Genomic DNA, 144179 nt, shown 5'->3' with positions numbered 1-144179 from the left:
GCAGCGCTACACCTAATCCAAAGACTAATTCAGCTGCATTGTAAAGCTGGTGGTGAGTATAATTGCCCTGATGGTGAACATGCCTCCTTTGTTTTCCGGGCAGAAAATGTGGACTCGCGTGCCGGATAGAGCAAGCTGAGGTGAGCATTTAAGAAAAAGAAAGAGAGCGGGAGAAGGAAAGAAGGAAGGAAAGAGAGAGAGAGAGAGAGAATTCATCCAGGGTGGCCTTCCCCTTCCCTCTTAAACTTTTTCCATCAGAGACAATGTGTGAAACCAGTAGAAAACTTTCCAAATCTTTTATAACTCTTGGAACAGCACGGGAGAGCCGATGAATTTCACCGTTATTATCGAATAAATTGCCGTCTGGAAGGTTCCAACATAAAGAGCTCATGTAGTGCGCTCCACGGTGAAAAAAAAAGAAAATAAAAAGAAGAAGTTTAAACAATACCCCATCTTTCAACAGGTTTGATATGAAAATAGAAGCAGAAAACTTTCTGAACCTGGACCAGATGACAGCTTATGGATTTCTCATCTCTTTTCTTTTCTTTTCTTTCTGCCCCTGGATGAAACTAAATTTACTTCACTAAAAGACTTGATGGATGTTGCAAATCAAATTTTGGTTCTTGGGGTTTCTGGCTCGCAGAAACATGTGTGATGACTTTGTAACACCCGGGCAGGGCAGTGCGGGGTGACCCTCGAAGTGAGAACAAAAACTACTGGCGGCGGTTAAAACACTGATGTAGACATTTTAGCCGCTTCCTTGCTGCTTGGTTACACAACCGTCTAATGACGAAATCAGATGCTCAATAAATTAATTGTTCATTTTTCACCAGAGTCTGGGAACCAAACAGTCCTGTCGTTGCTGACTGGGCGAACCGAGAGCCCAAAATGGAGGAAGCTGCTGGACGAAACCGCTAAAAGAACTTGGCAGAGCCACTTTTCTGATGTGACAAGGCCTTGGGGCTCGCAAAGTTTATATTTTCATTCCCATGGAAAGACAAGAGCACATTGGCACGAGTCTCTTAATCCTGTCTGGCCCTCCGTGACCTGGCTTCACCTGCAGGACTCGGCCCCAAGTCCATTTGTTTCTACTTGAGATGGAAATCCTCAAAAAACAAGTTGTAAATATACAGTTTCACATAAAACTTGGTAATATCCTGAAACAGTTGGGCAACGTTATACAGTAGTTTCTCCAACGCTTTTGTCCACGTCTGCTTTCAGCTGTGGATTGACATACAGTACACTTAACAGACTATTGTTGAGTATTTACTGCTTGCCAGTTTGGCTCATTTATATGTTTTTAGTCAACAATTTTTACTCTTATTGCCACTCTGTCTTCATGTAGCTGCATAATGTGGGTAAGAGCAATGATGATTTATGTATTTTATGTACTGCATGTTCCTTTTATGCCTGTTCTCCTGCCATTATAATAATAATGCAGTGCACTGTTAATCCATATTTCTGTGAGCATCAATATTCACCGTTTCATTGCCTTGAAACGTCTTGTACTGTTTGCTCCTAACATTAATATTTCTCTTTTTATTGTTGCTGTGAGTGATTGTAAATTATCTTAATAACTCAGTAATTTTAATCATATATTCTGTTTTAGAGGGAGTTTGTCACATCTGGGACTGAAGATGAAAAATTGCCTCTTGGCTAATTCTGCTGCTGCTGGTGTTTATTGATGCTGCACTTGTTCCTGTTAATTAAACTAATATATAAATAAACTATGACACGGAGGAATTGAGCGTAGCAGCCCAGAGTCGTGTTGGACGGTTCTGTTTAGTCTTTTAATGGGATTTATTGATAATCAAACCTGATCGTCTGCAGGGCGCAGTAAAACATGTCGAGATGTAATTCGAGGAATAAAAAGCAACATGATGTGATACAGTCAGCACATATTGTCCAACCTTGGAAAAAATAAAGCATACTGTCACTGCAGAGAAGCAGCTGCTATTTATATTGTTGAATAATCTTCTGTATTACAGGTAGCCAGTGCAGCCAAGAGTGTGGGAACAATTAACGCAAGAAAATAAGACAAGAGTGGGATTTACATGTATCTTGTGTTATAATTCTTCAAGGAGTAATGTGTAAAACAGTAGGTCTGGTCCCTGCATTGAGAAAACCAGTCGTTGCTCTTGTACGAAAGAAGTGCCAGACATTTTCTCTTTTTTTTTGTTTTTTAGAGATACTTATTTTTCCTCTTCGTTCAAATCCCACCGGGACACTTTACAGCTCTGACACAATTTCCATCGACTTTCGCACTTCACTTTTGACACCCTGTATCTGTTCACGGTCACATGTTAGTCAATAGCTCACAGCCTTTAAAACTCAAAACGCAGGACACTGAATGCATCATGGAAGGAGAAGAAAGTCCTAATGAAGGAAAATATGAGCTGCTGCTCTCATTTCGCAGAGAGGCTTTCGAGAGAGAAGCGAAATCAACCTCACTGTCCAAAAAGTCACGTCAAATGAGGCAGAACATTCATAAAAACTGTATTACTGCCCATTAGCTTCAAAATGCAACCGTTCTTATGTTCTGAGGTTTTATTAAAGCATGCCAGTATATACCAATTTATCCTGAAATGTCCAAGATCTAGTGGACTATTTTTACTCTGCCTCTCTGGGAGTGGAGACCTCCAGACCGACCTAATTGGGCTTCTTTTTTTTTTTTGTTTCTCCATATTGAGGAAATTATTCACCAGCAGTCTCTCTTAAGAATTGGCCTTTTTTTTTGTCTTGCATTTGTTTGGTTAAACCGACCCCTGTGGTTGTGAATCAAGGTTCTGTGATCCCTCCATTTTTATCTGAACTTCCTGCAAAAATACACAGCGCAGAGGGTCTTCCTGTATTTCCCCCCTTCACCGTGCCGAGGAAAAGTTAAACAGAGAGAAGCCGCAAGCGCCGACCCCGACGCATTCGCTGAATTTCTCTGGGATTGCACAGTGGGGCAGGTTTGACAGCTGTGTGGTCTGAGCCGAGCCGTTTGCCTCGCGCCTCTCGCTGGCCCTCTGACCAGTGGCGTTTGTGTATTCTGGGCCGGCGGCGGCGGCGGTCCTCGAGTCCAGCCCGGTGTCAAGGCTTGGCGAGACGAAGCAGACGAAACCAAGCTCAGGGCCCGAAAGGAGAGGCACGACCAAGATCAACAAACAGACCCAAATACGCGGGAGGAAGGCAAAATAAGCAGGACACGGAGCGGGGCGTTCGCAAAGGAGGGGTCGGATCAGCCTTGGAGGTAATCCCGGGCTGCTGCCTAGGAAATTGATTGGCTAAGAAAAACAGGTCCAAGGTGGGCGAAGCATTCGGGTGATAGTTTACCCAAGAAGTGGCAATAAGCTGACATTATGATAATTAGATCAGTGTGTTTTTGATTAGTGAAATGAAACAAGAAACCCGGTGTGCAGGCCCCGCGGGCGAGCGACAACATCACCAGATCCTTGTCTTTCTCCAACAGGAGACACACTGGTTTCCAAAGCGAGCAACATTATCATCCACAAGGAGTCATGTTTCTGTCCACGTGACCAAAGTGAACTCGCTCTAAGCTCTTTAGCTGCTAAACGCTCCACCATGTTCACCAGTTAGTCTGTCAGTGTGTCTGTGTGTGTCTGTGTGTGTGTGTGTTGCCTCAGAGCAGGTAGAGAAACAGCTGCTGTGAGACGGAGGTTGTGTCCAGATGCCTAAACAATGAGCTGAAACTTTTACTTTTGTAGAACTGCAGCTTATAGCAGCTACAACTGCCCCCTGTTGCACATTATTATAAAAAGTATAAATTCTAGATGATTGAAGTCTGGAAACATCTCAGGATGACACTGTTTGTCACTTTGGTCCTGACTGAAACAACTTAACAACTTTTATGATCTCCTGAGTCAATATCCAGTGCTACAAGTAATGTTTCCTATGTGTTTTACAGTGAAATATGCATCATCAACCAGATGGATCGTCACATGTTGATGCATTTCAATTCCTTTGTTAAGTTTTCCCTCAAAGTTCAACATGAGGTTGATTTCTTTTGGTTTTAAGTGAATGAAACTACTGGACTGTCCTGAAACTCGGCCAAGTGTTTAAGTTGCCCTCAGGATAAATTGCTCCAACCTGGTCAAAATTTTAATTTGAGGGATGTGACAGGTCCATTCACTCTTTGGAGATGAGTTAATTCAACACTTTACTGCACATTGGATAAAATATTTCAATTATGATACTGTCAGAGATTTGTTTCCACTCTCCTTCCAAATTTTCATCACTAACATTGCAATTTTTTTGTCCCGTCACTTTTGTTTACTCATGAAACAATAATTGATTTCTTTCCAGCTTCATTTTTTTCAGTGCAGTGGTTCTTAAAGTTTTCCACATTGAGGGTTTGAACTGATGAACGTCATCTTGTTTTCACTTTTAGACGTTTTATTACAGATGATCAAAATAGTCGAACTCTCTGTTTCTGTCTCACTAATGGATGGAAATATAGTAAAAGTAAACGATTTCCCTTTTTGCAGGGGACTCCCACTCCTTGAGGAAAACCCCTACTTAGGAAACCACTGTCTTGGTTTGTCAATCGGGTCTTAAATCACTTATCAGTTCAATGAAACAGAACAAAATAAAGTCACTACTTTAAATATCTCATGTTAAACAGCAGTTGTGAGTCAGTGGTAAAAAGAAAATAGAAGCACTCACGCTCATGTGCGGTGTGTAATTTTTAAGGTACATCATCCAGAGGGGAAAAGAAATGGCCGAGGATTTAGACTCGGAAACCCCTTTTCGGATGTGCTTTTGGGTTCTGTAAATAGTTTATAGTGCGTGTGGTTTGAGGGTCTTGGTGGTGCAGGAGGCCACCTAGGATAACCTACATGAAAAACAGCAAACACGAGCGAGGGAAGGGCTGCAAAGAAATCATGGCTCTGTGGTTTTGTAAGACATACAGTGGAGCGGCAGATAATTATTTCGAATGCTACCATGACATTTATCAAAACCAGCCAAAAAAATGAGGTCATAATACGATTAACTTTGTGGGCTTTTGTACCACAGACTGTTCGTTTTACTTTTATTTCCTTGCTCTTTCTTTCTTTCTTTCTTTCTTTCTTTCTTTCTTTCTTTCTTTCTTTCTTTCTTTCTTTCTTTCTTTCTTTCTCTAGATGGCTACAAAAAAAACACCACTTTTCCTCTCTATTGATGTGCGGTCTCCACAGCAACACTGACCTTTGACCCCAGCAGGAAGAAGGGGCACGGTTGAGCTATGGCTCTGGTAACTCAGTAGGTCCATTTCAGCGCAGTTCAACCCTAAACAAATAACTCAAGGCCTGTATTCTCTGAGCGTCACAGCTCCCCAGATTTCCAAGGTTAACACCACTCGCTGTTTGGAGAGTGATCTATAGTTTCATGCTTTGTCGTTTTTATCGAGCCCTCTGCCCCCGCGGTCACGCCGGGTCACTTCAGTCGACCACATGAAACCATCAGCGGTAACGACGGTGTAATTTCCCTCGCTGAAAACTTAATGGCTACACACACTTAATAAAAAAAAAAAAGATTCTCAAATAGCTCCTTGGCTAAGAGAAGGAGGAGACCTGGTGTAAGAATCAAGTCGAAACCAAAGTTCACGGTCTGGATTTCTTAAGAAGTGAAAATTCAGCCATCACACACATGCTAAATGAACGGCAGCCGTCACGCAGCTCGTAACTCTCAGAAACGTCACCGTCAATCAGCATCAATCAGCAGGACTCTGCTTTATGGTAAATGATGATGATTGTGAACTAAATGTCAGCGTGGCTAATCCAAAGAGCCTCCACATGTTGTGATTCTGGAGCCGACTCGGCGAGGACGACGTATACCTGCACCGTCTGCTCCGTGGCCTCTCGTTCCCAAGGTCATTTATAATTTTTATTGGCCACTACAATAACTTTAGTTTACAAATGAAGGATTTCATTCCAGAGTACAGCTCATGCACTTTGGAAAGTATCTGTGGAGGCGTGTTATTAGATATCTTGTGAACGAGCCGTTTTTGAACCGAGACCTTGAGTTACAGGCTGTCTCCTGACGTTCAACAAAACCTTCTAATTGGTTTTAATTTAGCGCCAACAATGACTTTCAACAGGAAAAGGTGTCCATTATTTAAAAGAATGGATTTTTTTTTGTTTTTTTTAAGTTTTAAATAAACATTATCAGTACTTTTCTCAGGTACTTTGAGCCAATAATCAGTCAGTGTGTTCATAACTTTGACCTGGCTGTTCCAGCTCTTACAAGATTTCCACTGTTTTCCATGACCTCCTCAGGTGATCGGATTTACAGATGGCTCTTTCTTCTGTGCGCATTTCATTTCTCATCCATTATCGTTGTAACCTGGTTCTCTGAATCAACGCCCACCTCTCAGACTTGTTTAGCAAATCAAATAGATCTGGTGTCAGGCCTATTGACAGCTGATGTTAACCTGACTTGGGAAACAGCTTCTGACTTCAAGATGTTATTATAACACAATAGAGGGTTAGGGTTAGGGTTAGAACCAATGGCTGCAGTTGTTATCTATCCTGAACCAACTGGTTATTATTATTGTACCCATAATGAGGAGGGTCCCAAATCTCTAGGGGAGCTTTAATGTGCAATGCATGCAAGTCTGGTTGCTGCAAGTCTCCACCCACACAACAAAGTCGGTGAGAAGGCAACCAATGAAGCGGTGGATCACGTTATATATACAGTATGTTTTATGATGTGTATATTATATTTGTGTAGTCTTATCTGTCATAAACAAGAGATTACGGGTTACGTTTGTGTGGCGGTGCCGCAGAGACGAGAGCTGGGACACCGGGTCGGAGGCTCTGATCTTACAAGGTTGGTTTTCAGCCAAGAGACGCTAGGTGGAAGGCAGAGAGCCCCCATTCCTCCTGGAACAAGTCCTTTAACCACCACAATTACTCCCAAGCTGTTAAATTAAGGTAAAAATCTTGCTCTTTAAAGTGATTCATACATTAATCTGCAACTCCTCTGTGCTCTCTTGGTGAGTTTCAGCTCATTGTTTAAGTATTTAGCCTCCAACTTAACAGATCACTTACAGCCTCTATAACATTGTTTTTGGTTGCATCTTCATGCAAAAAAAGAGCTACAAACCCCACCATGAGCCACCTGCTAGGCTGCAAACAGCAAACAGACACAGAGACGATCGAGGGTGAATTAATGAAGCATTTAGCAGGTAAACAGCCAAGATGATGTTGCTGTGTAACATCTGGATGTGCAAATAAGAAACGGTTTGCTTACCCAAACCATCATGTTTTCCTTTACCTAAGCACCAAGTAGTTTGTTGATTTGCAGAGCCAAGACGCCGTGGATGAGATCAACATCAGTTGTATTTAGTTTGTTTCTATCTTAATTTCCTTTCAAGTTGTGCAAAATACATTTTAGTTATGACTTATGCATCTCGGTGCAGTCGTTCAGTCTGGTGATATATAACAATTTTCTCACATCATTAAAGTTCTACCTTTAATTAAAAGTGCATTAAGTATTCTGTGGCTCTTACTTTTCTTTTCTTTTTTTTTTTACTTTAATATTTATCTCATTTTAATGGCTTTTACTTGGCCAGATGTTGAATTATTCATTAAAATAACAATAAACTGGCAAAAACACGGAGCAGCTCAACAAAAAAACAAAAAGCCATGAGCCGTAAGCCAAGCAAAATTTATCCACCAAACACTTTAAGCAAATAATCAGCTCAAGCAGTTTAAACATGATAACATACTGTATAGTCACATAACATTATAGAAGACATCCTGAGGGGAAGCAATCACACAAACACAGACAGGAACCTAAACCAGAGCAGGTCCCTCACTCAGACTGGACATTGAGGAGTGTAATATAAAAAAAAATACTGCTTGGCAATAAAGTGAGTTTCTGTGTCTAGAAAGTCTAAGCACGTTGCCAAGAGACCACTGCTGATAACTTTGGCAGGTATCTCACAGCCATTTGCTGCTATGCAACGGAGCAAATATTTCTTAATATCCAGGGAGGGGAAGATAACGTCCACATTACATCAGGTTAATCAGGTCTTTATCTGTTATCTGCACATCCCCTCCATGTCGTAGAGGATCATCCTCCATGTATGTGGGAGACTAGAGCAGTAGCCCAGTTTGTAGAAAAGTGTGCACCTTCAATTCCCAATAAACATTTCCACACCACAGTGATGCTCAAGTGTCAGCTAATAAATATAAACAAGGAGATTCTGATTAGAAACCGGTGGAGCCCCTGCTCCGTATCAGCACCGATGTGCAACTCTTGGATCGGGTTACAACAAGGCTAATGTCTTTTGGCTCTTCCCGTTGGATATGATATAGGAATGGGAGTGATTTAGGTGGGAAGCAAAGTCTGGGTTATAATAAATAGCCCCAAAACTTCTAAGCTTATCAAAAACCAGAGCAGCTGTGGTCAGTGGACGGGGAAGTAACGCTCTGGGCCCATAGATGGTCACTCAATCTTGCCAACGGTGGTTATGAGGATGAAACGCAGCTGCTTCCTTTACAGTTTGAGACATTGAGGACTTACTGGATGGATGTGAACTGGCTTGTGTGAGGTCCTGGGGGAGGAAAGAGACCCAAACCACAGCTGCAGGGCAACAAGCCATACAAGACCCACATCTCTTCACTTCCTCGCCTGCACCTACGCCCGTTTCCTGTCTGAGCGAGGATATTATACAGCTGATAATGACACGTAAAATAATAGCCGCACAGATGATGAAAACACTTGACCTCCGACCTCGGGGGGATTTACATCCGACCTCAGTAGTGCGGAGAGAGAATCTGCTGCCCAATCAGTGCCTTCCCCGTCTTGTTGTGTGGCCTCAGGAAAGCGTGAAAGGAGGCTGATTTCTGCAGCCTTGATTCAGGATGAGAGAGAGAAGCTGTGGTCACAACTCAATCTGTCCCATATGGCGAAGATATGAAGCTCGAGGGATGAGCTGAGCGAGGGGGAACTGAATGTGCGGCCGTGTCTCGCCTGATGGGGACAGGACTGTGGCAGCTCAGTCATGCTGCAGCTGAGATAGAGCAGGCGAGCTAAGCCGAGCTGGTACTACATTTTTTAGGGTCTTTTGGAAACCAAAATTTAATTTATTTCTCATTAACCCTGATGAGTAGGAGCAAAACCGACACGACCCACTGCCCGTTTGCATGTAGGCTACCTTAATGGAAAAGTATGCATGCTGCTGACGCTCTCCTTTTGCAACTGGCTGCACGGCCAAAGCCAAGATCTTAAAAACAAGTCCAAGTCCAATTCCTCCTGTTTTATATATATATATTTATTTTTTTGTCCGACTAAATGTTCAGTATTTTGGCTCTGCAGATGAACTGAACTGAACTGAACACACCAACAGAACACAAACCTGAAACTCCCTGAATAAAGGCTTCAAGAACCTATAGCGTCCACAACTGGAGGCCGTGCCCCAAAATCTAACATACCGTAAAACTTCAAATAATGGCCGAGTCCCAATTTGCCGTCGGCCCCAATTAACCGCCGGGTGTAGCAAAAATATTTTTTATATTTAACACCCATCCCATATAAACGCCGGGTCAAACATTGTTTTTCTGGTTGCCAAAAAATATTCTATGCAAATATAGCGGTTGTCTCTAGACATTAAAGTCGGCCGAGGACTGACGAGACGCCTCTGGGCTGGTTGCTCCTGCCCGGTCTGTCCACTCCTCTCATCCACACTTCAGCACCTGTCCTGGGCTGCACAATACTTTATCTTAAGCTAGCAAGAGAGAGAATGACAGTGACTGGGAGTGGATTCTCACCTTCTCTACTGTCTTTGGAGAAAGGAACCACTGCCTCGGCTTTTGTCCTCCCACAGGACAGATTCTTGGCAATGTTGGACTCACTCAGTGTTCTGAGAGTCGCCTTAATCCCACAGTCAGAACTGGTGTAGCTCAAGTTGTGCTTCACAGTACTACAATAGACATGTTTGAGCTCAGCAGCAGTCACCTGTAAAAAGAAAAGAAAAGATACAATTTCACATAGGCTAATTATGTGTAATGTTTGTAAAGTAATACCTGTATATTTGAACTTATATGACTAAATAAAACAGTAAATTAGTTCTGCAAATGTTTTTACTTTTTTGACTTGAATGGGGTAGCCTCAGCCGCCTCTGAAAGTCGCGTTGCAGCCGTATCATAGCAACACTAACAGCAGCACTTTCTATTGGTCAACAAGAACTGCATTCCCATAGCAACATCATTCCAGAGAGTCAGCAGTGTTTTAACAAAAGTGCTTATTAGAAGGTAATGTAAAGTAGCCTAAACCTCTGAAATTAAACTTCACCCAAAATCGATAATTCACCGATCATCATCATCAACTTTCAGAGTCATCAAAACGCTTTTGGAGTTCCAGGGGGGGTCCGGCTGGAAACGGATTTTCATATAATGGCGGCGGATAGAGTTCATTTTTGAATCATACAAAACACACACAAACATTTATATTCCTCCATAAAGCTTGTCACTACTGACCCAAGTGTCCTGAAGCCGCAACATGAAAAAGTTGTTCAGAAAAAGTTAATTTGATCTCTGTTTTCAGGCTTGTTGTAGCAGTAGCTCCCAGTGGCTCTGTTGATGTTTGTGCGCATGCGTTAGATTTGCTACGAGATGTTTTTCCGTGTTTACATCGTACACCCAGTGGTTTACAACGACGAACGAACATCCAAAATCCGTTGCCAGCCGGAACCCCCTGGAAATCCAAAAGCGTTTTGATAACTTTGAAAGTTCTCCAAACCCTTTCTTGGCATGACGGTGAGTAGAAAATTGGTGAATTATCGATTTTGGGTGAAGTATCCCTTTAAACATTTGATACACATGATCATCTGGTATGTTATCTACTGCACTGTAAGTATTTTTCTAATGCTACAAGTTACTCAAACTCATAAACTTTGATTTACATTTTCCAAATATCAATCAACAACATTATGTTTTTCATGTTTATTCCAATAACAAACAATATACTCTTTAAGTAGAGTTGTTACACCACAAATTGGACTTTAATCATCATCTATAACTGTATTTTCCAGTTTTTAAGGTCAAATCTTTAACATGCTCCAAATAAACTCTATCAATTCTCCTCATGCTGCACCACAACACTTTATTAATGTTAATTCTAATGGGATTAAGAGGTCCACACTTTCAATCCCCACAACAGCCAATCCATCATCTGACAAGTGCTTTTAGCTTTTAGTGAGACAATGAAGTCCTCCCCTCTGACGTTGACACGGTAACACCGGCCAAACGTCTAACACGTATCTATGAAACATAAACTGAGGCGGCTGAGAAATGTGTGGATGGTAAACTTTAGAAGATGACGCTTCCTCTTGGACAGACACCATACTTCAAGATTACAGGAAGTCTACAGTATGATGGCTCCCCCAGCAGACACCTGTATCATCTCTCTCCTCCGGGGCAATAAAAAGAGGGGGTTGCTTGGTTTTTCCCACTATTTTGCCAATCATTTCACAGCATGGAAAACTATCTATTTCTGTCCTTTGGCACGATGGTGAAAGTTTGTGTTTCAATAGATGTAGGAGGAGTCGAGTCCCGACAACTGAGTTGAATGGAAATGGTTTGTAATGAGAGTGAAATGAGGCGTATAGCATTATCATTGTGAATGACACTGTGTAATTACCTCATTCACACATGGACACCATAACATTTTGAGAAAGCCCAGCGTCTGTCTGTGGAGTGTGTGCGGTTGTGTTCGTGTGCACGTACTGCAAACATGACTCACTGCCTTTGAACCCAAACACTCACTAATGAATACTCATCGATACACACACCGTATGTGCGTCTGTGTCTGCTGCTGTATCTGTGCCCGTGTTTGCAGCTGCATTCAAAGAACTCCAGATATTTAATAGCAAAAAAGAGATCTGGCTCTCCATCAAGTGAAGTTGGTCTGTGACGCCGCCGAGGGACCAGCAGAGAAAATTAAACGTATGCGTACGATCATCCGACGGGTCAAAGTTCGCTCTCCAGGCTCTGAGAATGTAATTCATCAGGCTGCTGACACTTTTGAGAAACATTTGGATGTTGTCGGGGGGGGGGGTTAGGGGTTTGGATAGAAAGTGGTGGAAACTGACCAGCAGACAGGGATTCTGCAGAGTGCACCGAGTTGAATTGAAGACTTTTTAAGACCCTTTTAATACCACACAGACTGTGATTTAAAACCTTTTTCAAGGTCGTGCTGTGCAAAGTACGAAAGGAAACCAGGGAGGGATGAGATGGTCTTGAATTATTTGATATTATATCAAAGTACCGTGAGTACTTTCCGACAGTAAATAACAATAATTCCTAATAAAATAATGTATTTAAGAAATACAAAGTGGATTGACCTTTCAACAACCCTGACCCTGACCATTAAAGCTTTTGCTAAACTCATTATGAGTTGATTAACTCTCTAGATACGAGTTAGAAAACGTATAAGTGCTAATGTCTCATGACAGAACTAATATTACTGCCAAAAGCAGACAGGAGCACATGTTTACGATGTTTGTAAATCAAATTAAAGACTTTTTAATACCTCCAAGGCCTTTTATTTAAGATGAATGGGTTCATTGCTTGTAAAGACTTTTCAAGGCCTGACACCCTTATTTGTTGTCCACAAAGTCAGAATTGTTTCATTTATCACTTTAATTCAATTTTCTTCACACTTTTACTTTGTAAAGAAACAAACACCTGTCAATATTAGCATTGGTAATGAAATGTAGACATGTTAAACTTTTGCTTTTGGTGGAAAAATGCTTTTTTGGGAAGAAAATTACATGAAAGAGCCAGGATAAAAAAAAAAGGGAGAGGTATCTCTCAGCATCCATCATGAGTTATTTCATATTCCCTCAGTACCTGAAACATCCAATTTTAATATCTTGGTTCAAGATTAATTTAGTCATGACTTGTTTGTTGTGAAAAAGCAGAACTTATAGCGCGAGGCAGGAATCTTCTCTCCCAGGAAAAGCCAGGGGGAATCTCTGAGAGCGAAGCTGACACCTCTTTTTTTCCTAAAGACAAATACAGTCCAACTCAGCCTGAACTTACAGTATGCATTCACTGAATCAGCTTTAAATAGGCAACCCCCCCCTCCTCCCCCACCCCAACACGGTCCGGGCCTCAGTCTGCAATTACACCCCCCCAAAAAAACCTTGCACCTATGGAACCAAACGCTGAAAACATGTTCGTAATAATGTCCCCGTCTAATGATGGATGGCTCACTGAGGCTGGAGCACTGGCAAAGTGTCTGTTTAATTTGGACGGCTCCTCTAAGCATCTCTCCAGGTTTCGTTTTTCACTACGTCCCGTCTGCTCGTTTTACCTCTTTGTGTGTTAGCTCAGCTCTCGCTCCCTCTCTCTGTCTTTGATATTTTAATCCACGGTCACAGTCCTAGCTGGAACAATAAAACCATGTGGGGTTTAAGTGCTAAAACCCGACAAATAGAGCTGGAAGGAGCCTAATCACCGAGTTAGTCAAGGTCTGAGCTATAACATCCATTTAAAAAGCCACAAAAATGGAAGTGCAACATGCAAAGGGCTATAATATCCAAGTTTAATTCATCATGGTTTGATACAGTCTGGATTTTGGGAGTGAAAACTGATACGCATGAATCAAAACATACAAGTAAAGAGCTGTCTGTTCCCAGTCGTCTTTTCTCTACCTGCAGGTGACCCCTTGGTTTACCGCCAACATGAACATGAACAGAGAAAGGTTTTTTTTTTATGGTATCAGCATTGAGAGAAGACCTTGAGTTAACATAAATAAAAAACTTCTGGGAAGAGACATATCTCTGAGGCAGACTGAATCTGCACGCTGATTGTTGTAAGCTCTTTATGGCCGCAATCACGAGGAGCCCCCAAAGCAACAACTCAAGCCATCAAATACAACTCCAGAATCCTCGAGATCAAGAGCGGAAATAAACTTTTTGTCAATCGGCCAGAGACGCTCGTAAATCCTCCCGAAATGACAGGCTGCGTTCAGTATTTTATCAGTTTTTTAGGACGGGGTGAGGCGTCCAAACGGTCGTGGTTTACCTGGCAGAGTACTTACACGGGACAAGATTTAGCAGCACTGGCTTTTGGTTGTTGTCAGTGTCACTTTGATCTGTACAAGCCGCGTGCAAAAGACCTGCAATTATTGTTTAAAAGCACATAGACATGATGGACCGTGTTCGAGCCAGGAGTGTCTGGAAGGAGGTCAAAGAGATGTTTCTAATATGGGGGCAGAGGGGGGTCTCATCTACATCCAGAGGGAGATAAATAAACAATACTGAGAAAACTGTACACCATTAACATGCCAGGAAACATTTTCACCAAGGTTAACCAGGCCATCGACAAATATTTGATCACAATTTTACAAGAAATCTGTTGAAAACCTTAAAATCTTGAAAATTAATCTGCAACAAATACCACAAACACATTAAAAAAATTTCATTATATAAATGTGAAAGTATGTATCTCTGCCTTGTAGTTCGAAGTCGCCTGGAATTCAAATGGGGTCGCCTGAAATGTCTAGTAATTGAAAAAAAAATACTGATAAAAACTATTTTTTAACTAATCATTATTCTTTTTTAAATTATGATTAGGCTTAAAGGGACAACGAGGAGTTTTGGAAAAGCGAAGCGTTTTCACACTACATTTATGAGCCTCCGCGCACACCGTGAAATTCTTGGACCGGCGCAAGACAGACTCATGTTTTCATTCATCAAGAATTAAAGTCAGAGGTTCGAAGATGATCAGATACCGTCGTTGTCCCGACCATAAATGGCGATTCGGCTGCGTTATTCTCATGACTCGCCACGAAACCGAAAGTAAAGAAACGCTGGTCGGCTCAACCAGCATTTCCACCACCACTAATAATAACAAAATAACGTTAGAGACAAAACGATATATTTATCGAAAATGGGCCCATTAACAAGTGTGGGTAGCGGAGATTCATCCACATTAATATGAGACTTTTTTATTGTCGTGAAATTTTTCGTTCTGCCGCTGGAGAAACTCCTCGTTGTCCCTTTAAACAACTACTTTCACTTTCTCAAATATAAATCGAGTTCAAATAAAATGCAGCATATAAAAATATCTGAGCTGGCGCATCTTGATTGACGGCCGCAATCACATGATGATGAAATACAGTATATGATGTCAAAATGGAGTCACAAGCCAAAAAGGTTGGGAACCACTGGTCTAGTGTGTAATATTTGGCAAAATCGGAATATACTACCCATGAATATATTTGTATAAGAGTATAATACAATTTGTTTGGTTTCCGTAGCCTTATAATTATTCTTATACATATAGCAGGGGTCTTGCTTTAGAGAGTGTCGCCATCTTGCGCAGCCATGTTTGTATGGCAGATCGAACGGAAAATCCAGCCAGCCAGAGAGCGCGTTTCACGAGTTTCACCCGCATAAATAAACCCAGGAAGAAGAAGGCGGTAGAAGGGAAGGAGGAGGAAACAGCAGACATGTCGTAATATGGTTTAGATCTTAACCTCATCGCTCGATGATCATGCTCCTGAAATAGCCTACTCCCAGTCATGATTGTGACACTACAAACTAAGTGTAATTGTGCTGTAAACTATTGTTGTGGGCATCATCATTACTGTAACTATGTATACCTGTTGTAAAGCACATTGAGTTTGCCTTATACATGAAATGCGCTTTATAAATAAAGTTGAATTGAATGAGACCTACAAGCAATCTCACTTCTCCAGCCACAGTAGCTAGGAAGTTCATCTTCACTGATCAGTTAGTTTGTAATGTTAATCCATTCAATTTTCAGGAGCTTTTACAACGATGACTTTCGTGCTTTATCCAGTATGATTGAGTAGTTGTCATTAAAATTGCATTTAACAATTAAAAAGTCTTCAATGTCAGTTGGTGACAGCTGCAGAAACTGTGTTTATGTTTTATAAGAAGGTCAAATACACTGGTTAAATATAAATCCATCAAACTATCCATCATTAGATAACCAGGATTATAAATGAACTCTTTAACTAAACATTAGCGTAAACTTTCATATTGTGTAGCACCAGTAGACCTTTCACCACCAGCCTCTGGATTTTCCCATTTCTCAAACTCCACATCACTTGCTTTTCATCTGCAGGCAGCAGACGGATCATCACTCATCCAAAACACTGTATGCAAAAGAAACAGTAGTACAAATCAGCTCATGAGCATTAGACGTCTCAGATCCACATGTGAGGCACGGGGATATGCTGTCCTTGGAAAAAAGGAGCTTTCCGGCACTTCTGCAAGCCAATGTGCCTTTTATTTAGCCGCCAGAGCTAATCACACATTCAGCCAGAGTCAGCAGGGTGTGCTCTGGCATTTATTTACAGTCGAGTCCACGGCCAGGACATATCATCCCTGATTCGGTAATTCAAAGAGCCTGCACTCCAACACAGGCCCGAGTCCCTCAGCTGCCACATTCATCGCTACAATTACACTGTTGCTTGGGCAGGAGCTAAAACATGAGATCACCGCCAATCGAGCCACCTACAGCATCTCGTGATTGTGTGGACTGGCTGCGGTCGCCACTGTGAAATGACCTTGTAAAAGTAACATGCAGCGGCTACTTCTAATGGCACTTCGTTGTTTTCTGCACCTGACGATCACGTAGTCTCAACTTGTTAATTTGATACTCGCAGTAATAAAAAGAATTTGGTCTTGCTATACATGGAAAAAAATCTTAAAATCCCCAAATCGCCAGTTTTCATCGTGTATCAGATCTGGATCAAATTATGCACTTCAAAATAATATTCTAAGCCTTTTTCTAAACCTTATTAAAGCAGCAGATGTGTGAAAGTTACTGTGTAGAGACAGTGCCAGAGAAGACGCCAGTCAAAAAGAAGCAATTTTTTTTCATTGGAGTTTAGGACGGAGCGAACTGAAAAAGAAAATAACATCAACACTCGAGGACATTCCTGAGGCAAACCCAGTATGAATGCAATTCAGACCACAGCTTTAATACGAGCTAAAATGTATACAGAGAGCCTTGGACTTATTGCTTTATATTCACATCACATCTACGTCTCTCATTCTGGCGTTCGCAGGTGTGGAAGCGAGTCACGGCGGATAAAAAATGCAACTGTATATGCTCAGAGAAGTGGAAAAACAAATTGTGAGATTCACGCTGACATGGTTTCCCAGTTGCAGGTAGAATGGGTTCAACTTACCAGGGGCCAAAGGCCTCCAAGTACATAAACATAAGGCCTGGAGCTGCACCAGACTTCATGGGCTCAGAGCTCCATGTTTCGCAGCATTGGCAAGTTTTGATTCCAAAAAGGAAACTTTGCCATTACAAGGCAAGTGGGCAATGAAAATTCAATTAAGGCCCCACACCTCTGGAGCTTCACAGCAGTGGAGGTGTTCAACTCTCCATCGCAGGGAACTTCTGTTTCAGGGAAAATGGCTCGGATTACCGCTTGGATGGAAAACTCAGCGTTCGCCGTCCAATTATCCGAACACATCAACACATAGCTGAAATTATAGATTTCATCTTGTGGTTCGGTAGAATGTGTTTCCATGCGGTCGCATTAGGAATATGTCATGTTTATGGTTTGTTTCTAAGAAATGACAGGAAACAAACACAACTGCTGAGTTTCTTCGTTTGTCAAAAGTAAAAAACCAAAAAACGTTTGGCTTTGAGATTATTACGTTATTGCTAAAATACAATATAGCCTTTCAGACACTCAGTATTGAGAAATCACTACCTCTGTCTCTCTGAGTTGAAGCAGACAGTGAAATTCACTCTTTTGGCAGAAATATAATCCAATTGTTCAATTTGAGTGTGGGCTTAAATATTCTCAAATGGCTGTCCTTCGGGAAGAGAGCAGATGCTGCTTTTACTGCACATTTTTGTTCCAAACATTTTCTTTTCGCCTTTTTTTTTGTTGCTGGTATTTAAAGCGCTATTTCAAATCTGCACCTAAATATACTTAATCCATTGTTTTCTTTAGTATTTGCCCTTTGCACCAACACAGACCCATAGCAGTGGAAACAGTAATGAAATGTACAGGATTTTGGCTCAAGTTACAACATAATTTATATCAAATCATTATAAAACTACTAAGACTAATTTCTCAAGCAATACAAGAGGTTTGCTCAAAAGGACCTACATATTACTGAGGCTGAACATTAATTTGATTTGTGTCGACTGATTTTTTGTCTGTTTTTAGCTTTCTTCTGTTTGGATTTCACCGACGTCTTAAAGAAATATCCTGCTTCTTAACGGCTAAATGCTCCACAGAGTAACTCTGCTACTGTAGTCGCTAACTGTCCTATGGTTGTTTGATGGCGAACATTACCTATGTAACGACTTTTTCTCTGTAAAAAGGATTTAAGAGTGCTAAGAACGTTATCAAACCAAAAACAATGAGCTGAGAGACGCTAAAATGCACCACTGAGGTGAATGAAAGCTGTAGTAATTTCTCCCCTTGTTTGTATTAAAAAATATTGACTAGTCCAGATCTTTTTTAATTGGATCTTTGGAACAGTTTTTGTAAAATCCAATAAAAAAGCCAATGAACTTTAACCTGAGGCAGAGGAAGTCTGACCAGGACCCATGTTCATGTACCTGAAGTCATTGAAAAATCTAACACCAACTTTATTTGGTACAACAAAACAATGTATCACAAATTAATACATCTCTGTTCCAGTTTCTACTGTTAAGAAGTTTTCAATAAAGTTTAAATAAAAGTCAAACAACATTCTTGCTGTCAGGTGAAAATGTGCAAATTAAATTATATGTTTATTGTTGATTTAATAGATAAATGTTGAGTACACTGCACTTACACTCAGAGACGTTTAAAATAATTATTTGTCCTCTGAGTTGTTGATTGAATATTTATAGTATAAAACTCCTTGGAAAGTACCGTCACCCAGTACAACACCAATACTATCAATGACTGTAATGATAAAACATATGATTTAAATTTAAATGTAACATCTATATGATGGCATTAAAAAAAACAAAACAGTAAGAACATTATGACAGAACAGGTATATTACATTAAACTGTACAGCTGCAGCTAATTAAGTGGACACTGTACAGTCATGTTCTGTACAATGGTAAGAATAAACGTAATGCTTTACCTTAAACCTTTACATAATTCATGACCTACTGTATGCTGTCAGAGCCACCATGGGTTCACAGCCCCCCACCCCCACCCCACATCCTCAGTACCCCCCGAGCGTTACTGATCTCTGTAAGCAATTAAGAATAATTTATTCTCCGACTTGATGTAAGCCATATTGATATTTCCTCTCCTTCTCCTTTGGATGAATGCAGCGAGGAAAAACACAGGCTTAAAGGTTGTAAACATGAAGAGGGTCTGGTCGAGAGATAATTACAGCAATTTCCATGATTCATTCATAGCAAAGCACGCCGATAACGTCCGTGAACCCTGCTACATAATGACGACACTGAGGGATGCTGAGGAACGCTGAGGTTTTAATGAATCACATGCAGCACAGTCAGTCACGACAAAGACAAAGAGTAAACAAGCTCCGACCGAGCCCATAAAGGGGGACGAGAGCAGACCTGTGCTGCTCTTAAGGCAGCATTCACCAGAAGCCATGACCTCACTTTTTTTTTTTTTTTTTTTTGTATAATCCCACAGCACTTTGAAGCTCTAATCTCCAGAGTGCCATCCGGTCACAAGCTACTGCTGCAGTTTAGGTGAATACAAACAGTTTCTGTGCTGCTGCCTGTCTTGAGCTATACAAACCTCGTAATGAAACAGAGACTGTGCACACACGATGAACCAGACTCAGGGTCCACGTGGTCCCGCACTGGTCCTGAACTGTGTCTTATAAGGCTGCTGTTGTCTGAAGTTCTTCTACTGACGCTGATTAAAAACACTAAACTCTATGAAAATGTCTATCCATTAAAAAAAAATGACATATCCAGACTGATGTGGCTTTTAAATGGTTTGGATGTGACTCTGCTGCAACTTTGTCATTTTTAACATTTGTGGTAAATGAACCACAGCTCTGACTTCACCTCCCTCTGCTCATCAAACACACATAACAGTTCCATTACTATTACCATCACTACTACTACCACTACTACTACAGCCAACGCTACTGTCACTGCAACTAGTGTTACTACTGCTGTAATCACTACTACGACAACTAAAACCATTCTACAACCAGTATTATTACTACGAGTACGGTCATGACTATAATACTCACTCTCTTTGCTACTACTACAGCCTTTACTACTTCTACTACAGCATTTAATAGGTACTACAGCCTTAAATACTACAGATTTAACTACTGATACTACAGCCTTCACTACTTCTACTACAGCCTTTACTATTGATACTACAACCTTTACTACTTCTACTACAGCATTTAATAGGTACTACAGCCTTAAATACTAACTACAGACTTAACTACTGATACTACAGCCTTCACTACTTCTACTACAGCCTTTACTATTGATACTACAGCCTTCACTACTTCTACTACAGCCTTTACTATTGATACTACAGCCTTCACTACTTCTACTACAGCCTTTACTATTGATACTACAGCCTTCACTACTTCTACTACAGCCTTTACTATTGATACTACAGCCTTTACTACTTCTACTACAGCCTTTAATAGGTACTACAGCCTTTACTACTGATACTACGGCCTTTATTAGTTCTCTTACAGACTTTACTGATACTACGGCCTTAATTACTTCTACTACAGACTTTAGTACTAATACTACGGCCTTTACTACTTCTACTACAGCCTTTACTATACAGCTTGTACTACTTTAACCTTTACTACGTTCACTATAAGGTTTACTACTGATACAACAGCCTTTACTGATACTACAACCTTTATGACTTACTACAACCTGTACTACTGATACTACCACCTTTACTACTTATATTACAACCTTTACTACCAATACCACAACATTTGCTACTTCTACTACATCCTTTACTTCTGATACTACAGCCCAACTGCTGATAATAGATCATTTACTACTATTACTATAGCCTTTACTGCAACCATTACTACTGACACTACAACCTTTACTAATAATACTACAGCTTCTACTACTGAAAAACCAGCTTTTACTACATTTACTGCTGATACTACAAACCTTACAACTGTTACTGCAGCCCTTTTTTTAACCTTACTATAACCTATACTACTGGTACTAGCGCATTTAATACTAGTATTACAACCTTTCCTACAACCTTTACTTAAACTACTACAGTTTTCACAAAAACCTTTACTACTGACCCTACAGTTTTTACTACTAGCAGCCGAGCCTACTACAGCCTTCCCTACCATGTAGACACTTCAGTCTCTGCTGCCAGTGCAGCTGTTGCCATTATTCAGTACTACTATTACTACTTCTACTACTAGAATTCAGTCGTGTGTTTACGCTGCTGCCGAGGCCACTAATTCAATCAATAAAACGAGAGGGAAAACTGTGGCGATAACACTATTTGTACAACACTTAGAAAAGTTACACAGAGATTTACAGACAATAAAACCGAAGAGCCATAAAACAGAAACAGAAACTGATTAAAAACACAGTTAGACATAAACAAGATGGACAAAGATGGAGAGATAAAACAACTAAAGTGAAATCCATCACTTTGGATGTGTGTTGAGAGGTAATTTACAGGATGACACCGAAGCCTTTTCTCATTATGTGGCCTGTGTTTTGCTGCGCAGACCCCCGAGCTCCTCCTCCTCCTCCTCCTCCTCTTTTAAGCTGGGTCTGCTTCCAGCTATGACGGCTTTGTTCTTCCAAGGCCTCTTTGGGGCCTGCTAATGCAATCAGCGCGAAAAAGCTCGGACATAAAATATAATAGGGGGGAAAGGAGCAGGAAGAGTTATAGGGCTGGGATGAATAGTTTCCCCTTTGAGTTGGTTCCGTTTTTGTTCAATTTATTGCTCTCAGCTAGCTCCTGACCAGAGAGCTCGCTCTGTTTCAGCTCCACGCCGGAGGGGTCTACTGAGTCTGCAGCACACTGACCTCATCTGTGTGAGCCAAACACATGTTCTGTTTCTGCAGGTTCTCCACTCAAACCCCCTCCCCTGCACCCCCCTCTGCACTGCACCAGGACTTAGCCTAATCCATTTCGATGCTAACACTACTGTATGTTGTCATGGAAGGGCCTAACGCGAGATAAATGTGACTTTAAAAAGACGCAGCCTTCTAAAATCATTAAGGTGGAGACCGGCTCAGTTTGACTTTAATGGATGTGACCTGCACTTAAAACCTGCACTTCCGTATATGAATAGGTGGGTTTAACGCCTGGTCACACTAATGTTTACAATGGTGGAGGTTTGTAGTGGAACGGGTTCAATTTAATGGAAGACATCAGTGTTATTGGAGGGGTAGAAAGTTACTCTATTATCCATTAGAGGGTTAAGATGAGGACTGAATCGTCTCTGGCTGAAAGCTAAATATCTTGAGAATTTCTGGTTTCGCAGTAAACAGAAACTATGATGATTAATTTCTGAGGACAACCAGCTCTGCTGAGGAAAACAGGACAATAAAAAAAAATCCAAAACAGAGAATCTATCTTCATTTATTAGCCGTAAACCAAGCAGCAGTGATGGTGTAAAAAAAAAAAAAAAAAAGACATCTTTGAAAAACATTTTGTGACCGAACAAACCAGTTTATTTGCACCAAGGCCTTTTCATTTACTTCATAAACTATTTATTGACTAAAAGAGAAACCAAACTGTAGAGAAAACAGTAAATAGTTTCAGAGAGCTATTGTGACACCAGCTTTAGCAAGTTTGCTTGTGTTGTGTTAGCTGTTAGGCTGATAAAAGGCAGGATCACATGACTGATAAACAACTGCCAGTTTGATAGTTTTCAGTGGCCACGATGGTTTGTCATCTTTTTAAGTAAGATGGGAATTATTCTTTTTATTTAAAATTGACAATGTGATGTATATTGGGTCATGTACCAAACAAACCCACATGTCCCTTCACATCTTGAGAATATGATTTGTTGTTTAGGATGTTTCTGTAGCAACACAACACTACTGGTGCTGACAATGCACAACAATGTTGCAGCTCCTGCTTTTTGGATATTGCACTTAGCCATATTACGACTTCAGTTATATGGTGATCAATTGTGCAGTCGTAAAGAAAAAAAAACCCTCTAAATATTCGACAAAATCCCAAAACCCATCACCAAAGTGTAATCATGTGAGTTATAAACATCCAAACAACAGATCAGTGTGCAACTATCAGGAGTTACCTAACAAGTTATTGCCATTCCAATTATTGGACGACAAAAAAGGTCATTTCAAAAATTGATTCCTACAAAAATTCACCCATTGTAGAATTTTATGTTGAAATAAAACCTTATGAATCAACATTTTCACCCAAAGCCTGTGTGGTCTGTAAGATACAGTATCAGTGTAAACATGCAGGCAGATTAGCTCGTTAGCGGTGGCGATGCTATTTTACCTAACCCCATTGGTCATGTGACCTTTCGCCTGTTCACAAACTAACCAATCCTGTGAACGTAGCTCACAGGGAGCTTTATAAGGATTTGTTGATGAGTTTGGCTGCACCACTTTGAGTCTGTTCAGTGTGAATATAAAACAAGAAGCCATAATTTTTATTAAATTTCCGCTATGTTTCTATAAAACCTCTAAGAGTTTCTGTTAAAAAACAACAAGCGCTTGCATTCATGTCCAGTGGATAGTAAAATATTGATTTGAATTTAATGGTTTTTAGAGGTTGAATCACAATTAGCCTATTTGCCATTAATAGGTTTAGGCCTGGTAAGTGCTGGAAAACCAATGATTCCCCCTCAGGAAACAGACATCAAGCCACTGCCACTGGAAAATGCCACCGTCAGACAAAGCCGCACTTCAAATATGTTTGATTAAAACAAAAAAAATACTGTAGCTCCAAGCGTTGGCTACTGGAGACGTGTTTAGGTGTGAAGAAATGACTCACCCCTTCATGTTTCCAAAAAGTGAAAAGCATCACTTCTAAACTTCTGAGCCCACTGTTCTTATATTCTCACCACTGATGGAGTTGGCGCTGACGCTGGATGACATCAACAACGTGGCCTTTTGGAAAACGAGACTCTATGGTTCCAATCTCGGCGAGGACGTTTATGTTGTTTTTTTTTCTGTCTATATAGTCGTACTGTACGAGGCTGTTAGGAGATCTGAAATGGAACCACACGCATGGATGACTTTACTGATGATTTACCTTTACTGCGAACAGTTTGACTTCTGGAGCGCGTGCGTTCACTGAGTCCTGTCCAGCGGGCAGCAGCACACCGAGAGGTGAGGTATTGATCACAACAATCTGTGTCACTTTGCTCTGAACGCCGCTTTAATGTAATGATGCCAGAGGCTCACAGGGCACTTTCAGGAACCGCAAAGTGATACTCTGGACACTTACTATGATTTCTTTCTTCTTTTCTTTTCTGTTTCAAACCGAGTTGATTTAGTTTCAGCCAGAATCTTTAGCCCAGATTATGTCAAGGAAAAGGCCTCAATCTGGCTCTGGCTCCTACTATTAAAACCATAGTGCTGAAAACTTACTAAAAAAGTACATCTGTGTAATGTGACGGTAGATTACAGTGAGGTTAGGATCATAAAACGAGACCATATCGCCCAAATTATACCCCATGTTAAGAGGTGTTATTAAGTACAAACCAGCAGTTAGCAAAAACTGCACGTACAGAAACTCAGTTTATGTTGAAGTGAATATTTTATTATTTGGCCAAAATCTGAATCTTTATTTTTATGTGAACAAGGACTTTGTGTTGGTGCAGGCGATGGCAAGAAATATAGAAATAAGAGAGAAATTAGAATAAAACATTAAATACAATATAATGGAGTACAATACAGTCCAAATGCCTGACTTTTAAACTTTCTAAGATGGACTTTACAGGAACTCACATGTTCTCATGAGTTTTCTATTTACTTTATATTAATACATTAATTGTTTTGTAATAATCAAAGTTAACTGTATCCCTAGGAAACAAAGCATCTTGGGTACTTCTAAAAATGTTTTTGTTAACACTTATACACAGTATAACACTATAATAATTGCACAATATTAACCAATTATAATTCTTCTTTTTTATTATAAAGCATTCTTCATTCAACATTGGTAGTGATTGGAATCTAAATTATAAACATGGTTATAGATTATTAATTATAGATTAGTTAACTTATCTCTAATGTGACTAACGATTCTGTTTTCTCATGCAATAAATAATGTATTCGGCTTTTATAAATCCAACATTATATCAATTACAAATTAGTTATTTTATCAGTGATTTATTAGATCATTTAAAGTGTCAGTAAATGATTAACTACTATTCATATCTTCATTAATGCATGCAGACACTTAAAATTGTGTTTATAAATTACATACTAATTTGTATCAATATGGGAAAAATGCTTCTTAATTGATGAATTAAACAGTGTGTAGTTGTTATAAAGTGTTCCAGCTTGTTTTAATTAAGTTTTTTTGGTGAAACTAAATGACAGATTCTTGCTGTATTGGAAACATAAGCTCTGTGATAGATGAGGGGAAATTTACTGGTTTTCAGGTGCAGTCAAACTGCCAAGTGCTGCTATAAGAAAACACCATTAAACAAACCTTGTATGGAGCTTAGGTCTTCATCACACATGTATTATATGTGCTACAAGCTCCTCAGTGAAATTACATCACCGTGTCAGGCAGCACAGTATCACACAATTGAATCCAGACTGCTCTTTACTGTCCGACGTGATCACTTTAATGCTACTTTTTCGGGCTGTAATTGCGGTTCAGTGTCTTAGGAGGAAACGCTGTCACCGCATACGGTCATTGTTACCAAGTGATTTACAGGACGAAACTTTTAACGCTGAAATTTATTGCTCGCCGCGTTGACACAAAGAAAATCTAATCAGATCCACTGCGCAGAAAAGAAAAGAAATATAGATTCAAACTTGGAAAACAGATTGAATTCCTGATTGTGTCTGTAACATTTTGGTTTCAGGCATCGTTGCATGCGAGAAGTGAAGTCAGTTCAGTTTGAGCTGTAAAACTTCCCCTCTCTCTTTCTTCACTTCAGTGTAATCATGTAATATGTTTTAGTCACTGGGTCTGCTTCACCTCACAGAACCATTCAGGAACCGTTTCACTGTCTGGCTTTCATCACCGAGCCTCCTGTCGCTCCTCCTCCTCCTCCTCCTCCTTCACTGCTGCACTTTGTTTAATCATCCTCACGCCGCGTTGCGCATCGCTGCTCTTGGATCGCGTCGCTCTGACTGCAGACATCTTGGACTTGTGGATTTTCTACTGTGAATGTTTTATAACGTCCTGACATTTCTCTCCCACCCCCCCAGAGCACAGCAAGAGAGGATGAAGCCACAAGCCGATTCTGACATAAACTCACTTGTTGTTGAGGGATGCAGTGCTTGACAAAGCTCTGAGGGGTAAAGCTAAAATTTTTATGTTTGGAAATGAAGGTTTTTGACATTTTAATGTAAATAATTTTTTAATTTTTGCCAATTCTTTTTTTTTGTGTTGATCGTTATAACACATCAGTGATTCAATCTTCTCATCTCCAATCCAAGTTGAGGAAAGCTCTTAAAGTTGGTGTTTCATGAGAAATATCTTCTGGCTCACAGGAAGTAATGTGTTTTATGATTCCAACTGGTACAAAACAGAAAGAAGAAACTGGCTTCTCGAGTTGTTCAGTTCATGAATGAGAAAATTTTTAACAAGTCCTCAGGCTGAACTGAGAGCACTGAATCAGCTTCTCTGACTGAATCAGAGGCTTTTTGTAGCCGACATTCCTCTGCTGGTGACTGAAAAAGCCATCACTGACCTGTCAGTCGCGCCGTGATGCCGTATTTTACTCCCCGATTAAAAACTTTATGGGTCAGTTATGAAGTGCCTGTCCGCTCTTGGACGCTTCCAAAACCTCCCCGACTCTCTCACCTTTCCAACATCAGATTAAGAGGGGGGGCTGCGTTCGCCAATATCTGTAACTTTTCGAAACCGTAAACCTGCCAAGCGCGACCACTTCACAGACGTCGACCATCTGTGCTGAGGTTGGAGAGTTAGCAGGATTTCAAGCTCCATTTTTTTTCCTTTATCTTCTCAGCTACTGTCCCTTTCTCTTCTGTACCAACATCATGGACGTCCTCAAGCTGAAATTCTGCAAAAAGTGTGTGCTGTTATGTCAATTTGTGTGATTCATCACTTCGAGACAACAAAGAGATCTCCTCCAGAGAGATGAGAGGGACAGTGGCCTGGAGAAGGATCTGATATTTTTTACACTGCCTTCATCTTCAAGACCATTCATTACAGTTAGAAACACTTCCTTCTATAGACACAAGGTTGGACAACATGATGTACGCACCGTTTCTGCTGGAAGTTCACAGTGACCTGACGTCCGGGTTCATCTTGTGCTGTCCTGGTTTCACATTGAGTGTTTGGAGTCCTGAAAAAAGTCGGTAAAACACAAAAAATGTCCCAGTTTACACCACAATTAAACCGATAATAAAGTAATTAATAGGCTTATCATGATGTGTCATTCATTAAAAACATGTACAATACATCAGAAGTCTGAATTCAACTCTAATTCTACTCTATATGTCTCAATTGTTAAATCAATATGCTGTTGTCAAAGCTGTTACAGACAAACTTCACTGGCTAACAAGCTGAATGGAAAAATTACTTAATTTTAGGGGTTAATAAAGTATCTACCAATCAATCAACCAACCAACAATCACCAACCGACCAACTGACCACCAACCAAAAGACTGACTGACCAACTACTCAACTGACCAACCAACCACCAACCGACCTGCCAATCAACTGACTGACCAACCAATCACCATCTGAGGAACCAATCAACCAACCAATTGACTGACCAACCAACCAACCAACCAACCAACCAACCAACCGACCGACCGACCAACCGACCAACCAACCAACCAATCGCCAACTGACCGACCAACCAAACAACCAAACAACCAATTGACCAACCAACCAACCAATCGCCAACTGACTGACCAAACATACAACCAACCAGCCACAACTCTGATTTGAGGTACAAAAAAATGCTAATGATAGCTCGCTAACATGCCGACAATGCCCCATATTGATGGTTGAGCAGGGGTAACGATTACCACACTCACCATCTTGAATTAACACATTAGCACTCTGTCTAATTAGCATTAACCACCTGAGACTGACCAGAATCTCATTCACTTCGCAGCTATGTGACCATAAACCAAAGTTTAAGACAAAATGAAATCTGAAGTTTGAGGGAAAAACATCAAAAAACATTAATCACATTTTCCATCTTTGATGGCTTTGATGGCTACAAAGAAACTAGCTCCACCTTCTACTCAAAGTTAGCCTTTCATCAGACCCAAACAGGAAATAAACACACCCTGACAAATCCAGCAAATGCTCAATCAGAAGATTACTGCCTCTCAAACAGCTGTGAGGTTAAAACCTACAGAGGATCATCTTCTGTTTTTAAATCATCATCAGTGTCAACAGCAACAAGTTCTCAGTCTCCCGAGGAGAGATGTCCACCGGTTGGAGCCTAGGCGGCCTATTCCAAAATGATTAAGAGCACGAAATCAAAACATTGTGGCACTTTTTAAAAGGATAATGAGCAACCTGAGCCCTGGTTTGACAAAACAGGAACAGCGAAAATTTCAAAGATCTGGAAAGATGAATTACGAGTGACTCCATGTGTTTGCAAAATAGATGGACAGTGTTTTGGAAATGAACCCTTTCATTAAAATTCCCTCAGTAATGTCTGACATTTAACTTCATAATTAGGAGAGCCGCTGTGGGGGGTGGCCGGAGGAGGTGAGTGGAGGACGAGGGAGGGGGGTCTCTTGGCTTCAGGCTGCTTAGTCATGATGCAACTCTGCAGCTTTTACTGCCTGGATTCACTGCGAGGGGTAACCATCTGTTTTCACCTCATCCGGACTCTGAAAAATGATCATGTACACGAGTGACCTCTCACAGTAGACGTCCTCCAGACAAGCACAGGGGAGAGATGACGTGGGTTTTTTTCTTCTTTTTTTTTCTTGTGATACACCCAGGATTGGTTGTATATAAACCAGAATGCAGAGACCACTGGAACCCATTTAAACGGCAGATAAATTAGACGCACAAAGGTCGAGTTCGAGGTTTTCGGGAGGAGGAGATGGAAGCATCTGGTTGTTGCTGCTGCATCTCCCACAGCTTAAGTCAGGGAGCGACCACCACATTGTTGGGCCATTATGCTCAACTCTGGAGCACATATTTGTTATGGATAATTGTTTTTAATTCAGTCTGGACCCGTATTAAGTAGCAGAGAATATTAAAGTTTGTTTTTCTTTTGTTACACAATGTGTGGTTGGCGACGTAATGTTTTGTCATGATTTGTGAGGATCTTGTGGGGACATTTCTAATTTACACTTGATCAGTTTGTATCCTCAGTTCCACCCTGAAGCTTCTTTAAGACACGAGATCTGAATCATCATTTCATTCTGGTTGCGTTCACACTTGGCCTTAAAGCCATTGGACACCAATCAGAATCATTAAGTAGTTTGGTTTGAATGAATCTCTCAGTTCTGACTGAACGGACTTGTAAAGTTCGGCTTTTCTTTCCATCGTTGGGACACTTTGTTGTTTGCTGTTTGCAACACAGGCTTATTCCATTTGTGGTTTTCGGGGAGGAGTTTAACTTTGTGACCGGACTTCCTGGAGCCTTGTGCACCATTCGCTGGAATTAAAATGCATCCCGTGTCTGGAAAAGCCATTTTGATGCCAGATGTAAACGCATGCAGAACACATCAAGATCAGAGTGTGATCGGATCAAGCAGACCGCATCATGGGGGTGGTCCGATCTCAGCCAGGTGTAAATGTAAATGCAATCTGTGCAAAAATCTGTCGGTTCAAAGGTCAGCAACCTTCACCTCTGTCTGCTCACTCAAGCAAACCGCGCAGAAACCGTCCAAACACTTCCATATTGTGACCTGATGACGGTCTGAGCACATTTTAATTCAATACGAGGTTTAATTAAAGACCCGCTGATTAAACACCATAACCCCAGAAAACTCAGAGAGATCTGTCGGGTTATACAGAGACCAGAACCAAACCTGTTTTCACCCACCGTAACCATGACACTGCACAATGAATGAACTTCATCAAGATATAGTTACAGAACAAACCTCCCACTAAGACCACAGATTATTTCTACATTTCTATTTCATACCAACAAAAGAAACCAGAGATTTTTTAAAATAAACTAATGAGCTTTAAGAGGCGGTGGAAGTCGTGTTACTGAACATGTTTTGCCTCTTTTACAACATCTACAGACAGGAAGGTGACATGGAGCAAAGGCCCATGGGTGATAGACCAGGTGAGCCACCAATTTTGCCCTTAAATGAATGTGACATCTAAATAACATGTTGAAGGAATTTATTTGAATTTGGTGCAAACTTTCAATTGGACTCTGGGATGAACAGATTAGATTTTACTGGCTAAATGTCAAATGTCAATTTCAGTGTGAGTCCATTGCAAGGCCGATATAGTATAGAGACCAGCAACCTCACACACTCACATTCCCACCTACAGGCAATTAGAGTCATTGATTAACCTAATGTGCACACAGGTAGAACATGTAAAGTAAACAGGATGAGCCTCTGCACCACCATGCCACCAGATATCTTTACATCTACTGTAGGATAAAAAAAACAAACAAAACAAACAAATATGTTTGACTGACATCCCCTGGATCATTATTTCTGTGTGAAAATATGTTTGAAAATTAATAATCTATTGATCAAAGTGAAAAATCTGTTTACTAAGCTGTTGTGTCCCATAAATGTTGCAGTTTTGTCCTGATTTACCGTTTATCTTTTTAACTTTAGGAAGTGTATAATCGTTTTTACATGCTTTCTCCATATTTTTCCATTCTTTATCACAGACAAAGAGACGACAACCATGATCGTCACAGACGGGCCCCAAATACTGTAAAGTGAATCTGACTGTGTCTTCCAGCGACAGGAAAACTCAACTCAGTGTTTGGACGTCAGGCCGAAATAAATCAATTTGAAACTAAAAGCAGGTTTAATCTCATCTGCTGGTGAACTGTCCAGACCTCTTAGATCATGTGGGACAGGCCTGCTCGCTGTCCCCAGCGTCACAACTTAACAGAAGCAGCATTGAGTTTTTATGCTCCACGTATGTGGAACAAACTCTCAGAAAACTGGAGCGCTGCTCCAACTCAGTTCTTTTAAATCAGGACAAAAGACTTTATGTTTCCCAATGCCTTTTATTAAATTAAATTTGGGCCTATTGATTTATATCGTGCACTACTGCAGCTGCACTACAATTTTATGTTTTCCTGTTTAATCATGTCTTATTCTATTTTTATGTTCTGCTCTATTTTTCTCGTGTAAATCCTATTTATTTACAGTATGTGTCTTTTATATTGTGGTTTAATTTCTTTTCTGGCCTTGGTGTTCAAGTGAAGGCTACACACATACACCTGTCTTACTTTATCTTATAAAATGCAGGTTTTCTGATAAGGAAAAAAAAAGTCTTTAAAAGGTGTGAGGTTTCAACAGAAACATTAGATCTGTTTGATAAGTTGATCGGTTTTCAGCTGCAGTGTGAACAGGGCCCACAGTAAAGTGAGTTCCCATCTCCTGGCAAAGGGTGGAAGCCAAACAGGGAGGGAGGGGTCGGTCCATCTCCAAGAGAGAGAGAGTTTTAAGACAGGGGGGAAAAAAATCTGTGGATGTGTATGACAGCAACCGAGAGAAAGAGAGAGAGAGTGGAGGTTGTGTGTTTGTGGATGCATTCCAGCGAGGCCACAACCTCCAGAGCAGATTTGGAGTTTGAGCGGCGATGCAGCTCGAGCTCGAGGGAGTCGCTGCAGGAGCAGACGGCTGATCCGGTGCCAGGTCGCTGAGAGACGAGGGGCTGAGTGGTAGCAGGCAGCCGACCCCTCTTAATGTTTGAAAACAACTCCCTAAAATAATCCTCTTTTGTTTAAAGCCCCCTGCATCACACAGAAATATGAATTATGGATGCTGAAGCTCTGGTTCACACTACAAAAGAGGTTTTTGTTTGCACTCGGCGTTTGGCTGCTTCAAAAGACAGAATTTGGTAAAAGATGATGTCAAAACACCATGGCGCCATAGATTCATAAAACTTATGATATGTTTGCCATTATTGCCCAAAGACTTGTAGTGCAATCACTCTTCCAGACAATGACTGCAGTCTTTGGGGCAGAGTAAGTGATTATTCTGGTGGTCGTGGCCCTGCAAGCCTCAAATGTCAGAAGCCAGAGGCGGCCTCAGCGGTTACTAAATTATATGAGGTACGAGCAAAAACCAGAGGCTGAGGACACACAGCTGTGGACAGGATCTGACACCGTCTCGCCGGGCCAGGGCAAAATAAAATAAAATAAAACAGAAAAAAAAGAGAGGAAGTGAAAAGCCCTTAAAGTCCGTCCTTTCTGGAGGAAGTCGAGGATGTGACTCTTGGTTTTTTGGCAGCGGGGAGTGTGATTGACTGCAGATTTCAGTTCCTGGCGGTCCGTGCGGGTGTTTACGATTCCAGTGCATCACATGTCCTCGCAGCGGGCCGTAAAGATCTGAGGACGAGGACGCCTCCTCCTCCTCCTCGCGGCGGCGGCGGCGGCGGTGGTGTTACGACTCGGTCCGAGATTGAGATGACGTCCTCCTCGCTCTCGTCGAATAAAAAAGCTCCGTGCATGTCGACCAAAACAATCCTTTTGCTCTGAAACTGATGGGAAACAAGTCAACGCCCTTGATTGCGCCACACGCACCAACCAACCAACCAACCAACCAACCTCGGGGCGATTTAACGAGCCTTGCACGAAACATTTCAACATGTTCGCCGCCGCCGCCGCTCTGTTGTTACTCTCAACCAACTTCACCCCAACTGTCCTGGTGGGTAATTGAGTTATCCAGCAGCATTTGTCATGTTAGCGTTTCTGCGGCTAGCGAACCCTCTTGGCTCGAGCCGGGAATCCTCGGCCATTTCCCGCTTGACTTGCACACCCCTCCTCCTCCTCCTCTGCCCCGCTGTGGGACAAACATGTTGTTGAAGGAGAAAAACAGACTAGAGTTTTTAAATGTTTTCTAATCCCTTCAGATTTCTGAGTCTCTCCGCTCAGGCCACAAATCACTTCGGCCTCGCTGCCACTGCATGCGGACCACCCGCTCTCTCTCTCCGAGAATCACACTTAAAAGGAAGCTCACTTTATCAGATGCGCACCGCTGACTCTCAATAGATAAAAACCTCAGCCTGCTAATGATGTGGAGAAAACACTTTTCTCATGTCTTGAACTCGACTGTAAAGCGGGACACAAAGCTCCTGTGCAGGAGATAAACGGTTAAAAAAAAAAAAAAAAAAGGGTAGCTGGTAAAGATCAAATTGCGTTGCTCGTGTTTGATCCAATAGGTGCGGTGGAGTTTTCTCATGAAGCTCTAAAGCACCACGAGACCGAGGCTCTGCACACATGTAACAGAGATTCAGAAGGACGCTGTTTACAGCCAAGCAATTTCACGGTGGCGGCAAATCAGAGATGGAGAGCCAAGAATATAAAAAAAAAAAACAGAAAGGGAAAGAAAAGTGACGTAAACACAGAGCGTTTCACCCTCACTTATAAAGAAGGAACAAAACCAACAGGAACGACTTACTGTACAGAGAAACAAAACAATCAGAAAGACTGTATTTAGTCTGAGCCGAAGACCATCTCACGGTTTGAATACACATCATTTTCTAACACAACAGAGGAATAGAAATATTTACTCAGACCGAGCCAAACACAACAACGTGCGCTCCATAGAAACTAACAATGGCATCGGGGCTGTAAACTCACGAAACTCCCCCCTGATATGTTTGGTTTTCCCATCACGACCGGAGTCGCATCAGGTCCTGGTAACACGAGGAGCGAGGAGGACGCAGCGCAGAGCCAGGATCAGTTTTCAGTCGTCACCTGATCGAGCAGCTGTAAACAGATCGGGTCGTTTCCCTCTGGTCCACGTGAGACAGATTTACAGGTTTTATTCAGGAAACTCAGCGGTCGGGGTACTGATGTATAAAAGTGAACAGCATCGTAGGGCTGTTAATCAGTTAACATATTATAAACAACAATAAATCACAAATTTTATTGAATGTACCCATCACTGATGTTTTTCAAGTATTTAATACTGGACAAGTATGCTGCTTTATGTAACTGTGAATTTATTATACATTAACCAAAAAACAATGACGAGTGTTGTCTGGAAACACTCAAACTCTTATATGCTCAAATAAAATCCTGATGGCGCCATCCAGTGCAAGTACAGGCTGATTAATTTCTGGAAACCGATTGCATTAATGTGTTATTAATCTTGCTAACTTCGACAGCCTCAGTCATAATTCAAAACAATTAGGATACATCAAAAATAACAGAAACTGGTTTATTATTCATTTTAACATTCAGTGGATCCATTGTTATTGGTAAGTCAGTGTCAGTTCTGGTTCTTGGTTGTCCAGGTCATCTATACTGAATTGAAGGCAACTGGACTTCTTTCTTGATTGCTTTAAGACATTTCACCTAAGTTCTAAAAACAATTGGTTGGGTCCCAGGTATTTAAAGCAACACTACTGTATGTACAGTAGTATTTCAACCTTAAAGGGATACTTCACCCAAAATCGATAATTCACCAATTTTCTATGCCATGCCATGGAAGGGTTTGGAGAACTTTCAGAGTCATCAAAACGCTTTTGGAGTTCCGGGGGGGTCCGCCTGGCAACGGATTTTCATATAATGGCGGTGGATAGAGTTCACTTTTGAATCGTCCAAAACACACACTATGAAAAATCCAGATACCTCCATACTGCTCGTCTGTACTGACCCAAGTGTCCTGAAGCAGTGACATGAAAAAGTTGTTGTCTGTTTTTAGCTGTGTTGTAGCAGTAGCTCCCAGTGGCTCTGTTGATGTTTGTGCGTATGCGCAAGATTTGCTGCAAGATGTTCTTTCGTGTTTACATCGTACATCCAATGGTTTACAACGATGAACAGACATCTCGCACACAATATCAACAGAGCCACTGGGAGCTACTGCTACATCAAGGCTAAAAACAGAGATCAAATTTTTTCCGAGCAATTTTTTCATGTGGCGGCTTCAAGACACTTGGGTCAGTAGGACGAGCAGTAAGGAGGTATTTGGATGTTTCATTTTGGACGATTCAAAAGTGAGCTCTATCCACCGCCATTATATGAAAATCCGTTGCCAGCTGGACCCCCCCTGGAACTCCAAAAGCGATTTGATAACTCTACTAGTTCTCCAAACCCTTCCTTGGCATGACGATGAGTAGAAAATTGGTGAATTATTGATTTGGAGTGAAGTATCCCTTTAACTACCAAGGTTAAATGTCTTCAGGCAATTAAGAAGGAAGTCCAGATGCCTTCAATTCAGCACTTAAAGACCACTGATTGTACCATTGATTGTAATATATTTTAATATATTTCACACTGATTACCAACTGAGGCTGAGGACATTGTCATTCTGTCATTTATTTTTTATTTTTTTTAACAGGCGGTGAAAAAGACTGACAAAGGTCGTAGGATTTGTCATCAGGGGGTTGTTAGTGTCTGTGCAGGTGTTCATGGGAATCCATCAACTGTTTGTTTAGATATTTCACTCAATCAAAAATGTCGACCTCACCAGAAAACAAAAACATCTTCAGCTTCAAGAAGTGGAGGTTGGGGAAACATTAACGCCACTCAATCATAAACTAATGACATGAATCAATCATTTAAATGTCACGGACCAGAGGATTAAAAACAGATTAAACCAGTGAAAGTCTTTGGGTCTTTGATTGATTGACATTCTTTGTTTTTTTATTGCACTTTGTCCCTCACTGTAAACAAACACTCGCTGCCATAACTCCAGAAAATATAAGTCATATTGTTCCAAACTTGCGGCGGTTGGATAATTTGTTTTTGTCTGTCATTACATAACTCGAAGTGTATTGACTTTGGTCAGCGGCTGACGTCAGCCATTGGTTCTGGTGAGACGTTGATAGGCCTGAGAATGACACGTTGATGGTTATGAAGTCATTTGGGCAACTTTAAAAAATGTTCTGCATGTGAAAGGCGGCGTAATGAGAGGGGCGGTTCCTCGGTTCCCATCAGTCAGTGGTAGCTTGTAAACAAGGAGGCTGAGATCTGAGATAAATGTTTGTGCTGAGAGCTCGTGTCACGGGTGTGGAATCATGGAAACGCCACGTTCACATGGAGAGAATCAAAAGATCTACTGTACTTCAATCTCAGCAATTAGACTTAGACATGTTGGGTTACACATGCAGCCCGCACTGGCTGGAAAAACCATGGAGTCCCTCTGAATTCCTCTGTTTCGACAATGGAGACTTTGAAGGGAAGGTTTTGTGAATCAGCGCTTTTTCGCCGAGCCGACAAAAGTGGAACGAGCGGTCTGAAATTACCAGGCCCGAGAGTCACGTCTCTGGGAGAGGAAAATGAGAAGTGAGGATTGGTTTAGTCTGACGAGAGATGTTCAGCCACCGCACTTACGACACGTTTCCTCTCATCCCAACGGGCTGGCAGCCGCGCGTACAGGTACACAAATGCCAGACACGTCGCCGATGGCGAGCCAGATAAGTGCAACTCTCTGCAGACACGTCAAGAGCCGGGACGCTGTCCACCCCTCGCCGCTCGCCGCCAGCCTCGGCTCTGGACTCTGTAATTAGACGTCATTAAAGGCGGCGTGACAGACGAGCTGTAGTGAAAGACTTGTAAGTGTGTTTGTGCCTGAGCGTGTCTCCTCGGAGCTGTCAGCGGCTTGTCGGCGTGTTCATTTCCTTCTAACCACCGTGGGCACTAAACCCTCATTCATTTCCTCTCAGGCCAGGTAAATCCCCTTTTCCCATCATGTGTGAGGTAATGGATAGCTGATGGCGAAAGAGATCAAGTCTGACTTTCACAAATTCTCATATTTTCCCATCAGATAAAAGGAGTGTTTGACTCTCATGTTATTATTATTGCTTCTGAATGTTTCTGATTGACACGCCGGCGACCACAGGGAGGTCCGCGCTCCGCCGCTGACCAGCCAGAGTATCACGGCTTTGTACAATAAACTGTGACCCCCCACCCCCCACGGTGAAATGGCAATACTGTACCGACTGCATGGATGGATTGACGTGTAATTTGGTTTGCAGATGTGTTTGGTTAAAGTGATAGTTTGGACCATTTGGCGCAGGGTCGCATGAGGTAATTATACCTGCAGGTCAGAGTGTTCACGGTTTGGAGGAGCAGCAGGAGCACCAGAGCTGTAGCTGAGTGATGTGTTCAGGGACAGCAGGAAAAATATGAGCCGTGAGAGCTCAGTGCACAGCAACTCTGAATACTGAAGTGTTTCCAGGGACAGAAATGATGACAGTCCAGGCTCAGACTAATGCTAAACTTACAGTAACTTCTAGGCATTGTAGAAAAGTCTGTCAGTTTTTTATGTGTCCCTGAAAACACTCCCTGAAGGCCGTAGCCTACTTTAGCACTCTAAAGTCTCACTTTAAAGGGATAGTTCAACATTTTGGCAAATTGGCCCATTGCCATAATCCCTATAATAGGAGTAGGTTCATTACCTTTAATTTTTAAAATGGCGGAGCAGAGCCACGAGCTGCTTAGAGCTACGCTATATGGAGGCATTTGCCTCTAAAACAACTCTGTCTGGTAACGTTCTGTTATTATCTCATAGTGTGGTGAATGTGCAGGTCACAACTTGTCCACCAGAGCGTTTTTGAGTTGTTGGATTGTGTATTTGATGAGTTTGATGAGGGAAACCAAGTAATCCCATGAGCCTCCGTAGCGTAGCTCTGAGCAGCTCACGGCTCTGCTCCGCCGTTCTAAAAATAGCTTGCACCGACAATTAAAGGTAACGAACCTACTGCTATGACTATAGGGATTATGTCAATGGGGCAATTTGCCAAAATGTTGAACTACATGTGTTTAGAGACTGTTTTGTAAACTAAAGAAGATTATGATCCATATTTACATTTTGTTTTTAGGCGACACCTAGTGGTCATAGTAAGTATGACAGGAGTGAAGGAAAAAGTGAAGTAGACAGTGACCATGTTGTTTTTAATGTAACCATGACAACAATATTTCCCTAATGCTGACAACATCCAACATTTGGTTTTATTTGTAAAATTAGGGAACTGACTTCAAGTTTTACCACAACATTTTCTTTTTCTTTATCTTTAATATCATACCTTTTATCAATCAATCCTCTAATATCTAAAGTCTTCCATATATTTGTGCTGATTTGCATCCAGTTAATTCAACCCTGTGGTTAGATTAAATAAGAAAAATCTCTGAGGATACATCTTGATGCTGTACACTCGGAGTCCCCTCCATGTTGGATGAGGAAGCATTGCTTTATATAAGGAAGCATCATTTCCTTTGGCATGTGGCTTCCTTAATGGGCCAGTTGGTGTGACAGTGTTTATGTTGGGCAGACCCACATGTACATTTTCAGCCAGTTCACACTGTAAATGTGTAGAATAACAACATGCCACCTTAAAAATATTCTGCATTTCTGCCTCAATCAAGTCAAATCACAGCTTCGAGAATGTTTTCTGCTCCCCCCCCCCCCCCGTTTGCCCTTTAAAGATCACTCAGCCGCAGCCTGAGATATAAAATGCTTGACACTATTCTGCAGCACGAGATGTGGTTTCATCGAGCCGCTCTCTTTCAGTTCACTTAATGGTCAAAGCCGGCCGCTCCGCGTTGGGTTTTGGTGACCACAAATTTCCACCAGCTTCCTTTGAAACCTAATCAAGTCTTCCTGTTGCACTTGGAATTCAAAGATAGGGCTTATCCCCTGCACTGATTAGCAGCGAAAATAAAAACAAAAGGCCTTTTCCCGTTCTTTGCCTTTCAGCCCAGCGGTCTCGGACTCTTGAGTTCTCGCCTTGTGGTTCTCTGCTCTGCACATCTGTCCTGATGGACACCGCTCACTCTGTCACATCAGAGCGTGAATGTATTCTTGCTTTTCTTTTCTGAGCCTGCAGGCTGCAGAGAGGCCTCAAACAGTGACAGTGGTTTGTGTTAAAATAGAAAAAAAGCATTTAACGATGAAACGGCAGCAGCTGCAGACGTGATGGTATGAACAGTAGAGTGTGTTGTTGACTTTGGACGTTTCCTCTGAATAAATCGGCTTTTTGGGGGGAATTTAGATAAGCCGTCTCACTGAATGAGCGGCGTTGCACCGTGTTTATAAAACATCATCATGGGTTTCAGATGGAGAGCCTGGTTTTACAGGAGACACTTCACACATTTTTTGTTTTGCTGCTTCGACTACAATAACTGTGTTTCATGTTGATAAAGCTGCAGACACCACACGGTTCATCCAAACCCCAGACAAGGTTACTTTGAGTGAATGTTTTATGTCTTCAGGTTGTCTCGTTCATCCGTTTCTTCAGACTTGGCACAAACATCAAGAAACTCAACAAGAACTGATTTTATTTTGATGTTCAAAGGTCAAAGTCAAAGTGAGCTCACAAAATGTAGTTCTGTTCTTGGGAACTCAGTATCTCCAAAACAGCTTCAAGGAACTTCTTCAGACTAAACTCACATGGACTCATGAATTATAACTAGATTATATTTTGATGGTCAAAGGTCAAAGATATGCTGAGAATTATTATACTGGATGAACAGGAACATTGTTTATGAGAGGGCCGACTTTGTGCATCTGTAGTTACTTTAGATTTGCATTAACCTGGTGCTTCCTTCAGGCTGGAAAAATATAAAATGACTTAAATGTTCTTAGTTATGAACAATATTATGCAACTGTTGACTGTTTTAGAAAAAAAGCCAAATTGAATTAATCAATTCTCCAACACAGCCCCTCAAACCAATTTCATATCTACTTTTAAACAGACTCGTCATAATTATTTTTACTTAGCTTATTTGCTGTTTGATTTCACTTACTGAGTCACTGTCCACTTCATTTATCTATAAAAACAGCATGTCTGACATCTACTTCCTTATTATCGAAAAGTGCGAAACATCTCAGTTTTCTTGCTTGGAATAAAAAAAAAACATTTAAACACATCAGAAATGTGCATTTGAATTGAAAATATAGCTAAATTTAAACCTGCTTTTTCGCTGTTTTTCTAACCTTCCTTCTGGCCATGTGCATTTTGTTTTCCACAAAGGTTGATTCATGGAGTAAGGTTGTTATTTATCATATACATGTTACCATGTGTATATTTGTGTAGTCTTATCTGTCATAAACAAGAGATCATGGGGGGTGCGTTTGTGTCGTGGAGACGCTAGGTGGAAGGCAGAGGGCCTCTATTCTCCCTGGAACAAGTTACAAGTCATTGATTTAACCATCACAATTACCCCAAAGCTGTTTAATGAAGGTAAAAATCTTGCATGGTTTCTATTCAAGCTATATCTTTTATTGATAAAAAAAAAATGTTGCTCTGTAGCAGAACATGTGGTCAAAACCTTCACAGAGGGCTATGAATTAATCTACTGAGCCAGGTGGATGCAGAAAATCCATCATACTGGAAAACACAAACCTCAGATGTATTATCACCTTGTAAAAAACTGTTCTGGCTCATGTGGTTGCGATCCATCGACTATTTACCACATACAGCCGTAAAATTCTGTTTGTGCATCATGTAGGCTAATATTCAGTCGCCTCCTGAGGGAGTTACCTGCACGACTGACTTCTTTCATCAGCTGATTTGCTGACGTTTTCTCTTCTGCAGGTAGGCTACCGTGTGTTTTTCCAGATGAAAACAGCTGCATAGAAACAAAGCCGATGAGAGAGTGAAGACAGTGAATGCGCCGTAAAAGCAAAACGTAGAAACGTGCAGAGAGACACCTGTTACTTTATATGTAGTGCAGCGAGGTTTAAAGATGGTTCACGTCTCTGTGTCTTTGCACAAGTGGCACTTCTGTAGTCGCTCATTCTCTCATTTAAACATCGTTAACTCGACATAAAAAGAGCCAACTCTCAGTCCAAACTACACCACAATTTATTTTATTCCCTCTTGACAATAACAAATGTTCGTCACTAACCCCAATAAATCCTGACTAAACTGCTTTACTCCAAACACTACACTACTTTTTTTTCTTTTCCTACCTCCCTCCCTCCGTCCACGGCCTTGCGTTTGTGATCTCACCGATCGGACAGGTGGCTCGCAGCTGATGGAAACCTTATTCTCACTGTCTGCCTCTGAACCTCCAGCTCTCCGACTGCGTCAAGGTAAAAAAAAAGCCGCGCTGAATTATGCGGAGGTGAATTCCCAGCGGCGGCAATGGGATACGGTAGCAGAGGCACCAAATGGACCTCTCTGGAGGAACGGGGCCAGTTCATGAGGCGTAGAGTTTCATACCTTGTTGACAGCTAACAGGGAGCATTACCATGTGAGCCAGTTGAGCCCCCACCACCTCCTACCTCTTACCTCTGTACGCCTTTACGGGCTTTTTTTCTCCTGATTTACCTTTGTCTACCAATCGCCTTGTTGTTTACAACTACTTCCGGGTAGAAAACCAGTATGAGAACAATAGTGACGGACGAGAGTTTCGCTACATACTGTATATCTAATTTTTCACGTCACTATATCACCGTTTAGAGTAGACTAATGTGATGTTTGATAAGTTTACAAAACCAATGACTGGACAAACATTAATATTAGGGGTGTGCATTGGCACTGCCCTCACGATTCAATTCGATTACGATTCAGCAGGTAACGATTCGATTCGATTCGATTCTACGATGCATTGCGATGCATTGCAATGCATCAAAATTCTACTGCACAACACGGCAAATTTTTCATCAGTCATGAGATATTGAACAACAGATTTCATCGGCTGCTATCACTCTCCTGTATCTTTGACATAAATGTCATTAAATAAAATAAAATTGAATGGTACAGGGTATTGGATATGGCATTTTCAAACCTGAAAAAGAAAATCACTTCTAGGGCTGCCCCCAAAAATTAGCCGACCAAAATTTCATTGGTCGATCGGTCGCAGGAAAAAACAAACAAACCTTTGGAGCCATACTCAAAATCAATGTGACTGAACTATATGAAAGACTACGGGGCTTTTATTTTGAAGGGCCAGATACAGGAAGTCGTGACACTTTTTTTTGTTGTATTTTACACTGCACGGCACGGCACGGCTCTCTCTCTGCATCAGAGACCCCCGTATTCGCAGCCTGAGCTCAGTCACTCACCCTGCTCTACTGTGTTTATTGGTGATAACGGGCATACTGCCTGTAGTAACGGTAAAACCCGACCGGCTTGTTGAGTCTCGGACCCAACACGGCCGGACTCACGAGCGTTAATTAATTAATTCTCAACCCGACCGCGGGTGAAAAAAAAAAGGAAAAAGAAAGCCAGCGGCAACACTGCTGGTGCTGCCCGTGGTGCTGCCCATTGCTGCCGCTTAGCATGTAGCTACAGGCTGCGCATGTCGTTGCTCCGGAAATGCCCCGGAGGTAATTGAAACTTCACAACTTTATTTGGGGCCAGAAAATAAAGAGTGACATAATCGATTATGGCACGTTGCCGCATCGATGCTGAATCGTGCATGTCCCGCATTGCAATGCATCGCCGAATCGATTATTGTTGACACCCCTACTATTTATGTGTGCATACTTTTTTAATTGATGGTTATCATAGATTAGCCGGGCTAACGGTTACCTGTTTAACTTTAATAACTCAGTGACTCAATAAACGGTCCATGAAAAAATATTTTCTCCAGCAGATATCATGACTGAGCTACAGTAACTGGAGTAGTTTCATGTCGTGTCCGACAACGGGAGGGTTTTAACAGTTGATGTCCTGATGTTAGCTTAGCTACCGCTGTTAGCTGTCCCTGTCAGCTGAGCCACTGATGCTTTCTAGACACTGTGATGCCTCAAAACTGAATAAATACAACACATAGCAACACAAAACACACACACAGAAATAGTGTTCTCATTCAAATTACGTGCTGGTTTTCTACCCGGAAGTAGTCGTAAACAACAAGGCGATTCAGTCTACGACCGTGCATGCAGCGGGTTCAGCTCAGCTCCTTCGTGTTGTGAAGCCATAGCGATGATGGGATAAAACCCACCAGGAATGTTTTTTTGTGGTGCGACACAGTCTTCATTTCCGGCTGCCGACTGTGTCTGGCGTGCACATGTGGGTCCTTTAAAGGAGCGCTCTGCGGCCGGCGTTAATGCAACACGTTTGGCGACAATAAAAAGGAAAAACACACTAAAAAAATATATTTTTTCCCCTCCTTCTTACTCACACAGAAAAAACATGTCCAACCATAAACTCACTCACGCACCAGACAACCTGCAAATAAGACTTTGATCACTGATCTGTGAAGAAAATGCACGTAAACCCAGATGACTCCCTCACACACACACACACACACACACACACACAAACTCAACTCTCACAACCTCACGTGACTCGTTGGTGGTTGTTTTGACAGAAGGTCGATGTTAGAGCAAAGATTTAAGAGTACCTGCTTGCAGCCTGCAGGTATGCAGCAGTTGAGCTCCTCAGGCCACACACACACTTTCACACACACATACACACACACACACACACACACACACACACACACACACACACACACTCAAATCATAATCATGTTTTCACTCACTCAGAGAGGGAAGGAAAGCGGCAAGAGGCAGCGGGGCAGGAATAAAAAGGAGCGCTGTTGTTTTTTCTCCCTCCTGATAACAGACGACTGGTCTGAGTTGGTCTGTTGCACCTGATGCTTTTATGAACTCATCACCGTTTTATTTGTTCAAACGACAAAGAAGGAAATCCTGTAAAAATACGACTTATTCTTCGCGCTATTATGTCTGCAGCAGCCGAAGGTCGTTAGAAGGTCTTTGTTTTAGCTTTGGCCTTCAGTTATTGATGGATGTTGTGTTATTATGACTTCACTTGACTCTCTTCACCTCCATCTGCTGGAAGTGGGAAATGTCTCTGAACTCACACAAGAACTGAGTTTAAAGTTATTTGTTTTTTACCTGGAGGCCGATCCTGGTCCAGGAGCCTGGCGGTTCTTAGAGTACAGTCCTCAGACCTCCAGGGGAACTTGAAGGGGTTCATGGGCGTCTCCTGCAAAAAGAGAGCAATTCAATTAACTATTTTCATATTACATTGGGCCTGTGGTCAAATTTGAATCTGCTTTGGGTCTTTGACATTAAAAAAGTTTAAGAAGCACTGCAACAATCAACATGAGCAAGTATGATGTGGAGACATGAAGCCTCAACAGGTCCATGGTCTTTCATCGATGGAGCGGAGAAGAGACTTCTGGATATAAAAATTGTATTTACTGTATGTATCTGTGAAAACTTGAATGGATCTTTAGCACTTAAATAGTAGATACTTAATAGATACTTAAATTAGTTCTTCAGGAGTCTTTCTTTCAGTCATGTCTTCTATAATTTAAGTGAATTATGAAACATCTCCTTGAGTTTGAGATTGTCATGAGACCTGCAGTCCAAACTTTGGCCATTATGTCACATTTATCAAGGGAACAGTTAACTAGTCTAACTATCTAGAAACTGCAAAAAAAAAAAAAAAAAAAAAAAGAAGAAGGAAGAAGGAAGAAAAAACAGAATTGAGTAGAAACAGACAGTTGTGATCCAGCTGCTTCGGTCGAAACGGGTCAACAAGTGAAACCTCTCAGACACGGAGCTTTGTGCAAACTCCTCTTTTAAGAGTCTTTTTTTTTTTCGCCAGGACTGACAGAGATTGATGCAGTGAGCAGAGGCAGATTAGTCAGCCGGGAGCAGATCACATCAGAGGTCGTCCCTGATTGAATCCTGAACACGAACATGCAGGAGCAATTTGTGAATGCCCTGAAACCGAGGAGGAGCGGCCGTGTGGTCTCTCTCTGGAAGCCAAGAACTGGACACAACCGAGAGTTTTTCAGGATGTTTTAACTTTTTTTTATAAGTTAAATCTCAAAAACAAGGTCCAACTAGTGACTCTACCAGAGCTTTCAGTCACTTCATATGGCCTTCATAGGTTGAATCTTATGTCGTTCAGCAGCTTTATGGGAGATTTAGATCACATCACATGATCTCCAAGACGTCGACAGAGTGGGACATTAATCCACAAAACTGTCCCCTCTTCTTTAGGTCATAAGCTTTCAACCTGTCAACACTGTTGTGTCTAACTTCCAGTATAACAGCAGTTTTACAAGTATCATGTAGACAGTAACTTTATTTTCTCCTCATATCCAGCAAACAGACAAGAAATAATGATGATAATAATAATAAAAAGAAGGTTTCTACTGTATAATGCTGCACAAATTTATTAAAAAATTCCTTCTGGATAGTGCTTTCTGGGTGGCTTGCACCGTAATCTCAAACATGAGGTGATGTGGAGCAAGTCCAACACAAACCTCGCTCTCAGACAATAGCTCGCCTCGGTAGGTAATGTCCTGACTTTCTGAATTCCACACAGTTTGCGAACACAAAAGGCAGCTTTCCCTCAACCCGAAGGAGGTAATCATATTTTATGAAACATGTGAGAAAACACGGCCGATAATCCGGAGTAAACAACATTATAAAGGAGCCGGGGCGGGTTTCAGGAGGTTAACTAGAGTTCTGCTTTGCAAAAACACAATTTGATGACTTGCCTTAAGTGGCACAAAAAAAAAAAAGCTTCACTATTGCGGTCAGTCACCCTGTTGAATGTGTACTATCCCATTATGCTGGTGAAATTACCCTTAATTAATTTCAAGGGGAGGGCAGCTGGGGTTGAGGGCGGACGCCGTTCCCATGGTTCATATCAGGGCTGAGGGGTCGTTCTCATTTCACTCCCTGCGGCTGCTCTCTGAATAGAGGGGCCTGTTAGGTGGATGTGTGGCCGAGTGTGTGGTGGTGCTGCTAGTGGTGGTGCTGCCTGATCTTTGGGCCACTCTGGGAGGCGATGTCGGGCCCCGGCGGCACTCTCCGGGAACCTGTGTGTGCGTCGGGTGCAGAGCGCTCAGTCTTAATGCCGCCTGACAGCTCATGGCTGCGGCTCAGCTGCTGGCGTTTATGAAGGGAGGTCTCGGCTTACGGGGCGGAGGCTGGCGGGCAGGGCCGAGGGGCCGAGGGCAGAGCGCCGGGGTTCACCGATCCCTTCAACGGTAGCACGGCCGTGGAAGCGACCCACGCTGTGAGCTCACAGGTCTCCTTCCACAGGCCCCGGCTCTGTCTCGGCACCCGGGGACCCCGGCCGGTGTAACATTTCACCACGTAATTACATTACTAATGTAGTGTGAAATGAAATTGAGGGGTGTTTCAACTGAGAACCATGCGCTCTCCGAGGTCACTCTTGTTTTTTTCTCCAAGGTGCCAGCAGAGGCCATGGTTTCCTTCACAGGGGCGGTATCACTGCGGTGTCATGTGTGCTGCCTTCAAGGTCTCCTGCACTTGCCAGTAAACCCCCCTTCCCCTCCTCCCGCGGGTCCATCTCGAAGGTGCTCTCGTGCTCACTCCAAGGTTGTTTCAGAATAAAACAATTACGCACAGCACGCACACACAGGTTGTCGTTCCTTCGTGACCTCACAAGCACTTACAATAGCTTCCAGCTGTCTCTGTGGGACTCTTAGGGAATATTTTTTAAGCCCGAGTCACATCGGTAATAGCCGTACAGTTGATTAGCGAGGCCATTCCAGAGGTGAAAGATAATTGTCCCCACCTTGAGCCTCCAATATGTTTCACCATTTCATTTCATTTGTTTGGAGTGTAGTTTGCTTTGTGTCTTGACACTGAGAAATAAAACTTCATTACAGTTAATGTAACCAAATTAATGTGATAAATTAGATTAGCTGCACTTTGCTCAGCTCGGTGCTAAATTAGATTAAGAAAAGTTAAGAGTCAAGAGAGAGAATCAGAGTTATATGGGACAAGTGCTGATCCCATTAATCCACAACAATTTTGATAACTAATTAATCCAGTAAATTATTTATCGAGAGAAAAATGTCAAATATTCTCACATTTTCATCTTGTTTGGTTTTTTCCCCATGAGCTTTCAGTCACAACTTCATTTGGACTTCATTTGTGATTGAACTTCAATTGAGCTCAGCCTCTAAAGAACGCATAGGCCGCAAAAGCCAAACTGTAATGCAATGGTCTGTGGTAGATTACGTGTCTATTCTTGGTTTTGTTTTATCCTTTTTTTTAAAAGGTATGCAATGAATCCTGGGACAGGTTGGGCCGTGAAGGATCTGCCACATTTTCTCAGCCATGCACATCTGTCCTCTAACTGTGACGGCGCGGTCGCAGCGCTGTGACACAGTTGGTCTCCATCGGCTCCAGTCAGATTCAATCTGGATTCATAAAGTCAAGAATCAATTCGTTTTTAGATTTAATCCAATTCAGATCCAAATGATTCATTTACATCAAATAAATACCAGTGTTTGATTTATTCTACATGCAACACATGAGCTACACTGTTGTTTCCTTGGATATAAAAGTCATATTATAAAAGTGCTGAATTGTAAACACATGGTTTGGCACATGATAACTTCGTTGTTGTTTTTTTTTTGCCTTAAACCTCCATGTGTAAAACAGTTGAGCGAGAATAATCAAAGAAACTGCACCAAGGTCATCATCATTATGAAAATAAATCCTGTCCCGTGCAGCTACACATGGACTGCCAGTAGCAGATGCTCTAACTAAGCGCAGACCTCCTCCTTCAGTTATCGGGACAGACACGGAGAGTCCGCTCACTAATTCATCTGAACTGTTTGTGTTGACAGGACATTAGACTGATATCTGTAGACAGCTGTTAGCTGGTGTTAGCTCCTCTTAAAGTCCAATCCACACTCTCTTCACTCGACCTCCAAGGCCTCACATCTTGTAGCCAGAGATAAACATCTGATTTAACGACAACAACAAAAAAAAAGGTTTATACTAAAGACAATCTAATCTGGAGCTGAAAGTTGATTAAAAACCATTAGTTGTTCCACAGAAATTAAGCGCAATTTGGATAATTCCCACAATCATTTTCTAAGCAAAATAAAACACCAGAAAATAAACTGGTTTCAGTTTCTCATGAAGTGAATTGATGTGGGTTTTCTTGGTTTTCTGTCTGTGACGTAAATTGTAAAAATCTTTGGGTTTGGCCTGTTGTCAGAGCAAACAAGACATTTCAGGTGACGCTTTATAGACTAAACACGTCATCTCATAACAAATGACTAAATAATTAAAAGATGAAAACAATCATTAGTTCCACATCTAATCAAATTTAATCAAACAAGGTGCCACAAATTGATCAAAACTGACAAAAAGTATGGTCTCCAGCAATTAAAACTAGTGCAAAACAAAGTTAGAAATCCTGACAGAAAGATAAAGTCTTGGTCCAAACCATGCTATTAAAACTACGAGGAGACTCTTAGTGGGGGTAAAAAAAATCTGGGTGAAAAAGTTGTAGATAAACACAAATAAATTGAATTTGCTGCGTGTCAGTGACCTGGGGAATGACTAAAGCAGACCCCCCCCTGAGGTGCATCTGTGGACATTAAAGAAGCAGCAACAGCAGCAGTAGTGGTGGTGGTGAGGGGTTGCAGGGGTTTGAATGGCAAATTATGTATTTTTCTTCAGGAAGCAGAGTTTGCTGAGGTTTGGAAGCCATTTCCACATCATACGTCAAGTCCAGAGCGCCCACAAACCCCCCCACCCTAAAAAAAAAACAACAGAAAAACTGCATGTCACTTTTGTAAAAATCTCCACTCCATTCATTTTATGCATGTCCAAATTGTTCTTTTTCTTGAGGAAGTGTTGGACTGGATTTATCTCTACCCTTGTACACAGACAGGAAGTGTCTTAATTTCCGCCACCATTATCGAAACACGCACTGCACGCCTATAATGGCTTCACTTCTGGTGCCGTATGAGCTACACATGATATCCAGGATGCAGAGAGGAGAGGAACATCTGGTGACAATCAGAGGTATCGGTCTTGACAGCGTAACTGTCAGCACGCATCTCCTGCAACAAACCATCGACTGCCCGCTCTCTCATGGTGCACCTCGCTCTACATTAGTCAGGAGCTTGTTTGTACAGATGACTTTCTCACGGGGGATAATAAGGCCTCGACCCTGAGAGTGCACTTTGTCTGGCATTTATAACAACAACTGTGGGCTTAGTGACCCCTCTGATGTGGCCCATATGGAGTTTATATATATATTTATAGCGATAAGCAGTCTGTGCCACGACAGCCGTACTATATGTTACGTAACCAAGTGTGTATAATGTCAATTGACAGAGATGGAGGCTGGGAAATACAAAACGAAGACCATCAGTAGGCTGCAAAGTGTGTGAGTTAGCATTACCACAAGCTGTATCAGCCACTGCTAGTCAGAAAATAGAAGATGTTAGCTCTGCCAACTATTTTGATATGTTTACAATTCATGGCTAACCACCTGACATCTGAAAGCCAAGCTAGCAACTAACACTTAGTCGGTGTTGCTAATTACAAGCTAACAAATCACAAATACAAGAAGGTAAGTATGCTAACTGTCTTGATATTAGTCGTGGTTAACGCTAACCACCTGATAGTCAAGATAGAGAGCACAGTTTTGTACTAGCACAAGTGTTAACAGAGGCCCACGGGTATAGTCAAAGTCACGAGATAAGGAGAAGTGTGTGGCGGTTAGCGATACTGAAGTTAAACTCACTCACCCATAAAGGACTGCAAACCTGACTGCTAAGTGGTCATTGACCTCTTGGCAAAACGGTTTGCATCGCCGCCCGTCGTACTGGAGACCAGGGTTCGAACCCCACCGTACTGAAACACAACGCAGAGGGCCAGATTTACATCGGCTACACTAACACTGAGTAAGTCACTGCTAATTACAAGCTAATTCAGACATTAAAGAAATACATGATGCAAAACTACGCTAACTGTTTTGATATACACCATGTCATCAAAATGTTGTCAATACAGAGAGGGCAGGTTTGCATTAGCATTTGTTACAGATTACTAACAAACAGCAAAAAAAAGCAGGGAAGGTATGCTAAAGAGTCAGATCTTTTCCTGTTGGTAGAGACCAAAATTGGAGCTAAAAATAAATTAAACAGAAAATTAAATAACTTCTCAGATGTTTAACATACATGAAATCAATTTTTTGAAAGCTTAAATAATCAGTGTGCATAAAGAGAATAAAGTTTTTTCCCCTCAGGTTTCATTGTGGCCTCAGTGAGTTTCTACTTGAGCCAAGCCAGCGTTCGTCTTCTGTGGTACACCCTTTAGTGCTGTAGTAGCCTAATACCACATTTTCATGTTAGGGGAAAGAACAAACATCAGTTGTGTTGTGATCACATGGAGGCCTGACCCATCTGACCATCTTTCAGTAAGTGATGGTTACATGACTGCTAATGGACAGATAGGATTTCTCCAGCTGGGATGGATTTATCCAGTTTGTTTACAGATATATTTAGTGACATATGGCCTACACTTTGCTTTACGTACATTGAAGAGGTTTGATCGTATTGATGTCTGCTCTGTAGGTGGTAGCTTATTCAGCTCACAGATGGTCTGCAGTTTATTGGTGTACAGAGGCAGGGCTGTAAAGAACCAGGGATCTGTCCAGTTTTGAAACAGCATTACAAATATCACTACAGTGTGGGCATATATTGGACTTCAGTATTAACCTCTGTGAAAACATTTTCCATGCCGATATTTGAGCCTAACCAAACACGGCCACAACTTTAAAGCTGGAAATTATGTATGGGCAGGAAATATTGAGTGACATTTTGCAAGTTTCCTGAGTTAGCATAAAATTCAAGCCTCCGTTTAAGCCTATTAATTGGTTAGTTTAGGAAAAAAAAAAGTAGATGTGTTAGAAGTGTACAGCTGGGCCGTACTGTATAGCACTGCACCTGATTTTACCTGCACAGTGGACCACAGGAAAACTTGGCTCCAAGGACATGATCGGTAATACATTCAGAACTGTTCAGTGGGTTTCAGATGAACTGTCATAGTCTGAGACAAGAAATAAGTCCAACTGTATGATTGTAATGGAGGTTGAGTCGACCTTTTCTGAAGGTCTGAATCATTCAACTCACTGAGAAGCTTTGTATCATTAAGGTCTTTCAGAGTTCATACAGGTTCTGCCTCTTTGTTTATGGTGTTCAGCAACAAAAAATACTTTAACTATCATCTACAGTACCTCCCTGTGAATCAATTTGTGTGGTTTAAGGGCAAATATGAGACTGGCTCAAACACGATATTGAAAGTGTTTGTTTTTAATTGGAACTGGGTGTAGGATTTTGGTTTTGAGTTCACATGGGTTTCAAATAATTGATCTCCCACCAAGAAAAGTGGTTTAGTGATACAAATGTTCTGTCAGCTGATATTTGCAGTATCAACAATAAACCTTCAAGCTCAGGGTTTAAACTGGTCCTGAACCTTTTGGATATATATATTGAAGCTAAAATGCACCATGCCGGTGTGGCCTAAATGGTTACAGTTGCTCAGCGGGGGCTTTCTCTAACGGTTTCCTTTTTCATCGGTTCATTCAATCATTTCTGCCATTGCTATTTGAACCAGCCACACTCACCTCCCTTGGAGTTACCTGCAGCTTTCCTGCCATTTCAGACCCTCAGTACTTATAATACCTCAGTTTCATTAGATCCTTTGTCAGGCTTTCTGCCATGTTTCAGTCTGACCTACTGTATGAGCTGAACCATGGTGGTGATGGCTTGCAGGGTTAGTTAGTGAATGATAGTAATTACAAGATACATGCTAGCCTGCCAGGTATGGTGCCAATACAATCTAGAGATTCAGAAATTAGTGGATTGACAGAAATATATTCTGCAACCACCTTTTTTTTAATTACAATTTTTGTCTTTTGCTTTTAACCAAAAATGTTTGCAGGTTGCAGTTTCTCAAGGTAAAGATTTTAAGCTTTTCTGTGTCTCACACAATAATAAACTTCATATCTTTGGACTTTGGATGGATGGACAGACAAAAATCAGTATTTGAAGGTGTCTCTTTTGGCCTTATGACTTGTATTTACAATATTTTATGACATTATTTACACAAAAGATCAATCAAAAATGGAAATGATCATTAGTTGCAGCCCTATCCTTCAGTGATGTCAATAACTGAACATCTGGTACAAAAATGTGGTTACAGTAAGGTATCTTTTATGTTACCACCAACAAGCAGCACAGCAGTGAAATATCTATTCTGTTCCTTTGGAAAAACAACACATTTCTTTTTTTTATTTTTTTTTTAAACTTTTTATTTATCTACATGAACATAGAACATGAGATCATCATGGATGGTACAGTTAAAATCAAAATATTCAATTACACATACATACATACATACGCATACATCATAGTCAAATGTCACATTATTCAAGGTGCATATTCAATCCATTTTTCCCAGCGTTCCATACACTTCTCCAACTGAAGTCTTAAAACAAAAGTAAGTCTCTCCATACAGTAAATTTCGTGAATAATCCCGTGCCACTGGATCAATGTTGGAGGATCTAGTTGCAACCACTTTCTGGTTATAGCTTTCCTACCACTGGCCAGAAGAATCTTCAACAAGTACCTGTCCTTATGCAAGACTGTTTTTGGAATTTTACCGAGATATAAAATAACAAAAGAAAAATCTAAATCCACCCCTATTATTTTATTTATCTCGGTTGACACCTCCTTCCAAAATAACTGGATTTTCGGACAGGCCAAAAAACATGAACATGGTTAGCCATAGGGGTTCCACATTGTCTCCAACAAAAGCCTCGACTCTGTGTGCCTGTTCGTAGTGCTGTTAATTTAGGAGTTATGAAAAATCTCACTACATTCTTCCAGCCGAACTCTCTAAAGATCTCGAATTTGCAGTGGTCGCTTGTGTCTCACATATTTCTATCCAGGTCTCTTCTGATATTTGTGTTTCTGACTCCTTCTCCCATTTTTGTTTAATGGATAACGTAGAGTGATTCTTAAAGCTTGTATACTTACGTAAATTCTTGAGACCAACTTTTTATTATCTTTCTTTTATATGCCTCATGAAATATAGAAATTAAATTGTATTCCTTCTCCTCCTTGATTTGTAATTTTTTATTATAGTAGTCTCTGACTTGCAGGTATCTATGAAAGTCCTGCTTCTCCAGTCCAAATGTGGCTGAAAATTGACTCATAACTCTGAAATTTACTGTTTGAGATGAGGGAACAAAAGGACGTGATCCCTCTCCTAACCCACTGTTTAAAGCCCCCGTCCAATCTAGCAGGTTCAAATTCTGGATCATATGCTATCCAATTCAAGACTCTAACCTGTTTCTCTATTTGTAACTTCCTCAAGACCTTAAACCATAGTTTCAGAGTGAATACAGTCAATTGATTCAAATTGTTATAAATATTTTTCTGCTTGGTTTTTGTTTCCTATTATAGACTGTATTGGAATTTTTAACTGTGTAGTTTCCAAGCATTTCCATTTAGATTCATAACTTGGAGAGCACCAGGATACCAAGGGTTTTCAACTGTGCAGCATAATAATAATCCTGTAAACATGGTAAAGCTCTCCCTCCCTTCTCTTTTTTTAGCTGCAGAGTCTTGAACTGAACCCTGGGTCTTCTACTGTTCCAAATGAACCTTGAGATCCAGGCATTCCACTCATCAAATTGTTTTTGGGGTACCTCTAGAGGCAGAGACTGGAAGAGATAAAGAAGCCGTGGCAACACGTTCATTTTAATAATTTCTATTCTATTACTCATATCCAATGGGAGGAGGGTCCATCTAGAAATATCAGATTTGATCTCTTTATTAATTGGGCCGTATTATTTTCAAAAAGTTTTGACATATCTTTAGTAAAGGTTTATTCCTAAATATTTTATTTTGGACGAGTCCCATTTAAAATTGTATTCCCTTTAATATCTGGGTGGGGAATATAGTTAAATGTAAGGGTTTGGGTTTTTTTGGATATTAAGCTTATACCCAGAGTATAAATTATATTTTTTTAGCAGGGACATCAATTTAGGGATGCTTGAGTCTGGACTTGTAATAAAAAGCAGAACATCATCCGCAAACATACAAATCTTATGTTCTTCTCCTCTAATCATAGTCCCTTTATCCCAGAGTCCTCTCTAATTGCTTGAGCGAGGGGCTCAATAAATAATGCGAATAGGGTCGGACTCAGGGGACAGCCTTGGCGTGTCCCCTCTTTCCAAATGAATAGTTTGCGACAGTGTCCATTCACCCTGATCCTGGCCGTTGGAGAAAAGTATAGCGCTCTAATACATTTAATAAAACCATCTTTGAAGCCAAATCTTGCAAGTACCCTGTATAAATATTCCCAACCCACCGAGTCAAATGCCTTTTCAGCATCTAGGCTGACCAACATTGCACTGATATTTTCTGATGTAATATGACTCACCACCTGTAGTGTTCTCCTTAAATTATCCTGTGTCTGTCTGGTTTAATACAAAGCCTGTTTGGTCCAAATCAACCAGCTCAGGGACAATGGACTCCAGTCTCCTAGATAGGATTGAAGCAAACAGTTTTATAGTCTACATTTAAGACTGATATTGGGTCTGTATGAGCTGCATTCATTTTTATCTTTTCCTTCTTTCAGGATGATAGAGATAACTGCTTCCTTCCATGATTGGGGGGCTTCTCCTGTTCTCAGTGTATGGTTTGAAACAATTAAGCAGAACAGGTGATATCTGTTGTTTAAATGTTTTATACCACTCAGACGGATAGCCGTCCGAACCTGGAGCCTTTATTAGCTTTCAATCTCGAAAGGGCTGGCTTTGTTCAGTTCTTCTGCTGTTATCTCAGCCATAATTTCTTTATTTTGTTGTTCTCACTATAGATGGTAAATCTAGTGAACTTAGAAAAGTATCTATTGTTGTAATATCTACCATGGCCGGATGGGTTATATAATTCTTTATAATATAGTACGAAAGCATGTTGAATGTCCTCTGATTCACTGCAAACCTTTTGTGTCTTGGGGTTTCTAATCTTATAAATCATATTTTTCCCACGTTGTTTTCGAATCCTCCAGGAAAGTAATTTCAGTGCCCTATGCCCTGTCTCATAATACTTTTGTTTGGTAAATTTAAGTTGTTTTTCAATTTCCTCATCATATATGCCATTTATATCCTGTTTAATTTTGTTTATTTTAATTAATATTTGTGGATCTCTTTGTTCCATGTGTCTAGTTTCTAATGACTTCATTTCCGCGTGTAGTTCCACAAGTCTTCTCTGTTTTTCCTTGAAAAACAACACATTTCTGATTACTGTTAACGAAGAATACACCATGGCCACCAGAGGTCGCTCATTCACCTGACAGTTAAATCGTCTTTTCTGAGGTCTTGTTGATGCAGTTTGGTCGGATGAGTCACAAAGGTCACTGGGGTCATTTTTGAGGAAGTCGTGATCTGTGGACGTGTCGTGATCTTCACCAAAAAACAATGAGATGGAATCCATATGCATCCCATAATCCATCACAGTCGAAAAACCGCTTCCCAGTGCCGGGCATAGCTGTGGGTTCAAATTCCATACGTCCGACACAGAGCAGATCGCTGCGAGTGTGTTTGGCTTTCCCTCCCGACTCTTTGCTATTTCTGTAATTTCTTTATGACTCGCCAATAGAGAGGAGCATTAAATCTGTTTGCACTGGCTGCACTCAAAGTATGTCCACATGTTTCATCTCAGCTTAGATAAAACCGCAACGTGTCACTCCCCCTTCAGTCTGTGGCATTGAGAAGTGTCGGTCTCTGTTCTTACATTTATGTTGTGTGTTTAAAAAAAAGGTTTAATGTCAAAATGTAGTTTACATAAGTCGAATGTCGGAGGCACTGAAGGTTCGCTGAATCAGGCTCAAGCCCTGAGGCCCACAGGCTGCAGCCATTTTCATAATAACTGAGCAATTCACAAAGAAACGCAAAACAACAACAACAAAACAATATGCAAAACAACCACAGAGACTCAAAATGATCATAATGAGACACAAAAGAATGAGCAACTACAAAGAAATGCAAAAATCACATTAGTAATGAGAGACACAAAGAGATACGAAACAACAAGGGACTGCAAATGACTAAAAAATACAAATCAACAAAACGACAAAAAAAAAACAACAACCACAAGATAAAATGACCAAAAGATGTGAGATGTGAGAAACCTGGAACGACTTGGCCACTAAATGACCACAAAAACTACAAAATGTAAGTAAGTAAAAAAAGAAACAACTACAAAGAAATAGCAACCAAATTGCATTAATAAGAGAAATGGAGAGATAAAAAACAAACAAAAAATACCAAGGAAAAAAGAGGAAACGACTTGGCTGGAGGATTACCATATTCACCAATAAAAGATGCATTAAGAAACGCCTGCTGAAGTGAAAGCCGACAAAGCGAATGCGAAACGAACGCAAAGATCACCACAAAAAGATGCTTAACTGCTACAGTCACCCATAAAGAATCTGATAAATACCATCAGCAGTAAAATTCTGTTTATATACTGCATTAAAGTCAATTATACTAAACATCTAGTGGAACAATTCATAAGTAATAAGCATCAAAAATAGAATTTGTGAGATAAATAATCATTTTACAGTCAGAAAACCACATAGACTTTATGAGGAAGAATGACTTCATTTCTATTGTATCATTTGTAAATTGAGCCTTGAGCTCGACTTCAAAACTGAAAATCATCACACTAATAACACTCCTCTGAAAGAACGCGTGCATTTGAAGCCACTTGGCCTTCAAAGCAGAAAGCCATTGCATCTCCTTCAAACTAATGGGGTCAAATTGCCTTTTGGATTCTGATCCGGGATCTGCTGTGCAATTTCCGCGCAGACGGTTACAGCAGGAACTCTGAGTCCCTGTCAGGACTCCCAGAGCAGCATCCAGCAAGTTTTCACTCCCTCAACCTCTCATTTAATACAGCGAAGAATTTCATGCAATTAATCAAACTGTCATTTCACATCCAAACTAATAAGAGCGCAATGCAGTCCAGATAGCTATTGAACTGTCCAGTAATAGAACTGGTGCTTACACTGCAAAAACAATGAAAATAGTAAGAAAATATATTACACTCAACTTTTAAACAGTGGAACATTGACTGCACTGTTATACTGTTTAAGCACCTGACAAAACATTATCAACCACTGTCACTGTAATTGTTATAATACATTCATAGCAAAGTCAGCAGTAATTCAGCGTTTTAATTAATTATTATGTCTTTTTTTATGTTTTTCTTTTATAATTTATGATTAAAAGTAGAGATATTTTCTATAAAACGTATGTCAATGTTACAGATTTGGATAAAATTCTCCCTTTTTTTGTGGGATAATATTCCCCAGGGGGTTTTCTTTTTTAAATTGATTGATATTAGTAAAGAGTCAGACAGGAAATGTGGGCAGAGAGCAGACCTCCAACAAAGGTGTCCAGCTGGATTTGAACCGGGGATGTTGTGGTTTACGTGGTATTTGTCTTCACCCCGCGGCCCCTGTGACACCTGGATACTATTCAACAAGTTGAAAAGTTGCCCACAGAGGTCCCACACGGCCAGAGCTACATAAGTATAAGCGATATCGCAAAATCTATTCATTATTTATTTCCACAGTGGGGTTCAGGGTCGCTGACAGATGTGTAGTGACTGATTTTAATACCGGAAATAGGATCTGATAAATAATTGGTACCTATTCGGAAAATTAATTAATCCCCTTAAACAGTTTTCCTCAAGAATATAACAGAGCTGCTGTTTTCTGACTCTCAAATACTCAGGTTCTCTGCTTTTATAATCTAATAAACCAAATACTTGAGGAAATAGCAACATATTAAACTATTTTCTGTCATTTTACATACAATTTAACAACAGTTTATAGAGAAAATAATCTGCAGAATAATCCATAATAAAAAAATAGCTACTTTAGGCACAGTATATAAACATATGTTTATGTAATATAGAATAAATACTCCATTTTAACCACAGACTGGGTCATACTGTGGTTCCTTTGCGATGACAACAAATAAATAATCTTAAAAACGCTGACATGGAACATAAAAAAAAAAAAAAAATGCAGTTGGGTATAATCAGGGGTTTTTCAGACTCTCCTGTCTGGTGAAGGGGATTCGACTCTGCCAACTGGTTGAATACTGTAACTGTCCCACAGTAAATACTGCTGCCATACAGTTGGACTTGTGACAAATTAAATGACAACTTGAATAAATGAGCAGAGGAATACGACAACTGCAGATGCTTCCATTTATGGCTATATGAACTATGAACGATCACTGGATTTCACCATTAGATGAATATGAAAATGACATAAATCACAATGTGCGGCCTTCACAGTCTCCAGATCTCCACGGCTCCATGACCCACATGACCATCTTTGAAGCCATGTCTCCCACACACCTCATTAAAACACTAAACTCAGAGTAGCGTCCGTCCAAGCACGTGATCCTCACGCCAAAGAGCGTCAAAGCAGCTCCGGACATTTGTTGGCGGGCCAAACAACTCTTCTCCACCCTTGATGATGTCTGTGTGTTTTTTTTTTCCCCTTTAATTTGAACACGACTTTCATACACTGATTAATATTCATCAGTCTGCAGCATGATCTCAATGATCAAACACAGTTGTCTGGATTTCAAAAAACAAGGGAAACTCATTTGCGGACTCACAATCTGGGAAACATTACGTCTTAAGTATCGGAGTTGCACTGAGAAGCTGAGATGCTTTTGTCTGTCTGCTGACAGCAGTGTGCACTGAGACTGTCCATGGCTGCTCTCTGAAGTCTCCCACTTAAAGAGACTCAAATCCAGACCCTGCAGCTTCCAAGAAGAGTCTTGGCTCCAAATATCTGAATTATAATCGCTTATAATTGGCGAGCGCGACCTGGAGCGTGAGGAATTCGACTTTGTTAGTGACTTTACAAGACAGTTAACACAGTGCAGGACTGACAGGCTGCTGCAGGTAGGGGACAAAAGGTAACCAGACCTCACATACAGTGGAAACAAGGTGAGGTATTTGACTCAGAAACATCATGGGATGTTCTGTTTCCAAGCTTTTTCCTCTGTAACAGCAGTTTCACCAGTCAACTGTCAAACAAGTAAAAAAAAAAAACCTAAAATATTTTTGTCAATAAATAAATAAACACCTTTTTTTCCCCACCATAGACTCTCCAATGGTGAATTATTTCACAAGCATCGAGTGAAAGTCAAGTGATGGAAAATAACAATCAATAATCTTGTCGTCACATTCCTGACGGCCAGAAGAAGCCACGGGTGAGAGGAAGACACTTCTTGTTTGAATTATATGCAAATGTGAGTAATCTGCCGGAGCAGTGTGCGTGATCGGCTACAATGAGCCCTAACAGACAAATGATGCTCTGGGTTGCATGAAAGAGAAACAATAATGGTCCCGTGACAGCGGCTCTGACCGCTGTCCTCGCGACGACACAGCTCCTCTCTGTTGGTTGGAGGGACCTGAGTGAACCGGGTGAACTGAGGCCCTGCTGAAGATCCGCCGCGCTAAACCACAGCGTCGAAATGAAAGCTGTTTGTTCACCACAAGTTATGTCATGAGGCAGACGAGTTGAATGACACCTAGAAGCCATGTTTGTGTTTGGGAAGATGATTGATGTTTAACAGCTGAAGGGATGAGAGGAGAATAAACGTCATGTCAGAAATGAACTTTATCTCTTAGTCTGATGGTCCTGGACCTGAATTTTTTCCTTTTTTTCTTTTAATTTTTTCCTTTTTTTCAATTTTTTCCTTTTCCTTTTTCCATTTTTTCCCTTTCATTTTTTCCTTTTTTCAATTTTTTCCTTTTCTTTTTGAGTGTTTTATTATGTAATGTTTTTTGAATATTGTGCACTTAAGATGCGTCACCTGTTTGATCATGTGACCCATGACTATATTAGAGGCTCGCTGCTTTCACCTGTGTTAGTCTGAGGAAGGGTCCTTGAGCCCGAAACGTTACACTCCCCCCCTTGGGTGATAATAAATAATTGCTCTGGAGCTTTTGCTGGTGTGCGGAGTTTTTCTTGTTCTTTTTCACCTGGTGAATGAGACACCATGAGACAAGAAAGCTCTTTAAGATCCCATATTTTCTTCTTCTCTTGTGTTTTTACTTGAAGTGTTGATTCATAAGAAGATCGACGTGTGGTTTTAAGAAGTGAAGACCAGCTAAATGTAGTTTTACATTTCAGAAGAGAAAACTAATCGGCTTCTTCACAGATGAGGAGATGGATTTCAGGTACATTCAAACCTACAGACAATTAAAGGTCACTAGTCAACCTCATGTTGATGTTTTTGGACTTCTGGAGGAAGCTGGAGAACCAAGAACATGTAAACTCCACACAGAAATGGGTTGGGGTTTGAACCCAGAACCACTGTGTCACCCAGGATAACTTCAAGTTAATTAACAACTAACCTAGTTGTTGTTTACTATTTTGGTATTTTCATATTTTCAGACGTAGTGGAGGTCGTCCACCAATCAGAAGGTTGATGGTTGCATCTCCGGCAAAATACTGAACCCTAAATCAACGCCAGTCATTGATGTGTGACTGTAGGGTAAAGCACTTTTGGCAAATCGCCATATAAATATAGTTTTACACTCACCTGACTGTAAGTACTTCAGCTATGTCCCAGTTCCGGGGCCACGGTCAACAAAGTGCCACACCCTTATAATGTTTGAAACCAGAACTGGAATGAGCAGGTCTGGAGGAGCTTCACTTTGTGTCCCTCCTATACTGTTGCATCGCAAAGCACAGCAACCTCAACAACCTCAACAACCGTAACTATGTTTTAGGTTTTAAGGTCTGTGGTTTTGACAGTTCTAGCTAAGATGCTCACAGTATACATTCATACATCCTCCATCCTCAGGTTCTCTTACAGTGCTGTTTCCTGATATAAAAGTAAGTTTCATTACCAGAGTACAACTTTCCTCGAAATGGGACAGGTTGTTCAACTTTCACGCAATCGCTCTTCAAATAAAGCACAGTTTAGGATCAACATTGCAGATCTGAACCTTTCCTATGTTGACAAAGAATATATGTTATAGATTTAAGAATAAATAGGGAACAAACAGGGTGTTAAAATTATAAAATCAGTTTTAGTGGTTGGACTTGCATTACCCAGTTTTATTCAGTTTTGGACATTTTACTTTCAGTTATAGGGGTGGGACGATATGGGTAACTCACGATTCGATACTGTGGCGATATTTGGCCCACGATAATGATAATATCACGATACACGATATCTGCGATATTCGATATATTGCAAGAAATTTCATCAACGATATATCACGATATATGTGACTGAAAAAAAAAAAAACATAAAAAGGAAAAAGTCTCATGCATTTATTCCAAAACTTTGTACAATGTACAAATGAATAAACACTGTACAGCTGGAGACATTAAAGTGCATGAACATTAATAACATGTCTTATGTAAACCAGGACAGTGCTTTATGATACTTAAAAGTCAGTAGCAACTTGTTTTATGTAATTTTCCATTCATGGTATTTAAAAATCAGCTTTCAGAGAGAGAGAGCAGCCTCTTTGGTGATAAGAAGAACAAGTTCTCTAGTGTAGGACATGAGGAGAAAAAACATGCAGGTTTTCTGTAACATTATAAGACAGCGCCCCCCCCACCCCCCCACCCCGTCCTCCCTCACCAGGCTGAATGAACGGGCGATTGGGGGAAAAAAACAAAAAAACTAGCTAGTGGAAGCGGCAGCTCTACGTCGCGCACAACCGCAACAACAGCAACAACCGCAACAACAGCAACTACAACTTCCTCCTACAAATGTACGACCGTTGGTGTGACGTGCAGACCGCAGTGGACGACTCCTCAGTCCATGAGTTTCATGTCTCAGACCGGATCATGTAAATCAAGCTGCAGAAACTTCCGGGGGACGGGAGCGTTGCGGTAACCGTAGTAACTCTCTCACACACACACACACACACACAGAGACACATACGCCTGTCTGTGTGGTTGCTGTATATTTTACCTTCGCAAAACAGTTCTTGCAGATTATATTCTTTATCCAGTGTTCTCCTGTCATCTGTTTCGTAAAAGCCAAAGTGGGTCCACACTTTAGAGTGGAAACTCTGGTGGAAACTTGCGGGTGGTAGGCTTGGGCGGTATTACGGTAATACCGTATACTGCAGGTATTTAAAAATAGCAACGGTATCAGTTTCAATACCGTCATGAAAAAATGCAATGCACTTATACAGGAGATAAGGATTAAATATTAAATAAAAGTAATTTAATGTCTAAAATTGATTGTATGTCCAGTAGCACTTATGTGTGGTTGAATTTTCAGTTAGTTTAATATGTTTTAGCCTACTTTTAAACACCCCCCCCCCCCAACATTGGAAAAAGTCGCTCTTGACAAGAAAGAAAAAGTGACCGGACCTGCCGTGCCGTGTAAAAAAAAAAAAAAAGAAAACTGACAGCGAGTGCGTGTCATGACTTCCTGTATCTGGCCCTTCAAAATAAAAGCCCTATAGCCTTTCATATACAGTTCGGTCATATTGATTTTGACTTAATTTTGACAAGACAGGGCTCCAAATGTTTTTTTTTTTCCTGCGACCAATCGACCAATGAGATTTTGGTCTGCTAATGTTTAGCCCTAGTATTCAGTTTCTGATTGGTGAAGACACAAGCCAATGTTTGGTAATGCCACTTTTTAATTAGTCACGGTAATACCGTATACCGTGGTAAAATGTGGAGGAAGTTTGACGGTATCAAAATTTGGATACCGCCCAAGCCTAGCGGGTGGGTCTTCTTCTTCTGTTGTTGTTCTGTTGTTCTGCTGTTGTCTTCTTCACCGGCCACTACTCACGCCTACTTTACCCTCATTTACGGGATTAGCGCCCCCACAAAAAGGACAGGAGAGATTAAGTACTGACGGTGAAAAAAAAAGTACTGACGGTGACAACGGGGTAAATCCATAATGTGTGTTGTAACAAAATATCGATATTTGCCGTCAGTGTATCGATTATTTATTGCGACAGAGAGCACAACAATATATTGCAATATCGATTTTTTTTCCCACCCCTAGTTATGGCCCCTTTTGTCATTAGTTTTCCCAGATTGATTGAAGGATATTCTACATGACAGCACCTCCCTAAGTCCTGACACAGAGCGATAATGTTTAGTTCAGCATAATGTTGTAGGGTTGAGTTTTCTGGAGCATTTCCTGCTGACACGTCCAAATAAATGAGGTGTTGAGTCACGGTGCCCCTCTGTTTTACCAGTGGCTCTCCCACCACTTTCACCCCACATGGCTTCACATTAATCCACAGGCTGTGATTTATTTTGTCTGGTTGGATTCTTGACTCTTTGCTGAGATTAACGTGTCTCTAAACTGGATTAATTCAAGATGAATGAAGTGAGCAAAGCGACAGCTTCAGGGGAGCTGGGAGAAAATCAAACTTTAGTTTAAAGTCACAGACAGGATCAGTCAGTACAAGTTCACCATTATACTAATAATAGAAGATTATAGTGTAGGTTTTTATTAATTATAGTGCAGACAAGCAGACAGGATTTAGCTACATCACAGCCACAGCCACAACTCTGTCTTTCATATTGACAATGGATAAGAAACTAAAATCCACTGTGACTGTAATTAACAATTATCTTCATTTTGGTTAATATGTTGGATATTTTCTGTTTGTTATTTCATCACAAAATGGTCTAAACTGCTGATTTTAAGATCCCAGAGCTAAAACTGATGTCTTCACATGTCCCGTGTTGTCCAACAATCAGTCAACACTTAAAGTATAGTAGAAGTGTTGTGTCTAAATGATATAAACCAACCACAAAAAGCATTTCAAAAAGGAATTTAATAAGTAATATTGCAAGATGAGAAATGCCAGCTCAGCTACAACAAAAAGGATGATTTTCCACAACCTGGCAACCCAAAACTTATCCTGATCTGCACCTAATCAATAAAGCATTAGGAAACTACAACTTAAAGACTATAAATGCAGTCTTATCAGAAAAATGACTGTACTATTAATACATACTTTAAGGAAATGTATCCTACATTTATTGAATTAAGTCAATACACAACTTTCAATAAGACGCTTTAAAATCAAAACAGATCAAGTATGACTCAGCTATTTGTCATCATACCAAAAATACCGACACGCACAGTCAGAGCTCATGAATGTTTCACTGTGAGCAGACAAACCGACTCTGGGTGGAAATCACGAGTTATTATTCTACATTGAGCAATTAAACTCAAATTACTCTTCAGAAATGAACAGGAACCTTCAATTTCCAATAAAAACGGACTTGAAATGCCGAGCATGATTGGATCAAGTCCAATCTGCTGAAAATAGTTGTTTTCCAAGTAGTTGACACATAATAATCCATCGCTGCGGGCCGAGCAGCGCAGCGTTTGTCCCTCAGGATCCTCCTCATCAGTGTCAACTTGCAGTCAGGAACTGCACAACTGAATGTTCCCATTCACTATGAAACGTAATCCACGGATATATGCGAAGCAAAGTGGTTTCCTCCCCTTATTAGCGTCCCTGTAAATCAAGCCAATGAGGTGTCCCGTCGTGAGCGAGGCCAACTTGTCTTCAGAGCCGATGCCAGTGAAGTATTATGGGAGATAATGGGGGTCTGAGCCCACTCTGAGCAGAGATGCTGTTTCCTATCAACCTGTGGACAGCCCATAATAACTTCCTGTCTTCAGAGCGGCAGAGACACACAGCTGAAAGTGTCAGTCAAATGTGATTTTAGATGACACTCGGTGAATTCCTGTCAAAGGAATTAAAGAGGACAAGCTCAGTTGAGTTGCTACAACAGAGCACACACTTCCTGTTTCCTCACCCTGAAGTCTGTTGGTTGTTGGTTAAAGGGCATTTTCACATTTTATTCAACAAGCTTTTAGGTCTCCTACATAAAAAGGCTATAGTCACTTATACACAGTGAGACATTCAATGATTGATCTTGGCAGTCCACCTTTACGGCCTTGTTGTGCTTTTATTTGATGTTTCACAAACTGATATTGACTTTGTGAGAGGAACAAAAATGTGTAAGTCTCAGAAAACTTTATTTATTTTCCAAAAGGCAACGTAAAAATCCCATTGGCTTCTTATGAAGAGAAAAAAGCCACAGTCAGAAAAACTAAATGTGTAATCTCTCTTTCACCAATTGATAAATTGCTAATATCAATGTGATAACAGCAAATCATTAAAAAAAAAATGCTCATCACTCCAATTTGTCTCCATATTGACTGTTTTGTCTGATTATAGTGAATTGAAATAAAACAATAAACACAAGAAGCACAAACTTTTCAAATATTTTGGCATTTCTGCACAAAAAGAGTGATGAAATAACTGTTCAGTTATAGAGTAGTTGCTGATTAATGGAGTTCTGATTGATTAATCGGGTGGATTTCAGCATTAGTTAGAAGTTATTGCTTTATGTATTGCTAAATGCTCATCAGCTGATTAAAAACAATCATTTCAGGCTTTTGGAAACCTGATGAGTGCCTCTCTAGTGGTATGTAACTCAGCACATGCTGAACAATCCTTGATTTTTCTGTCTGAGTCGAGAGAATATGATATAAACACAAGAAACAAAAAACAAAAGCATTTCTCCAAATAACATTGGAGATATATCAATACGTCCTCATGTCTCCACTAATCCAAACCGTCCAGACACAGATATTTTATATTTAAGACTGTTACGGGGGAAAACCAGCCAATAACACACTAACTGCATATATCACAATAAATGCCAACTCCCATTCAAGTCTTTTGAACACACTAACTGGGATCAATCATGCAGCTCCCCTGATGTTTGTGAATAACCACACTGCCAGTCAGGAATCCTGACTCTGGTTGTTCCTTTCAAGACAGACACTTAGCATCCTACTGTGCCCATGTGGTGTTTTTCAAATCAACTGGGATTCCCTCTGGATGGCGGTAAACCGAAACCATTCCTCTTGCCCTCATCAGTCAAGAGTCTTGTTGTGACCCAGACATCCTATACTTTTCACTGGGGGAGATAAACTAAGGTTCAGTGCGAAGGGAAACGGTGTGAAGGGGTAAACTCAGCTGCAGCACTTGGGCCACAACGACTTTTATAGGCACGTCTGACACTTTCAGTGCTGATCAGGATGGATCACCGCGGCCAACGCGACTACTAATGACGGCGTGAGCGCAGAGGGCAGCGGGGAGGCATCCATCACATCAAATGTGCTGTGAATTTTATTGATTATCTGCTAATGCTGTAATCCTTCACACATGTTTGGGTGGGGGGCTTGTAGTACAGTGGCACTGGCATAATGGCGAGGAACACCAGTGTTAGCAGCGAGTGTGACCTAATGCCTTTAACTCGTGAAGACCTCTCCATTTCTTCTCCCCAGCAGCTCATACATCACCTTCCCAAAGAAATGCAGAGAGGTAGGAAACAGCTGCCCCTTTCAGACACTGGCGGCTTTATCCCCTGATGTTAAAACCAACTAAAGAGGAGCTGGTGAAAACTCAGCAGCTCCAGCAACCTGGCCGCTTTTCACTCTATTCACTCCGACAACACGGATATTGAGCTTTTTGGCCGAGTGTGTTACTTTGGCCTGGAAGTCGCAGCGCTGAGTGGAAGAAACAACACGGTGTCTTGGCCCAGTCAGAGGTCAGGCACAAATACACCAGCCTGGATCTGCATCAGTGCGATGGTGATGTAGGGAAGTGTCGAGAGGCCTGGACTTGTGACGAAGAGCATGTTGCAGCTCCGTGAGGCTAAACGCTAGCATGTTAGCATGTTCAAGCTTGATTAATCACTGTGTGTTTAAGGCTTATGGAATAGTTTCAGAGCTTATGCATGAAGCCAACGAAGCTACGTCATAGCTCAGGTGCACCTCTTAAAACATGGAGCTACATGTACAGTAGCGCCAATACAGAGAACTGACTGTGACAGAATGGGCTGGTTGTGTTTCCAATGTCATTGTTGTTGAATTTAAAACAATGGCAGAAGAGGATGCTGATTCATTTACATTTCCATCCTCCTTATCTGAGCAGGAGCTTCTAAGGACAAAGAGTTGGTGGCGTAAATATTCACCTCAATCTTATAGGATGCAAAATGAAGAATAAACTGTAATTTTGAAGAACGCTTAAAGGGATAGTTCAACATTTTGGTATGAAATAATAACGTATAATTATGTAACATTATACAACACATAAAGCAAATACTCAGATCTACTGTACTTGCGCTTTTGAAATCCCTCCACCCAGCAGCCGTGTCTGAATGTAGTTCCGGCTGCATTTGCCTCGAAAACAACTCTCGCAATGTTACATGATTATTTCATGGCGTGGTGAATGTGCAGGTCACAACTTGTCCACCAGAGCGTTTTGGAGTTGTTGGATTGTGCATTCGATGAGTTTGATGAGGGACAGGGGACCTGTACCTTTCACCTCCATTGTGTTCACTGAGCAGCTCACATCTCTGCCCTGCTGATCTCAAAACAACATGCACCAACAATTACAGGTAACAAACCTGCTATGACTATAATACAGATTATGGCAATAGGCGAATTTGCCAAAATGTTTACCTATCCTATTAAATGTCTACTTACAATGTCCCAAGTGTCATCCACATTATGAATTACATGCAGAGTCTGTTTTCAGCAACTGCTCCACCTGCTTCACAAAAAGTAAAAACTTAATTTCCCATTTTTTTTCCCAAGATGCCTTTCTGCAGATTTAAAGTGCAAATAAAAGCAAGTGGATTGAAACCCATCTAAACAGTAAAAAAGCCCAGATGAGGCTGTTTGCAGGTATTTTTTGTCATAAACCAAAAGTACTGGACAGATTATGATATCGACTTACACTGCATGAAAGTCACATCTACAGAAATTACATCAATTCATCCTGACAGCGTCGTGAAACTTCAAATCAGATCAATAGTTACTGAGACAATGTCACTGTGTTAGAAGAAAATCCTCAGGGACATTAAGATGCATCCTCTGGTAACCATGTGTCTCTGTATTAAATGACATGGTTCTGTCTAACTTAAGTGATGGTTGACTGATTTAATATCAGAAATATAGCATTACAACCAAAGCGGATCGATATGCTACAGAGCTAAAAACTTAAGTGCAGCAGTCCTCACTGTGATTATAGAGTCTGGATGACAACAGCTTCACATGCCTAGCAGAGATTGGCCAATTTTCTCAAATAAAAAACAGCTCCATTCATTTAGCCATTCATTTGTTTACTTGTCTGTTGTCTTATCTATGTAACAAAAACATTGCAAGTCATTGAAAAATGACTGAACAGAGCTTCAGCTGTCACGATAAGAGATAAAGATACAGCACATGTACACAGAAACAATAAAACCTGGTATTTGCTCACACCAATTCAATCTCTGCATGAGGAAGTGTTTAGCAGCCAAGGCTGATGACTAAGAAGAAAAAAAGAAAAAAAAACTATTGTTCAAATATTTCAGGGCTGCATGCAATAGTCAAAATTGGCCCACGCTTAAATTGCCCCTTCTCAAGCAGCACGAGACAAACTGACCCGAGTTTCCAAGGAGAAATCCTGCTAAACAAACACTCACAGTTTGCTGTGGCAGCGCTGTTAGACATGGTGACTACTCATGAACGTTTACGCTCGATGAGAGAACATTAAACACAGATCTGCGGCAATGTGATTAGGCTCAGAGACCCGGCTTCATGGTGGCTTGTCGTCACCTACGTCCGACGCCTCCCAACATGCCGGCTGCTAGAAAAGAAAAAAAGGTCAACTTTGCACCACGTCGTAAAAGTCAGATCACATCGAGAGGGCATCCCTGTGTTTGGGTTTTGACATCAGCTACTGGACTGTGCTTGTGTTACGGCGCTCGGGGTAAAAAGCAATGGTGGTATTTGATGGAGTCGGTGTGCAGAGCCAGTTGTGAAATGATTTGATGGGAAGGCTGCAGAAGGAAACCTCAGGACCTTATGGCACCAAGAGTCCCAGCAGGCTGGCAGCTCTCATGATTCAACATGACACTGCCTCAACTTTCCAGCACCCCCGTCTCATTTTGCCATAAATTTTAATGAGCCGGGGTCACTTGATCCATTGTAGTTATTTTAATGATTTGGCCGCATCCAGTGAGGTAAACAGGGGAGTTCGCCCAGGCAAATCTTTAACCCTTTAAATGTTATAAAAAAAAATCCATAGGGGAGGTGAGATGTATTAAGAGGGAGGGGGGTGGGGGGTTGTGGACGGCAGCTGGTGTGACTAATCAAGAAGAATTTGCACACTCACCATTCCCCCTCGGTCATAAACACATATTTAATTAAGTCGAGAATTGTCAGGCCACATACCCCTGCATCCTGACTCTGGTTTGTACAGTGGAGGAGGATAAATGGAGACCAGATGTATTTAAAATGACTGTTTTATTGAGGCCCATCATCGGGATTGAACAGATTGTCCTCCTCTCACATAGCCGTGTAAACAATAATCATTCAAACGAAACAATTTATAAAGTCATGGCAAAGCCTGTAAGCAAGTAGGAGGCCAATGTAGCTACATGGAGTAGAGATATCTTAAAGTATTCTTACTTTATATATATATAAACTGTTCTTTGATCAAAACTGCTTATGACAGTTCATTTCTGGTTCCTTTGCCAAAATGTCATCACATTAACAGTTTGTAACCAAATTTGTCCACATAAAAATCCCTCACAACCACGTGTACACACATACAAACAAATACAGGTGTTGACATTGCCATAAAAGTTCTTGTACAGGTGAGAGTAAAACATAGGCCTACTGAGAGTTAATGAGTCCTATAATTAGCCAATCAGAATCAGGTTTCTCCATTTCTGCTTAGAGATGGTCAATGGCAGCTGCTGAGACACTGGTTGCTATGGTGACTGCGGCCACCAGGGGGAGGGCAGGAATTACGCATCAACAGCGACATGTGTTTGAAAATCGGATCACAGCGAGAAAACTACAAGTCCCATCTAAAAGATCTATACACTGCTGGAATCCCAATACTTAAGGGTTAGACAGTGATGTTTTATGTGCACCTACAGTTTACGAGTAGAGTTTTATAGCAGTTTAAAAACACATCTTATCTCTATTTTTTGGCGAGAGCAGTTTAACATGGGCGTCTATGGGAGCTTTGGAAAGCTTTCTCTTCAGTTAGAGGAGATATAATCGAAAAACATAAAACATGACACATCAGGACAACACTGGGTGATAAAGGACAAATTTGTCACTGTTTTCAGATGAAAAAAATAACCAGGAAGTTTGGATTTGTGGAAGATTTCCTGGGAGTGTGTGATGCCATCAACTGTCGCTCTCAACATTCCGTACAACACACAAAAAAAGTCAAAAAATGACACAAAATGTAAACTGTGATTTTGAGAAAAATGTATTTTAGATTTAACCCCAAAAAGTCTAGACTCTTATGAGCTTTTTAAAATTTAAACTGTGTTTCAACGTTACAGTACAACAAAGCAATTGGGCTCCAAAAAAGGGTGGGTTTGATTTTTACAACATCATTTTTTATGAGCACTTTTGAGCTGTTTTTACGTCGTCATGATTACTTATACAGCTTTTTTTTAAACAAACTTTATTAACAAATATATACATAACAAAACTGTTTAAGTCACTTATACAGCTATGAAAAGCTAATTGCGCTGCACTGATGACGATAAGATTGATTATAATCCATGTCCTATTGCTTCCTTTACATGACTACCCATTACACAAATTTAATTGTCTCAATACTACAAAAAAAACCTTTCCTTGTTATAAATGCACAGGGCTGTGTGGTTACTTTTACAGCACTGAAACAAAGGATGTGGATAAATAAAAGATATTGAAATGGATTTTAAAAAATGTCTTTAAAAACTGGACTGAGCGCTGAACAAATCATCATGACACATTTGAGTAAAGTAGAAGACTCTCACTTGTGTGTGTGTGTGTGTGTGTTATTTCAGTACTCAGACAGACCAGGAAACCCAGACTGGACAGTTTGCCTCGCTAACATCTCCGCATCCCGTGTCTGCAAATGACTCCCAGGCGGCTTCTCCTCCCTGGCTACCCAGAGTGGGATTTACAACGAGATTATGGGGCTCCCCTTTGACCCCGGGGGGCTGTGTTCACCAAGAGTCAACTTTTTTTTTTTTTCTTTAAATAGACTCTGCTAGAGCTCCCTCATTTCTTTCTTCCCTCCTTCCCTCCCTCCCTCCATCCATCCATCCACCAACTGCACCAAGAACAATGGCTTATTCTCCTGCGCCAGTGCTCCATTACGGGGCCTGTGGCTTGGCAGTGCAGCAGGCCTCAGATTTCAACCACATGTACTGCACTCAAATCGAAAGAGTCAGCCCTGGCAGCACGGCCACATAGCTGAGGGAGACACAGAGAAGAACTACGAGCAGCGAAGGAGCGAGAGAGAGAGAAAGAGAGAAAAAAGGGAGGAGGAGGAAGGCTGAGAAAGAGAGGGCGAGAAAATAAAAGTAAGTGATGTAAAGAGTAAATAGTCGAGGGGACGGGGAGAGAGAAAGAGAGAGAGAGCAGAGAGGAAACGTGGAGACAGTAGGAGTTAGACAGAAAACTTGACGAGCAAACACAGATTATGGCTTTAGCGCCACAAGGTCAGGACACAGGGAGGTCAACTCTCAGAGGAGCCGTTTTGGGAGGCAGTGAGGGATGACCTTGCCTTAACCCTGGAGCTGGCTGTTCTCATTGAACTCTGGCTGTAATTTCCAAATCCCTCGGACAGTAGCGTTTCAATGAAATCTAAACACGTCAGCATCACTCACCCTGGCAGATTTGTATTTTTTGGGGCCGTCTGTCATGTTCCAAATATGCTCGCAGTCATCTGGGACCCTCAGCTAAAAAAAAAAAAAAAAGGCTGAAAGATTCTCTTAAAGTTTACCAAGAGGTTAAAAAAAAAAACTGAAAATGAAAACACCGGGTGTTGCCAGTGTTTTCCAAATGATTGCTCAGTCATCTGGCACCGGCGCTGGCGTCTGCTTGGGCCGGGGCCGATACATCTGTGCCTCGGAAGTTCACTGTCAGATGTAATTTGAACGTCAGAGGCGATCGTGTCATTAATGTGACAACCCAAACTTGGATGCGTTTACCTTTCTTCCTCCGGTGTGTGTGAAAAAAAAAAAAAACAGTGAGGGAAAGACACATCACAAACACATCATGATATGTTAGGACATGTGTTTTTTCAATGAGGTCTTCACTGCAAACAGCTCGAGCCCCGGGCCAAGACTTGGACACCGTCTTGACGTTTGACGTGATCTATCTCCTTTAATATCTGCTGGTGTGATGTAGCTTTCACTGTCCATATTTTATGGAAGAAATACAAAGAAGTTATCACTGTATTAAACACAGAGCAGCAGCAGCAGCAGCAGCGGCAGCTTTCCTGTGGGAAAGGAGCCTGGATTATCGAAGTACTTAATCTAACAAAATTGAAGTCACAAATTGCAGCGACACAGAGGTCCCTTCAGCCATCAGTCATCTGAGCGAGCCCCGGCTCTGTGGGAAGGGAAGTGCATTTAGGGACAGCGAAGGTTAGTGTGTGAGAAGGAGGTAAGGTAAGTGTGGGTATATTAAGTCTTGGCCTCAGCTCCGAGGTTGTTTGTAAAACAGTGGACAGTGCCTGGAGGGAGTGGGTGGGGAGGGGCGGTATTTGGAGGTAGCGTGGGCCTAACCAGAGCTAAAGCAACCTGACACCCCGACAGATGTTCCCGAGTCTCAGGAGACCCTGTTTCCAATTTGACTCAATTTACTGTCACTCCTTTTGCAGGGCTGCTTAATCTTAATTTCTTATTCCACCTCGTACCGATGGATTCCCATGCACTATTGTTTCCTTGTTGCGCAATCAGACATAACAAGCTTGAATTGGGGTTGAAGGTGAAGTGCAACGTTGGGGGGCCAAGTCTACAAATGCATAATCAGAGGGAGGGAGGGAAGGAGGGAGGGAGGGGCAGGATAAAGATGTGCATTCAGTCAGTGTCCTCCATTGTGATAAAAATGACTCGCATGTGCAGCTATGGAATTCCCTGCAAGTCATGATTGTTTGATGTGAAGCTGTTTGATGTCAAGCTGGATTTATTTGGATAAAATGTGTCGGGGAAAAACAGATTGTGCTCGAAGTTCACGTGTAGGTTTTTTACCGCATAAATCTGGGCAAAGCTCGAACAGATAGAGCAACAGTCACATCTGTTTCTGTTGAGTCTAAATCAAATGTAATTTGCAGGCAGGATCATATAAAAGAGCAGTAATCCTCCATCGCGGCGTTCAAGCATTTCCAACGAACCGTTCATGTTTATACCTTCGAGTAAATAATGTGGAGAGCGTGTCAGAGAAATAAATAAAAAGGTTATAAAACAGTTTGTCAGTCAGTGCAGCCGCCCTGTCATTATCATGATAATGATGTCAGAGACTTAGACACAACTTTATTTCCCTATAATGAGGATTTATATTTTACTCAATTATGATGGATTGTATCACACAACTTAACTCCCATTTTTGTACATTTTACATTTAGGCCTACTGCAAATCTAACTGCTGCTTAGCTAAATACGCAAGTTATAAATAGCACAAGACATTATCTTGCAAACATGTAACATGTTCAAATTGATGAAGAAAAGATGGAAATGTTGGTAACAATGATGTAATATGAAAGATCTTGTGCTAAAATTGCACGTACTTTTGCAATGCTAAATTGCATAGATGGTGTAGACCTGTCCGTGACAGCAGAAACAGGAAGTTGTTATAATCCACTGAAAGGAGTCTCAGCCATTGTCTCAGCTCAAAGATTGCTACATGGTATTCAGCTACAGTCACAGCGCCACCTAATGGCAAAAGGAACTAACACAACATTGGCTTAACTAGCATAGCTTAGCCATGCTATAGCTAGCATGACTCTTACCGAGTCCAAACTCATCATGAATGCATAAATGAATAAAGAATTTTGGGTGTTTGCCTTCCAGCCCCCAAACTGTGAGAACTCACACAAAAAATCGATAATTTTCAGGCTCCTGAGGTTGAAATCCATATGGTTTTACGAGCTGTTCCCTCAGCTATCTGACAATTATGTCATTATTTTTCAAATTTGCATAATACCACCCCTACCTATAAGTACTGGACACTGAAAGCAGCCGTTCTGAACAGGGCTGTTTTGAGAGGGTATTTTGACTGAAGCATAGTTGTAGGCTATTAGTTTAGCCTCAGTTGAGCATCAGTGCTAACTAAACTAACCTTTACACTCATCAACTTGAACTCAAGATGTGCTAGCACTTTTGGGGGAATGTTAAATACTGCGGAACATTTGAAATATTGACTAATTTGAAGAATTTCATTTTCCATGTGACCATATCTTGACATGCCATTTAGCCTGGTTTAGAAAAGCCTGGTTCTTAGTTATTTTGATGAGATTACAACAAGCTTACAAATGATAAAACTCTTTATGAGCTCAGACATTTCTTACTCTGTAATGCTGCAACTCCCTTATAGGTTTACATTAAATACTTAGTAAAAAGCATTTACAGATAGTTGGATCGACCTGATCCTGACCTACAAACTCACAGAAGAATGAATCAGTTACTTGATATTCAAACATTTCACTGTCACGAACCCAGTGTGACGGCCAGAAAGACGACAGCTGTATTAGTTGGATTTCAAATTAATCTCTTCAGGATAAGATTAATCCCATTTATCTGCGATAACTCCCACTCAATGAAACACAACCCCCCCCACCCCACCTCACCTCACCACCACCATGCAACTTTTCATCAGCTAAACCTGAATCTGCCTAAACATCTCAATGACTCAACAGTTGTTCTTTCTGTGTGTGTGTCGCCGTGCAGATGACAGAAACTCCTCATTCTGCTGTTTTTCTTCAGCAGTAATTTGTTATGTCTCCAGCAAGTGGTCAGGGACAGTCCCCACTCACTCTCCTGTGAGAGGGGGGATTCGACTGGTAACCCCACCCCGTCATTTACCCCTTGACTTTCCCTTATTTTTCCAAGCTGGCCACATAATTTAAGACTGTAAAATTGGCTACAGTTTAACATGCTTGGTAAATCTCCAAGTCTGACTACCGAGCGCCGGGGCCCTGACAGACGCTGACCACACCTGTGCCGCTCAAACAGCTCAGCATTATTTAGTATTCTGCGGATGTTTCACACCAGTGCACGAGATTAATAAAATCTATTTAAAAATGCCTCGTGTTTCAGAGCTGTACAATGTAAAACAGAGGGGCTTTGTGTCAGTGTGCGAAAAAGCAAACATTTACTTGACACAGTTAGGGGCTAAAGTTCATTTCGGGAGTCTATATTTTACCCTGTGCGAAGAGTTAAACGTGCGTAATGGCGAGATGAGGGCGCTCTGACAGATTCAATTAGGAGGCTATTTTGGAGTCGTGTAATATTCACAGTGTTTCTGACAATCCTGCGCTCCCTCCTGACTGATTTAATAATCTGAATTATGTCCTCTCATTTGCCAAGAACCTAATGGCGAGCTCGCACAGCTTGAGTTCCTGTTAAAGGCCTGAGCCTGAGCAAAAACCAACAAGAGAGGTATTTACATTTAGGTCTCGAGCAGAGCGCTTCTCCATGTGGCACAGACGAGGCGGCGGTGGCCTTGTGGTGAGGAGGTGCTGCTGCTGCTGCTCCTGCTGCTGCTGCTGCTGCAGCTGTGGCCTCTCTTCATTTTTTAACCCTCAAGTGCTCTTGAGCAAGGCAGCGAACAGGCTCCACTGCAGCTGCTTGGACTCTGAGGAGAGTGAAGTGAAAGAGCAGCTGCGTCCGAGCGCCAGGAAGTGCAATGTTCACCCGAGGTCACGGCTGGAGGTCGTTGTCAGCTTGGCCCTTTAAAAAAAAAAAAAAAAAAAAATTCAAAATAGACATAAAACTTTAATAACACTGGAGGTCAGAGGAAGTGAAGCTGATTAACGTGGCTAATTTGGACGTTAAGGGAGCAATGAGGCAAGCAGCATGATTACTGGGTTTAATAATATCAGTTATTTTCACTCTTCAGGTGTGGTCCTTTTCCTTGTAATTGTGCAAATTGACTCCAACAATAGTTTTCAGCTTTGTTAACTATGAAAACCCAACTGTGCACACACAGTGTAGCTGACAACATGGATCAGCTTTGTGCAGGATGGTACCTTCTCTTTGTCAGTTTTTGTGCGTCCTCTCAGGGCTTTTTGTCTTTATGTTGTTGCTGTACAGCATGGATTTGGATATTTCTAATATTAATTATAGGAGATTTGATGATAAAATGACTTTACAAAGCATATTTTCCTTCAGAGTGATACTTTTAGCACAGTTTAGTACTATGTTGAACTCAGGTGAACACAATTGTACATTTTTGCCAATTACAGTTTGAAATGAAGGAAAATAATTGAATGGCTCCAGCTCTTTCATAGTGAAGATTTGCCACTTCATCCAGTCTTTATGTTGAATTAAACTCAACATCATCATGATTTCATTTGTGGGTCCAATACAAAACAAAACTTGAAAACATCATGTTGGCCCCGGAGGAAACAGTATTTCTGTTTTCATGATTATTTTCTATTTTATGGGGCATTTTATGCTTTTATTTTGATAGGTCTGGACAAATCTCACACAGTGAGTCATCAGGGGTGTGGGGTTTGTTTGTTTTTAATGTTTTTCCAAACCACACAAAAAAAATTCACTGACAAATTAATGTGTAAAGACAGTAAGGAAACCTGACTGTTGTTTTAAGACACACAGTCATGTCGTGTCCTCATCCTTGTGTCACAGCTCTTTGTCACTAATGAACTCATTTAATATTTATTCAGCACCATACTTAAAGGAAATATCCTGTGTGTTTGTTTTTACCCTGAATGCAGCTGCACTCTTAATATAGTTGAACGCTGAGTTTACAATGACAATGAAAGCTTTCTGATTCTGAAGGCAAAAAAATAACTCAACTCACACTGAGGAAAGTTTGAGAAAGTGCGACAGCCTGAATAAAGCACTTTTTCACATGTGGTGTGAGAACAGGATGAAGATACTCTGCTTCCTGCCCCGACGTCCTCATCTTCACCTTCTCGTTTACTGTTGCTGTTTATCGAATCAGTCTTTGTGAAACCACGCCGTCTCACCGAGAGAATATTCTGGACTTCAATCTGACTGCTGGTCTTTTGAACAGTGTGTCTGGCGTCTTTAATATCCTCCTCCTTTCAATATTAATACATAGCGGAGTCTATTTCAAAGCACAGGTAACAGGTGAGCGTTCAGCTGCAGCCAAACCTCTGGGTTCAGATACTTTCTGGATTTCTGCTTCAACATAAGTGAATTTACTGTTTGGAGCTGCTCTCTCCTCCGTCCGCCTCGGTATTCGCTCGGAGGCATCCTCATATAACAACATCCCCTCTCCGTGGCTGAAGCTACACACCTGAACCCGGGCGCAGAGCGACTGCCCGTCTTTTCCCCTCGTCCACCCTGGTGCATTAGGGGAGTTTAGACAAACTCGCCACACATGGCAACGTGTCGACGGAGGAGGAATAACGACAGTGGACGCCCCTCGAGAACAAAGGCCGCGATGACAAAATGCCCATAAATACAGCAGCGGGCTAATGAGTGTATTTAGCTTTACATGGCCCGGGGATACACAAACACTGCCATACGCTAATTACTCCCTAGATGACTTGTAAGAAATAATAATAACGATAAACTTTATTTGTACAGCAGGTTTTTCAAATGCTGCCTTCAAACATAACAAAACGTCACTTAAAAAATGAGTGACAGAGAACAGAGTGTTTTGTTTGCTCCAGAAAACATCTTGAAATGATCTGAAAAACAAAAAAAAAGAAGATTTATTTATTTTCCTAAGCATGTATTAAATTTGTTTATTTACTGCACGCTCGGCTCCATAAATTATTACGTTACGCTCATGGCTCGGGCTGATGAATAAACGCTGGTGATTTCCATGACGTCCCATCGAAAACAAGCAAAAGCTAATAATTAGTCGCTGAACGGGGATGTAGAAAAAAAGTTACAGCTCAGTAAACGCAGATCTCCAATCAGAGGCCACCAACAAGGCCCTTTTTTTAATGGTGTTATTTTCAAATTAAGAGCGTATAGAATAAGTGCAGGTTATTAAAACATCGAGCGGCTTGGCAGGCTGTGTGGGCGGCATTAAAAAACAATACACAGGCCCCGATTATTACTGATGTGTTTCATACTAATCACTGTGATTATGTTTCCCTCCATTTTCCCCCGTCTCCTCCCTGTCTCTCAGATGAGCGAGCGTTGCATGTAATTGTCAGTAGAACCCGACTGTTTGTTGCTCCACATGTTTTATTGTCAATAAAGCGAAATAAAACCACTTCAGTTTGCTCAATTTCCAAAAAATGTCTTCTTGACAGCAACAGCATCCCATTTTCCAAGGATGACGTGCGGACACTGGCAGGCGGCGTTCCCCACCTCATTACGTCTTTTTTTTACAGGACGCCCGGTTTGATATATGCATCTGCAGATTTCCTCATGTTTCTGAGTTCACTTCTTACTCAGACTCACACTGGAAAAAAATAAGTCCTTCATTAGAGATGTCGTCACGTGTTCCACTTAGTGTGTTATCTACATGATTCAATCACATCGCGTTTGTGAAATAGCTGAAGAAAAGTGAATAAAAAAGAAAAATAACAATGATAAAAGGCACATTTTGATGACTTTAAACATAATATTTAATCCTTTAGCGGTGAGTCTGACTGACAGAAATTAAATTATTAACAGTGTGCTTCAACATGCAATGGAGTGAAAGGGGAAGTCCTATGACATGTTTTGGGACTGAATAGATTGCTCTAAATAATTTATAAGTAAAGTTGATTATGCATTGATTGGACAATATGTCATTTGTTTTTTCTTTCTTTTAATATGTATAAAAATATGTATCAATAGATATATAATGTGAGAGAGTAAGAGAATAACCGACACACACCTGGTCACACAAGATGGGTGGAGTGTTATCTCTCTGATATAATCCTTGTTAGAGCTGATAGAGCCGAAATGAAATTGAGTTGATCAAATAAATGATCAATAAATTGTGATGCTGAGACAGAACAGTGCACAGATTCATATCTTGAACAACTATGGGAACTTACAGTGAGCTTCTTCACTATACATACACTATATATATTTGTTCACCTGTGAAAGAGGAACTACCAGTATGCAAGATTCATTTTTTACTTTAATTAAACATCTGCAGACTAATTGTGATGGTTAAATGACTTGTTTTACAGGGAGGCTCTTTGCCTTCCACCTAGCGCCTCTTTGCCGAAAAACCAACCTTGCAAGATCAGAGCCTCCGACCCGGTGTCCCAGATCTCGTCTTGGCGGCACAACAACACAAACACACCCCATAATCCGTAATCTCTTGTTTATGACAGATAAAACCCACACAAATATACACATCGTCAACGTGTATATAATAAATAAGTAAATCTGCTCCTCCATGGATTGCTTTCTCGCCGGCTTCGTTGAAAACAAATGCACATGGCTGGGAGGAGATTTAGCAATACAACGAAAAAGCGACTGGACTTGTGTAGTTCCCCTTTAAATGTAAATCAAAAATCATTAAACAGACAGAAATGTTTTTTTTCCCTCTCATTTGTGGCAGCTAACGTGCAGCAAAATGCACAATGCACATGGCACCAGTGCCAAGAGTAAGATGGATGCAATTAGGCCTTTTCAGTGCCATTGCTCAGGTGAAATGATGTGTTTAATTTATCATGTTTACACCACTCTTCACCTTCATATAATAAGGCCTTATTTAGATAATACACTCATAGACCTGGGCCGTGGAAACCCCCTGAATTCTGCAGTGTACTCTGATGATTAGATCAGGTCGATTTTCTGCGGCTCAGTTGCTGTAATAACAGTGTACGTTCTACGTGGATTACTCTCGATGAAAGAAGTACGCTCATACACCCATTTACTGGCTGTGAAAGCCCTAAATGTGTAGTTTTGTTTTTCTTGGGTTCAGCATTTCGGAGGTGTAAAGTTTCACATTAGAACATGTTGTTGCTCTTATATGCGCCGTAAGAGCCGAGCGCAACATTAGTTTGAACGCTGAGCCGAATGAGCTCCACTGTTTGTTTTCGGCCTCAGCGATCAGTCAAACGCTCGCTGAATGAAACTGGCACAGTGTTAGTTAGTGAGCTCAAATCCCACCAGAGCAGCACATGATAAAAATTAATGTGCACACAATGTCGGCTGAAAAATCCAGAAACAAACCGTAAAAAAAGAAACACGTTTGCAGGCAGGGAGAAGCAGATTTTCTCCAACTCCAGCTGCTGCAGGTTGGAGGTGAAGGAACGACATGACAGTGAGACCAACGTGATCATTTTAAAATTACAAACTGAAAACACTGCATGTGTTTAAATGATAAAGTGCACATGTATGTACTACTGATAACTCCGTCTTGGATAAAATATGTGCATATACAGCTAATCTGCACTGAAAAAACATTTTAAGAGAAGCAGGTTTTGAGCAAGACGAGGAAATATTGATACTTAACATTTCAGCAGTGTAATTCATGTGTTTATTGACAAAATATATTATGTTTTAGTGCAGTTTCCAATGACCTACACTCAGCACTGCGCCTGAACTCCTCATGCTCATGCTGCGTCTCCTGTGTGGACTCAGTGTGAGGGAACCTTGTCAAAGATGTTTATTTATACTATGGATTGTATGAAGAAAAGTTAATATCAGGCCATTTATCATCAACAGATTTTTGTAAAACTCAGCTGTATTGGTTGGACAACACCTACAGTACAATGTAAGGGTCGCTTCCCCTGTGGTACTGTACTGTCACAGTTTATTAGTGAATAGAAGAACAATATGAGCAAAACACAGGATGGAAACTGCGATTGTACTGACTTTATATAGTAAATAGTCAACCATAACATGAGCCATTACACGCTTAGTATCTTTAAATCATCAGCAATCTCAGTGTAGGGTGTTTCCTCCAGCTAAAGTCCAATCTACTCTAAGTAAAACTTAAATTTAAACTTCTCTATTAGAAACAAAAGGATTGATTTAAGCAAAAGACACTGGTATTTCATATATTATTAATATGTTAACAAGGCAGTTTTGGCCTGCTTAAAGGTCCCATATTGTATAAAGTGACATTTCCGTGTCTTTTTCTCTTTATTAAAATGTACTGTAGGTATGAGGTCTATATAAATACTGTTAAAGTGGGGAGTCCATCAGAAAAAATGCACATAACCCTCAAAAATGTTGCCTTAAGCTAAGCCGTCAAGACTTATGTAACTTTGTGATGTCACAACAAAGAAGTCCCCACTCTCAGACATGTCCTGAAAAGGTCTCACCCGGACCCACCATTAAACACCTGCAGGATTTGGTTTCTCTGAATGTTTTAAAATCTATTAAAACAGTCAGCCAATCAGATGATGTTGAGATGTTCAGAGCCTCCTCTCTTCGGATTGGCTGATACTGAGTTGTTTTAACTACAGCTCTGGAAAGAAGACGAGAGATTTGTTTTTGAAGCTTAAAACCAGAAATGAATCCTCTTACAGATCAAATAAAACTTGTTAAAAGTGAAAAATATATGCCCTTTAACAAAACCACAGACGTTTGCTACTACTTATTGTCAACTTGTTGTCACTTTATAAAGGAAAATGTGTAAAAAAGCAAAAGTAGAGGCAGGAATAAAAAGCGTTTTACGATGTCCAACAGTAGAGAAGTCTGTAAACTTTGACAGTCTTCACAGCCAACAGAAGTTCAAGGGTTAAAACATCAGAAAGCTTCACTTTGAAACTTTAGCTGGTACTGTCACTGTTGTCTGACCTGCTGCCGCTGCTGCTGCACAGAGAGCCGAGGGATATTAGTTCACAAAGTCTTGTTTCCAACCGCTGTGTGCTAATTATTTTCATCTAAAAAGGTGCAGTCATTTCTTTTCAGGTCTGAGAAGTTAAAGCATAAGAAAGCATTTAAAGTGTTGAAGCAGTGAGGCTTTGCTGTAAAACCGTAAGCCAGCTGGATTCAGCTGATTTTACAAGCCTACACTGTACCATTAAATTAACTGCTGTGCTGTATACTTGAAAATATTTTGTTTTAAGGTAATTGACTCGGCCGGGAAAAAGCATGAATCATTGTCAGATTTGTTGAACTCTTGAGGTGAAATACAAATATACAACACGAGTAGCAGCTAATCTGCATTATTCCTGCTTGAGATTTCACAAACTGCGGCTGTTAACGGCAGATTTGAATTTAATTATACATCCAATCGGCAGAAAAAAGCATTACAAAGATGGTGCGATTTTTTTCCTCAATCTTGACACAGATTAGAAAATGGCTGCGTGTCTTTAAAATGAGATAAACAGCAGGTATCCATGCGTAAAGAGACATGACTTCATGCAAACCGGAACGCAAAATCTGCTCCAGTATTCCATATTTACTGCTGTTTGGGTCAAAACATCTTGGAGTTTAATTGGCTACGGCCGATTGGTCGCTGGGTTTAATTTCCATGTGTATGATGTCACAGGTTGGTAAAAGTCGAGGCGTGCCAGCGGTGACAACTCTGGATGACTAATCTTAACACGCTACTGCCAGAGGCCAAGAGAAATAGGTAGCGGAGTGCCTACTGCCTCACAGCACTTCTCAGATTTTCTTGGAAGACGTGTTGTTGCTGAGGATTCCCACTGGACGCTTTAAATCAGCAAACTTGTCAGCAAATGTGTTTATGAGGCAAAATGTCGCTGGAGATATTCCACGTATAGCAGATTGTGCATTTCTTGTCAGAACAGTTTGAAATGATTTTGTGCCGTACTGTAAAAAAAAAAAAGAAAAAAAGGGGGAATCGGGTGGAAAATCGGTGCCGTCTGTGTGCTACTTTTAGCCACGTATGTGAGAGCTTCTTGTTTAATATTACACAAGAGAGTTAAAGGCTAAAGCGTTTTTGTTGTACAGACTGCAAAAGCCTCTGAGGCAAACTCATAATTTTTCAGATTTTGGGTCACACAGAATAAAAGTAGCTAACCTAACGCTACAAAGCTAGCAATAACATTAACGGTAGCAACAATGGCTGTCAATTAACCAGTAGCCTATCATCAAAGCTGCCCGGTTCGAATCCCGCGTCGGGCAGAACTTTCCTGCATGTCATTCCCCCTCTCTCTGCCTCCCCCATTCCTGTCTATCTATACTATGGCTATCAAATAAAGGCATAAAAAAAAAAAAGTTACTTCAGGGCAGACTGGACTCGGTATCAGAAAATGACAAGTTTTTCCAGCCAGACAGCAGCTGGTTAGCATGCTAATTTCAGTGGATGAAAAGAATTAATGGAAAGAGAAGCAAAAGAAGGTGGTTGCTGTTTCTCTATAGAGTCATCTCTTGGTGGGTAAAGGAATAAAGTTTGGTGCTAAACTGTTGCTAATGTTAGCTATGTTGCCAAACAGAATTAAAAGCTGTTGAGTGAGAATGAAACACCAACAAAAAAGTTGATACCATGTGGCAATTACTGTACTTTCCAGATTGGAGTGGAATGTAAACTATACCACAATGGTAACAACAAATTCATAAATAAAAAGAATCATGGATAAGAATTGGTTCTGCTATGTAGTCCTCAGTGAATGTACAAGGTTTGACAAAGACATTTGTATACTTAATCTTTGTCTTTTAATTTAACTTAAATGTCAAGTTTCCATTTCTTTGAATTTGCCGTTTCTTTTTCTTTTTTAATACCCAATGCCATAATGAGTTGATGTGACCTGGACTTAGACAATAAAGAATTAAAAAGTATACATTAATTTACCTTTTTGCTAAAATTCATGTTTTCCCATCCTGAGCTTATGAGCTGTAGCCTATCAGCAGTGGTGACTGTGTTTGTTACAGGTCTGAAACTCCACCAAAACAGGACTGAACACCTTCCTGCAGCACAGTCCACTGTCACAACAATCCTGCTTTTATTTCAGAGGTGTGTAATGTCTCCTGACAGCCACAATCACATACAGAGACAACACTAGATCTTATATTACCGCCCATAGCAGCCAAGAGACGTGATGTTTGTAAACTGGATTTAAGCCTTTAATACTTTCCGAGGCCTTTTTTTCTGAGGAAAATGAATCAGCACTTTTCTAAACAAAAGCGTGCAGATCAACTCTAAAACACTTGGTGCTGAGACTGTATTTGAAACTGTAGGCTACTGGGAGAGATATGCTTTTATTTTTTCGTGCATACAGGTTGAGGTGTTTTTCCAGTTGTCAATCTCACCATCCATCTCAACATGACAGGTACACTTACTTCCATTTTAAACCATATAAATGATATAGCTTGAAAATAAATAAATAAAAATAAAAATAAGGTCTCTTCAGGGGTCTGTTAATACCAAAATCAGAGCAGTTTGTGTAGTTAATATTGTTTGTTAGCTTGTGATTACCAGTGGCAACCACAGTGTTTGTGGTTGTGCTAATGCTAACTCTCGTAATGTTTCAGATTTTCATTCCCTGGGAGTTGATGGGATTCTTCAGGTTATTTGACATCTAAAACCATGACTGTTTGAAACCGTCATTGAAGTAGTCACGGGCACTGACTGCTTAATTCACTGATTTATGTTTCTTGTATTACAGAAAAAAACACCACAGAAATTGGTTTTCATCTGTGTGAGTCTTTGAATGTCATTCATATTTCATTTAGCTTTTTAATATCTTGAGTTTTTAGAAAAATACATCTCCCAAAAGAAGGTATTTTGAAAAACAAACCCATGTTATGGAATTGGTATTGAGACTTGGATGAGGTATTCTGCATTAAAACCGAAATGATTAAAACATGAAAGTCTTTACTGCAATATAATACATCTATTTATTATAGCTGTAAAAGGACCATAGCACCTAAAGCTAGTATTTGGTGATTCATTATTAAACAATGCATGACGTTATTGATGAAGTCTGACCTGGTGTAACCCTGAGGCGTTATCATTAAACAGCAGAAATAAGATGCTACCTGACACCTCAGCCCTCGCTGTGTACAGCTTTCTTCCCACACTTAATTGATTTCCTCGAGCTGGGATTCTTCCACTGTGAGCTGTAAATTAGCATGAAAATTATGCACAGCTGAGGTCACCGAGTCCAAAAAACTTCACTTCACTCCTGAAGGGATTTTATTTTTCCAATTTACAAAGATTAAAAAATACGAGCTCTTCACACCCTAATGTTAAATTCATTTCCACTTAAATTCAGCCAAGAACCGAGCTCTGACATTTTAAGTGTTCACTCCTGAGCAGAGTGGAGGTACAGTAGATGGTGGGAACATCCCAGATACCTGACGCTGCAGTAAATTCACACAGAGTCAATGTGCATGGCCCCTCACTTTTACAGTACATCTTTTCTGCAGTTTGGCCCTAAAAAGAGACATTTAAGAAGTTACACTTGAAAAACGTGTAATTTAAATGTACTTCTTTACATAAGTCATAATACATGTCAAACCTTGAAGACCAGCAGCACCACCAGAGGTGATTGATGTCGGGACGGATTGCTATGGTATTTGTTCTAGATATTCACAACGCTCCAGAAGGTCAAAGCTTTGATTATGAAATAGTGTATTACCAATATTCGTATAGAAAATTAAACATGACATATCTCAAATGAACTGAACAATCTGCAGTCGCCCAGCAACGAAATGTAACCAAGGGTTATAAACAATAAGCTGCTGAAAAAATGAGCTATAGACTCACTTCTTTATAAAGGTGGACTGATTGATGTGATTTAAATCATATCGATTTTTGATGTAGCTAATGCGTATTTTACATGCTATAGGTTTAAGTTGTTGAGCTGTTTCTGCAGCCTGTATTATGTGTATAATGTTCTGTGTGTTTACATAAGTGATGTGCCCTGGATAAAACAAAAAATAAGTACAAAACTGCAGGGAAATGTAGTTACAAAACTTGACTTAAGGGATTTAGTACAAAGGAAATATATAATGTATTTTTTTGACATGGATGGTCTACAGTACATAGTTTCCATAAAAAAACAGGTAAATAAAGGATTCCTTCTTATGTTTTTATTGTATCAGAGTATTATTTGCTTTATTGGAGGGAATACAAGGTATAATAAAGCTCCAGCACTTTGTTTATACACTTTAATCATATTAATATGTTCAACACATGACATCAGTTGATTTAATGTGGTATAATGTGTATAGCAGGGAGCAAAGTGCAATATATCAAGTAAGTGAAAATATCCTCCATCAGGATGTTCGTCTTGTTGACAGCGTATCATTACTGTGCCGTTAATCTGTTTTAATGTCGTTTGCCTGCAGGATTCATTCTGCAGGATGTTGGAGTTGATTCTTCTTTTATAAGGTTTTTCTTTTTATCTAAGCAAAGTTTTCTGCGGTCGTATGACACGTTAGCGATCAATCATACGTCATATTTAATGATTTCAAGGTCACACCATCTAATTATAAGTGTGATTCTGATTTGAATTTCCTGCCTTTGTGTTCAGCCGCTTCTCCCCACGAGGCAGGAAGAGTAAAAACCAATCGCTTGTAAAAAACCAGAACTTGCAAGACGTTGCATGAGAGAAGTTGTGGGTTGGTGGAGAGGGGTGGGGGGTGGGGGGTGGGGGGGTTGAATGTCTCATCTTACTATAACGAGCTGAGATACTCCCGCCACAGTAAACATGAATATAAACAACACGTCGAATTTGTCAGCAGACGTTTCACAATCCTTCACCTTCCACAAGACCTGCACAACTTTTCCACCTTTTTTTTCCTGCTGAGTGATATTAACACACACACACACACACACACACACACACACACACACACACACACACACACACACACACACACACACACACACACACACACAGTCATGATAACGACACCTTGGATTCCAGTTACTCTCTGGATGAACTGGTCGCAGGAGATTCCTCTGTGGTGTTTGATTTGGACCGACTCGACTTCTCTCAGCTTCTTTGACGTGTTTGATTGATGAACTTGTCGGGATATTCAGTGTCTGCTTAATTAGGAGGTTGAGTTGAGCCACTCACTGGAAAATAAAAGTCTGTGTTGCCTTTGGTTCTTCTCCTCCTCCTCCGTTAGGATACAAGCAGCATTCACACATCATTCCTTTCAGCCCAAGTGCTGCCACTCCATCCATCCATCCAATATCCTACATAACGTACGCCGTGTGTCAGATGGTGTGAAATAAATCTGCTCTGCCCAATGCAGAGAGAGAGAGAAGTGACACTGAGGGAAAATGTCTTCATAGGTTTTATAGGTTTTATTCTAACCAAGCAAAATATGCTGGAGATACAGTGAGTCATACTTCAATTTGATGCTTTTTCAGAGCTCATTATTTTACACATAAAAATCAGATGTGACAGCGTGCGGACTGGATATGGATCATTATGTGCATTATCTATCTATCTATCTATCTATCTATCTATCTATCTATCTATCTATCTATCTATCTATCTATCTATCTATCTATCTATCTATCTCTATCGCTCTATCAATAAGTATCTATATCTCTCTCTGTCTATCTATATTTATGTATCTATATCTCTCTCTGTTTATCTATATTTTCAATAAGTATCTATCCATCCACTCATCCTCTTAAATAAAGTGACTACGGCTGTCTTTACACTACATGGTTCAAGTGACCGAATTTCGATTTTTCTTTTTTTTTTCTTTCAAAGTGGCACATATCGGATCTGTAACATTAATGTGTAAACGGGACAAATGCGCATGGAATCGGATATTGTCAGATCAGATTCAGGTCCCCGTCATATGTAGAAATAAATCAGCTACAAATCGGATATCTGCCAATACATCTGTAGTCTGAACAGACAGATCGGATCTTTCCTGGCCATGTGTGTCTTACAGTACGTCATCAATAATAATATTAATTCACGTGCCCACACATTTCGCTGAACCTCTGTAGCCTGTGACTTACACGTGGGCTGACCTGGAGTGCTTTGGTCAGTTGTGGTCACTGTCACAGGAATTATTACATGCTTCATTTTCATGTGTCAGCGTGTCTTTTTTTCTTGTTTTCATATAACATTAATTTCTATGCGGACAGAGGACAATTGAGGGAGTGTGAAAAAAAAAGAGAGCGCATGAGAGAAACACCAGATTTCACGTTTGCCAACCGGCAAAAACTGAAACGAGCCGATTAGAAATCAAGAGAGGAAAAACAATGTCCACACATTTGTCCAAGAGGCTTTGTCCCGTCCTCACGTGAGCGATGGAGGATTGGACGGTGCTACAACTGTCACCGTCACTGTCAGCTGCTCATCCCACAACAGGTCGGCTCCACGCCGCCACTTCACTAACTTTATTTTGTAAGGACAGACTATATGTTCAATATTTAAACAGTGACGTGTTGAATATAAACTCTGAGCACCAGACTCACCTTTATTTGTAATTATTATGGAATTATAACGTGACCTAATAAATGTCCCGTCTTTGAAAAGGTTCACTGGCATTGTTTCACGCAGGCAAAGCAGGTGTAAATGTGTAAATGTCAGATATGGGTCACTTCTGATAATAATAATAATAATAAATAGACAGTAAAAAAAATCGGATACAAGCAACAAATCGGAACTGGGCATCAAGACCTGTAGTGTAAAGACAGCCTTAGAGACTGAGATGGCAGTTATTCCTACTTTGCTAAACTAAGTTAAGCTAGTTAGACTGATTTCATCTATAATTTCTACATTTCCTGTGTGTTTCCAGTCTTTTTCCCTCCATGTGTCTCTCTCTTCTCTCTGCTGTAGACGTGGTTCTCACCGTCCGTTCCTGTCGACCTGATTTCCAATCTGTCTTCACACCTGCCTCCCATCAGCTCATAAACCAGCTTTATATTGACTCTTCACCACTTTATTACTTCTGTCTGTTCGGCCTCAGACCTGTTGCAGACCTTGCAGACTTGTTTTTCTCAGACAAACCCTCATCTACCTGCTTGTGACCCGGGATCATCTCCTCGAAAAACCGGTCTCTGCTGCACCCAGATGTCCCACAACCAGCCCCTCGACCTCTGACCCCCCTCTGCCTCTGCTCCTGTTTCCATCACCTCTCCTCCACCAATGGCCTCCACTCATCAATCATCATTTATCAGTCTTTGCTAATAAATCCTGTCTTTAATTAGTGTCACTCTAGAGTCTGTGCTCTAACAGTTAATCACCATCAAGCGAATATTTCATGTGTAGGGTTAAACACAAGTCAAAACATCAAGCTTTGTCCTCAGTAGGCAGCACAAGGAGCTTTGTTTGACAAAAATAAAAGCACATTGTTACTGTGTTTATTGGGGTTAATATGGAGTTACTATGGCAATGTTGTTTTTGAGATATCAGGAACTAACAGGATACATCTGGAAACAGCTTGATTAAAAGATTTTGTGCAAATAGTAGTGTCAGTGATATGAAAACATCAATAAAGAGTCAATGTATTTTTGATATTAAACTAGCTAATTAGCCACGTAGCTAGACAGCGCGTACAGATATTCATTTACAGCAGCCTTTTATGGCTAATTTATAATAACTTTTGTTTATAGTGGTTTCTATAAAAGGCCATTTCAAAGTAAAATGTCGTGTGTAAACTCAAATAAAATTCAATAAAAATGCCTCTAGTTTTAATAGTTTCTCAAATAAGTTTTTTATTTGTGCATTTTACCCAATTTTCTCGTGATTATTGATTCCAAAGCTGAATATTGATTTAATATTGAGTTCTTTGAGACTCCGTGTGGCACAGACACAGGGCGCTGTTACACACACTACATTGAAATTAGTTGTTGTTCTTGTCCCACATCTGTTTCCCAGTAAATAACAAAAGAGGAACAATTCCTTGCATATTTCACTGTCACCTGTCGCCATCTGGTTCGTGAAAACGCTGACGACAGACAGCCGTAAACCACTTGGCACCGCTCTCCTTCAACATATTATTGTATTCGCAAAAAACTACACCACAAAACTGAAGGATTTATGAAGTGAGACAGACTGAGAGGGATGAGTTTGGTTTTGACCTGTGCACACATGTGGAGTTTACCACAGGAGAGTTACACAACACTGGATACACCAAGACGGGACCAATAAAAAGGCAATTTGTCAATTTGGTTCAGGTTTTTTTTTTTTATGTGTGTGTGTATGTTTTTTTTCTTTCTCCTTGTCGAAAACCTGCAGGGGTTTTTACCGACTCTGGATGTGAGCAGCAGCAGCTAGATGTCATTAACTCCACTGCTTCCCCTGTCAAGTACATTACACTCTATTTATTCCAGTCTCATAAACGTCTAACCTGTTAACGGTCTGGTATATTTGGTGACACGCCGACAGATACACTTTCCCAAAGAAAATACACTTTTTGACAATTAGAAGGTGTAAATATCGACTCGTGCGCTGAGCTGCTGCTGCCCTCTTCGTTCCCAAACTGGTGGAAAAAGAACAAATACCTCAGCCATGTGTTACAAATCAAATGGAAATGATGGAATTAAAATGAAACAGGGCACTGAGATAACCATTTAATTAGCGCTTGTGGTAGCGATCAGGATGAAATCCAAGAATAAAATCATGTGGTATATTTCCTTTGCCGTCAAACTATTGCATGACTTTTTCTTTTCTTTTTTTTTTCCCAGTCCATTCGGTCTTTTCAAAGCTTTTCTGCAGCAAAGGACTCATTTCACGCCTGTTAGAGCGCTACAGCACCTGGTACCTCACAGCGGGGCGAACGTGTGCGAGCGAGGATTTGGATTTCTTTATATGAAAATTTAGATTAAATTGGACTTTAGTAGAGTTTCCTATCCGCTCAGCTTCAAGACACCGACGCCCAAATAAAGAATGTTGATGTATTGGGAACGATCTGGTTCCTCGGACGGCACACTCCACTGACTGAAACCCGTTGGATTTAAAGAGCCATGAAGGTATTCAGGACGACGGCGGCAAGGCCTGAAAGAAAATAAAGAAATCTTTCACCTCAGCCTAAACACGGCCGCGTACGTAGTAGCACAAGCACATAAACAATGTGAAGTTGGAACGAGCGCACAATTTCAATCAGGCGCCCGTAGCCAAAACACAAACGTAAAGTCTTCCGGGAGTCGGAGCGGGGCCCCACGAAGACCCAACAGTGTGTGTGTGTATAATCATCGCCTCCACGACGTGATGAAAGGACAATTTACACGATGGTGGAAGATCACACTCAGAAGGCAACAATGGCTTCTCATCAATTCCTCATTCACAGCTTCCTCCCTGCTGTTAAATGAAATCACGGAGAAACTATTTGTCAATTTGACAACAGGACGTGGCCGCCGCCCTGATCTAAAGACTGGAACCATTGGACTTTATTTGCCCTGGTTTGGCAAAAAAAGGACAAAATTCAACTGGATTATATAAACGTGGATGTTATAACTAGAAGTGATTCAAGTTGTTAAAAAACTTCACTTTGACTTTTTGGTTTTATTTTATTTAAAGCTGTACAGAAAAGAAAACTGAATTTGAGCCCACTGTGGGTCTTAACATTAATGTAATAACTCATCTATCAGACGATGTAGCCCCCATCTGGGATGAAAGTGGGGTAGTTTTTTTCCGCATTGGATGCAGGCACACGAATTATGCGTCACCCTGCTCACGATTCATCAGCCACTGATATTGGATCCATCATCCGTCAATCAAACGTCTGAGACACACGCACACACACACCGAGCTTGGTCTCGCTCCAAACATTTAATATCCCGCCTGCTCAATAACGACCAATCAAATTAGTTTTCCTTACTCGGGTAAACTCGTGCGGCAACTCGTGAAAGCTCATGGAAGAAGGCGCGACAAATGGCCATTTCTGAACACCTTTAAGTCGTCTGTGCAGCAGGTTTTCATGAGCCATTGTTACATTTTGTTGGTAGGTGACATCTAGTGGTCAAAGTAAGTATGACAGGAGCAGATTGTGTGTGGTGTTGTAGGAGAGTGGTGTTCAACTCCCATGTGAAAGTAGCTGTTTATGTTGTTTCTATTTGACTGTCAGACAAAGTTAGCCGTGTTAGCATGGTAACAAATATCGTAACGTTGAGGAAGAATTTTGGGAAAATAAATGATTAAATTGGAGTATACAGTATAATCTTAGTGTGGATATTATAACAGACTGTGAGCAAATTCTGTAAGAGCTTAGTTTTTGGGAAATTTTATTGAATAAAATAGTGTGTTTACTGAAACACAGTGCAGAGAAAACAAATTAAGATAGCAGCAGCTAGGTCATTAAGAGCCAAAGTTACTTTTTGTTGCTAGGCGACATCTAGTGGTCATTGTATTTATGACAGGAGCAGACGAAAAAGTGTAACGTACTAGTAGGAAAGTAGCAGTTTGTTGATTCTCTATGATATTGTATTATAAGATCCAACAATAAGGAAATAGGCTACTTATCTTAACCCAATCTTCCTAAATGTAACCAAGCTATGACTGTTTTTATTGTAACCACGATGATGAATGTAGGTGCACTTACCTCTACTTGACTTCGCCTACTTTCTGGTTGGTGTTGCTATAGCAACAAGCTTCTATAATCAATAATTTACTGAAGGTAGCAGGTGTCCATTTCTGCTGTGACAAATCCTTAGAATAAAGATCAAAATTAATAATTAATGCAAATGTTGTCAAAAACAACTCTCAAAATACTTTAAATCAACTGTTGTGATTAATAATTGAAGCAAATGAACAATAAAAGAAAAGGATTTAAACATTTACAAAAAAGATCTACTGATGAATACAATGCGTGTAGCCTAATATTGTTATACTAACTGTGATATAATAAACATTTACAAATATTATAATCTGATCAGATGTAACAACCAGATTACATTGGAAAATAATAAAGTAGGTCAATTACCAGATGAGTTTTTCGCACAGATGTTTTAAGGATTAAAAACAGATTGAGGTGTGTAATTGCTAAAAATCCTGAAACAGATTTTATATGTTTTAAATCAGCGACCGCACGTCTGTCAAACTACATCCTGTGAACCTGGAATATCTTGTTTATAAAACTGCACGTTCCGCATTTTATTATTCCCCTCAAAAACTTAACACATGACACATACGCCGTTACACGGTCACGATTTATTGAATTCTTCTGTTTCCCCCTTTTTATCCAACAGTCAAATCCTTCACCGGGGTCAGGCTGATTTATTGGGGCCCAAATTGGCCCTTAATTTGATACTCAATAATCCATCCATCTCCACGTCTATACACCTGCCAATTCCTAATGTAAAGGCAGCGACCGGTTCCAGAGTTTCCCTGCCATCGGTGGGTCTGCTGCCTCTAAAATAACTCCATCAGTCTGGGTTTCATTGGAAACTTTAGATGTCCCACCCATGACTGGTTTAATGCTCTTTTAGAGAAGAATACAGTTTAATGAGAAACAATGAATACTTACAGTTTTTTTTTTTTTTTGGCACGAAAAGTGGAAAAAATGAAAAATGGAACAATTGTGAAAATCAGCTTTTTAATACAGAAACTGATCAAGTTTCACAAAACCTCTCTCACTGCGTCTCTCTTGATTGTGTAGGAGAAAAGTAAAAGAAACAAGGATGTAGTATTTGTTGTGTAACTTTGAAACAACACCACGGTCAGTCGTCAGGAAGTGCTCCGCATTCCTGGAAAGTCAGTAACCCCACTAAATTTTCACTTTGACCTCCGACCACAGGGAAATTCTCAGCGTGGCCCCTGGAGGATCAGTAAAGAGGCATCAGCAAGTTTTCACCACATCATCATCATCGTCCTCGTGTCAGTGCTGAAAACTAAATGAGATTCATAATTCAGTGAAAATAAGATGGTTTAATAAAAATCCTTTAATGCTTGTTGAGATCAGTTGATAAAACATTGGGACTGAGTTTGTTTTTGTTATTTTGAAGTCAACTAAAACCATCTTTTATAATTGTTAACAACTGTCCAACCTTCGTCAATACCCCTCGATAAGCTGCAGACCTCATGTCGTCTTTTTGATGTATAGTTTTGTGCTTTTATTTGAGCGTTTATAGAAACAAAGAGAACGGAAATGAGGGGACAGAGATGGGAAATGACATGTGACCAGTCCTTCCTGGTTGAAGGTCGTAGTTCATGGTCTTCGCCTACACAAACCGCTCAGCTACCAGAAGAACTGGACAATACAGCAAGATCAGGTCCGGATGTACGGGTCAAAAGACAGGAAGTCAGGATGGATAACTTTCACTCTTCAGCGTAAACTCAACAACATACAGCACACAATGTGGTCGACTGATGCCTGCAGAGTGAATTAGTAGAAAACAGTGCGTTCAGGGTCACTAACCATAACCCTAATGAAACAAACACTACGGCATCGTATAGGAGGCATCTATTTATTAAGTCTATCAGTGTTAGTATTACACCCATACAGAACAGAGATGTGTAAAGCTGACTGTGGGGTTTTTACATGCCAAGTGTGATATTGTATGATGGAAAATAATTATAATATTTATATTAATGATAATATTTATAATTTTTCTGAAGAAGGTTATAAAGTGTTTCACGAAAATATAGGTAACAGCAATAAAACTGTTAAAAAATGATCATAAAATGGTAATTGAAGTTAAAATGTACACATTAACAAAGGCTTTTCTTAAAAATAAAGTTTTGAGATGTGACTTTAAAGCAGTAACAGATTGAGCAGACCTCATTTCAATAGCCTGACGTGAGTCTCTCAACTTGATCCATACCTCACTATATTAAAATGTTGCTCCCAATTGTTATTGAAGAACTGGAACTAAAACAGGAATTCAGGATCAATCAGAGGTGTCTTGGTGTGACCTTTGTTCTGTGCCAGTTGGAATAACCTCCAATGGAAATGTAGGAGCTTTTTCTTCTTTTTTCCCCCCTTGTAATTACTATTTTGCATAAGTAATGGTCTAATTTCTCCGATATGTGATCAGGATGCACTGGCCTCATCTGTGAGACTGGTATCAACAGCATCACTCTAATTGTGTTAAGCGGATTGCGCCACATTATTAAATAAAGCTGTTGTCACTCAAATATGGCAAATCGCTGACTCAGCAGCTCCTCATGTGAACTTACATAAAAAGACTCTGTGCAGGTTTCATGGCACTGGTTACCAACTCCAGCAGCATCAGCAGAAGAAGAAGAGGGAGGATTGGCAGGAGGTGGGTGTTTGGTCTTTGGCGAGTACCTGAGTGGAGGTGTTGGAAGTGATGGAGGGGAAACTGCTACTGCTGCATCTCTAGTTAAACAGATCCCAGTCTATTTAACTAGACGCTCGGTGAACGCTGTGAGTGTGAAACAGACAGTGCATCCACTGTCACGGCGAATGTGAATATCTCTCAGTTTTCCTGGAAGGTCGTGTCGTTCTTGGCTTTGTGATGAAGGACAGCGTTTCGTCCGGGCCAAAAAGTGACTCGACAAATATTGTGCTGAAATACAACTCTGCGGCTCCGACGTGTGTTTAATAATCGCTTCCGCTGTTGAAAAAGCTGCGCGCCGCGAGGCCGGCCAGGCCTTCGCTTCCTGCTATTGACTGCAGCCCTGTTGTTTTTACCTGCTCGAACAATAACTTGGCACAGAGCAGAGACGTCAACATGGTGTGCAGAACGCAGAAGGGCTGGGTGTGATTAAGAGCTGCACGTCCAGAGAGCTGCAGGTTACAGACCAACTCTGAACGCTGGAAGCTCCGATCAGGATAAAAAACCTCTTGTTTTTCCAGTATGAGTGTGTGTGTGTGTATGTGTGGAGCTGGAGAATAATCCTCCATCATCCCTGAGCCATCCCATAAATCTGCTGCTGCCATAAAAAAGTTTGTTTGTTTGTTTTGTTGTCTGTTGTGTTGACTCTGTGACAGGACGACGCCGTGTGAAGCGCCCAGATCGGCTCAGACAGCGTCGCCCAGGCACTTTCTCATCAGCATCAGCAGCAGCATCAGCATCAGCATCATCGTAGCGATGGCACAAAAACACAAACAAACAAATAAACAAACGATAAAACATAATTGCCGAAATCCTGCGTTTCTGATCGGAACCAAACGCTCATCAAGTCTGAGACGCTTCGGCCAAAAAACTCCTCATCGCTCACAGGGAAGATCATCATCAGCTTCACTCTCATTATCTTTTATAATCACTCATCCTGTTCGCACACAGTCAATGAGTGAGTCACTTGGAGCGAGGAGGTGTTTAAAATCAGAATCAGACAACACTGGGGTTTTCCAGGAAGCAGAGACAGAGAGACAGAGAGAGACAGAGAGAGAGAGAGAGAGAGTCCTCTTCCTGACCTCAGCAGAGGAAGAAGAAATGACTGGTCCTGTTTACAGCACTTTCACACCAACATGCACTAATATAAACGAGTACTATGCAATTTATTTGATGCAAATGATCCTACGAACGAGAAAAAGCAAAAAGGTGCAGAGTTTAAATGCAGCGGTGAAAACAGCTGCAGCAAAGACAAAATAAAAAGGGATCTGCAGCGTTTCCAAAAGTCTCTGTTGTTGTTGCTGGATGACTCCAGAGTCGTGTGGACAGGAGGTGAAAACGCAGAGTTTTAATATGAAAATGTATCAGTGTGGACGTAACCTGAGATTATGGATCTCTAAACTGGATTATAACTGTTTGATAAGAGGTGTCTTAGATGACTTTGAAACCTTAAAGAGGAACTAAGCAAGATTTCTCCCGTGACAATGCTACATTTTTACCTTAACTCATTGAGTGCCAGACCTTTTATAAAATGGTCAGTGCCATGTGCCAGCGTTTTGGGGCATTTTGAGTAATATGTCAAGACCCAGAGAATATTTTGTACTATGACTCTGAAAACACCAAACAGCTCAAAGGAAAGAGGAGACTCTCTATTTAACTAGGGAAAAAAACATTTGTTTGTAAACTGTGTTTGAAAACTGCGTTTGACGTCCATGGACGTCATTGGCACTCAAGCGTTGGATTTTGATTGACGTCCATAGACGTCAATGGCACTCAATGAGTTAAATAAAAAGCTCCCGAGTAATTGCGATAGTTAACTACATGACTTGTGACTTGTTACTAGTGAGAACGGAGGCTCTCTGTCTTCCACCTGGTGTCTCACGGCTGAAAAACAACCTCGCAACATCAGTGTAGTTACTCGACCTCGCCGCCGCCCCGGTGTCCCAGCTCTCGTCTCTGCAGCACCGTGGCACAAACGCGCTCCATAACCGACAATCTTTTGTTTATGACGGTTAAGACTACACAAATACACATGTCGTAATATAGTATATGTTATCACCGCTTTTTTCGCCAGCTTGGTTGTAAACAAATGCACATGAACGAGAGGAGGGTTAGCAAAACAGTGAAAAAGCGAACGGCCTTGCATCATTCCCCTTTAAGTCAGTTCCTCTAAAACCTGTAACATGTATAAGTGTGTAAACATCACCACAGCCATGATGTTCAGTCCAGTTCCCATGTCTACATCACAGTAAAGACCTGTTTCTCTCTCTTTTTATATTTTACATGTAAAGCGAGGAAGGTTCTGGGTTCGATCCCTGGTTTGCATATGTGTGGGTTCTCCTCAGGTTCTCCAGCTTCCTACCACCACAGTCCAAACACATGTCTGTCTGTGTTCACCCTAACCCTAACCCTTATTTATATAGCACCCTTTTTAACAAAGTTACAAGCTGCTGCAGTAAAACAGTGACTCAATGAAAAATGTCTAGGGGGTTAAAGTGAATGGATGGATGGATGGATGGACGGACAGATTGATAGATGGATGACCATAATGAGGCAGGATGCTGATTTTCTAAAGAATGACAACACGACAAATCCAACCAGGAAATCTACACTTGTCATGTGGCCTTGTGTTAATTATGGGATGTTACACTGATAGTGATACAGTATCAGTGCAGGTCAGTGTTATTCAAACATTTCAAACGAGTTTGAGCTGATTCAAAGAGGAGCTCATGTCTCGTCTCATGTCGTGTCATCGTCTCTGAATGAAACAAGGTGAGGTAAACAGGAAGCTGAGGTGACACTGACCTGCCGTCAACCTGTGCAGTCGCCTGGCTCTGGGCCCAGATGTGACACAGCTGTCAGCTGAACTGAAGCCTGGCCTCTTTACAACAGTCTGGATCCTCGTCACTGTGATCTCGTTTCTGCTCTTAATTTCTTTGTCACTTTTTTCACATCTGCTGCTTGCATCATGCGTGTATCCACGGCAACAACACTCTGGCACAGCGCTGGGCCGGGTTGGCAGCGGAGCCGTCAGCTTTAAGAATATATCACCTCTGAATAAATCAAACCACGACTGTTTACTTTGGCGCGGGACGCCGTCCGTCTGTAGCGCTGCCATGTAATGTGGTAACACCTATGTAAAGTCGTGTGAAGAGCTCTGGGAGCCATATGTGGAATCTGCTGCACAGCGTCACGGCATGATTTAATAAAAGGTTTGACTTTTGCAAAAAATTAATTTTCAACAAATGTGATGAATGGCTTCATCGCCAAGTATCATTTCAGATAATAAACCATCGCATCTGCACACACTTGATTACGCCGCTTTTGAACGCGCTCCATGCTTTTGCACGCAACTTCTCCTCAAACAGGTGCTCGGTGCATAAAGGGACTGTTTTGTGTATGATGTTTGTGTTATTGCATTACTACACCATGAGCTCAGACGAGCAGGTCTCCCTGATTGGAGGGTTAAGGTTTATGGCCCGCGACCACAAAGAAAATCTAATATGATTCCTCCTTTTTCCTTTTCTTTTAAATTTTTTTTATTATCGGGAATGTGGTGGGAACTTAAACATGAGGGATGAGGAAGAGAAACACAAAGACCTGCACCGTTTACAAATATCCATTTTCATTAGCAACCTCACTTTTCATGCATTGTGCTGTGCAACAGTCGAGAAACATAAGATGCAGCAGCACCAGGTGGCCACTGTCTGACCTCTGACCTCTGTGTAGGAGAAGCTGTACTTCCTGTGTTGGTGTGACATTAACGTTATATTAACAGCACATGTCTGTAAATATACACACAGACAAATCACTGCCTGATGTGTCTGTCTGTCCGTATCCATCAGTATCTATCAGTATCCATCAGTTTCTATCAGTATCAGTCGGTGTGTATCCATCTATCGGTATCAATCAGTATGTAACTTATGTATCAATATGTATCTATCAGTATTTATCTGTATCAGACGGTGTGTATCCATCTATCAGTATCAATCAGTATGTATCCATCCATCAGTATGTACTGTATCAGTAGCCTATCAAACAGTATCTATCTATCTATCTATCTATCTATCTATCTATCTATCTATCGTATCGTATCTATCTATCTATCTATCTATCTATCTATCTATCTATCTATCTATCGTATCTTATCTATCGTATCGTATCTATCTATCCATCTATCTATCTATCGTATCTTATCTATCGTATCGTATCTATCTATCCATCTATCTATCCATCTATCTATCCATCCATCTATCCATCCATCTATCTATCGTATCTTATCTATCTATCCATCTATCCATCTATCCATCCATCTATCCATCTATCGTATCTTATCTATCGTATCGTATCTATCTATCTATCTATCTATCTATCTATCTATCTATCTATCTATCTATCTATCTATCTATCTATCTATCTATCTATCTATCTATCTATCTATCTATCGTATCGTATCTATCTATCCATCCATCCATCCATCCATCCATCCATCGTATCTATCTATCGTATCTATCTATCGTATCTATCTATCGTATCTATCGTATCTATCGTATCTATCGTATCTATCTATCTATCTATCTATCTATCTATCTATCTATCTATCTATCCATCTATCCATCCATCCATCCATCCATCCATCCATCCATCCATCCATCCATCCATCCATCCTATCCATCCATCGTATCTATCTATCGTATCTATCGTATCTATCGTATCTATCGTATCGTATCTATCTATCTATCTATCTATCTATCTATCTATCTATCTATCTATCTATCTATCTATCTATCTATCTATCTATCTATCTATCTATCTATCTATCTATCTATCTATCTATCTATCCATCCATCCATCCATCCATCCATCCATCCATCCATCCATCCATCCATCCATCCATCCATCCATCCATCCATCCATCCATCCATCCATCCATCCATCTATCTATCTATCCATCTATCCATCTATCCATCTATCTATCTATATCAGTATGAATGTATCAGCATAAATTGGTGTCTATATAACAGTGTGTCTTTCTGTATCTAGCCATATCAACTAGTATGTATCAATCATTATCAATCAATCAGTATGTATTTGTAAGCATCACTCAGAATTGATGTCTATCAGTAACAGTAACAGTACGCATCAATAAGTATTCATCAGTAAAGGTCAATCAGTACATATCAATCAGTCAGTTTGTATTTATCTATCAGTATCTGTCAATATTTATCAGTATATATCCATCATATAAAGAAGAGTTTCAGTTATTCACTTTATTTGATCCTCCATTCAAAGTTCACTTGTAAACACTGTGGTTGTTAAAACCTCTGTCAAACCCAAGTATATAATGTGTGTGTGTGTGTGTGTGTGTGTGTGTGTGTGTGTGTGTAGCTGCCATCTTAACTATGATTTGCAGCCGTCACTGATTGAACTGTGACTTGAAAACCACAAACTATGGTGGCAGCGTGAGTGTGTGCATCAACAGTTGTGTCAATCACAACACACACACACACATACATCTGTGATGTCAACAACCAACATGGAGGAGTCGCGTCGCCATGGCATCATCGCTGCTGTCCACAAACACACACACACACACGTTAGGTTGTTATATGTTCACTGCAGAGTTATGACACTGTTAATGTCAGGTGTTAATTGTTTTCACTGTGACCTTCCTAAACCGGGAAGTGTGTGGCGTGTGTGTGTGTGTGTGTGGGGTAAACACACACACAGTAATTGGTGTTTGGACGACATGAAGCTGCAGCTCGGTGCCAATCCAGAGTTGGAGTGTGACATTCTCAGAGTTCGGTTTAATGGAGGTGGTCGAACCGCAGAGAGCCGGAGCCGGTCGAGGCCGGGCCGAGGAAACATGGAGGTTTTTTGGTTCAATCGTTGGAAAAAATAAAAAAAAAGTGTTGATTTTCTCAATATTTAACTAAAAACCACCGACTTTCCCAAAGTTTGACCTTAAAGCGCTTCCAACACAATATTATTAATCTCCCTTTAGTTGCCAGGAGGAGATAGAGGAAGAGAAGCAAACTCCAACGTGCTGGCAGCGCATGGATAAACATTTTAGTTTGGGTTTAAAGTGTTTGTGGATTTATATTGTTTTTGCGTCTCTGATTTTCACTATTAGTTTTCTGTGGCTGTTTATTTTAGGAGATAGAGAAAGTTCAAATGTTACATAATGTTACATAATAAGTCAAAACTTTAAAAAAAAAAAAAAAAAACTCAGTAACATTTTATAATAAGTAGACACTATTAAGGGGAGACACTACAGGTGAATAGGGGAAACAGATATCACCATGAAACTTCCCAAGTTTATCACTTACATTAAGACAAATATTTCTTGTATTACAAGTTTTGTCAAATTTTATGTTTAATATGTAAATGTGGCAATATCTAATGAAATATGCGCTAATTTGCATACATTTCCAGAACCGAAATCTGAAAAATGGATAAAGCTACTTTCAAAATTCTTGTTTTATTTTGTTGGCATATTAGAGTCAGAAGTTTTTACAGAGGGGATTATGGATATCTCTTTTTATCACTAAATAAAAAAAAAAAAAAGAGAAGATACTGTCACCAGACCTTAAAAAAAATCAAATTTCTCCATGTTTTTAGGAATAAAATGTTGTATAAATCAGGCTATGAATTATATATCAACTGAAGCGGAGATTTCGGGCTCAGAGTCTGAGGAAAAACTCATTTTGAGAAAACGGCCTTTAAAGACTTGTACTGTAAAATTCTATAGATTGTTAATGTAAATCATACTTTTACGACTGGTTGCGGATATGACCATTTTTGGAGCACTGTTCAGGAGAGAGAGCTTTACAGTGATACCTGACATGACATGGGTCAGACTAACTTTTGGTGAATTTAGGAGAAATCTACCAAAAAAACAGACAAAATCAAGTCAAATAACCACCTTAATGTGGATTTTCTACCATTTCTTTTGAATTTTCTGAAAGAATGGCCGACATGTAAAGGAAGAAAAATAGCCCAAAATCTCAAAATTGATCAGTGCATGAAAAAACTGTGTTTTTGCTTGTAGTGTCTCGCCTTAAGCTTATAGTTAAAGGTACCATCCCGGGCGGCTGGATTTACTGGACTAACGATTTCTTTTTCGAATCGCACACCCGCCCCTCCGTCCAATCAGGAATCACAAAAACCACGCCCCCATTGCTCGGTGTTCATTGCAGCCGGAGACTGTTGTATGTATTGCACCACAAGCAGGGCATCAGAGCGGCTACAGCAGGCTGCCACTGTCATGTTATTCTATGGGACAGACAGCACTGAGCTTGCTTTTGAACGGTAAAATATTAAAAAATAAATTGTACAAAGGTACATTTACAACTGTTACTGAATTATTGTACAAATGTCAGTTCTCAAACAAAAGGCAAGATCTTTTTGCTTCAAGGTTTTATTTGTCAAGATTAGCCTGCCCTACAGTAAAAATACCTACATAAAATAAAAAGAGGAGTAAAGCAATATATTAAGTGGGAATATATAGGCTATATTTAAGCATCAAAGATGTTCGATCAAACCCACATAGTTTTAAACAACGTTCAAAACACACACAGCCAGCACAACTAAGCACAAAGCCCGCTAGCTTAATGCTAACGTATAATGCAAAACCTCATAGACGGGCTAACAGAAATTAGCCCGCGGCAACCGACAGTAAAGCTGCATAAAAAATAGCAGCATACATAAAATAAAAGAGGAGTATTAAGCGGTAATATACATATTTAAGCTTCAAAGATGTTCAATCAAACCCACATAGTTTTAAACAACGTTCAAAACACACACAGCCAGTATCACAACTAAGCATAAAGCCCGCTAGCTTAATGCTAACGTATAATGCAAAACCTCATAGACGGGCTAACAGAAATTAGCCCGCGGCAACCGACAGTAAGGCTGCATAAAAAATAGCAGCATACATAAAATAAAAGAGGAGTATTAAGCGGTAATATATATATTTAAGCATCAAAGATGTACATAGTTTTAAACAACGTTCAAAACACACACAGCCAGTAGGCTATTACAACTAAGCATAAAGCCCGCTAGCTTAATGCTAACATAATGCAAAACCTCATAGACGGGCTAACAGAAATTAGCATTGTGGCAACCGACAGCCAATAAAGCTGCTAAAAGCTGTTTTAATTCTGGCTTTAGCACTGTTAACACGTCACAGTTTAATCCAGAGTCTGTGGTCAGTTTATAACCTTTGTTAGGAAATTTGCTCCGTTGTTTGGGAGAAGTGCAGAGTCTGTGTGAGCCCCCAGTACAGGGACCATGGCAGCTGTCACAGCAGCAGCAGCAGCAGCCACTCCACTGAGCTGATCTGCCGGGCGACCTCAGCAATCCCGAGGGAGAAAACGAGCCAAGTAACTTCTGACGGTCTTTCATACTTTCAATAAAAGTGTTAGGTTTTTGGGTGGTGGTTGATTAGGAGGTGCAGTTGGAGGTTGGATATCCGGCTGGTCCTTTAGCTGTGCCATGACGAATTCCTAGCTTTCTAGCTGCTGGCTGGCTGGCTGTGATGTACTGTGAAAAAGTGTAGCTACAATCAAAGTGCTTGCATACTAGCAGAACAGCGTGCGCGTTGACTGACAGACGGGCCATCCAACCAAAGTTGAACTGAGACTAATTTGATTGGTCGGCCAAATTTTAGTCCCTACTCCTTACACAGATGACCAAATTTCGTCATTGATATGTCAAACCACTAATAGCATCAATTACTGTCTAATACTTAACCGATATACTCAGATTTTTATATTTTTGCCACAAAATGAGCCGCCCGGGATGGTACCTTTAAGCATTAAATACTGAATTCATCATTTATAACATATGAATACTCATTTAGTTTAAAAATACAGTTTTACTCACCATTGATAGGCACTAACTTATACTAATGAGTATTCATGCGATATAAATGAAGAATTCAATATTTATTAATGCTTAACTAATGCTTAATGTGTACTTAATATAAAGTGTTACCCAAAACCCAAAAAGAGAGAGAGAGAGAGATCAGCGGCTCGTCACTCGGTCACATCTGTTCATGAGTCCAGCTGCTGCTGGTTAGTGATGAATGTGCAGGTAGGTGCACGGTCGTTGGAAGCAGCAGGAGGCGGCGAGGTAGTAATTACCTGAACTTAAAGAACAATATACACTGGGCGCGGGTTCACACTCTGTAAAATACCCTAATATTTACTCCGTTGTTTCCACCGTTTCTTTTGGAAAATTACGACCCTCGTCTCTCCGTCTGAAACCGCTGACCTCCCTCGAGAGGGAGAGAGAGACAGAGAGAGAGAGAGAGAGAGAGAGAGGGAGAGGCCTCATCGCTACCTTTGATTCCCCCTAATATCACCCCTGTGCGACCCTGACCTTTGACCCCGCCGGGCTGTAAATTCTCTGCTTGCTCAGGTACCTCGGCGCCACGTTCCCGCGGGACCCCGAACACACCGTGCCTTTAATTGCTTATCCTCGTCTCTTTCCTTCTTTTTTCTTTTTTGCGTTGCAATTTGTGCATCATATAAATTTGTGGGGCTGACGTCGGGCTCGTCAGGAGGAGGAGGAGGAGGAGGAGGAGGAGGAGGAGGAGGAGGAGGAGGAGGAGCAGTGCCAAGGAATATACGGGCGCTTCTGTGGCCTCCTGGTGTATCTTGGACGGGGATTTACAGTGAGAAAGAAGAATGAAAGTGAAGTGGTGCAGTTCAGGGCAGTCGCTATATGTGAATACATCTTCAGGCGCGTCTGAAGGATCTGTATCTCCTGCTCCTCTGTGGTTACATTAAAGGGATAGTTCAACATTTTGGCAAATTTGCCCATTGCCATCATGCCTATAGTCATAGCAGTAGGTTCGTTACCTTTAATTGTCAGTGCAAGCTATTTTTAGAACAGCGGAGCAGAGCCATGAGCTGCTCAGAGCTACGCTACGGAGGCTCATGGGATTTCTAGGTTTCCCTCATCAAACTCATCAAATACACAATCCAACAACTCCAAAACGCTCTAGTGGACAAGTTGTGACCTGCACATTCACCACACTATGAGATAAGAACACAACATTACCAGACAGAGTTGTTTTAGAGGTAAATACAGAGACTGCTTGATGAAAAACTGCCCCCGATGGAAACGCGCATCAGTGGTTTTGCATGAATTTACCTCTAAAACAACTCTGTCTGGTAACGTTGTGTTATTATCTCATAGCGTGGTGAATGTGCAGGTCACAACTTGTCCACCAGAGCATTTTGGAGTTGTTGGATTGTGTATTTGATGAGTTTGATGAGGGAAACCAAGAAATCACAATAGCCTCCGTAGCGTAGCTCTGAGCAGCTCACGGCTCTACTCCGCCGTTCTAAAAATAGCTTGCACCGACAATTAAAGGTAACAAACCTACTGCTATGACTATAGGGATTATGGCAATGGGCCAGTTTGCCAAAATGTTGAACTATCCCTTTAACATTTAAATCACAGAGCGATTAAGATAAAAAGGGCAAAGACTCAAACTTCAGTGGAGACGCCGCTGCAGCGGTGGCGGCAGCAGCTCTGTGAAATCTGCTGGGTTTTTAATACAGTTTTAAAACTGATCATTAAAACAAAAACACTGTGTAGTTTCTCCTCTGTGATGCCAAGCAGCTTTTTTTTTTTAACTTCACACTGGTTGTGATTATCAGCTCATTTCAGTTCTGCAAACAAATAAATTGTAGAGTCAGGATTTCAGCCTCCTGCGTCCAAGTTTGTCCAAGTTTGTCCAAGTGCGCTCCGAACTACATGTCCTCCACAGTCCTGGTCCAAAACCTCCAGACCGCACGCCGTTAACTCTGCCTGGGCTTTTCAACCAGCAGCAGCTGCAGTGGTGGCGACTCTCTCCGGGGCCCTTCGGTCGGCACCCAGGAGCCAAGGCCTCATCAGGGACCTCATTCACTCGCTCCTGTTCTTGCCGCTCCGTCGCCAAACCCCTGGAGCCGACCTCTGCAGCCAGGCCGCCCCGTTAAAAAAAAAAAAAACTACAAGTGGAAAACAGGAGCAAGGAAATGGGCGACAACTCTGTGTTTTTAATGTTAACTTCATATAAATGAACCCACTCCTTCTTCTTCTTCCTCCTCCTCTTTTTCTCAGAGACCTTGAGCAGTTGGAGGCTTCACAATTTTCAGGACTAGATGAATTTATTCTCGGCGTTTCCACGGGTGTTCGTTGCCGCGGCAGCTCCAGGCCGTCTTTTTTCCACATTCAGCCGAGGCTTGGGTTTCATCTTGGAGGAGGCGCTGTCGGTGCCTCCTTCTCTCTCTCTCTCAGCCGTATTATCCTAATCGCTGCCAATGTGCCACAGGCTAAGAGGGCAGCGCCGTGATTTATGCCCGGCTTAAGTGATTTAAAAGTTCTTTAAAATATTTTACCACCCTACTTCAGCTACAGGACATAAATACTACATGCAACGTCAGGAGGAGACCTGTGAGCTCGCTGCTCCGACACGAGGACACGCGTCATTTATTTGTACTTAAAGTCGAGCAATTATGAAGTGGTGTCCCAACGTGGAGGATTTAGGGATAAGGTAATTCAGAAATTGTTGATATGAGAATTGGATTTTCCTGAGTTGTCCCTTCAAAGAGCGAGATGTTGTCTTGGCTCCTGGATGGAGAATGAAAAGTGGCGAAGGAAGAAGAAGAAGAAGGTGAAGAGGAGGGGGCTCTGAAATCTGCAGAGCTGGCATTGATGAAGACTTTCAAGAAGTCATATCCACGCACTGGAAAGTCCAGCCTCCTCTACACAACACACACACACTGAAACACAGACACAGACACTCTGTACGCCTTGAAGCTCATGCTGTGTTAGTTTTGGGTTATTTTTAGTCGCCGGCTGCAATTCCCATTTCCACACATCTGCGTCTGTGCCCATGTTGTTCTTTAAGATGCTGTGAAATGATACATCGCTCCCAGGAGGCACTGACGTGTAGCGCTTGTTGCCCATGACTCTAAACTACAAGTACCTGCAATAAAGCATCAGAAGAAGGGAAAAAAACTCGTAGTCGGGCTACACAGCAGAAGGCCTTCATCTGATTATGGTGTGAGAGCAAAAAAAAATATGATACAGTTGTGTTAGAGTCCAAAAAATAAATAAAAAAATTGTGACGTGGACTTATACAACATCCAGTAAGTGGCGTTCACAGGCAGCATGTTATTTTCTGCACCATATGGACAGAGCGAGGCCTCGGTATAATCTTCATTGCTGTGGTCTCCCCACCATAGTGGAAATGTTTGCATGAATTCAAATCAAATATGTCTGCTTCACTTAGACTTACAACCCTCCCTCCTCCTCCTCCTCCTCCTCCTCCTCTTCCTCCTCGGGCTGCTGGTTACATGTTGTCGCTGTGGGATTACAACAACCTTGGGGGGTGAAGTTCATCGCCGATGTGTAATTTTCACTTTGTGAATGAGCGTCAGTCAGAGCGTCATCATCTCTGCAGAGTCGGAGGTTCCAGTCGTGTTGGTGCTGGTGCTGGTGTTGGGTGAGTCTCTGCCAGGTTGGCACCGTGCTGCTGACACTAGATGGCAGCAGCACACACTGCTGCTGCCGCTGCCTCGGCTGCATGGAAACTGAAACTCCTGCACTAAAGAGGCGTCTGCAGAGAGAAGGTAAAGCCATAAAAATTGCACCTCATTCCTTGTTTGAAAGAAGAGGAGGAGGAAAAAGAGGAAAAAAATCAAAGAAAGTGGAGCAGCTCAGCTACTAAAGGGTGTGAGGAACTGGGTCTGACACTGTCACCTGTCGGCCAGACCTGCCTGTCATCAGCAGCAGTGTTTTATTTTTTTTTTCCTTCCACTAAACACATTTGAGTCACATCCTGGTCAAACACAAAAGCTCTAGGAATCCAGGCAAAGGAAGGAAAGAGAGGAGGAGGAGGTGGAGGAGGAAAAACTGGGTTCTGCTTCTATCTTTTCCACACTGGAGTGATGTTTGGAGTGGAAACACCCAGGAGAGATAAGGTGGGACGTCACGTCTGGCTTTCATCATCCTCATGCTGCTGCTGCTCCCGCCGCCGCCGCCTCCTGCGCGCTGTTGCCCGGGCCCAGAGAGAGGCGGCGAGAGCCTGGGAGTCGCTCCAGTCGAGGGCCCAACTCCCTGTTTAAACAACACTGCAGGAATCTGAGGTCACTCGTCCTGAAGGATGGCAAAAAAAATAAAATAAAAAAAAATATGGCAGCGCTGCACACTTTAAAGAAACCATAATAAATCTACACGGGGTCTAACCGATGCATGAAAGGCGGGGGGAGGATAAACAGAGCGCTGCTATTAAATTGGCCTTGCTTACCACAACAGCGCAAAGCAAAAGAAAAACACACTCTATTGTGAAGTGAGAGTATTAACACTTCAGAAAAAATAAAATAAAATATATATATATAACTTGCTCAATAGATGGAGTCGCACATGTTTGTTTACCTCGAGGGGGGAAGCATGAGATTTATATCCAGATTTTCGAGCCGATTCCCCAGAGACACAATTCATCCTGACCACTTTTTTATGGCTTTCAATAAAACACGCTTTAAAAGATGTTCCTTCCCTTTGTCTGCAGCTCTGATTTGATCAGCAGAGCTGCACACACCGAGGGCCTTGGCCTGGTTTCTCTTTCACATATGAACACATCCTTTCTCGGTGGTTCCTCCTCCTCCTCCTCCTCCTCCTCCTCCTCCTCCTTGTCCTCCCCCCAACTTTGTGATTGAATTTGTTTTCTTAAATAACCACTTAACTCAAAGTCCCATGATTTTTTTTTCTTCTTTGCTCTTAGCAACATAAATAACATCGCCGAGTCATCCCACAAATGAGATATCTGTCAGTCGGCCATGCAGTGAATCCCCCCGTTGGATCTTTTACTGCTGTGTCATAACTGTGGCATCAAACACGCACGCTAATTCATGGTTGCACATCTTGGAAAGTGAAAGAAAAAAAAACAGCCAGCCCTCCCGCCCTTTTTGTGTCCTGTTTTCAAAACTTTGAGGTAAACTGAGAAGCTTCTCACGAGCTCCGGGCCATATTTCATTCTATAGTTGACCTTTGACCCCTGGGAGCGGGTCAGGCCACTCTTAGATCAAGCTGAATATTTAAGGGGCGAGTGCCACATGGGCTGTGAGAAGGGACTTGTTGAAGGCTTCGTCCATTAATCACAGCTTCAGTTTTGACAGAGTCGACCCTCGGAGTCAGATTTCCAGCCCAGTGAATCAAAGTCTGTAATCGTCACCTGAAGACAAACGGTTCAGACGCCCGTCCAGACTAAAATTAGGACATAAATGTGTCGTGTTTGCTCAAATTAAACATTGATGACTTGCAGCCCTTCATACCAGCAATGTGTTTATCTGAAATAATGACTGTTGTATGTAACATTTAAATAGTTTGCATATTATAGGCTGCAGATCTTTTAAAGTTAAACCTTTACTTGCTTCAGTGGTAAAGCACGAGTAAAAAAATGTGTGTTTGTGTGACTCAGTCTATAAGATTATATATTATTTAAATATATAATATATAAAAGATGTATAAGACTGGTGATCTTGCAGAGCCACTGTTTAAGCCTATGACTAAATTCCTTTGTGATCATTTCCCATCATGCTCTTGTTGAGCATTTGTAGGAAGAAAAAACTTTATTTTGTTCTGATTTCCTGTTTTATTTTGAAATTATTTTCCTCTCCACTCTTATGGATGTAACGTTGGCGCATTCATTCACCTCCACGCTCAGCTACTTCCTGTTTGGTGCCTCATTAGCATAATTTTTTATCAACTTTATAACCTTAATGAAGCCAATACATTGACATTAAACAATAATAACATTAAGTATTTGATTTTGAATGTCATTAATCCAGGGGATAAAACTTCACAATGTGTTATTTCTTGAACTTTGAACTTTATTTCCAACTCTGCTCCTCTGAAACTAAACATCCCTCCACGGATTTGTCCTGTGATCCAGTTTAACCTCCACCGCCGTCGCCACAAACATCTGAGCTCAAGCCTCAAGTGCAAGTTAAGTGTTTGTTTCTTCCACCGAACTGTTAAAATATGAATTCTGACATAAAACAGCATCAGAGACGACACAGATGGTGCTCAGCGTTCGGATATAAACAGACTATCAACAACTAGTTTTTGTATCTCAGCTGCTCTGAAATGACTTGTGTCCTGTGTTGTTGTTGACTCTGAACTGACCTTTACACCACTGACACAGTATATCCAGTGTATTTTCTCTGTGTATCTATAGGCTAACACCTTTAAATGCTGATTTAATTCTTCATGTAAGCACTTCTTTTATTTTAATGATTTATTATTGTATTATTATTGTGTTTAATATTATTATCCCATCTTGTTTGAATGTTATTTTCGTTTTAACCTGTTTTTATGTTTCTGAGGCAAAATGTGCTATTTATATAAGGTTTATTATCATGACTTGCACTTCATGTTCTTTCTGTATGTACCAGTGAAGTGACAAACTTTTCCAGGAGGTAACTTTGCAGTAATTTACAGTGTGATTTCCAGTCGGGCAGCATCTGTCAGCTCAACCATGAGTTAAAGCACTTTCTCAGGGCTTGAAAGTCCATCTGTGTGAACCGCCCCCTTCAAAATCAATGTCTGCAGCACCTGCTACAGCTATTTCATATCAATTACTGGCCTGTTATGATACATGAAAGCTGTAGTTCAGGTGTCTGTGTTCACTCCAGACACACACACACACACACACCTGTCTAGCCATCACTATTCTAACACTTCCAGCTGCAGAGCTCGGTGACGGCTCTGTGGTTCACTTCGGCATCGACCATTGTCAGGATATCAAGTGAGTAATGCGGTGTGGACGGGGTGGAGCGGTGAGGTCAGCGTTTCAAAGCCGACACTTGACAGGATTTTATCCTCTGCCATGTAAATTCGACACCTGTTCAATCTGACGTGTGCAACCCGCAGATCCGACATCATGTCTGTGCAGTGAAGGCAGCGCCCGCACTGAGCCCGTCTCGCTGCGTGGTATTTGTGAAACACTCGTACAGCCGACAAATTATATAGTAGTGTGTTTTTTGTCGTGCTTTGCAACAACAACAACAACAACAACGACGAAGCAGCGACTGTATAATGTTATAGAGACACAGGATCTGTCGCCCCCCTGCTGGTTTAAAATGTGGTTGTGAACAGATTAAAGGTTGTTTCTCCATGAAGAACTGTGTCTGTGGTCAGTTTGATTCCCACTGTACAAGTTAGAAAACACAAGTTCAGCCTGTTATAGCTGGAGCGCTCTGCTCTGCTCTGCTCTGCTCTGCTCTGCCCGAAATGAACAGCTCAACTAATTTAAGAAGAAACCACTACTACACTTTACACTTTGTTAAACGTCAAAGAATAAAACAAACAACCCTTATCCTGAAGTGTTGGTAAACATGCATAACCCTAATTTTAGATAACGTTGTAATTCTATCTTTACTAAGAAGACGACTGCATTTTATTCATCATTAAGTTAGTGAACCTGTAGCACTCTCAGATGGCTCTCCACTCATTCCTCCATTCAAAGACGGACTAAGAGGATAGAGGGTATCACATGCTGACCTAAAGGGGTCTTTGAAGAAAGACTTTGAAGAAACTTTACTGGAAATTGTCCATGATTATGCCAAGTTTGAGCCCCAAGCTTTGGCCGCTCTGCTGATCTGAACAGGGTGAAAGTAAAAAGTTGCAGATTCTGTTTGAGAAGAGCAACTTTTGTACAAAACCAGCACAGAAGTAAACAATCAGGTTAAATCCATGTTTGTCAAGCACATAAATTATTTATTTATGATCTTTGACCTTCAACCACTTGAGTCTAATCAGTTCATCCTTGAGTCCTTGTGGACGTTTGTGTCTAATGTGAAGGGGATTCCTTTGAACAGCTCCTGAGATACTGCGTATTGCATATTTGTGAGGTCACTGTGACCTCTGACCGTCAAACTCTAATCCTTTCTTCTTCAAGTCCGAGTACCAAACTTTGAGAAGTTTCCCTCGAAGCATTACGGAGACATCACGTTTAGGGTACAGTATATGCACGATAACTATAGGTACTGATACTATGGACCAGATATTGGCCAATAGTTATAAGCCAAAATACACAGATAAGTCTGAAAACAAAATTAGTTGCCAATTACTGGAGCGAATTATAATTCGCCAACATGAGGAAATGTTGGCAAATTATAATTTGAAAACAATGTGAAACAATAAGATCATTTTCGAGGTAAATACAGAGTCTGCTTGCTGAAAAAGGGATAAGGGAAACTAAGAAATTCCTTTTGCCTCCGTAGCATAGCTCGGAGCAGCCTGCTGCTTGGCTCCATCGTTCTAAAAATAGCTTACACCGACAATTAAAGGTAACGAACCTACTGCTATGACTATAGCGATTATGGCAATGGGCCAATTTGCCAAAATGTTGAACTATCCCTTTAACTGTTCTTGTTTTTGTTGCTTTGTCGGTTATATTATTCGGTTAGAGGCAGAGCTATAATGTTAAATTCATCTTTACTCACTACATCTTAGCCTTTCCTCAGGTGTGGATATAAACTGTTGATAAAACTGTTTATCGGTATCGGCATCAGTTATGAGAAGCAGAAACTTATAGGTTATTGGTACCGGTGGGGAAAAAAGAGTTATTGTGCATCCCTAATCACGTCGGCAAAAAGAAGAAATACGGACAGATGCCGTGTACTGTAACATCATGCATCACTTGCTTCTGCACATTTTGTGGTTTCGATTGTGAACATTAAAACTAGCCTATAAATCACAATGAGCTAATGTTGCTAGTGCAGCAGAAACAGAATCCTCTCAGCTAATACAACCATAGACACAGGTTACTTCTGTAATTTGTTTATCGCACAGATCAAATTCTTCTTGCTCGATGTGTTTTCTAATTGCAATATTTTCCTCCTGCCAGAAATGGAAAAAGCAGCTGAAGTTTCATCGATAATGAAAGTATCATTAGGGAGCTGTGGCTGTTTCACTGCATCCTGGTTGATTTGTTGGCTCGTTCACAGGAGCTCCAGAATGAATTTATTCCCTTTATCTCCACGAATGCCAAGAGTTGTGGGGTTCCACGAGGCGTCCGGAGCGCTGCAGCATTTATTTATGACCGTTTTTTGGAAGCCTCTGGCAGCGGTGAGACGATCCATCATGCTAGTTTTATCTGTTAACACAAGAGTTTGGGGTGAAACTGGTTTAAAAACCAAAAAAAAAGCACACAAGTAGAGGTATCATCCCTCCTGTTGGCTTTGTCCGTGATGCCTAAGTAGGCCCACGTTTGGAAAGTAGACAAAACCTTGATAATGTGGTTTTGGAGCTGCTGACGTGGAGTCTAGATGCAAAAACAATCACGGTCATTAGTGGGAGATAGTCAGAACAGACCATGAGAACCTCTTCATTGAGATCCTCTTAAAAAACCTCTTTTTGCAGAGAGAGCAGACCCACTCTGGCACGTCGCAGCGAGAGAGGAAGCATTTGTTCACTAGAAATGGATGCTGTAATGTTAATCAAATGTGGTTCAAATCATATGAGCAAATAAAACCCTGTGTTTTGTTTCGCTCCACTCTCAGTATCTGGGTGGGGGTCTGAACACATTGTACAGGCACCAAACTGGGCGCCAGAAGGAGCAGATATAATCCCTGGAAATTGTTTGTCAATTTAATATAGTTTTCTCTGTATTGAACTGACCACAAATTCAGACTGAAACGGACATTTTGATATTTGGGTACCGTGCCATTATTGTCCGAAGCTGTCTTCTAAATAACTGACAAACGCTTGATTTTGCCAAAACGAAATCGCTTGTTTCTGGCTATACAAATGTTAATGCAGCATTAGCATGCCTAGAGTTAGCGTGCAGTGAGCATTAGCTAAGTGCAAGTCAATATTTAGACGACATATATTATTTGTGAATACATATAATAAATAGAACAGTACACATTTACCTACATAACAATGCACTGCAAACTAGCAATGCAGATCACTTGCACATGAAATGCCCAAGAGGTACTGTGTTGTTTTTACAATCTACAGTAGTAGCAAAGCAGGATGTTTTGTTTATATATTTATGTGTAACTTTGTGCACATTTTTGTGAGAAATATGATCTCAAACTTAAATTTCTGCAGCTTATGTTGTTAAAAAACATTTGAGTCACTAAATATTTCCCTTAATGGTAGCTAATGTTTGAAATGTAGGCCTACTCTCATTAAAGAGGAACACAAGATTTTAGCTTAACTATGCTACATTTTTACCTTAATTAAACAGCCTCAGAGTAATTGTGATGGTTAAATCAATGATTTGTAGCTAATCCCAGGGCAGGGTTGCCAACTCTCACGCATCTGGCGTGTGTCACACGCTTTTAGGTCCTGTCTCACGCTCTCACGCCACTCAAACAATTCTCACGCCAAAATCAAGCGATTTGGCAAAAAAAAAAAAAAAAAAAATTAAAGCAAGCTTTGGCACTCATCAATAGGCTCTCTGATTGGTGTGCGTGATGCTTATCCGCGTGTCGATTGGACGGCTGCTCAAGCCTGTGATCACAGCACAGTAGGACGGGGAGTTGTCGATCCGCGACCCCCCACCCCCCCACCAACAGCGGCACGGTGCTGAAGCCTGGACCCGACTTGGTCCGAATCCGATGGTCAAAAAAAAGAGGGAGAGAGCGAAGCCCGAGACACAACCTGACCTGACTGAGTTATGTTTTCAGACTGAACGCGGCTCGAACTGACGCCTGCGGTCGGGCTGGTTGGGCCAGTCCGTTGAAAACTATAAAATCAAGATGCAGACTGGGTAGCACAAAAGTACAGCCAGGCAGCTCAGTCCAGAGAGCAGAGGAGAGAGAGACAGCGCAGCAACAAGTGTGTGTGTGTGTGTGTGTACGTCTGTGTGTACGTGTGTGCGCAACTGCGCATGCATGCACGTGGGCCATACCTGCAAACTCCGAATGGGTATGTAGAATGTTTATTACAGAAGAGAAACACACATTTCAGGACCTGACTTGTATCATCAGGCTGTAATATAAGACTGGAAATCACAGGACATGTCTGTTCTGTCCTTTCATATAGGGTCAATAGGCTGGTCCAGGCCAAAAGCCAGAGCTCCCCACTAGACCAGTTTCATACACTCCAGCCATACAATGATAGGAACCACAGATCTGCTTTTTTCCCTGTTATCTGAAGCAAATGTTGTGTTTTCCCTTTATTTTCTCCTACACCAGAATGCTTTAAATACATGTTAAAATCACAATTTTTTTCCTGGGGGGGGTGCCCCCAGACCCCCCTAGAGGGATATATTTTGTCACCTATTACACCTCTAGCCTACTCAGTTTGCAGGTATAATGTGTGTGTGTGTGTGTGTGTGTGTGTGTGTGTGTGTGTGTGTGTGTGTGTGTGTGTGTGTGTGTGTGTGTGTGTGTGTGTGTGTGTGAGAGAGAGAGAGAGAGAGAGAGAGAGAGAGAGAGAGAGAGAGAGAGAGAGAGAGAGACAGAGAGAAAAACTACAATAAACATAACTATTATTATTATTATTATTATTATAATAGACAGCCCCCCCCCCCCCGCTAACAGACCAACAGACAACATCACTCCAGCCCAGGACCAAAAGTTGGCAACCCTGTCCCAGGGAGAATGGAGGCGCTCTGCCTTCCACCTAGCGTCTCTTGGCTGAAAACCAACCTTGTAAGATCAGAGCCTCCGACCCGGTGTCCTAGCTCTCGTCTCTGCGGCACCACGACACAAATGCACACTGTAACCTGCAATCTCTTGTTTATGACAGATAAAACTACACAAATATACCTGCCATAACATTTTATATGATATAACATTATCAACCGCTACATGGATCAATTTATCACTGGCTTTGTTGAAAACAAATGCACATGGCTGAGAGGAGGGTTAGCAAAGCGATATGACTTGCATAGTTCCCCTTTAAAGTAACTTCATGCACTTTCACAAATTTATATGCAAGTAGATATCTAGAGTCATATTTTACATGACTACACCAGAATAATTAAACTACTTGGCTAAAAATGCAGCACTAGCAATATGTTTGCTAATGATGCTAGGTAGCAATAGCCTGTAGCTCCACCCTTACGGTTTTCACTATGAGCAAAGCCAAATGTTCAAGTCTGCTAAAATATGTTTATGTGTGTCTTAGTGTGTGTTTTGGTGAGAAATCCCATCACAAACTTCAGATTCTGTTACAGTAAGTACATCGCCAACAGTTCACAGGAAGTAGCTGCTTTAGCTGCGTTTTTCCACTTAAATCTGGGAAAGCAGTGACTAAAAACAACAAAAAACAGCAGATGGTTTAATCACTTGACTAAATTTGAGACGTGTGTGGCAAAGTGTTGCAGAGAAAACCACAAACCAACAGCCTCCCTGAAAAACTGTGTGTGTGTTCACCTTATTATTCAGGAGAACGTTTGAGTCACTAATTGTGTTCTTTAATATTAGCTAATGTTTGACACGGACTATTTACCTGCAACAAGGGCTCTCATTAAAAGTCATTTACCACAGGATCAACATGAGTTTAAGATCTGATTCAGTGATAAAAGCATCAGAACCAAAAGAGATGTAGCACAATAATTCACATTTCACTTTTGATTGATGCATATTGTAAAAGGTGGCCAATACATCCATGCAAACTACATGAAATACATTGAAGCATATGCAGCATATGGAGCTCAGGAGCCTAAAATATCACTAAAATAACCAAGGACCAGATGTACTCCTACTTGGAGATTATGGTTATTTCAAAAATAAGGTAATTAGCATTCCCCTCAGGGTTATCTGATCTAATTTTGTATTAACTGTTTATTATATCATCAAAAGCAGCTGCTAGGCCAACACGAGTCTTTTAATAACTATTTCATTCCTGCTTTTCTTTCTTCTCTCCTCCCAGAGTAATCCAGCAGGAGCCCTGATTAGAAACGGATGCTTCCTAACTGTTTTTCTTTTTTATTCCTCCCTCCTTTCTTCCAGTTGAGGTCAGCAGAAAAAGAAAACAAAAAATATTTCAGACTTGATTACTTTTCTCTCAGACAGGCTGGATCTCCATGCTAATCGATCGCACCGGCATTGTGTCATCAACAACGCCAGGAGGGCTGCGATTGTTGCTGTGCAAAAAAAAAAAAAAAAAACAGCACCAATTGCTCACGATGCCACGTGTGCTCACTTTTGAGTTTTTAAGCTGCAGACTGGGAGCCATGGGAAAATATGGTTCCCCAGAGCAAGTTGAGCTCCGCAGCTCGATGTGTCATGGTGGTTTTAGGGGAAGGAATGTGTGATGTGTATTACATGCAAATATTCTGCTGCGCTGACAGACAGATTTTCAGCCTCCAAAAAAATAGAAAAGAAAAGAAAAGAAAAGAAAAGAGAAAACCTTCTCTCTAATCATCTGCTTGGATTTGATTTTTCTCTCTATTTACTGTAACATGTTATAAGTAGTGCTCATTATATTTATTGCTGTGATTATACAGTAGCCGCACCCTTGTCTCCTGAATGGAGTTTTGAAAATGCACTTCAAGCTGTGTGGGATTTATTGCCAATGTAAAAGTACTATAGAGTATGTGAATAATAGTTGGTATGTGGGATCATTTCATTATTAGCAAGATGACAACAAATCACACATGACAACAAAAATGTACAGGCTATAGTACAAGACGCATTTTGCTCATGGTTGATGCACGGATGCTGATTCCAACCCAAAATATAAACATGATAAACAAACCAAATATAAAAATGATAAGACACGACATGACCTGGACATAATTAGAAAAAAAAAAAAATATATATATATATATATAGCCTATACTATATATATATATATAATATAATATAATATAATAATACCTGTTCGGCCATTGTTCCACTATGTAACCGAACCTCTACTGCCACTATACTATACTATACTATACTATACTATACTAAAACATAGCATACTATACCATATAGGGGAGAGCTGGGTCGAAAGTGACACGTCATTTAAAAAGATAAAGTTACAGAGAGAAACAAAATGTTGTTGTTTTCACTATCTCACATATGTGCTCTATCAATACCAGGTGTTATTTTGTACAAATGTGAAACGATGTCAGTGTAATATGACTTTCAAGAGAAGTTGCGCTTTTGACTCAAGTATAAACTGGAATTGTTCATATTACTGTATTTTTGTTTTTATTAAAAATGTCTGACAATGCCCTTGTTGACATCTGATTACAAACATATTGTAACCTTTATCTAATTAAAAAATACGTTAAATTTCATTACATTCAATTTTTAGAATGAACCATCAATGATGCTCATTTGGATTTTTTTAGACCTTTATAGATCAGCTCATTAACACGCTGCTTTTCTTTAAATTCCTGCTCTTTTCTCTAAATTACTGTGAATTGTTGTTAAATATGATTTATTAACTTATTTTTACTACTCTGTCTCCCTTGGGACTCGGGCCAAAACAGATCCGCCCTGCTATGCTGACAGCCTGTTCTCCTGGTCCACCGTGACTGGACCACCGTGATCCACTGGTCTCGGGCCTCCTCCTGTAGTATCTACATGTATTTACAGTCACATTGTTTACATTGTGTGTTTTAATCAATCCTGTAACACACACAGTGTGACCGCGGTACCGGCAGAGTGACAGACAGGCTCGACAGCTGTTACTTTCGTCCAGACACTTAAACCTGAGTTGCTTCTATACTAAAGAACTCTGACGTGTCAAACTTTAGGATGCGTTAGAGGATTAATTCATCTGTCAGTCTAACCATCAGAACTATGACACATGAAACGATAAACACAGCCAATCGATGGAAAAGAACCGCAAGTGAATTTACTGTCCATCACTGAAAACAGGTTCTTGAATGTAACTCGGTCAAAGTAAGATGTATCCTCAAGATTTTTTGCAGTTCTGTTAGGTCATGCATGCTGTACATGCTGACAAAGTTAGACATACGTATCAAATGTGTATAGGCTGCTACATTACTTTTGTTTCTCCCCTACAGTTCTATACCACAATCATACACGTCTGATTGTTATTAGGGCCACGGGCAATCGCACCGGGCACTGGTCCCAACAGCTATGAAATAGCTGCAGGGACCAGTGCCCGGGCAAAGCCCGGGCACTACTGTTATTGTGTGGATTTTTTCTTATTAGTGTGAATGCTGGAAGCATTCACACTATTGTTATTCAGTTCAGCCATTTTCTTTATACTTATTATTAGTGTGAATGCTGGAAGCATTCACACTATTGTTATTCAGTTCGGCCATTTTCTTTATACTTATTAGTGTGAATGCTGGAAGCATTCACACTATTGTTATTCAGTTCGGCCATTTTCTTTATACTTATTATTATTCTTACTACTTTCACCCTTTTTCAGACATCTTCTACTCCTTCATACTTTGTGCTATTTCAACCATTCATATATCAAAACGTGTGGCTTTTTCAGGACAAGGGTGCTATGACTTTTCTCTTTTATACTATTTATACTTTTTAAAATATTTAACTTTTTCTGCAAATTTTTTCCCATAGGAATGCATTGAAAACGTCTTCAAACTTTTAAAATCTTCTTACTTCTTTGAACCTCTAAAACGTCAGCATACTTTCTCCCACAGACTCCATTTGTCTTTTAAATTGTAGACAAACTTTTTATCTATTCCCGTATGACTCATCTTATTGATATCTTCAACAGTTTTAGATTGTTGGCTGTTTTAAAATCATTAAAATTTTTCACAAAATTCAACTTTATAATGGTTGTGTATTGCGCTTAACGAGCAGGGCTTAGAGTGAGTGACATCATCGTTAGAGTGAGAGGGATCGAAAAAACATTCAGGATTTTTTCTGGATAAATTGCCAGCACGGCCAGAAATTAAACTCTAGACACATGATTTCCTCACCGGTTTGTAGCCACACTTGTCGTGTCTCATTTAATGTGCTCAGAACAGCAGACAGACTTACAGAATTGTCTCAGTGAGCCTAATTGTCCAGCTAGCCCCGCTCCAGTGGCTCATCCACTTCAATATAAAAGTAGGAGCTGATTTTTTTAGAAAAACAGAAATGCCCCCCTTTTCTACCTTGCGAGCCTGAGAAAAGTTTTTGCCCTACAAACATTTAATGCACATCAATGTGCTCAGGAAGGTCTCCTTGCCCCAGTAGTCAGACCACATTCTGATAAGAGTTACGGTTCTCTTTTTCTGGGCTGTTTTGGGAAGCTGCACAGAGCTCAAATCTCTCTGCTCTGCTCTGCTCTGTGTGCAGTTGGCCAGCTGTAGGAGCCAGCTCGTTATCAAAGTCTATTAATAGAACAGGTCAGGTGCAGCCTGGCCGCTCGTTAAGATGTTTTTAAACACAGCCCCACACAGACACATGATAAACCAGACTGACAGAGGATGTCCACGCACAAACACAGGCATCACACTCACACAGACAGACACACACAGACACTCACACACAGTCACACATGCACACATACACAAACAGACAAACACACAAACACAACACTGTTCCACACAGTAAAATGTAAGCAGTTAGTTGAGTCACCATGGTAACTTCTGAGGGCAGGCTGCCACACAGGTGTAATCAATCAGATCATTAGGGAGAGAGGAGTTCTTTGGCGCTTAACAGTTTAACTTTCTGCACATGTACACACAGACAAAGAGACCGTCAGACTCACACACACACACACACACACACACACACACACACACACACAGGTTTTCAGCTCAAATTCATCAGGCTCTCAATTATTTTATACTTTTGATGTAAACATCTCCAACAATTTATATTTTTCTCATGAATTTAAGTTCAGACGTTTAGTCTTTCCAACTCTATTAATAGTAGTACAATTACAGGTGGAGCCAGGACATAGGATGCAGCTTTTAACATGTGTCCTATCTATCTATCTATCTATCTATCTATCTATTCCCCTCCCTATTTTTTAACCCCTCTGTCTCCTTTTTTTCTTTCTTTCTTTCTTTCTTTCTTTCTTTCTTTCTTTCTTTCTTTCTTTCTTTCTTTCTTTCTTTCACTTTTTCTATCCTTCCCTCTCTATCCATCCATCCATCCATCCATCCATCCATCCATCTACCTCTTTCTATCTATCATCCCCCTCTTTCTTTCTTTCTTTCTTTCTTTCTTTCTTTCTTTCTTTCTTTCTTTCTTTCTTTCACTCCATTTCTGTCTTTTTACTTCTTTGTTTGTTTGATTGTTTCTTTCTTTCTTTCTATTCCTTTTCTCTTCCTTTGTTTTTACTCCATTTCTTTCTTTCTTTCTTTCACTCCATTTCTGTCTTTTTACCTCTTTGTTTGTTTGATTGTTTCTTTCTTTCTTTCTACTCCTTTTCTCTTCCTTTGTTTTTACTCCATTTCTTTCTTTCTTTCTTTCTTTCTTTTTTCTTTCTTTCTTTCTTTCTTTCTTTCTTTCTTTCTTTCTTTCTTTCTTTCTTTCTTTCTTTCTTTCACTCCATTTCTGTCTTTTTACTTCTTTGTTTGTTTGATTCTTTCTTTCTTTCTTTCTTTCTTTCTTTCTGTCCTTTTCTTTTTTCTCTCTTGTTTCAATCTTTCTTTCTTTCTTTCAACAATTTCTTCAGCTCATTCAGCATTGCTTACAGCATTCACACCATTTCCATTCTTGGAAATGTTTTTTCTAGTTATTATTCTTACTACTTTCACCCTTTTTCAGACATCTTCTACTCCTTCATACTTTGTGCTATTTCAACCATTCATATATCAAAACGTGTGGCTTTTTCAGGGCAAGGGTGCTATGACTTTTCTCTTTTATACTATTTATACTTTTTAAAATATTTAACTTTTTCAGCAAATTTTTTCCCATAGGAATGCATTGAAAACGTCTTCAAACTTTTAAAATCTTCTTACTTCTTTGAACCTCTAAAACGTCAGCATACTTTCTCCCACAGACTCCATTTGTCTTTTAAATTGTAGACAAACTTTTAATCTATTCCCGTATGACTCATCTTATTGATATCTTCAACAGTTTTAGATTGTTGGCTGTTTTAAAATCATTAAAATTTTTCACAAAATCCAACTTTATAATGGTTGTGTATTGCGTTTAACGAGCAGGGCTTAGAGTGAGTGACATCATCGTTAGAGTGAGAGGGATCGAAAAAACATTCAGGATTTTTTCTGGATAAATTGCCAGCACGGCCACAAATTAAACTCTAGACACATGATTTCCTCACCGGTTTGTAGCCACACTTGTCGTGTCTCATCTGATGTACTCAAAACAGCAGACAGACTTACAGAATTGTCTCAGTGAGCCTAATTGTCCAGCTAGACCCGCTCCAGTGGCTCATCCACTTCAATATAAAAGTAGGAGCTGATTTTTTTAGAAAATCAGAAATGCCCCCCTTTTCTACCTTGCGATTCTGAGAAAAGTTTTTGCCCTACAAACATTTAATGCACATCAATGTGCTCAGGAAGGTCTCCTTGCCCAGTAGTCATGGCCACATTCTGATAAGAGTTACGGTTCTCTTTTACTGGGCTGTTTTGGGAAGCTGCTCAGAGCACAAATCTCTCTGCTCTGCTCTGCTCTGCTCTGTGTGCAGTTGGTCCAGCTGTAGTGGCCAGCTCGTTATCATGTCTATTAATAGAACAAGTGCAGGTGCAGCCTGGCCGCTCGTTAAGATGTTTTTAAACACAGCCCCACACACACACATGATAAACCAGACTGACAGAGGATGTCCACGCACAAACACAGGCATCACACTCACACAGACAGACACACACAGACACTCACACACAGTCACACATGCACGCATACACAAACACACAAACACACAAACACAACACTGTTCCACACAGTAAAATGTAAGCATGGTAGTCGCCATGGTAACTTCTGAGGGCAGGCTGCCACACAGGTGTAATCAATCAGATCATTAGGGAGAGAGGAGTTCTGTGGCGCTTATCAACAGTTTTACTTTCTGCACATGTACACACAGACAGAGAGACCGCCAGACTCACACACCCAGACACACACACAGGTTTTCAGCTCAAATTCATCAGCCTCTCAATTACTTTATACTTTTGATGTAAACATCTCCAACAATTTATATTTTTCTCATGAATTTAAGTTCAGATGTTTAGTCTTTCCAACTCTATTAATAGTAGTACAATTACAGGTGGAGCCTGGGATATAGGATGCAGCTTTTAACATGTGTCCTATCTATCTATCTATCTATCTATCTATCTATCTATCTATCTATCTATCTATCTATCTATCTATCTATCTATCTATCTCTACCCCTCCCTATTTTTTAACCCCTCTGTCTCCTTTTTTTCTTTCTTTCTTTCTTCTACTCCTTCATTTGTATTTTACGTAACTTTTTATATCCTTCCCTCTCTATCCATCCATCCATCCATCCATCCATCCATCTACCTCTTTCTATCTATCATCCCCCTCTCTCTTTTTCTTCTTTCTTTCTTTCTTTCTTTCTTTCTTTCTTTCTTTCTTTCTTTCTTTCACTCCATTTCTGTCTTTTTACTTCTTTGTTTGTTTGACTGTTTCTTTCTTTCTTTCTATTCCTTTTCTCTTCCTTTGTTTTTACTCCATTTCTTTCTTTCTTTCTTTCACTCCATTTCTGTCTTTTTACTTCTTTGTTTGTTTGATTGTTTCTTTCTTTCTTTCTACTCCTTTTCTCTTCCTTTGTTTTTACTCCATTTCTTTCTTTCTTTCTTTCTTTCTTTCTTTCTTTCTTTCTTTCTTTCTTTCTTTCTTTCTTTCTTTCACTCCATTTCTGTCTTTTTACTTCTTTGTTTGTTTGATTGATTCTTTCTTTCTTTCTTTCTTTCTGTCCTTTTCTTTTTTCTCTCTTGTTTCAATCTTTCTTTCTTTCTTTCTTTCTTTCTTTCTTTCTTTCTTTCTTTCTTTCTTTCAACAATTTCTTCAGCTCATTCAGCATTGCTTACAGCATTCACACCATTTCCATTCTTGGAAATGTTTTTTCTAGTTATTATTATTATTATTATTCTTACTACTTTCACCCTTTTTCAGACATCTTCTACTCCTTCATACTTTGTGCTATTTCAACCATTCATATATCAAAACGTGCGGCTTTTTCAGGACAAGGGTGCTATGACTTTTCTCTTTTATACTATTTATACTTTTTAAAATATTTAACTTTTTCTGCAAATTTTTTCCCATAGGAATGCATTGAAAACGTCTTCAAACTTTTAAAATCTTCTTACTTCTTTGAACCTCTAAAACTTCAGCATACTTTCTCCCACAGACTCCATTTGTCTTTTAAATTGTAGACAAACTTTTAATCTATTCACATATTACTCAGCTTATTGATATCTTCAACAGTTTTTAGGTATTTGGCCGTTTTAAAATCATTAAAATTTTCGACAAAACCCAACTTTATAATGGTTGTGTATTGCGCTTAACGAGCAGGGCTTAGAGTGAGTGACATCATCGTTAGAGTGAGAGGGATTGAAAAAACATTCAGGATTTTTTCTGGATAAATTGCCACCACGGCCACAAATTAAACTCTAGACACATGATTTCCTCACCGGTTTGTAGCCACACTTGTCGTGTCTCATTTAATGTGCTCAAAACAGCAGACAGACTTACAGAATTGTCTCAGTGAGCCTAATTGTGCAGCTAGACCCGCTCCAGTGGCTCATCCACTTCAATATAAAAGTAGGAGCTGATTTTTTTAGAAAAGCAGAAATGCCCCCCTTTTCTACCTTGCGATTCTGAGAAAAGTTTTTGCCCTACAAACATTTAATGCACATCAATGTGCTCAGGAAGGTCTCCTTGCCCAGTAGTCATGGCCACATTCTGATAAGAGTTACGGTTCTCTTTTTCTGGGCTGTTTTCGGAAGCTGCACAGAGCTCAAATCTCTCTGCTCTGCTCTGCTCTGTGTGCAGTTGGTCCAGCTGTAGCGGCCAGCTCGTTATCATGTCTATTAATAGAACAAGTGCAGGTGCAGCCTGGCCGCTCGTTAAGATGTTTTTAAACACAGCCCCACACAGACACATGATAAACCAGACTGACAGAGGATGTCCACGCACAAACACAGGCATCACACTCACACAGACAGACACACACAGACGCTCACACACAGTCACACATGCACAAACAGACAAACACACAAACACACAAACACAACACTGTTCCACACAGTAAAATGTAAGCATGGTCGTCGCCATGGTAACTTCTGAGGGCAGGCTGCCACACAGGTGTAATCAATCAGATCATTAGGGAGAGAGGAGTTCTGTGGCGCTTATCAACAGTTTTACTTTCTGCACATTTACACGCAGACAGAGAGACCGTCAGACTCACACACCCAGACACACACACACACACACACACACACACACACACACACACACACACACACACACACACACACACACACACACACACACACACACACACACACACACACACACACACACACACACACACACACACACACACACACACACAGGTTTTCAGCTCAAATTCATCAGGCTCTCAATTATTTTATACTTTTGATGTAAACATCTCCAACAATTTATATTTTTCTCATGAATTTAAGTTCAGACGTTTAGTCTTTCCAACTCTATTAATAGTAGTACAATTACAGGTGGAGCCTGGGACATAGGATGCAGCTTTTAACATGTGTCAAATCTATCTATCTATCTATCTATCTATCTATCTATCTATCTATCTATCTATCTATCTATCTATCTATCTATCTATCTATCTATCTATCTATCTATCCCTTTTTTCTTTCTTCTACTCCTTCATTTGTATTTTACGTAACTTTTTCTATCCTTCCCTCTCTATCTATCTATCTATCTATCTATCTATCTATCTATCTATCTATCTATCTCTCCTTTTTTTCTTTCTTCTACTTCTTCATTTGTATTTTACGTAACTTTTTCTATCCTTCCCTCTCTATCCATCCATCTACCTCTTTCTATCTATCATCCCCCTCTCTCTTTTTCTTCTTTCTTTCACTCCATTTCTGTCTTTTTACTTCTTTGTTTGATTGTTTCTTTCTTTCTATTCCTTTTCTCTTCCTTTGTTTTTACTCCATTTCTTTCTTTCTTTCTTTCTTTCTTTCTTTCTTTCTTTCTTTCTTTCTTTCTTTCTTTCTTTCTTTCTTTCATTCACTCCATTTCTGTCTTTTTACTTCTTTGTTTGTTTGATTGTTTCTTTCTTTCTTTCTTTCTTTCTACTCTTTTTCTCTTCCTTTGTTTTTACTCCATTTCTTCTAAAATGTAAGCATGGTCGTCGCCATGGTAACTTCTGAGGGCAGGCTGCGAATCAATCAGATCATTAGGGAGAGAGGAGTTTTGTGGCACTTATCAACAGTTTTACTTTCTGCACATTTACACGCAGACAGAGAGACCGTCAGACTCACACACCCAGACACACACACACACACACACACACACACACACACACACAGGTTTTCAGCTCAAATTCATCAGGCTCTCAATTATTTTATACTTTTGATGTAAACATCTCCAACAATTTATATTTTTCTCATGAATTTAAGTTCAGACGTTTAGTCTTTCCAACTCTATTAATAGTAGTACAATTACAGGTGGAGCCTAGGACATAGGATGCAGCTTTTAACATGTGTCCTATCTATCTATCTATCTATCTATCTATCTATCTATCTATCTATCTATCTATCTATCTATCTATCTATCTATCTATCTATCTATACCCCTCCCTATTTTTTAACCCCTCTGATCAATCTATCTATCTATCTATCTATAAACCCTTTGTCTCTCTTTTTCTTTCTTTCTTTTACTCCTTCATTTGTATTTTACATAACTTCTTTCTATCTTTCCCTCCCTATCCATCCATCTACCTCTTTCTATCTATCATCCCCCTCTCTCTTTTTCTTCTTTCTTTCTTTCTTTCTTTCTTTCTTTCTTTCTTTCTTTCTTTCTTTCTTTCTTTTTACTTCTTTGTTTCTTTCTGTTTTTCTTTCTACTCCTTTTCTCTTTCTATGTTTCTACCCCATTTCTTTCTTTCTTTCTACTGCTCTCTGTATATCTCTCTCTTTCATTTATCCACCCCAATATCTTTCCTTCTTTCTTACTACTCCTCTGTCTCTTTCATTCATTCTCTATTCTCTTTATGTTCTATTATTCTGCTTTTCTTACCTTTTTCTTTCTCTATCTACCCTTCTCTCTGTGTCTTCTTTCTTTCTGTCCTTTTCTTCTTTCTTTCTTTCTCCATCTACCCTTCCCATTTTCTTTCTTTCCTTCTGTCCTTTCCTTCTTTCTTTCTTTCTTCAGCTTTGTTTCAACAATTTCTTCAGCTCATTCAGCATTGCTTCCAGCATTCACACCATTTCCATTCTTGGAAATGCTGTTTCTAGTTATTTTTCCACTTCCGGCCAACTTTCGGTTCGCTACTAGTCCTGCAACTCTTCGAGTTGCAGGACAAATTATATATCAAAATGTGCGTCCTGATCGGGATCGGTGTGCTATTACTTTTCTCAACAGTGTACGAATTATTCGCGACGTAAGTCGCGATTTACTGCGCAAAATTTTTGCATGTAAGTCAATGGGACGGGCGGGAAAAAAAGAGCGAAAAAGACCAATCATTGGAGTTTAACAAAAGTCTACTGCTCAGGCATACTTTCATCTAGAGACTCCATTTAAACTTTAAACAGTAGACACAAGTCTTGTGTATTGTCGTATTACTCCACGTTTTGATAGGTCATATAGTTTTTGATCAATCCATGATCAATGACCATGATCATTTTTGGAGAAATTATGAGTTTATAATGGGTGTGTATTGCATGGAATGTTCGTGTCAGAGTGCGTGACATCATCGGTTAGAGTGGGAGAGAGTGAAGAAACATTCTGTATTTTTTCTGGATAAACTGTCAGCACGGCCACAATTTACACTCTACAGACATGATTTTTTCAGAATTTGTAAGACAAACTTGTTATCTCTCATCTCATGTGCTCAAAATATCAGAGAGACTTACAGAATTGACAGAATCAGCCTCTGAGTGCGGCCACGTCTGTCTCTGCTCCTCATTGAGTCCAATACAAATATTTTCTGAGAGGAGCAGAACGGCCTGATGTTTTAAAACTGCCAGCGTCGCCAAAATATTTACTGTAGAAACACCAAATCGTACCGAAATTTTCAGTAAGTCCTTAGAGCAACGTTGATCTGTGTTTTGTTCTGATAGGAGTTACCGTTTTGTCATGCTAAGCCTAAATGTGAGACCGGTTTAGAGGCAGAAAATGGCTCCTTTTCTCCACGTTTCTGTCTGTCTCAGCCTGCGGGGGCCCCTATCGCCGTGGTAACCTCTTTGATCCTCAGGCCAGAGCTCGTTAACTTCATAAACAATCCACCTGGCGCTCGTTTAAATGTTTATAAACACAGACACAGCTAAATCAGACTGACACAGGATGCAGCTACTAACTAACTATGTGTCAAGTCAGTCACACACACACACAGACTCTAGAGCCAGCTTCATGTGATTACAGTTACACACACACACACACACACACACACACACACACACACACACACACACACACACACACACCTACACACACACACACACACACACAGTTAACCTAATGTGGTTACAGCTCCTCCATATCAGTGCTTATAGAAAGATGATCATGTGTCTGTCTGATCAGCTCTGTCTTGACCTTAAGATCGTGGGTTTGATTCCCATGTTGACAGAGATGGCACAACCCGCAGTAGCTCCCGTGGCCCATTCAAAATTTCCCGAGAGGAAATTTTCTAGTCTCATTATGCTGTGCTATGCTATAGTATACTATGCTATATTATATAAATAAAATACCTTTGCATTCAGCTAGAGCTCCTCAATGTAACCTAACCTTTACTATACGGTACTACTGTATACCATACTACACTTTACTATGCTAAGCTAAGCTAAGCTACGCTATGATTAATGACACCTTCACATCCAGCTGGGGCACCTCTGTGAGCTGCACTGTCAATCCTGAATGAGTGAGTGAGTGACTTGCTGAGGTGGCTGGTTTTATTTTTTAAGACAGCTTTTAACTCCACAGTTAACTCCTCTGTGTATTGGACCAACAGGAAACCTGAGCAGCATAGCCCACAGACGACCCACACGCATACACACACACAACAACGCCTATCAAAAGTCGGGGTACAGGGCCTCATCCTGTTACAACTCCTGCCAACACGAGGGCCGATTCACGCTGGCACCATCAAAGAATAAGCAGAGCGGCAGGTGAGAGTATTAACATTCTTTGGTCCGAACATGAGGATGTGTTTATTCTCCTCTGCATGTCTAACGACGGCATCTGGAAAGAAGAAAAAAATCTTCTTCCTATTTCTGTTGTGTAAAGTTCTCACATAATTGGGATAGTAACATTTGGCAAAGCTTAAAAGATCGTAGACGCACACACACCTGTTTGTTGCATTATGTCACAACCGGTCTCACATGTACACATTCATACACACACACACTTGTGGGTTTGAACAGACGTGCAACACGTTTATTTCCGTCACTCACAGACACATGATCCCTCTGAATGAAATACCCAGCACGACGTGGCCTTAAGGTGTTTTACTTAAGGAGAGCATCACATGAGAAATAATCGTGTTAAAACTAAATTAGATTAATGATGCAATGTTAGTAACGTTTTGAGGTTTCATCACTGTGAAGGGACTGCTTCTCATGCTCCCACTAGCGGGATGTTCTTAAAGGTGTTTTTTACTGAATTGAACAGTTTTTTCCACTTAATTTCCTAATTTTTATTTTCCTTTTCTTTAACCTGTCAGCTTTAGTCAAGCTCTGTCTTGTTTTCAACTTGTTAGCATGTTAACATGCATGCTAACAGCTAGTGGATGTCAATGACATTTACCATGTTGAACATTTTAAATGATCGTGCCATTTTTAATGGCTTCGACTATATAGCAATAATAAATGCGTACACTTAGCATAGACTAAGTTAGAGCTAACTTTAGACCTAACTATCAGGTGACTAATCAATTAGGCCTACCCATTTAAAGGTGCGTTCACACCCGACCTTTGATTTTTGTCGCTGTCGCTCGTGTCGCTCCAAAAAAATTGCTCTGTCACTCAGCTGCAGGACGCTCGTCAGTTCAACAGATTGCTCTGATGACGTCATTCAAGCGATTCCAGTGAATTTCACCTCGCTCGGAGCAGGTGCTCTTTTCTGCCTGTTTGTATTACCTGCTGCCGTTGTTTACCTGTTGTGGAAGTCCCACAAGCGCCGTACAACGTCAAGCCGGCTTTGCTCTGCGGAAGGACCCCCTCGAAAATGAGATGATTCATCTCAAGGGGCTATCCTGAATAAATAAATTCAAATTTAAATTCAAATTCAAAATAATTGATAGGTAATTGATAATTTAAGTGTATTTGCAATCACAATTAACACATGTAATGTTTTTAGCTTTTCAAATGTGATTGTTTGCTGCTTTCCTGTTTCCTTTTAATTTACAGTAAACTGAACATCTTTTGGGCTTTAGAAGAAGCAACAACACCATATTGGGTTTCAGAGAATTGAGACTTATATTTTTCCACTGTTTTCAGATATTTTACATATTATATTACTACTTTTGAATATGATAAGAAGAATAAAATTAAGTATTTCAACATTACAGTTGTACAGGACTTAGTGCAACTTCATAGGGGTACAAAATGATAATGACTATATTGATATTGATCGACAGTGATCGATATATTTTCTTGTTGAGGTCCATTGATAAAATCTTATCAGAACTACTGCTGCTGCTAATACAACACAACACTTAATATCCTAACTGTAATTCTTGGGACTCAGTTGAGTCAAACATCCTGTTCCTGTTCCCAGTGAGTAAAACTTAACAGTGTTTGATATTTGACCAAATTAAATTCTGAGAGTCCAGTCAGTTTAAATCTGTCTGTAATCATCTGTGAGTTTCACCTTTACATTGGAGAAAATGGGATTACAACAGAGCAGACATCTGCAGCCTGTCCACATATCTGTCTGAATCCACTGACATTAATTTCTGCTGTTCAGCTGTAGCGCAACTGCTGTCTAGCTTCTCGGAGTGATTTATGTTCAACGTCCCTCCATATTTGAGATTCACATTCCACTTCCATGTCGTGCTCTAAATCCTGCCTGACCCTCGCCCGCTCCTGACTCGACGGTTTATATCTCTTCATAAATTGGGGTTACGAGATTAGAGGACCAACTTCAGTGTTCGTTGATTAAACAAACAGCATTAATGAAACACAGCAATGATTTACACAGCTGTTGTGTTTGAAGCAATAGAAATCCAGCTTTTAGCTGCAGACAAATTGTTTCCAATATCCCCAGTGCGAGAGAGAGGCCTGTTGAAATATCAGTCCGAGGGTCGACTACAGCGTCCCTAATGTGGTTCAGAGAGCTTTTCTGTGGGATTGACAACATGCCAAAGTCGGCAATTAAGGCTCATCTCTTTGCCCACAAAATACAACACAGGTCAGCAACAACTGTCTCCATACACAAGTCATGGCGTAAAGATGTGCTGCATGATCGAGCCAAGGGCTGCACAGGGAACTCAGTTTTCTGGTTCTCACACAAAAACCCATGTACCGTATACTCCCCTGGCCCTCTCGTGCATCAATTATGTTTGGCCTTTAACTTTAAATCAGGGAAGTGATCTGATGTGTATGAAACCACATTGCATGGGAACGTTTGTTATGGGAAACCAGTGTCTCTTATATGGGTTTCCCTGTTTATGGCTCCACCTTGGGGGGTGTTGTGAGTCAGAACTGACTCAACCTTTCTTGTGCAGCTAATTGGTCAATTAAATAAAAGCAATTATCAGAGTATTATTTTTACTTGAGTAAAAGCGGTACAATACTGCAATGAAAAAAAATGCACCATTAGCAGTAAAAGTCCTGAAGTCATGGTTTTATTGATGTTTTTTTGGCCACTTGGAGGCTGAGGAAACAATCTGTCAACACAACACCACCATGTCATCACCTATTAGGCCGATATGCTGAGCTAGTTAGAAAACACTTGCTTATTTACACATCTAACAGATATAGAGCAACATTATCTTCCATTTGGAGCCATATATCTGGCCACCTGGCAAATCTAAGTCCAACATCCCCTCTCTTTTAGCTCTGTTTTTGGTCCGTTCCAGCTCCTGAGGGAAATATCTGGCTCTTTAGCTGCTAATGGCTCCACTATGTTCACTAGTTCGTCTGTAACTATGCAGTGTTCAGTGTATTTCGGAGCTCTTTCCTCTGAAAACAGCTGCGCTCGGAGGCCAAAAACATAGCTATGAAAAAGGCGAGAGTGAAACGAAACAGTAAATTTGTGGACTGGACAGCTAAACAATGAACTGCTATAAGACTCTTTTAGGCCAAGGGAGCTTCAGACACAGGTGATAACTCTCTGTGGGCTCATCACTACCAGAGACTTTCATATTGTTTTCATAATGTCATTCTGTACATTGTCTTCATAAAACTATTGCTTTTCGCAAAATAGAGAAGTCCGGCAGTATAGAATAGAAAACTATCTTATGTTTTGTCAAAAACACTTAATACAGCATGACCCGCTCACTATGTAGCTGAGTAAAGTAAAACTTTCTGTGTGGTATTATATAAGCAACCTTAAAAAAGAAATGGATGTACTTCTAATTTGTACTAGAGTTGCCCTAATTAACATTCAGCAACTAAATATCCATATATTTCCCTCAGGACTTACTGGAGACCACAAGACTTGAATTAATTTAATCAGAAACAAAAAGTAATGTTGTATCAAGTTTGCTGGATGTTTGCTAACACATTCACCATATCAACTAAATGGAGCTATTTGTTAGCTTTGCTATGCAAATATGAATTACTTTATTCATCCCCAAAGGGAAATTAATTTGTCTATTGCTACATAGTTAACATAAGCAATAGCAAATGTTTGTCTTGCAAAGAGCTTCAGCCGTTGTTGTGTTTACAAGACAAGAGGTCATGCAACAGTGACTCGGTATCGGAAAGTGGCAAGACAGGCCAACCAAGCCCGTGCTAGCTAACTCAGTTGAGGAAACAAAGCACCAGAGACCCCTGTTGGCGATTAAACAAAAAAACTATGATGCTGCAACATTTCATGCTAACATTGGCTCAAGCAAAACCTTGCTTAAAAAGTATTGTACGGTATCAATACTGTTTCAGCTTGTTTCATAGGCCTTAACTGGTTGGGGAAAAAATTGGAGTGCATCTTTTAATGTGCTTAGCAGCTCTCCACTTTTAAATGAGTGAATAATAAAAGTCACAGATAAGGACTTGGCCTCTTTTAGCATGACCTCCAATCCTCACCCTCTGTCAAAAAGATTTCTGTCCTGTGTTGGACTGTGAAAGATTCCCCTTTGGAAACATTTTTATGGCGCAACTAAAGAGGTGGAGGACACTGGACACTTTCACCAGAGGGGGAATGTTTTTCCAGGGGAAGAAAAAAGGTTAAGACCAATTTCAGGCCTTTGTGTTGCTACTGCTTATTTGGCCAAAACATCTGTAATAGCAAGAAATGTAGGCCACGACAGCTGGGAAGCCTGCGGCCCCAAGGATCCTGGGTATTATGAGGACCTTGCATCTCAAGAGTTGCGACATATACTGTTGACAAGCATCATTAATGTCCGACTAGGTTTTCCCAAGTTAGGATCTAGTGTTGTTCTCTCCAACATATGCTGCAATGCACTTTGACATTGGAATGTGTGAACACAACTCACAACACGGGTGGGTTTGAACTCATATGGTATGAAGACAACTGGAGGTACAAAGCAGTAAATTTGGGGTATTTACAATCTGTACAATAAAAATATGCTTCAGTATCATGATAGAGCCAGTATAAATATGACATGGGTGTGTATCCAAGGCTGTGGTCTGAGTTATTGTACTCAGATGTCAGAAAAAAAAAACCCAGCCTGTTGCTTTCTATGAAGAGAAACATTTGGATATCCTCAGGTAGCCGATAAACGAGGGTGTGACTTAAACTCATTTGAACCATTGAAGGTGCTTGTTTAAGAAGCCTCACCTACAAAACCACTACTCCACAAAGAGACATCTGAGGTGTAATGGAGTGTGTTTGCCAAGAAAAGAAAAGAAAACAATAACATCAGGGAAAAAATATCTACAAAGGCGGTTCTGATTTCCATTGTTTTGGCCATTTTTAGTCTTACAAGTGGAGGGGGTATGGGAATATTAGATGTTACACTCCCCCACTTTGTGCTAAACTCAAATACCTCAACAACTATTGGATGGAGTGCTACAAAAATAGAAGCCGTTCATGTTCCCCTCAGTATCACTTATATCAATGTCTGACTCCAGTAATGGAAAGCAACACTCTTGTTTTGTTTTGGTTCCTTTCACTTTTGCTCCTCTACTGAAATCAGCATGCAGCTAGTGCAGGCCCAGTTGGGAAATGGTAATGCATCTATACAGTGCTTTTTATTAACCCAACCCATCTCATCATTTTCCCAAACTGAATCACTGTAGTGTCCAGGCTGCCCTTAAGAAACAGTTGTTAATGCTAGCTAACATTAGCTATGTGGCAATGGCAAAACAAATGTGTCATTGGCTGTCTGCTGGTCAAACTATGGAACAACATAAACCATTTCCATAGTGCAATCATCTATCACCAATACTTTAAAACACCAACGGTGACAGACCTGCAATTAACAAATTCATCAATCAAATGCTAGTAATTAGTAAATGTTAGTTAGTGTTATTGCTAAGTAGTGCTATTTTTGAGCTATATTACAACCAAGGTTAAAAGTTTGATGGGTGAGAAGGGATGACGGCTTGTCAAGCCGACTGTTTGGCCAGATTATTATTGAACTATTATTAAACAAGTGGTCTCCAACCATTTCCTCTTGCAAACCTTAATATGAAGCAACAGCTACCTGCAGGGATGGTTTTTAAAGTACAAGATTGGGTGGAAAAACAGAAAAGATCAGAAAAAAACAAATATTTTGTGGAGCAGACTTCTGATTTTGTTACTTTCTGACAGACACCACTTATTTCCAGTCATTTTCCACTTGTCTTCTTCACTCAGTCCTTTCCTGGCTAGAACCACACTGACACCTAAATACTACTTTTTTTATTTATGTGCTGTCAGAATGCTAGACATGACTGTGGTCTGCAGGTTATTTCAGTCTGGCCAATAATTGATCAACAGTTCTGCTGATTCCTCTTGAGTGTTTGTGTAAAATGTTTTATGTCTTTTATAGCCACACGGTGATCTACATCAGACACGGAGGTGATCACAGAATACCAAGACAAGTCAAATGGTTACAGACTTAGTCTATGGAGTAAATGGGTCTGATATCCATGTTGCACCACCACTGATCAACTGTGTGTGCATCTCTTGCATCATAGCTCTATCAGCGGTGATGAGTCATGGAGAAGGAGAAAGTTTTAGATGAAATCAAACCAACAGCCTCAAGGAGGTGATCCAATCCCTGATGAATCTGCACAAAACCCCTTAATGAGCTCATTTGCATAATTTGAATAATGCTACTTCCCAGACTACATACGGTAACGTGGCACGACACGTGGAGCACCGCAGTTTTAAGATGAGCTGGCAATAACCTCCCCCCCACAGGTTTCAAGTGATTAATTCCCAGTCATGCGTTGCTGATCATCTGAGTATTTCCACAGCACTGTAAAGATGAATCCTACCATGACTCAGATCTGAATGCAGCTGCAGAATCAAACACATCAAGGAGAGAAGGGAGAAGAAAGAAAAGGGGAAAAAATGGCAAACATGTACAGACGGTTATTGAGGTCCAGGACACCCCGCAGAGACGCCGCAGCCACGAAGTCATACAGTCAGACCCCCGTCTAATGGAAACGCTAAGTGTCACAGGAGTGTGGTCAGCGCCCAGATGATTACCACTGATTTGGCGGTGGCCCGCAAGCACAGTATGAGTCAGGAGAGAAGCTCGCTCAGATGTATTTCTGGTCTTCAGGCCATTTCCAAGTCTGAAATATCTCAAGTTTAACATATTTTCCTGGAACAAATACAGCAGCAACAAAGGAGAGGTTCAGCCCAGAGCTGAAATAGCATATAGGGGCATAGTTGTACATCAAAGAAAAACTAAATCTGGTTGTGGTGTTGGTTAAATATTGAAAAACGTCAGTGACTTCAAGCACAACACATGTCAAGTTTACTTTTTCTAATGACAACATGATGTTTCTTTAACCTTAACCTCATAATATCATCCTAGATTCCTCTTGAATATTTCTTAGTTTTATAGAAATATAATATAAAAGGACCCAGGGAAACAAATGCTGAGCTGAATGAGACCAATGAAGACGCATCAAGATAATTACTAGATGTCATCTTTAACAAACAATTTAATACATTTATGGCATTTCCAGTCTAATATATCTCATCCATAGCTTCCCCTCAGACATTAATATTCAATTAAAAAGTTGCTAGTTTTCCCCTGATGTTAATATTTAATAATATTTGTTGGATTTCAGCTGCTTTTTAAGACAAACGTGAAAATATTCTCATCAAAATAGTCACTTGTTGATCTTTCAGCTGTCCAGTAAAATATTACAAACTGCATTAAGCAAACAAAAGGTTTGAAAAACACTGATTTAGTTACAGCTTATAGGAAAATTATTGGCTCAAACAGATGAACTAACTGGTCTAAAATCAAGAATTTCGACTCATTTCCTCCCTGTGTGTGGAGGGCAGGGCTCTGAAATGCCACCCCACTCAAAAATATACAGTAACTCTGCACATTCAGGAATTACACTAAAAAATCTTTCAGACTGTACATCCCTCCCTCTTAATTTAAAATTCATTTTCAAAGTGTTTCTCATGCTCGGCTCCTGCGATTGATAGCAGCTGTCCAGCAATCCGTACCATATGTGAGGAGTTTTTGTGTAAATATTGTACCATGGGAAGCCTGCTTTACATTTCAATTACTACATTTATACAGTCAGCAAACACGATACGCAGGAAAAATGGCCGAAACCCGACTCTACGCGCCATGAGCCGCAATTTATCAGGGATGTCTCGTCAGAAGTGGCAGCGTTGGAGGTCACCCGGTGCTGCTCTGGCACACTTTTAAAACAATGACTGGCCATCACTCTGCTTCGTGTGAGTCCCCCCGCAGTCGCTGGAGGCTGGGTAAATTAGATTTTGTCAATTTGCAATGCTGTGCCATACAGGAACATTTGGGCTTTTGTTTAAGACTGGAGCGCCTCCATTTGCACTAACAGGGATAAATATTTCGGCGAATGTGCAAAAATGTTTATATGTACTCGTGTCATTTTTTGTTTAAGACTTTGTCATGGCTAATGGACTGAAAGAGGAGTGTGATTACTATCAGACTTTTTAAACTGAAGACATTTTAAGCACTTTACATTTTCTGTATCTTGCCTTCACGCTTGTGAAACAGTCTGTTTGCCTACAGCCTGTGCTGAAAGACGCTCGTGCCCAGTGAATTACCTCTGGCACCTTAATGCAAAGTATTAGACGCCAGAGCGGCCCAGAAACACTGGAGAACCTTCATGAGGGCTTTTTGGCATCTATACCATGGAGCTTCTTGGCGGGTATTAGGGGGATTACAAATGTTCTACAAGATGAATGGAAGGTACGTGTTGTAATACCCTCACTTTTGGCCGATCTTTGCCCGTGCTGCCATTTTTAAAATATGCTTCGGTGTAGCTTGGCCTTTGGTGGTATGAGTGATTGCGGCGTGCCGGTGAGAGCAGGGGTGGTAACACGTCAGTGACATCATCCTGCTGCAAAGATACAGTTACAACACAAAAAGCAGATTGGCAGCAAACAAACCTGTAACCTATACATAAAGAAAGGCTTCAGAAGTGAGCGCTGACCCGAAGGCTCTACAAGTAAACCATGCCAGGCCGCTTTTATTGAGCTGTAGCGTGCAGATATAATATTCTTAAACGTCAACTTGATTCAAGTTCTTTCATCGGCAGCTCTGTATAAGTCAATAGAGGAATATGTATATATATAAAAACAGCACATTCCCTGGAAACCCAATTGATAAGTTGTTAATATAAATGACCAAATATCTGGAAACATAAAGGCGATCCATCACATCGTTGCCGTAAAGCCGCCCTTCACTTGATGAGCTGACGACGGGATTCAAAGGCACAATATCAATCTGATAAAGACCTCACAGATGTGAAACGACGTGTTGGACGTCTCCACGGCAACACATAGATTTAGCATGTCAGAGTGAATTCAGGCTCTCTGAGCAGCAGCGTAACGAGGTCTGGGAGACGTTTGGTGAAGCTGACCCGACAACAACGAGCCTCAAACACAGACGGATTATGTCATTTCAGTGAACCTGGAACTATACCATCAACTTTGTCCACCTGGGTCAAGGAAGGAAGGAAGGCAGGAAGGACAAAGGAAAAGTAGGAAGGAAGGAAGAAAGGAAGGACAAAGGGAAAGATGGAAGGAAAGGAAAAAGGAAGGAAAGATAGAGGGAGGGTACAGATTGGGTCAAAAATCAAGGAAGAAGGGAAAGAAGGGCGGAAACAAGGAAGCGAAAAGGAAGGAAAGAAAGATGGAGGGTCAATTGGATCACAAGAGGAAGGAAGAAGAAGTAAGGACAAAGGGAAGGAAGAAAGGAAGGACAAAGGGAAAGAAGTGAGGAAAGAAGGAAAGAAAGAAAGATGGAGTGTCAATTGGATCAAAAAAGGAAGGAAGAAGAAGTGAGAATGAAGGGAAGGAAGGCTGGAAGGAAGAAAGGATTGTGGAAAGAAGGAATGGAGAAAAGAAGGAAAGAAGGAAGGATGGAGGAAGCAGGAAGGGAACAAATGGGCTCTTTGCACAGCTCTACTACTTCCTGAACTTAATGCTGCTCCTTTATTTCCTGTCTTACATTATTGGACAACCTGATTAATCCAGGTGTGTCTGACCATTGCGACTACTCAGACACACCTGGATTAATCAGTTTGTCCAATAATGTAAGACAGGAAACAAAGGAGCAGCATTAAGTTCAGGAAGTAGTGGAGCTGTGCAAAGAGCCCATTGGGTCAGTTTGACCCAGAAAGACAACAGGAGGGTTAAACTAAATTGATCACACCTGTTGGGGGAGTGGGTGACGTCAGCCCTAAACAACCACTCCTTACTAAGTGAAGGAACAAGGCCTTTAAGTCAACACCTCTGTCTGTCCGTTTACTGTCAATGAAGATGGAAAGTCTGGAGGAGTTTACCATTTGTCTCTGTCGAGTTGTGACAAGGCGGCGGTTTGCTAGATTTTTGTTACGTTACGTTTGTCACCAAGTGAAACCAGATTCAGACAAACGGCGTTTAGTTCTTGTAAAATGAGCTGAGTTGATCATACTGTATTAGCTTCAACACTGAGGTTTAGTTTGATGCATCTGCCAGTTCAATGATATGACATGACCTGACAGTAATTACAGCGACAGGTAACTGTTGTAGAAATGTTAAACCTAAATTCAGATCTCTTGATCTCAACCATGTAATTTATGATCATATCTGATTTGCTGCGATTTACCAGGAATCAAACCATCGTTTCACTCCTTCTCACATGGCCTTCAGTCGAACGTGATCTGATTCGAAAACAATATGATCGGTCTACCTGCGCTGCTTCATGTGGATTACCTTGAATTGGAGTAAAAGCACTGCTTGACTGTTGACAACCTGTTTACAGCCTGGAAGCACAGGTTCAATAAATAGCCAATAATCCAAATGCAGCTCACTGTGCATCCTCATGATGTTTAAATCTCTCTGTCTGAGTTCATAAATGAAGGCGTATAACATATCAGCATTTACAATGGATGATTATTCTGTCTAATATCACAATGCTGTCTCTGTTAAAGGGCTGAACAGCTCCTCTGGGTACGGTGGGCTGCCCCCCTCAGCCCCTTAAACTCAGCCCAGAGCAGCGAAGGGAAGCTGTGCGAACTGCAGCGAAAAAACTCAAACATAAACTCCACAGTTCATATCACTTATCAGCTCGTTGGTAGGAGCATGTTCCTCCACGGGGGTTAACCGGGTCTTTGTAGAGGGGCAGACAATGCTTCCTCGTTTGGCCTGTCAGAATGAGTGAGAGCTTTTTGCGAAACGGAATCATAATATTTTCGAGTTGCTTCGCAGGAGGGCCGCTTCTGGCCTCTTTCAACCTGTGTGGCATCGGCTGCTCTTTCATGGGAGCGGAGCCGGCGGTTGGTACGGGTGAAGCGCCTTCAGCTCCCAACGGAGGAGTCGTCTCCGCGGGTCACGGTGAGGCCGCCCCCTCCCCTCCCCTACCCCCACCCTTCTTCCACCAGACCTGGATGGTTTCCCAAAGGCCATCACCGCTTCAGAGAATGAACCCAAGACGTTTGTGCGGCCAACGGGACGTCGAAGCAAAACTGATGTTTTCATAAAAGTTATAAATCGCCGCCACAAAAAACGAAGCAGGAATCCCATTATTAATACGTCCACATGCCTGCTTTCTGGTGCCCATGTTCAGTGATTTGTTGTAATGAGATAAACATGACTGGACGCCGTTTTCGCGCAAACGACATGATTCAGAAACAATCTGTTGCCGTGAACCCCCTCGGCAAAGGTTAGTCTGTCTGGCTCGCGGCCTTGGCTGATGCACCTGCAACTTTATGACCAGCAGACGGTCGCTGCTTAAAATGCGGATCACTTTGCTTTTTTGTTATTTCCTGAGAGGGTTGTAAGTATCAAACTACAACAAGCTAGACGGCTGAACTGCATTTGTTCCTCTTATTCCTTTGATTGATAAGCTGTACAATCTGTTGCTGTAGTTTCCCATAAAACATATTTTAGTGTATTACCACATCCCAAAATAAAAACACCTGCAACTTCTCTTTCTTTTCTTCGATTCAAAACATTATTCATCACATGTGTCATAGAAAATACGAAGAAAACCCCTCACTCCAATTTTCTTTTCTCACTTGAATATAAAACATTCATGCTTGATTATGTGTTGAATGTGTGTCATGACTCCTAGACGGGGCCACCTCTGTGCGATTTCCAAGCGGCATTTGGCCATAAATGTGAAAATAGTCGGCCCCTTTTTTCCTCCCCCTTCATCCCTGAAGCCATAAAGTGTTTTGAAGCTGTGCGACTTTCCCCTGTCAACACCGAGTTGTTGTTTTACCTTGCAGAACCTTTGCAGCATTAACGGCAGCTCCTCCTTTATCCTCCCTGTCTGGGACAGGGGTTGAGAAGAACTTACCCAGCACCCTAGAGGTCAGAGACCAGATGGTGAAGTGACTGAAGGACAATAAGTCTTGGATCTCTATCTATACCTGCAAGTCGGGGTTAGCCACATCATCTCTTCTTCATTGACTAATAATGCCTGGTGCATGTGGCGATGAAAGCCTCTGGAGAGATTTGAAGTCAGTGCTTTTAAAGAAGGGAACAAAACGAAGGGCAGCTTGATTACACCCGAGCGCAGCGGTGATGCTTGCAGCAGACAGGACTCACATTAGAGAAAATTTTTCTATCCTTTGCCAGTGGGGCAACATGTGCACTTCCAGAGACAGGATTTTAAGAAAATAGTTCCCCTTAAAGGGATTATTTGCGGTTCATGTGATCAAAGAGTTCTTCTGTGGACATTAATCATATTTAGATTTTGCTGAGCGGTTCATTTTTTTTGATGGTACAGCATTGCGTTTTTTTTTTTTTTTTAGAAGTATTATCTTTTTACCAGAGAGTTCAGTGGAAAATCCTGTCAGCACAGAACAAGTGATGGGACCTCCCCGGCCAATAACTGTTAAATTCCCATTTACACAAGTAGGTGAGTGTGGAGCAGGAACTACACTGTGTTAATACGGTCAGTTGGCTGATAAGTCTGATAATGACGACATGTCATCAAGACCACCACCTGCACCATGATGTATGAGGGATCATTGATAGGACACTAGGACACAGTTGCTACAATAGCAATGATCCGCTGACGTTGTTTGGCTCATGGACAACGCTGCAAATCAATCGAGCTGATCCAAAAACACTTTCCTATTCTTCCTTTAACCTTAACTTTTTCCACAAGATCCTGATCCATGTGTTCCCAATCAGATTCACCAAACTCTGTCAAAAGGGGCAAAAGTCTTGCTATTGCTATATAGCTTACGTTAGCATTAGCAGCTGTTTATTTACATACAAAATGTTGTAAGTTTCTTACTTGGTAAGAGCTGTCTTGTTTTGAATCTCACTTCTCTTTGTCTAATGAAGTTAGCCAGTTAATCCCCAGTCTACTTGGATAGGTCTTACCATTTTCTGACACCGAGTAGAGTCCAGTTGGTCCTGGAGAAGTTATGACTCCTAACTAAAGTCAAACCACATCTGGCTCCTAAGGGTTTCAAGAATGGTTTTCATTAGACCACTGGAACTCTCTGTATTGCTACCCTATTTATGTGACCTTTTAAGCATTAAAGCTCCAGTCAGAGTGGCAAGGTCGTCAAACCAACTCCTTCTGGATGTTCCAAGATCCAGATGCAAAAGTAAAAGCGACCAAATCTTTGTGGTGGCAGCACCCAGGCTCTGGAACAAACTTCCTACTTACATGAAGACCGCTGAAAATGTCGAACAAGCAAATTATGTGTCTTTGCTAAAGACCCAACTCGTCTATTTGGTTTTAAACTCGGGTTGAATCTGGGCATCTCAATTGTGTGCACATGTTGAATTAGTAGAGTATAAATGTGTATGTGTATGTCTTTTTTCTCTCAAGAACTGTTTTAATTATTAATTCTGTTTTAGTTGCCTTGTCTGTTTGCCGACTGTGTTTGTTTTCAAATAGGCTATACAAATACATTTGACATTGTGTGGATAACAAACAGCCTCTATAAACTGATTTAAAAAAAAACACCATTGTATGGGAAGTACATTTTCTGCTCCAGCTAAGATAAAGCAGACTTTACATTGCAACAGTTTCATGTCCTGTCTGTATTAAAATATAATGATAAGCTCACCACTGGTGACATTGACACCATATTACTAGAGCTGTCATTGCAGTGTTGCACTGTGAGATATGTTCATGTTGTCATATTGTGTTCATTTATTGGTGACTGCTACAAATTTTGTGAAAATCACTGGTACGCACCACATCAGAGCAGATCTGTTCAAACGAGTGGTTTTTACATGAGTCTGTTTTACGTCATTGTTGAGTTTTTACATGATTTTGCCTCCATGTGATGAAGCACTGTGACGTGTCCTGACACCGATAAGTCAAATGCTTCTTGTCCTGGATCAGCTAAAACATGTCTTCAGTCTGGTATCCATTAACAAATTGCCAATGACAGTTCCAGTGTATTTGCTATTGTGATATAGATTACAGACATTATGAACATGACATAGAGGATTTTGTGCATCGTCCAAACTCTCGGTCATTGTTTCTCTTCATGTTGTTGTTGCTTTACAGCTTCTCTGAATATTTTTCTACACGTTGCCAAAGATAATTTTCATGTTTCCAGTACGTTTCCACACAAACAGATCCAACAATTACATTTAGTCATTTTTCAAGACAGCTTCAAATGCAAGGTTTATGTGTTTGTCATAGATAATTGATCTTAAACTGAAAAGCTTTTGGGCTGATTGTCAAACAAAACAGGAAATTTGAAGACAGGATTTTGAGCTCTGAAACATTATGATGCTCATTTTTCAATATTCCCTGACACAGGATAAATGATGAAAATGATCTTTTAGTTGCAGCTCAAAGCCCAAGTTAAAACTCTTGTGTTTGAAACAGAGGGGGATGTATGATGTAACAAAGCTCAAAGTCTCTGCTCTCCATTACAGAACATGTAAACCCACTCACTGACCCGTATGTTTGGTACATTTCCTCCCTCCAGTCTACAGTATATGGTCACTCCCTTTGTTCTCATCACTGTAACCTAGAACTACTTTTATGGACATTGCAGCAGAAACACATTGCCAAAGGGTCAGGAGCAGTTTATTGCATCTACAGGTTCAGATAAGGTTTTTTTCATTTTTTTGAGAAGACCTTGTAAAAGCGCTCAGCCCTCCCAGCATCCTCCAGGAGCTTAGTCAGCTTATAGAAACAACAGCCCACTCCGCACCGACTCGACGTAACCCAATCGCCCATCGAGG

Source organism: Trachurus japonicus, chromosome 10 (genome assembly GCF_045865225.1).
Source record: "Trachurus japonicus isolate A0001 chromosome 10, Traja_1.0".
Lineage (NCBI taxonomy): Eukaryota > Metazoa > Chordata > Actinopteri > Carangiformes > Carangidae > Trachurus > Trachurus japonicus.
The sequence above is the reverse complement of the archived record's forward strand: the minus strand, read 5'-3'. Positions refer to the sequence as shown.